Source organism: Hyla sarda, chromosome 2 (genome assembly GCF_029499605.1).
Source record: "Hyla sarda isolate aHylSar1 chromosome 2, aHylSar1.hap1, whole genome shotgun sequence".
In the NCBI taxonomy this organism is placed as follows: Eukaryota; Metazoa; Chordata; class Amphibia; order Anura; family Hylidae; genus Hyla; species Hyla sarda.
Window position 1 is genome coordinate 325705251 of NC_079190.1, and position 130799 is coordinate 325836049.

The 130799-nt window shown below is 42.1% G+C and overlaps 2 protein-coding genes across 6 annotated transcripts; one reads left to right on the forward strand and one right to left on the reverse strand.

Moving 5' to 3' along the window:
- Window positions 1–30519: 30519 nt before the first annotated feature.
- On the reverse strand, window positions 30520–48538 carry LAMTOR5 (late endosomal/lysosomal adaptor, MAPK and MTOR activator 5). Of its 2 annotated transcripts, none has more exons than XM_056557929.1 (4): window positions 48372–48538; window positions 36725–36786; window positions 34713–34830; window positions 30520–30735 (listed from the first exon to the last, which is right to left on the reverse strand). In XM_056557929.1, exons 1-4 carry the CDS (start codon window positions 48521–48523, stop codon window positions 30675–30677), a joined length of 393 nt encoding a protein of 130 aa, XP_056413904.1. In that variant the 5' UTR covers window positions 48524–48538; the 3' UTR covers window positions 30520–30674. The 2 variants fall into 2 exon arrangements, with proteins under 2 accessions (XP_056413904.1, XP_056413905.1); XM_056557930.1 differs by lacking the exon at window positions 48372–48538 and adding an exon at window positions 41029–41163.
- On the forward strand, window positions 41202–95406 carry PROK1 (prokineticin 1). Of its 4 annotated transcripts, XM_056557934.1 has the most exons (5): window positions 41202–41284; window positions 84366–84522; window positions 86965–87090; window positions 88625–88697; window positions 95118–95246. In XM_056557934.1, the coding sequence occupies exons 2-5, from the start codon at window positions 84451–84453 to the stop codon at window positions 95132–95134; spliced, it is 288 nt and encodes a 95-aa protein (XP_056413909.1). In that variant the 5' UTR covers window positions 41202–41284; window positions 84366–84450; the 3' UTR covers window positions 95135–95246. The 4 variants fall into 4 exon arrangements, with proteins under 4 accessions (XP_056413909.1, XP_056413906.1, XP_056413908.1 ...); XM_056557931.1 differs by lacking the exon at window positions 88625–88697 and having other exon boundaries at window positions 95118–95406; XM_056557933.1 differs by lacking the exon at window positions 95118–95246 and having other exon boundaries at window positions 88625–88742.
- The last annotated feature ends 35393 nt before the right edge of the window (window positions 95407–130799 follow it).

Sequence of the window (130799 nt, forward strand, 5' to 3'; positions counted from 1 at the left end):
CAGATTCACACTTGGTGTATATTGGATAGTCAGATAGGGGGAGATTTATCAAAACCTGTGCAGAGAAAAACTTGCCCAGTTGCCCATAGCAACCAATCAGCTTGCCTCTTTTATTTTCATGAAGGCCTGTGAAAAATGAAAGAAGCGATCTGATTGGTTTCTATGGGCAACTGGACAACTTTTCCTCTGCACAGGTTTTGATAAATCTCCCCCATAGTGCTTAAAAGTTTGTCCTAGACGCGTTTCAGGGTTCTATTGCTAGATAACGCACGACCCTTTCTTCAGTAGGGATTAAAAGCAAACATATGTTTGCTTTTAATCCCTACTGAAGAAAGGGTCATGCGTTATCTAGCAATAGAACCCTGAAACGCATCTAGGACAAACTTTTAAGCACTATCTGACTATCCAATATACACCAAGTGTGAATCTGGCACCAGTACCTGTGATCCACTGAAACCGGCAATTACTTCAGCTTGAGTCCGTTACGGATCTTTATTGTGCCTGCTACAACCAGAGCCTGAACCTGCTGCTGGGTGAGATTCACCTGTCCACCCGCCCAGGACTCCATTCATTCACCACGAGGGACGCCATACCATCCAGCGCTACCCGCTTTGCAACAACAGCGCGGAGGCCACGGGAGACACTTTGCCAAGCGCACCCTTGCAAGTATCCACCTTGTCAGCAGAGACAGCTTCTGTGTCTGTGTGACAGGACTGCTGCGATTGGTTAGCACTCACATATTGAGAACTATGAGGAAAGGAATGACGAGCTGACCACAGGCTGTAGAAGAAGTGTAGGTGGAGATGGTGGATTATGCAGCGCTTCCTGTCTAGAGAGAAATCACTGAAAAAGGTTTTTTCTGTTCCAGATGGGTTATGTGAGTATATTACAAAGTTATATCACTTTTTATAACTGTATAGAATTTTTCACCATTGGACTACTCCTTTAAGCTGAAGTCAAACATGCAATATGCAATGCAGTTTTATGAGATAGAGACATAACTGCCTTGAAAACTGCATGTGTGATTTGCATTCTAAGGCCACATTCACACAAATGTATTTTGGTTAGTGGATCCAAATACTGAAGAGATGCAAATCTTGTCATTGCACCTTTTCTCTTTATATTCCACTCCTGGACTTGGCTTAAAAATACTGATATAACATAATGCCATGTGAAGGTGGCCTAAGGCTGGATTTACATGACATTCCAGCAGTACTTAAAGCAGTAAATGTTTGCAGCCATAAAAGGTATGCCAATGTAAACTGTGGTGGTCCCATTCATTTAAAAGTAGCTCACTAGTTTGGTCTTTTTTTTTTTTTTGCAGGACTTAAAGGAGAACTTTGGCAAAAATGTTTATTTCTCCTATATGCCCGGATTGCTGTTAAGAAAAAAAAAATTTGAATTACCTGATCTTTTCCCAGCTCTTGGTGCCAGACACATCACACTGCACTCAGCTAATAGCCGGTAGCATCTGTGTCCCGCCTCGGCCAGTGATAGGCTGAGCTGCAGTGTGATGTATCGGGCCAGGGCACCAGATAGAAGGCCAGGCACGTTACATCACACTACCAGTCACCTGTTTGAGGCTGGACATCACTGCAGCTGGCGATTAGTTAAACAAAGCATGACTTGTCAGGCACCAAAAACCAAAAGAAGAGCAGGGTTGAAGGATGGGAGACCGATTCCAGAGGCTTTGGGAGAGCTCCTGAAGGTAAGTCAAAGTTTCTTATTTTTTTTCCAGCAGGCCTGGCATATAGGGAAAGTTAAAGGGGTATTCAAGGCCAAAACTTTTTTTATATATATCAACTGGCTCCGGAAAGTTAAACAGATTTGTAAATTACTTCTATTAAAAAATCTTAATCCTTCCTATAGTTATTAGCTTCTGAGTTGAGTTGTTATTTTCTGTCTAACTGCTCTCTGATGACTCATGTCCCGGGAGCTGTGCAGTTTCTATGGGGATATTCTCCCATCATGCACAGCTCCCGGGACGTGACATCATCATTGAGCAGTTAGACAGAAAACTTCAGAAGCTAATAACTATTGGAACGATTAAGATTTTTTAATAGAAGTAATTTACAAATCTGTTTAACTTTCCGGAGCCAGTTGATATATATATATATATATATATATATATATATATATATAAGGTTTTGCCTGGAATACCCCTTTAAAGTATTCCCTGGAGTTCTCCTTAACATTCATAGGTGACCACTCTTTTCTACTTGCAAAAAAGGATATGTGATAGGGTACGCTGCGGTATACAGTGGCAAAACTGTTTTGTCAGTATTCTGACGTACACCAATGGTGTACTACCTACACATTGACACTGTTAAGGAATGTATACATACTGGAGGCATATATATCAAGAGTGGAGCAGTTGCCCATAGCAACCAACCGAATTTCATTTTTCATTTTTAAGAGGCTTTTTTTAACCTGTTGGGGATGGAGGGCGCAGGGGTATGCCCTCGCGTCCCAGTACTTAAGGACGGAGGGCGTACTTGTACACCCTGAGTCCCGTTACCAGCAGCCAGGACCCAAGGTTAATGCCGGGTACCGCCGATCGGGCCGATGCCCAGCATTAACCCTTTAAATGCCACAATAAAAGTTGATTGCGGCAACTAAAAACGAAGGTAAAATGTCCTGGCAGCTCAGCGGAGCTAATCGTGACTATTGCGACAAAATCACGATGTCTCGATCAGCTGAGTGGACAGCGGGAGGGTACCCACCTGCCTCCTCACTGTCTGATCATTGTTTTGCTGCTCCATGCCTGCTCAGCAGGTTGGAGTAGCAGAGCACCGATAACACTGATCAATGGCATAGCATTGATCATTGTGGGGGCTTAAAAAAATAATAATAAAGTGTTAAAAAAAAAGTTTAGAAAAGTTAATTAACCCCTTCCTAATAAGTTTGAATCCCCCCCCCCACTTTCCGATTAAAAAAAAAAAGAATACAAATAATCATATGAGGTACCGCACGGTCGATGACGTACACGTAAAAAATACCAAAGTCCAAAATTATGCATTTTTCGTCACTTCATATACCATAAAAAATGTATAAAAAGCAATCAAAAAGTTCTATCAAAACAAAAATGGTACCAATAAAAACCATAGACCACGGCCCAAAAAATTAGCCCTCATATAACTCTGTATGCTTAAAAATAAATAAGTTATAGGGGGCAGAAGATGACAATTTTAAACATACTAATTTTGGTGCATGTAGTTATTATTTTTTAAAGTAGTCAAATAAAATCTACATGAATTGGTTATTCTTGTAACCGTATGGACCTACAGAATAAAGATAAGGTGTCATTTTTACTGAAAAGTGCACTGCCTAGAAACCAAAGCCCCCAAAAGTTACAAAATGGCATTTTTTTTTATTTCACCCCACAAATAAGTTTTTTTTCTTTTTTGTTTTGCCACAGATTGTTATAATATGTGATGTCATTACAAAGTACAATTGGTTACACAAAAACAAGCCCTTTATATGGGTCTGTAAGTCCAAAATTTTAGGCGTTATGATTTTTAGAAAGGGGGGGAGCAAAAAAATGAGTGCAAAAATTAAAATTGGCCTCGTCCTTAAGGGGTTAAGAATAAAAACTGGAATCTGTTTGGCTATGGGCAGTTTCTACTCGTCACTCTTCCTCTGCATAAGGTTTGATAAATCTCCCCCTCTGTGCTTTAGTAATACTGAACTGTTCTTACCAGAGATACCACTATACCAGTGGTCTCCAAACTGTGCACCTCCAGATGTTTTAACCCCTTAAGGACTCAGCATTTTCCGTTTTTGCATTTTCATTTTTTCCTCTTTACCTTTAAAAAATCATAACTCTTTCAATTTTGCACCTAAAAAGCCATATGATGGCTTATTTTTTGCGTCACCAATTCTACTTTGTAATTACATCAGTCATTTAACCCAAAAATCTACGGCGAAACGGATAAAAAATATAATTGTGAGACAAAATTGAAAAAAAAAAACGCCATTTTGTAACGTTTGGGGGCTTCAGTTTCTACACAGTACATTTTTCGGTAAAAATGACACCTTATCTTTATTCTGTAGGTCCATACGGTTAAAATGATACCCTACTTATATAGGTTTGATTTTGTCGTACTTCTGGAAAAAATCATAACTACATGCAGGAAAATGTATACGTTTAAAATTGTCATCTTCTGACCCCTATAACTTTTTAATTTTTCTGCGTATGGGGCGGTATGAGGGCTCATTTTTTGTGCCGTAATCTGAAGTTTTTAGCGGTACCATTTTTACATTGATAGGACTTATTGATCTTTTTATTCATTTTTTCTTGATATAAAAAGTGACCAAAAATGCACTATTTTGGATTTTGGAATTTTTTTGCGTGCACGCCATTGACCGTGCGGTTTAATTAACGATATATTTTTATAATTCGGACATTTCCGCACGCGGCGATACCACATATGTTTATTTATTTACACAGGTTTTTTTTTTTTAATGGGAAAAGGGGGATGATTCAAACTTTTAATAGGGAAGGGGTTAAATTATCTTCACTTTTTTTATGCAGTGTTATAGCTCCCATAGGGACCTATAACACTGCACACAATTATCTATTACATTGATCACTGGTTTCTCATAAGAAACCAGTGATCGCTGATTCTGCCGCTTGACTGCTCATGACTGGATCTCAGGCACTGAGCAGTCATTCGGCGATCGGACAGCGAGGAGGCAGGTAGGGACCCTCCAGCTGTCCTGTAAGCTGTTTGGGATGCCGCGATTTTGCCGCGGCTATCCCGAACAGCTCCCTGAGCTAACCGCCATGCTTTCACTTTCACTTTAGACGCGGTGTTCAACTTTGAACGCCGCGTCTAAAGGGTTAATAGCGCGCGGCAGCGCGATCAATGGCGAGCGCTATTAGCCACGGGTCCCGGCCGTTGTTAGAGGCCGGGCCCGACCCGCTATGACGTGCCGTGGCCCCGCGTTATAGATCGGGAGCGGACTCATGACGTACCGGTATGAGTCCTTAAGGGGTTAAAACTATACCTCCCAGCATGCCCGGACAGACAACATATGTCCAGGCATGGTTAGAGGTGTAGTTTTGCAACATCTGGAGGCCCTTAGTTTGGTGACTACTGCTCCTATTCTTTTCAGGTCAGAAGTAGGATTGCATGGTGATGGTACTAGATTAAAATATGAAAGCAGATGAGACTATCATTGCTTTTAGAGCATTTTTTTTGTCTATGTTCAGGCGCACGCAGCATATTTTGAGACTTTTATGCGCCTTTGATATAGACAGTTTTACTCTTTTTTTTCCTACCCGTAGAACTTTTTCTTTTTGACCATGCAGTGGTCACGTATTTATCATTTGCGACTTTTGTCAAAAGTTGCTATTTTGTGTACAAAGGAACATTTTTTGGCGCAAAGCTACACCACCTACCAGTAGGAGTGAGAATAATTTCTACCTTCCACAATTCAACCTTTAACCCCTTCCCGCAGATTCCCGTCTATAAACGGCGAATTGCGCAGGTCCTTCGCGCATTCTGCCATCTATAGACGGCATTCAGTTAACCCGGCGATGAGCGGCATCGCACGGGTTAACTGGCAGAAGTCCCGCTGTTACCAGCGGGGGACAACTCTGCCCTCCCCTAGATGTTGGGCAGAGCATGCGGCACATAACGAGGCATCAGGCAAGTGGAGGAGGCAGCGGCGGCATCAGAGGCAGCAATGAAGATCGTCACTAATCTTCGCTGCTGCTTCTAGGAGTTTTAAAACTACAACTCCCAGCATGCCTGTCTGGACATGCTGGGAGTTGTAGTTTTGCAACATCTAGAGGGCCACAGTTTGGAGACCAATGTTCAGTGGTCTCCAATCTGTGCTCTTCCAGTTGTTGCAAAACTAGAACTCTCAGCATGCCCAGACAGTCCAGGCATGCTGGGAGTTGTAGTTCTTTAACATCTGGCCCTGCAGATGTTGCCGAACTAGAACTCCCAGCATGCCTAGGCAGTCTGGGCATGCTTGGAGTAGAAGTTTTGCAACATCTGGAGGGCCATAGTTTGGAGACCACTACACAGTGGTCCTCAATCTGTTCTCCAGTTGTTGCAAATCTACAACTCCCAGCATGCCCTTCGGCTGTCTGGGCATGCTGGGAGTTGTAGTTTTGCAACAACTGGAGGCACACTGTCTGGGAAACATTATCTGTTTTCTAACTCAGTGTTTCCCAACCTGTGTGCCTCCAGCTGTTGCAAAACTATAGCTCCCAGCATGCACTGACAGACCCTGCATGCTGGGAGTTTTAGTTTTTCAACAGCTGGAGGCGCACAGGTTGGGATACACTGAGTTATGTAACAAACTGTGTTTTGCAACCAGTGTGCCTCCAGCTGTTGCATAACTACAACCCCCAGCATGCACTGACAGCCAAAGGGCATGCTGAAAGTTATAGTAGTGTGCCTCCAGCTTTTGCATAACTGCAAGTCCCAGCATGCCCTTCTGTCACAGCATGCTGAGATTTGTAGTTTTGCAGCTGGAGGTTTCAAGTAGTTGCCAGTGCATGACCGGTATTTGTCGGTGCTTTCGCATACCAATACTCAACCCGTGGTGTACCCCTATGGGTACGTGTACCACAGGTTGAGAACCCAGGCCTCTGGTTGTTGGTCTGACTCTCTTTTAGAAAAGGTGTACGTTAGACAACTTTTCACGCTAAAAGAGAGCTGCGCCTTATTCATCATTACGCTGCGCATTATTGATGAATAAGGCGCACGCTAATCAAAGTATAGACAAAAAAAGTGGAAATTTCTTGATAAATCTCCCCCTATGAGTTTGTAGTGTTTAACCCCCTTAAGGACAAAGGGGGTAAATGTACGCCCTCTTCCCGCTCCGGCTGTATGAAGTGCACTGTATGAAGAAGCTGAGCGCGCTTCATAACTGGTGGTGTTATTAGCAGCCAGGACCCACAGGTAATACACCTATCAGGCCGATGTCCAGGATTACAACAAAAGCAAAAAATGCTCCATAGTGTATTGCTGGAATCACAAGTAAACTCTTCAATTGAATAGGTGCCTGCTCTTTGCTAGTGGTGGTGCAGACCAAGCACAACTTTGGAACTAATTGTGTATCTTCATGTCTCTCTGCAGCCTTCCTATTCAGTGGTAATACGATATAGCAGACATTTCCTCTGGATGGATGATGGGATTACAACAGGCGCCAAGAGAGCTTCCACTTTTGGCATCCCACTTTTGTAATCCCATCATCCATCTGGAGGAATCGTCTGCTATATCGATTCCCAGCATTAACCCTTTAGATGCCGCAATCAGAGTTGACCGCCATGTCTAAAATGGAAAAAATGTATTGCTGTTTAGCTCATTGAGCATGGCAAAATCACGGTGTGCCAATAAGCTGAGAGGATGGGGACAAAAAAAAATGTGACTAAAGTGTAAAAAAAAATATGAATAAGCACCCTCCATAAGGAAAGCTTAAAGGAATGTTATGCAGAAATAGAAAAACAGAGCTAATTTCTTTCAAAAAACGATCCCCATCTGTCTCCAGGTTGGGTGTGGTTCTGCAGCTCAGTTCCATTGAAGTGAATAGAGCCAAGTTGTAATACCAAACACTAACAAATGGCCCAAGGATGGTGCAGGGGTTAATTCATAACCATATAACCAAACCCCTCACCTGGGAGTAACTCCAGGTGGGGGTGCAATATCCGTGTGAAGCACCCACTCCTAAAACTCAACTTTTATTTATTGTATTTATAAATTAGACTTATGAGAACCTATTGGTTAAAAACCCAGCATAGAGTAAGCCACGCTATTATTTGTATGTACTCTCAACAGAGAGCGTATTATTGCCCTGTGCCTGCAGAACTAGAGGGTCAGTTGAGTGGCTATATTGCTGACTTTAAAAACACTGTAACCTGGCCTCCCCTACATGTTTCGTGACATCAGTCATGTCATCAGGGGTGTCTGAGGCATATGCGTCATGCGCGGCAGGTCCGGGCTGCTATCAGCAGCCAGGGACCCGCAGTTAATGATGTACATCAGCGATCGCGCGGATGTCCGCCATTAACCCCTCAGATGCCGTGATCAATACAGCATAAAAAATAAATAAACTCCACAAGTGTGGCGCTATCCCAGAACGGAAGAAGTAACTGGTATCTTAAATACAGCAGTACTTTATTTAAAACATACTTCAATGGTTACATCCATAAGCAAAACGCGTTTCAGGTATGAGCCTACCCTTTTTCAATTGCATCTGCAATAAGGATAGAAAACTGTATGCATTGACTTAACATTGTAAACTGTATGTCAAACGCATCATCCGGTTTAGTCCGTTTTGCATCTCATACGGTTTTGTCCAGCTTTTTACCCGGACCCAAAACCGTAGTCTACCACGTTTCTTGGTCTGAGTGAAAAACTGTATTAAACCGTATACATATTTTTTTAACACGGGAGTCAATGGGAACCGTACAGAACTGTATGTGCGTATGGTTCCATCATGTTTTCACCATACGGTTTTTGACTTTGCAGAGTTTTTTTCGTGGAATTTCAATCAAATAAGTGAAACTTTATTCAAAATGGAGTGAAAAGTTAAAAACGTATACTTTTTTTTTTTATTAAAAAATGGATGCAACCGGACATTATTTTTCAAACCGTATACGGCTCTCAACTGTATATGGGTTAAAATTTGTACACACTTTTTGATACAGTTTAGTCAGGTTTTGAGGAATACGTTTTTCATCAAAAACCTGATACAGGAACTTAGGCTGCATTCACACCTCGTTTTCACTGTACAGGTGCCGGATCCGGCTGGGGGAGGGGCAAACCGGTCTCTCCCGTACCCCAGCCGGACCAGTGCTGAAATCCATTTACTTTAATGAGCCGACCGGAGTCAAGCGGGGACTCCGGTCGGCTCATTTTTGACCCATATCCAGTTTTGTGACCGAACCTAATACTGTAGTATACTACGGTTTTAGGTCCGGTCAGGAAACCGCATACGGGTCAGAAATGAGCCGACCGGAGTCACCATTTGACACCGGTCGGCTCATTAAAGTAAATGGTCCGGCTGGGGTACGGGAGAGCCCGGTTTGCCCCTCCCCCAGCCGGATCCGGCACCCGTAACGTAAAAACGAGGTGTGAATGCAGCCTTACTGTCTCCTTACAGCATGCATCTTCTTCTTCAGTATCTGTGCTGCTGCTTGAAGATATAAGTTCTGCTATTTCGTTACCACTTCTCTTCAAGTCTTCTATTCTACATTTTCTGGCTTAGTTTCTCCTTTGTAGGTAATTTTGCATCCACACCTACCATCAATCCTCTACGTTCTTTTGCACGCTGAGCTAACTAGAAGTTATGATCCCCTGGAATTGTTATAATTTCAAGTTCTCTAAGATGAGAAATGTCAAAAAGGTCATCTAGTGTTAGAGATTGTTACCCCTTTTTTTTCTTCAGCAAACGCCATTCTTCAAATGTTTGATCTAGGTTGGTTATGCAGTTTCTTGGACCCAGCATTGGGATCCTTGCCATTTAACCCCTTAAGAACCAGGGTTTTTTCAGTTTTTGCACTTTAATTTTTTCCTCCTTACCTTTAAAAAATCATAACTCTTTCATTTTAGCACCTAAAAATCCATATGATGGCTCATATTTTGCTCCACCAGTTCTACTTTGTAATGACATCAGTAATTTAACCCAAAAAATTAGTTGTGCAACGAAATTGAAGAAAAAACATATTAGAGATGAGCGAAGTTACAGTAATTCGATTCGTCACGAACTTCTCGGCTCGGCAGTTGCTGACTGCATAAATTAGTTCAGCTTTCAGGGGCTACGGTGGGCTGGAAAAGGTGGATACAGTCCTAGAAGAGAGTCTCCAAGGACTGTATCCCCCTTTTCCAGCCCACCGGAGCACCTGAAAGCTGAACTAATTTATGCAGGCTAAAGTCAGCAACTGCCGAGCTGAGAAGTTCGTGACAAATCGAATCACTGTAAGTTTGCTCATCTCCAGTCCATACAATTAAAATGATACCCTACTTATATAGGTTTGACTTTCTCGTACTACTGGAAAAAATCAAAACTACATGCAGGAAAATTTATACGTTTAAAATTGTCATCTTCTGATCCCTATAACTGTTTAATTTTTCTACGTATGGGGCGGTATGAGGGCTAATTTTTTGTGCCATGATCTGAATTTTTTATCGGTACCATTTTTGTATTGATTGGACTTTTTTTTATTGCTTTTTATTCATTTTTTCATGATATAAAAAGGGACCAAAAATATGCTATTTTGGACTTTGGAATTTTTTTGCGCATAGCTATTGACTGTGCAGTTTATTTAATGATACAGTGACCCCCCGACTTATGATGGCCCCGACATATGATCATTTCAACATATGATGGCCTCTCAGAGCCCATCGTATGTTGAAGGCAGCCTCGACATATGATGCTGCTGTGTGTCGGGTCCATCGTACAAACAGCTATCTGACAGCGCTGACAACTTCAGCAACTGACAGATAGTTGTTTAATGTGCCCCGTGTGCCCCGTTCTGCCTCCTGTAACTCACATGCTGTCCTGTTAACTCATACAGGCTTCCAGTGTGAGCTCCGTGTAAGCCCCCCCCAGTGCAGCCATAGCCAATAGCCTGCAGCATCTTGCTGCAGGCGTCCAATGAGCTGCTGGCTGCCCTCCCCTTCCTTTCCTATAGAGCTGTAGTCGGCAGGATGGTAATGGAGGACATTCTGTCCCCCCTGAAGGTATTTAAAGAACTGTACAGTACTGTATGCGATGTCACACATCACATACAATACATATACACACTATACACCCCATACATCAATGTTTCCCTATCAGTGTGCCTCCAGCCATTGCAAAACTATAACTCCCAGCATGCCCAGACAGTCAATGGCTGTGCATGCATGCTGGGAGTTGTAGTTGTGCAACAGCTGGAGGCACCCTGGTTTGTTAAACGCTCCCCATACAATGGTCATCCCAGAACCAATTAGCAGTTTCCCCTAGAGATATGTATTCAACATACAATGGTTCCGAGGCCCCAGAACCAATTACCATTTTTACATAGACATATGTACTCGACATATGATGGTTTCAACATATGATGGTTCTCCTGGAACCAATTAATATCATATGTTGAGGGACCACTGTATATATTTTTATAATTCGGACATTTCTGCACGCAGCGATACCACATATGTTTATTTTTATTTACAGTTTTTTTTTTTTTTAAAGGAAAAGGGGGGTGATTCTTACTTTAATTAGGGAAGGGGTTAAATGATCTTTAACTTTTTTTTTCCTTTTTTTTTTGCAATGTTATAGCCCCCCCATAGGGAGTCTGGGTAGTCTAGATTAATGCTTGTACTACTACCCCCATCATGGAACAGAGTCTGTTCCATGTTGGGGGTAGTAGTACAGGGGCTGAGGGATTGATCGCACTGGGTCTCACATCTGAGACCCCATGCGATCAAAAGTTATTAACCAGGGGAGTGGGCGGCATGGTCCGCAACCCTGCGATGTAGATCGTGTGTGTGTGTTTGGTGAAAAAATTAAACATTACAGATCTTAGGATAGGGTGACACAAACTAACTAGAAAATTGGAAGACCCAAAATCCACTCGCTGCTCCGTCATGTCTGAGGCCTGTGCGTGAGTCATGTAGCGCACAAGGGCCACATATGGGATATTTCTAAATATGTTAGAATTAGGGGAATAAATATTGAGTTATATTTTCCTCAGACCCTGCTGTGTTGCAGAAAAAAATGTAGCTAAATGGCATATTTGCAAAAAAAAATTTATTTTTTAATTCCAAGATGCAAATACCTTTTAAAAATGTTTCTAATGCATATTTTCTTTTACAGGAAATGTTGCTGTAGTGCTGCAGCCTACAGGTGAAAGGTAACAAAAAATGAGAAACCGTGAACACAGGTAAGGAAATATTCTAATTTATCATTCAAGCAAATTATATCATTTTAAAATGATTGCTCAGGCTCTGTTCAGATATTGAGCCCTTAGCTTCTAAAACCAGTTGGAGGCTGCCGTGTATGGAGCGGTTTCAAGTAAAGAGCGGTTTCGTACATCCTTATATATTAGTCATGTTTTCCAAACACCTTAAACGTACACCCTGCGCCTGTTCTATTATGCGCATCATAGCATGATGGCTAATGCCAGACATTATTGATCAGTGATCTGATTAACTGTTTGTACACCCTGATCAAAGTTGATCGCAGCATCTAAGATGTAAAAAAAAAACGAATCCCGGCAGCTCAGTTGGGCTGATCAGGACACCAGAGGTGAAATATCGCAGGGTCCCGATCAGCTGAGCAGAAATAAAGATTGCGTCATTTTTTCTGAAAAGTGTGCAATGCGTTAAAACGGAAGCTCCCAAAAGTTCTATTTTTTTTTTTTTTTTCAATTTTGCTCCACAAATTACTTTTTGTTTTCACCTTAGACTTTGTGGTGAAATGAGTGATGTCATTACAAAGTACAATTGGTTGTGCAAAAAATAAGCCCTCTAGGTGGAAAATTGAAAGCGTTATGGACATTAGATATTAGACATTCTTAACAATGTTTTTACTTGCAGTACGTCATTTATCCTTTTCACCATGCAGTGGTTATGAATTTGTTAATTACAACTTTAGTAAAAATATGCTAATTTTTGCGCAAAGAGCAAAAGTGAGGCGCAAATCTAAAAGGAGATCCTGAGAAAAACATCTATACTAAGGATATGTTCAAAATACTGATAACACATCAAATTTATCATTGTCATTGTGACTTTTCTTAAAGATTTAAGTGTGCATGTCAAAACCACAGTAAAAAAATAAAAAAAGGGTGGAGAAAAACAACTACAATAGACATCCTGTCGTAAATATCAGCCAATAAGTTTACAGCTCAGAAAACAGGCCAAAAACATCCATCTTTTGAACATGATATGAAAGAGTCTGGTAATTCCCATTCAGTAAAATTTTACAGCAGTAATTTTATGGCCATAAAAGTTAGTGCAAGGTCCTCTGTTTTAGCTGTAGTTTTTAAAACTTTTTTCATCTTTCATCATAAAAAAAAAGCTAAAAATACAGCTGAAAAAATAGACCAAAGGCAAAGACACATTGGCCCAGATTTATCAAACTGTGTTAGAGAAAAAATAGAGGGATTTCAGCACAACAACCAATCACAGCTCAGCTTTATCTTTACCAGAGCTCATTATCTGAGCTGATTGGTTGCTGTGGGAAAAATATAAATCTGGACCATTATGCCTAATCCTCATTCTTGTGAATTAGGCTGAACTACATTAACAGACACAGTCCAATAACAAGAACAGTGTTTCTACATTCCCAGACAACCCCTTTATTACTTACTAAGCTAAAATGTCTAATAAAAAATGACCCCTAGCCAAACCTGGATAGGTTGTGTAAAATGTATAAATAAGTTACAATATATTATTTTATTAAAGAGCTAGGTACCTTGGAGCTTGAAAACAACCATTCTAGATACCCAAAACCTTGGACTTTTAATGGACTGAATGAACTGTTTGGATTTATAAACTAAATGCTAGAGAGAAAAGGCACAGTGGCAGATTAATAATGTCATATTTCAATAGTCCATACGTTACTGCACGCAACCGTACCCATTATACACTGCTCAAAAAAATAAAGGGAACACTTAAACAACACAATGTAACTCCAAGTCAATCACACTTCTGTGAAATCACACTGTCCACTCAGGAAGCAACACTGATTGACAATCAATTTCACATGCTGTTGTGCAAATGGAACAGACAACAGGTGGAAATGAAAGGCAATTAGCAAGACACCCCCAATAAAGGAGTGGTTCTGCAGGTGGTGACCCCAGACCACTTCTCAGCTCCTATGCTTCCTGTCTGATGTTTTGGTCACTTTTGAATGCTGGCAGTGCTTTCACTCTAGTGGTAGCATGAGACGGAGTCTACAACCCACAGACGTGGCTCAGGTAGTGCAGCTCATCCAGAATGGCATATCAATTTTAGCTGTGGCAAGAAGGTTTGCTGTGTGGTCAGCATAGTGTCCAGAGCATGGAGGCACTACCAGGAGACAGGCCAGTACATCAGGAGACGTGGAGGAGACTGTAGGAGGGCAACAACCCAGCAGCAGGACCGCTGCCTCTGCCTTTGTGCAAGGAGGAGCACTGCCAGAGCCCTGCAAAATGACATCCAGCAGGCCACAAATGTGCATGTGTCCACTCAAACGGTCAGAAACAGACTCCATGAGGGTGGTATGAGGGCCCGATGACCACAAGTGGGGGTTGTGATTACAGCCCAACACCGTGCAGGACGTTTTGCATTTGCCAGAGAACACCGAGATTGGCAAATTCGCCACTGGCGCCCTGTGCTCTTCACAGATGAAAGCGGGTTCACACTGAGCACATGTGACAGTCTGGAGACGCCGTAGAGAACATTCTGCTGCCTGCAACATCCTCCAGCATGACCGGTTTGGCGGTGGGTCAGTAATGGTGTGGGGTGACATTTCTTTGGGGGGCTGCACAGATCTAGATCTAGAATGTGTTCTCTTAGTGTTCCCTTTATTGTTTTGAGCGATGTATTTATTTTTTGTAGTGTAGATTTTTTTTTTCTTTTAAAAATGGGAATTGAATTTTTAATATTAGTATTTTGTACATATTTTTGTAAAACTTTTAATTAGATTTTTAGCTCCCTAGGGGATTAACACATGCAAATGCTTGTGCCGTACAATGCCGTACTAATGTATATATTCTAAAATGAATACATTGCAGTGTGCTGTTCTCCTGTCATACTCTGTCTATAATTTATGGCAGTGTGTAAAAGTAGAACAAACATAGCAGCCCCCATGGTTCCTCCTTCCCCCTCAGACTGGTCCCTCTGTCAGACAATCTCCCATGGTGCCCTGTGTTCTACAGACTGGCCTACCTACCTCTCTCTGACAACTCGCCCTATCGTTCCCCCTACTTTTATCACTTACGCCACATGCATATATTTCATGGATGTTCTCTTTCTTCTCCTCTATGGTACTCTACGAGTCTTTTAACATGTGACTGTGACATCACCACAGGTCCTACAAGGCCTTTTACAGTTTTATTAAAGAGTACCTGTCACCAAACTAAACATTTAATATATTGTTCCATACGTAATTATAAGACACTTTGCTTTTTACTTGCTTTTAAAATTCTCAACCTTTATAGGTTTTTAATGTGGTTGAAAAATGGCCACTAGGTGGCTCTGTTCTGTTCCCTGCTGGTTTCCTCCAGGCCTGGCAGGAGACCAAACTCTGGAAGTGTGTGCGGGGTATGGTGAGGCACAGCTCTCGCAGGCTTCAGTGACATTGCACCTGCTGGAAAACGCCCCCTTTCTCCTGCCGGGAGCTCACACACAAGGGGAAAGGTATGATACAGAGCTTTTTAAGATCTGAAAAAGATTTTAAGGGCAGAAGGGGTGTTAGGAGTAGTTAGGGAATATAATCTCAGTATATTTAGAAAATATGGTTTGATGACAGGTACTCTTTAAATGGTATCCCAGCTGCAGTTTTGCCAGGTTTAGGTAAAAAAAACAAAAAACACAAGTTTGCACAAATTGCAGGAAATCCGCAAAAAGGTATCCTAGCAAGGCAGAAAGCATGTGTCTGGTTTTGGCCACGGGTCACTTAGGAGACCGAAACCTTGTGGGCAAGGAAAACAACAATGACACTCTTGTTTTTATGTCCTGACCTCCTACTCCATGTCCTAAAGGTTAATTCAACTCAACAGTGAATATATATATATATATATATATATATATATATATATGTATATGGTGTAGTCAGTTAAAGGCTGAGCAGGCTAACACTGTCAATGAATCTGTCTCTGAAGTAGGAAGAAGCAGGACTAGCGAGGAACCGGTTGATGTCACACTGGAAACTACACATGACTGAGGTAGGTGAGCATCACAGGACTTGGGCTAGGTTTTGTAAAACTGCCACTGCAGTTTTTGTGCTAAAGTCAGAAGTGAATTCAGCAGGAAGGAGAAGTATAAGGCTATGTTCACACAGGCGAAAAATGTGCAGAATGCTCACACCAAAAATAAGTTCGGACATTCCGCACATTTGACTGACCAGCGGCCGCTAGGAAATCTCCTAGGCATTTCCTTGTTGACTACGCAGAAAGGAGAGACTTGACTCTTCTTTCTGCAGACACTGGAATCTGAATTTCTGCGCCAGAATTATTTGGCGTGGAAATTCTGCCATGTGAACAGTGCAGCAGACTCTGAATGCTGTGGAATTCCGCACGGACACTCGGCTGTGTGAGCATACTCAAAGTCCTTCCTTTATATTTCCAATTCCTTTAGAATACACTTCTGGTGCAAATACTGCAGTGGCAGTTTTACAAAAAAAAACACCAGAAAAAAAACATGTGTGGAAACCTAGCCTAATTCTTGATTGGGTAAACCATTTACTGTCTATATGTTTGTAATTTCATAACATACATTTTCATGTATAAATATACATGACTCATTGTGGTTGGCAGCTATGTTTGGTTGGGCCAAACCTCAGGTAAGAAAATACTAATCGTCCAAAAACAAGTATTAAAGGGGTACTCTGGTAGAAACAAATTATTATTATTTTTTTTTAAATCGACTGGTGCCAGAAAGTTAAATAGATTTGTAAATTACTTCTGCTTAAAAACCTTAATCCTTCCAGTTTTTATTAGCTGCTGTATGTTCAAGAGGAAGTTTTTTTCTTTTTGAATTTATTTTTTGTCTGACCACAGTGCTCTCTGCTGACACCTCTGTCCATGTCAAGAACTGTCCTTCCTGACCCCTTCCTGAACATGTTCTGTGCTAAGGCCAATCTGAACCCCTTAACGACCACGGACGTATATATATTTACGTCCTGTGGCCGGCTCCCGATCTGTGAAGCGCGATCTGTGAAGCGTATCTGCTGATAGCAACCAGGACCCGTGGCTAATACCAAACATCGCCGATTGGGCTGATGTCCGGTCTTAACCCCCCCAAAAAAAGCCATCATATGGATTTTTAGGTGCAAAATTGAAAGGGTTATGATTTTTAAAATGTAAGGATGAAAAAACAAAAGTGCAAAAACTGAAAAACTTTGGTCCTTAAGGGGTTAAAACAGGTAGTTAAGTAAACTCCTGAACACTCCATTGGCACTGCCATCCAGAATTGAACTTAGCCTTATGCCGGGTTCGAGTAGAATTCCGCTCAGAAATTCCAGTGCAGCAGCCTCCAAGGCCGGGTTCACACAACTGAATTTTCCGATCGTAGTTCCGCTCAGGTATTTTGGTTGGAATTCCGTTGACAGAAAATTCTGATCAAATAATTTCATCAGAACATTGAACCTGCTCACTGTTCTGGCGGAACCCGTGATATTGCTGTCTATTGGGACAGCAATGTCTGTGCGGCCCTAGCACCGACTTATTTAGTCAGTGCTGTCCTCACTCGGAATCTCCAGCAGTATTTTAACCAGCCGGAAATTTCAAAGTGTAAAATTACCATTATTGTTTACAATGTGATTCTGCAGCGGAAATTCAAATATGTTGATGTGGGGGAGGAGCATGTGAGCAGACGGACGCAAGCACGCCGCTCACCTTCCACCTAACCATGCTGGGAGAGGGATTGCCGGCAGCTGGGATGCAGCGCTAAAACACTGATGAGACCAGAGGGGGAAAGAGCCCTGGGCAGAGGACAGATTTGCGGGCGGAGGATAGAGACGGCGGCACGAGAGAGATAAAGAAGAGAGATGAGCCACTGTTAAGTAAACCCAGAGAGAAAGAGAGCTGCCGGCAGAGAACAAAGGCTGAGCCATCTAAGTGAGTAGAAGCCAGGATGGGTCACTGCAGATCAGCGACTATGGAGGAGTGAAACGGATAGAGCCGGCAACGTGGATGACAATGAGGATAAGGTCAGACTGGGGCTACTAAATAGAATAGCAGAGCTGCTGAGACGCAGAGGGATATTAGAAGTGCAGTGCCTCTTAAATGGTCTGGAGTTAGGGTATAAGAGGATGGAAAAGAGGAGGGAGGTAGAAGAACTGGTACGGGAACAATGGGACCTAAAGAGAAAGGAGAAGGGACGGTTGGTGGTGTAATGGACAAATTTTTGTCCCCAACGGTTAAAAAGAAAGAGGAACAGCGAGAGAATAGACCAGAGTCAGAGGAGGAGGTAGAACATGAGGGAATGAGAAGGGAACCCCTGGAAATTTTGGGTAAAATACTGGAAGGTGTTCAGAAGTCTAACAAATCCCTTATTGAAGTACAGGAATACCTAGGAGGGCTTAGGGTAGACATTGCCTTAATAAGGTAAGACATTAAAAAAATGAGAGAAAGAGTGGGAGAAGTGGATCAGAGAGTAGGAGTAGTGGAGGAGGTAGCAAAGAAATCGGAAGAGATCACTAAATTAAAAAAGTTTGCCAGCAGATGACAGATAAGGTTAGAGACCTGGAGGATAGGAGTAGGCAGGTGAATATTAGAGTCCTGGGTATGCCAGAAAAGGTTGAAGGAGAAGACTGTAAGAAATTTATGACACAGTGGCTGAAAGAAAACTTTGGAGAGGAAGGGATGCTGGAGATAATGATGATAGAAAGAGCACATAGGAGCTGGAGACAACGATGATAGAAAGAGCACATAGGGTCCCCTTCCAACTCCCTCCACCAGGATCTAGGCCCCGATCCATTTTGGTAAAACTTGTATCTTCAGCTGATAGAGACTATATTATAAGAAAGGCAAGGAAAAAGCCAGAGACAGTTATAAATGGCAGTAAGGTGGCAGTATTCCCGGGTGATGGCACTGGTGTTTTTTTTTTTTTTTTGTTTTTTTTTAAGATGGTGAATATTCTTGTATGGAACATTAGAGGACTGGCAGAAAGAGTGAAGCATGCAGCAGTGTTTAAAGTGATATCGAAGTATCTATCAGGGGTTGTTTGCCTTATAGAAACGCATCTGAAAAGAGAAAAAACAAATATGTTACAGCATAAATGGACAGCTATGTCATCACTCAATGTACTCCAATTATTCAAGGGGGGTAAGTGTGATGATACATAAGGGGGCACAAGTGGAAGTTTTAGAAAAAAAAAATCATAGAGGAGGAAGATGATGGCCTTCATTCATATTCCACCCCCTTTCAACCTGTCGGTCCTATTGATCCTTTGCAGATTTATTGATGAGATGGAAAATGTCCCAGTATTAATTATGGGCAATTACAGTGCAGTAATGCAAGAGAACATAGATAGATGGCGAAATAGAGAGATCAAGGGAAAAGTAGTTAACACAGGACTAAAAAAAATTCCTGGACGAAATGGGATGGAAGGATTTATGGAGGACCCAAAAGCCAGATAAGAAAGTATATTCGTGTTATAACAAATCGAAACAAACATTGTCCAGAATAGATATGACAATAGGATCAGATGACCTGTTAAGAATAGTAAAAGAAGTTAGATATGAGCCAAGAAGTGTCTCAGATCACTCACCAATGCTAATAAGGATGAATAGTAATATGGAAAGGCAAAGAGGGTTATGTGTAAGTCCATACTGGTTAGAGGTATGGGGGTATGAACCAGATATAGTGGGTAAAATCCAAGAATTCTTTGAATTAAATAAAGATTGAAGATGAAGGAGATGGAAAAATATGAAGAACTTATTAACAATCAAGCAAAACCAACAATCAAAACCACGAATAATCAAGTATATAGGGAGAGATACTTTGAGGGAGGTAGACCAGGAAATTTTTTTAGCAAAGATGATTGAGGAAAATTCATCAAAAACAGAAATAAAAGTTATAAAAGATGGGAAAGGAAATGTAATCAAGGGGAAATTGAAAAGGCCTTCCTGGAATACTATAGCGAATTATATAGTACACAAGGGGAAGTGGATATTCCCACAATAGAGAAACTACTAAAAATAAAAAAAGAGATGGTAGATGGGCTGGGAGCAGAAATTAGAGAAGAGGAGGTCAAGATAGTAAAGGAAGTCCTAAAGTCAAAGGCAGTAGGCCCACATGGGCTACCCTCCGAACTGTATAAAATCTTTGGTAGAGTGTTAATTCTGAGAATGGTGGGACTATTCACTGAAATATTCAGGTGGGGGCAATTGCCAGAATCCATGAATAAAGCAGTAATTGTGTTGATATTAAAGTCAGGTAAAGAAGTAACGAAACCAGGGTCATATAGACCAATTTCATTATTAAACACTGATATGAAGCTTTTTGGAGAAGCTGTTGGCCAAAGTTATTCCAGAGTTGGTGGATAAAGATCAGTGTGGATTCAGACAAGGACTCAGCACTTCTGATAATATAAGAAGGTTATTCGCAAACATCCAGGAGTTAGAGGAGGGCCATTCCATCCTGTCACTTGACGGAGTCAAGGCTTTTGACAGGGTGGAATGGCTCTATCTAGGGAAGGTGTTGGAAAGTTTTGGTCTAGGAGAAAGGTTTATAAAATGGATAAAGATTCTATATAAAAACCCAGTCATCATCCCCCCTTCATCACCACTACCTGTCATCATCCCCCCCTTCATCATCACCGCCTGTCATCATCCCCTTGTCATCATCCCACACCCCCCTTCATCATCCCCTTGTCATCATCCCCACCCCCCTTCATCATCCCCTTGTCATCATCCCACCCCCCCCCCCCCTTCATCATCCCCTTGTCATCATCCCACATGTCATCATCATGGTCTTCAACCTGCGGACCTCCAGAGGTTTCAAAACTACAACTCCCAGCAAGCCTGGGCAGCCATCGGCTGTCCGGGCTTGCTGGGAGTTGTAGTTTTGAAACCTCTGGAGGTCCGCAGGTTGAAGACCACTGCGGCCTTCAACATCATCCAGCCCCCTCTCACTCCCTTTAGTTCTGTACAGTACTCACCTCCGCTCGGCGCTGGTCCGGTGCTGCAGGACTGTCCGGTGAGGAGGTCGTCCGGTGGGATAGTGGTTCCGGGCTGCCATCTTCACCGGGGAGGCCTCTTCTACGCGCTTCGGGCCCAGAATAGAGGCGTTGCCTTGACGATGACGCAGAGGATTACGTTGGTAATGAACGTACCTCTGTGTCGTCGTCAAGGCAACTTGAGGCCCGAAGTGCGGAGAAGAGGCCTCCCCGGTGAAGATGGCAGCCCGGAACCACTATCCCACCGGACGACCTCCTCACCGGACAGTCCTGCAGCACCGGACCAGCGCCGAGCGGAGGTGAGTACAGAACTAAAGGGGGTAAGAGGGGTCTGGATGATGTCGAAGGCCGCAGTGGTCTTCAACCTGCGGACCTCCAGAGGTTTCAAAACTACAACTCCCAGCAAGCCCGGACAGCCGATGGAGGTCCGCAGGTTGAAGACCACTGAGGGCGGAGAGTTCACTCGAGTATAAGCCGAGGGGGGTGTTTTCAGCAAGGACTCCTCGACAAAGCCGCTTCTGGCGAAACGCATCGGAGTTGTGGAGGTGGACTGGGGTGAGTCCTGTGCCAGCTGATACTAAAGTCTCTTGTTTCCTTTACCTTTACTTCTTAGCATTTTTGCCAGCTGCTAGTTACTATCTTTGCTGCACCTTAGGTTGCTGCTAGTTACCCTATTTGTTATTACCTGTTTGCTGCTAATCACCATAACTGCTGCTAAGACCTTATATGGTCACCCAGATATTATATATTTATCAATTCACTACTGGGTTCTTTAATTACGACTTTATTTGTTATGTTCTCACACATTTGCACTTTATATACCCCTTTTGTATTTCACCAGTGTGTTGTGATTCATCACCGTTTTTTAATAGATTTTTTCACCAACAGTCATTTTTTTTACTGTATAATTTTTTTAATTCACTCTTGGTCTTTTGGCCTTTGTGTGGAGTTAGTTGTCCTATGCATTTTTGCACATTTATTACTTTTTTTGCACATATCTCCTGGGTATAGCTTCATTATATTATTTTTTCTTTGGTGTATGCAATCCTATTATTATTACAATTGCAGCTTACCAGCAGTTCTGTCATACTGTTTATATTTCATCTTATTGCTACACAGGCTCCCTCACCCCAGTATCCACCTTATAAATTATATTTTACATTGGTATTTTTAAACTTTACATGTGTGTGTGTGTGTATATATATATATATATATATATATATATATATATATATATAATATATATATATATTTTTTTATTTTTATGAATTGATTCTGTGTTTTATACAAATATGCATTTTTTAACCCCTTAAGGACCCAGCCCAAATATACCTTAAGGACCCGGCCATTTTTTGAACATCTGACCACTGTCACTTTAAGCATTAATAACTCTGGGATGCTTTTACCTTTCATTCTGATTCCGAGATTGTTTTTTCGTGACATATTCTACTTTATGTTAGTGATAAAATTTTGTCGATACTTGCATCATTTCTTGGTGAAAAATTCCAAAATTTGATGAAAAAATTGAAAATTTTGCATTTTTTTTACTTTGAAGCTCACTGCTTGTAAGGAAAATGGATATTCCAAATAAATTATACATTGATTCACATATACAATATGTCTACTTTATGTTTGCATCATAAAATTGACATGTTTTTACTTTTGGAAGACATCAGAGGGCTTCAAAGTTCAGCAGCAATTTTCCAATTTTTCACAAAATTTTCAAAATCAGAATTTTTCAGGGACCAGTTCAGTTTTGAAGTGGATTTGAAGGGCCTTCATATTAGAAATACCCCACAAATGACCACATTATAAAAACTGCACCCCTCAAAGTATTCAAAATGACATTCAGTAAGTGTGTTAACCCTTTAGGTGTTTCACAGGAATAGCAGCAAAGTGAAGGAGAAAATTCAAAATCTTCATTTTTTACACTCGCATGTTCTTGTAGACCCAGTTTTTGAATTTTTACAAGGGGTAATAGATGAAAAATCCCCCCAAAATTTGTAACCCAATTTCTCTCGAGTAAGGAAATACCTCATATGTGTATGTCAAGTGTTCGGCGGGTGCACTAGAGGGCTCAGAAGGGAAGGAGCGACAATAGGATTTTGGAGAGGGAATTTTGCTGAAATGGTTTTTGGGGGGCATGTCACATTTAGGAAGCCCCTATGGTGCCAGAACAGCAGAAAACCCCAACATGGCATACCATTTTGGAAACTAGACCCCTCAAGGCACGTAACAAGGGGTCCAGTGAGCCTTAACACCCCACAGGTGTTTGACGACTTTTCGTTAAAGTCGGATGTGTAAATGAAAAAAAAAATTTTTTCACTAAAGTGCAGTTTTCCCCTCAAATTTACCATTTTTACAAAGGGTAATGGGAGAAAATGCCCCCCCAAATTTATAACCCCATCTCTTCTGAGTATGGAAATACTCCATGTTAGGATGTAAAATGCTTTGCGGGCAAACTACAATGCTCAGAAGAGAAAGAGTCACATTTGGCTTTTTGAAAGCAACTTTTGCTGAAATGGTTTTTTGGGGGCATGTCGCATTTAGGAAGCCCCTGTGGTGCCAGAACAGCAAAAATACCCACATGGCATACTATTTTGGAAACTACACCCCTCAAGGAACGTAACAAGGGGTCCGCTGAGCCTTAACACCCCACAGGTGTTTGACGACTTTTCGTTAAATTTGGATGTGTAAATGAAAAATTTTTTTTTTTTTACTAAAATGCAGTTTTTCCCCAAAATTTTACATTTTTACAAGGGGTAATAGGAGAAAATGACCCCCAAAATGTGTAACCCCATTTCTTCTGAGTATGGAAATACCCCATGTTAGGACGTAAAATGCTCTGCTGGCGAACTACAATGCTCAGAAGAGGAGGAGCGCCATTGAGCTTTTGGAAAGAGAATTAGTTTGGAATGGTAGTCAGGGGCCATGTGCGTTTACAAAGCCCCCCGTGGTGCCAGAACAGTGGAACCCCCCACATGTGACCCCATTTTGGAAACTACACCCCTCACAGAATTTAATAAGGGGTGCAGTGAGTATTTACACCCCACAGAACTTTGGAACAGTGGGCTGTGCAAATGAAAAAGTTTATTTTTCATTTTTACGGACCACTGTTCCAAAAATCTGTCAGGCATCTGTGGGGCGTAAATTCTCAATGTACCCCTTATTACATTACGTGAGGGTGTAGTTTCCAAAATGGGGTCACATGTGTCGGGGGTCCATTGTTCTGGCACTATGGGGGCTTTGTAAACACATGTGGCCTTCAATGCCGGACAAATTTTCTCTAGAAAATCCTAATGGCGCTCCTTCTCTTCTGAGCATTGTAGTTCGCCCGCAGAGCACTTTAAATTCACATATGGGGTATGTTCTTACTCAGAAGAGATGGGTTTACAAATTTGGGGGGGCTTTTTTCCTATTTCCCGATGTGAAAATGAAAAATTTAGGGTAACACCAGCATTTTAGTGAAAAAATATAATTTTTTTCATTTTCCCATCCAACTTTAATGAAAATTCGTCAAACACCTGTGGGGTGTTCAGGCTCACTATACCCCTTGTCACGTTCGGTGAGGGGTGTAGTTTCCAAAATGGGGTCACATGTGGGTATTATTTTTTTTTGCGTTTGTCAGAACCGCTGTAAAATCAGCCACCCCTGTGCAAATCACCAATTTAGGCCTCAAATGTACATGGTGCACTCTCACTCCTGAGCCTTGTTGTGTGCCCGCAGAGCATTTTACGCCCACATCTGGGGTATTTCTGTACTCAGGAGAAATTGCGTTCCACATTTTGGGGGTCTTTTTTTCCTTTTACCGCTTGTGGAAATAAAAAGTATGGGGCAACACCAGCATGTTAGTGTAAATTTTTTTTATTTTTTTACACTAACATGCTGGTGTTGCCCCATACTTTTTATTTCCACAAGCGGTAAAAGGAAAAAAAGCCCCCCAAAATTTGTAGTGTAATTTCTCCCGAGTACGGAGATACCCCATATGTGGCCCTAAACTGTTTCCTTGAAATACGACAGGGCTCCGAAGTAAGAGAGCACCATGCGCATTTGAGGACTAAATTAGGGATTGCATAGGGGTATTCTACGCTAGTGATTCCCAAACAGGGTGCCTCCAGCTGTTGCTAAACTCCCAGCATGCCTGGACAGTCAGTGGCTGTCCAGAAATGCTGGGAGTTGTTGTTTTGCAACAGCTGGAGGCTCCGTTTTGGAAACCCTGCCGTACAAGACGTTTTAAATTGTTTATTGGGGGGGGGGGACAGTGTAAGGGGGTGTATATGTAGTGTTTTACTCTTTATTAGGTGGTAGTGTAGTGTAGTGTTTTTAGGGCACATTCACACTGGCGGGTTACGGTGAATTTCCCGCTAGGAGTTTGCACTGCGGCAAAAAATTTGACGCAGCCCAAACTTGAAGCAGGAAATTTACTGTAAACCCGCCTATGTGAATGTACCCTGTACGTTCACATGGGGGGGGGGGGGGGGCAAACCTCCAGCTGTTTCAAAACTACAACTCCCAGCATGTACTGACAGACCGTGCATGCTGGGAGTTGTAGTTTTGCAACACCTGGAGGCACACTGGTTGGAAAACCTTCAGTTAGGTTCTGTTACCTAACTCAATATTTTCCAACCAGTGTGCCTCCAGCTGTTGCAAAACTACAACTCCCAGCATGTACTAATCACCGAAGGGCATGCTGGGAGATGTAGTTATGCAATAGCTGGAGGTACCCAACTACAACTCCCAGCATGCCGAGACAGCTGTTTGCTTTCTGGGCATGCTGGGAATTGCAGTTTTGCAACATCTGGAGAGCTACAGTTTTTAGACCACTGCACAGTGATCTCCAAACTGTGGACCTCCAGATGTTGCAAAACTACAACTCCCAGCATGTCCAGACAACAAACAGCTATGAGGGCATGCTAGGAGTTGTAGTTTTGCAACATCTGGAGGGATATAGTTTAGAGACCACTGTATAGTGGTCTCAAACTGCAGCCCTCCAGCTGTTGCAAAACTACATATTCCAGCATGCCCAAACAGCTGTCTGGGCATGCTGGGAGTTGTAGTTTTGCAACATCTGGAGGGCTACAGTTAGAGACCACGGTCTCAGACTGTAGCCCTCCAGATCTACTTACCGGCAGCCGTCCTCTTCAGAAGCACGTGACGCCGCCCGCCGATCAACGTCGCCGCAGCCTCCGGACGGGTAAGTGGACGTCGGCGCCCGGTCCCCTTCGGTTCCCCGTTCTGCCCCGCCTATTGTGGGAGGGCAGGACGGGGAAAACGAAAGTTAACCCCCCCGCCCCCGGTCTGCTATTGGTCGTCGCCTCTGACGATCAATAGCAGACCAATAGCAGGGATAGGAGGGGTGGCAACCCTGCCACCTCACTCCTATGCCTACAGGGGGATCGTGGGTGTCTTGGACAACCGCGATCCCCCTTCTATTCCGGGTCACAATAGACCCGTATGACCCGGAATCGGCGCAAATCGCAAGTGTGAATTCACTTGCGATTTGCGCCGATCGCCGACGTGGGGGGGTCTGATGACCCCCCTGGGCATTTGCACGGGGTGCCTGCTGATAGATATCAGCAGTCACCCCGGCCCGGTCCCCGCCCGGCGGGGACCGAAATTCCCACGGGCGTATGGATACGCCCTGGGTCCTTAAGTCGTTAATCAACATCTCAATAAAATTATTTTTATATGTGATTATGCTTGTTATACATTATTTACATTAGGACAAATTCACAGTTCTGTGTGGTTTTCCACACTTGTAACTCAATTACAGTATGTGTAAAATCCTTCTTTCTGTACTTTCCGTTTTAGGCCCTGTCCAGATCTTTTTTCATGCATTATCTGTTTCTGTGCTTTCCAGGCTTGGAAGAGTTAAGCCTTTCACCCATGTGCTAGGCGGGTGTGGTTATATAACTCCAACTCAGTTTGTATTCTGGTTGCTGGTTACTTAGTGCAATACACTTTGTCTGCTTTTGCAATAATGCTTCTATGATGTCTGTGCATTATACTTCTATTGCATTTACCTTGTATTTATCTTGTGATATGATCTGAGTTGTTACCCATGATTAAATAGTCTTTTATTTTAGATTTTAGTCTGTTATTCATTAGTCTGTTTTAGGATTGGTATGTATGTTCTGCTATGTTGCTGTTCACACTGTAAGTTTTCTTGTATGCATTTTCTGTGTTTTTGTAACAAGACATCCCTGTGACCTTTTAATGGGACTCTGGGGAATTGAGTTTAAAGGAGAACTCCGTAATATAAAAATTGTTCCCCATACTGCCGGCAGTAAAAACAGGCCTTACCTCCTGCTGTATCCTGCTGCCGGGACCGCCGCCGCTGTATCCTGCCACTGGGACCTATCCTGCTGCTCCTGTCGCCACCACCACACACGAGGGGACCCCCGCCGGCGCCGATCTCTGCTCTGATTGCCATCCCCAGCAGGTCCGTGATCGGTCGTTCCGCCCGATTAATCACATGATCGTGAGGCGGCACCCATGCCACCTCACTCCTGCTGGGTTAGAGTCAATGGGGCTGTCTCGGACAGCCTTATTCACCCTTTTTTTCCGGGTCACCTGAAACCCGATTGACCCGGAACAGCAAATCCTGATTGACCCGGAATGGCAAATCGCCGATTTGCCTTTGGCTGTCTGGGCATGCTGGGAGTTGCAGTTTGGCCTTCCTAGTGGTTGCCACAGTAAAGATCGTTTTACTTTTACTTCCTCCCCCCCCCCCCCCCCCCCCCCCGTCGATTCCCTACCTGAGCCAGCAAAGATTCCGGGTCCCCAGGCATCTTCTCCTACAGGTACGGCCTCCATCTTCTTCCCAGATCCCCTCGACATCCAGGGGCGGGCAGAACCCCCTGTCCTGCGCTGCCATTCTGACTAATGGCAGGGGATAGGAGGAGATCGCAGCTCTGCGACCTCACTCCTATCCCTTAGGCTGATCGGGGCTGTTGCTGACAACTCCGATCAGCCCTATTTTCCGGGTGATCGGATCACCAGAGACCCGATCAGCCCGGAATTGGAGAAAATCGCATGTCTGAATTGACATGCGATTTTCTCCGATCGCCGACATGGGGGGGGTCTCAGGACCCCCCCTGGGCGATGTGCCGGGGTGCCTGCTGAATGATTTCAGCAGGCATCCGGCTCCGGTCCCCAACCGGCTAGCGGTGGGGACCAGATTTCCCACGGGTGTATGGATACGCCCTGTGTCCTTAAGGACTCCGAATACAGGGCGTATCCATACGCCCTGTGTCCTGAAGAGGTTAATCCTTTCAGTACTTATGAGCTTCTGAAGTTAAGGTTGTTCTTTTCTGTCTGAGGGCTCTTTGATGACACGTGTCTTGGGAATCACCCAGTTTAGAAGAAAATCCCCATAGCAAACCTCTTCTAAACTGGGCGGTTCCCGAGACATGTGTCATCAGAGAGTACTTAGACAGAAAAGAACAATCTTAACTTAAGAAGCTCATAAGTACTGAAAGGATTAACCTCTTCAGGACACAGGGCGTATGTATATGCCCTGCATTCGGAGTCCTTAAGGACACAGGGCGTATCCATACGCCCATGGGAAATCTGGTCCCCACCTCTAGCCGGTTGGGGACCGGAGCCGGATGCCTGCTGAAATCATTCAGAGAGCACTTAGACAGAATAGAACAATCTTACCTTAAGAAGCTCATAAGTACTGAAAGGATTAAGATTTAATATAAAGTAATTTACAAATCTGTTTAACTTTCTGGAGCCAGTTGATATATAAACAAAAGTATATATATATTAAAGTTTTTTCCTGGATAACACCTTTAAATTGAGTATATTTGATCCTTTATATAAAAAAAATTTACTCTGTTCATTTTAGTTCTCCTTTGAACTTACTTATTCTTCCTATTACACATACACATCTGAATGTACAGTCATATTTGTTAAAGGCTATGGACATTTTTGAAAAGCATTTATTATTCTTGCTTTATACTTACCATCTTAAACAATGTTTTCACAACATAGTAAGTGGAGGACATGTGTAAAGGAAATACTTCCACTTTTCTTACATTGTATTTAATAACTGCAATTAGAAGGCTGACTATGTGAAAACAACAGAAAAACTTCAGATGGAGGATTACATTGTCACAAACCACATTTTGATATCAATAAAGTTTTTTTTTTTTCTTAATGTGTTTGCTTCATTATTTTGTGCTTAACTTTATATGTTCACTTATAGCCACGTGTCATAATTTGAAATGAAACCTAAGCATTTTTATTTTGCTTTCAATAGTTGGACACTTAAGTAAGGGTTTTTACACATCTAAATTGTTACCCAAGCATTGCTGTTTATCAGATAGTTGCTCAGAGTTGCTGTGTATATGCAAAGGCATAGGAATTAAAAGATATAACACTGCAAAGTATAACACTGCAAAGAATAAAAGTGAAAATAAAAGTTAAGATCATTTAACCCTTTCCCTAATAAAAGAAAGAATCACCCCCTTTTCCCATTAAAAAATAAATAAAAATTATCGCCAGGTGCAGAAATGTCCGAACTATAAAAATATATTGTTAATTAAACTGCACGGTCAATGGCGTACGTGCAAACAAATTCCAAAGTCCAAAATAGTGTATTTTTGGTCACTTTTAATACCATGAAAAAATGTATAAAAAGCGATCAAAAACTCCAATCAAAACAAAAATGGTACCAATAAAAACTTCAGGTCACGGCACAAGAAATGAGCCCTCAAACCAGCCTGTACACGGAAAAATAAAGTTATAGGGGTCAGAATATGGAAATTTTAAACGTATAAGTTTTCCTGCATGTAGTTATGATTTTTTGCAGAAGTCCGACAACATCAAACCTATATAAGTAGGGTATCATTTTAATTGTATGGACCTACAGAAAAAATAGGTGTCATTTTTACCAAGAAAATGTACTGTGTGGAAACGGAAGCCCCCAAAATGTACAAAATGGCGTTTTTTCTTCAATTTTGTCGCACAATGAATTTTTTTTCCACTTTGCCGTGGATATTTGGGTAAAATGACTAAGGTCACTGCAAAGTAGAATTGGTGGCGCAAAAAAATAAGCCATAATATGGAATTTTAGGTGCAAAATTGAGAGTTATGATGAGGAAAAATGAAAATACAAAAAAAGAAAAAAAACTGAAAAACCCTGCATCCTTAAGGGGTTAAACCCAGGAAGGGGAACACGCTCTGAACTGGAAGTCAGATTGAGGGCATCATGCCCATAATGAAAGGGTGAAAAAAAATATATAGCGCTGCTGGTAAGCTAGTGTTACGTGCAAAAAATATATAATTCTTTTAAGTTTTTTTTTTGTTTACCACAAAATACAGCATGTAGTTACAGAATAGTTGATAAATAAAACCTCTAAAGGCCTGCTACTTAGACTCCCAGTGATTACTAAAACAGGTAGAGAGGAATTTAAATGGCGTGACGGTCAAGCGTGCATGTTGCCACAAAATGGAGCAGTCTGATCACCACTTCATTCAACCAAGGTGGACACTGATGTCTGCTCTCATAAGGAGAGGGGTGGACAAGTCATGGGTGTCTTATTGGAGTGTTCCCAATTAGTTTTGTTGTTCTTTTTATCAGATTATCATGACAAATCCACCAAGGGAAGCTATTTAGAGGCCTCAATAGATACGGTTTTAATAAAAATTTATTGCAGAGTAAATAAAAAAATAAAAAAAGTGCAAGTGTGAATCCAGACTTTATTGTGTTGATTTATGACTTCAGAAGAAACCAATAGTCATAGTTGAAGATAGTAATAAATAGTTTTCTTTAAAATCTACATTTTCAGAAATCGATGTATTTTGTATCATTTTCTTCTCTGCAGCAAAGATCAGCTCTTAGGATGTCATTTTATGAATTGCTACAGTCAAGTGGTCATGCTTCTGAATCATAATGGTTCTGTAATGAAAAAAGAAACAAGTGATCAGCTTTAAGTCTTTTTGGCAAAATCTGTGTGGTTATCATGCAGCAACTACTAAGTACTAAAAGCAAAAAGCATGATGCTATGGGGGGGGGGCATTATGGGTAGATTTAAAAACAGGCTTAGGCTGGGTTCACACTACGTTTTTCAACTACGGTTGACCACGATTTTGTCTCCGGTTTAAAAACCGTACTGCAACCGCATAAGTTTTTTTTAACATGGACGTCAATAGGAAACGCACATGTATACGGTTCCATACGGGAAAAACGTATACGTTTTTACTTTGCACATGCGCATTTGAATCCTAAAGTCCCCACCCAAGACCCCTCCCATAAAAAATGGACAAAATTTTCAAAAACGTATGGGTTTTTTTTCTACAAAAACGGACGGAACAGTATGCACTTTTAAAAACAGTATACTGTTTAAAAACCCATACGGTTTACTTTTTCCCATACTGTTCCATCCGTTTTTTCCCCATACTGTTTTTGATAGAAAACGTATGCGGGAACCTTAGTTGAAAAACGTAGTGTGAACCCAGCCTTAAACTAACAGAACATATATCAATTGACAATGATTGTCAATTGAAGTTTAGTGCAAATAGGAAAGTTATTTTTACTGCCTAGTCCACAAAGACAAAAAGTATGTTTATTTTTATAGCTAAAGAAGACAAACATGGTAGTAAATTTGTCAGAAATTCACAACTGAAATATGTAGAAATCGACTAGCTGGGTCATTCTAATCTTTTTTGCTAGACATTAATGACCATAAACAAACTTTTTCCCCCCATTAATGTAGCTGTATGATAAGCTGTTTTCATTGGATGATGTATTTTTAAAGGGCATTAATTTGGGGTACATTTTTCCAATCCGCCCCAGTCTCTGATGGCACGCTGTCTGCTCTAGGTTTCAAACACATTAAAGTTCCAAAGATTGACTCGTGTAAGGCTAAGTTTCTACTTGTTTTTTTTGTGGCCCAAAAAATCCAAGAAAGAAAAAAAAAAACGCCACAGCATTTTCCTTTGTTTGGTGTTTTTTTTTTCTTGCATTTTTTTGCACTACAATGAAATGCTTTTTTGGCCCCTTTGGCGTTTTTTTGGGGGGTTTTTTGGTACCCAAAATTTGTTGGGTACCAAAAAATTTCAAAAAATAAAAGATGCAGTAGTGATGGAAATTTTTTATTTAACAAAATGTATATTTTTTATAACGAATTTTTAATTACGGTATTTTTTTCATAAAGTGTGTGTTTCACTTTTTTAGGTAGTACTACTACTCCCAGCATGGAATAGACTGTTCCATGATGGGAGTAGTAATTCTCTAGACTAATAGGCATATCTCCCCGGGTGTCAATCCGGACACCCGATGCGATCATCCATAATATGGCTCGATACAGCGCTTGCATCTCTGCTCTGTACTCCGGCCAGTGATCATCACTTCATATTTTCCGCCCAGAGTGGTGATTGGCCGGATGGTTGCAGTCAATCACAGCTCTCAGTGGGAAATATGAATGAGTGATGTTCTATTCACATCACTGGCCGGCTGGAGTAAAGTGCAGAGATGCGAGCACTGTATAGAGTTGCTCTGCATCTCTGCAATAGATCACAACGGATGTCAGGAGTGATACCCAATGTGATCTTTCCTTAACTGCAGGTACTACTACTCCCAACATGGAGCACACTCTGCTCCATGCTGGGAGCTGCGGTACCTGCATTAATAGATCACAGCGAGTGTAACTTCTGACACCTGTTGCAATCTGTCTATTAATGCAGGTACTACAGCTCCCAAGCAGGGGCCTCCAGCTGCTCCACATGTGAAAATAGGAAGTAGCTAAAACTTGACTTTTAGTCCATGTAGTTAAAAACAGGGGATATCCATATCAATAAAACACAAAAAGGAAAGGCAATTGACGCGTTTCGAGACGATACTGGCACAAAAGTATAGGGGCATGTGCCCCTTATATAATGTAAGCCATTAATGAGCCCAACGGAACCAGGAAACCCGGAATCCGGAAAGTGAATGACGTGTGCCGGCCATGCTACGCCGGCAACAAAGCCACAAAACATGGACTGGACACTACCAAGAATAAGGTTAGTACAAAAACAAAGGCATTCAACATAATGCGTATGTGTGGACTGCACCCTATATGTAAAGAATGCATGTGCGAATCAAGTGGGTACATTTCAAAAGGAAATTAGTGCAAATATTGATAAAAAGCAATAAAGGGAAATGCTTATGTTACTAGTCAAGCACAATTATGGTATATCAAAATTGATATGTGGGCGAGGACAAGTAACCAAAACCAGATAGCTAAGGAAAATAAACTAGGATAATTTAACATAAAGTTATAACTCTCAGTATAAGAGAGATAATAATAATACATACAAAATGTTATACACAAAATAGTAATAATGCATGTAAATATGTGTGAGACATAAGTGAAGCATTAATAATGTGTGTTAACATAGTTAAAGAAACTGTACAAAATAGGTACAAAATAGGTACAAAAAACCGCACATAAAGTTAAAACCCACATGTCGTTTTTCTTGGCGTTTTTTCACTCCCATAGACTTCTATGGGAGAAAAACACTACAATTTCATGGACAAAAAACGCCAGTGAAAAAATGCCAAAAGGAATATTAAAAAAAAAAAAACAACACCAAAACTGAAAAACGCCAAGTAGAAAAATAGTTTTGCGATTTCTCATTGATTTACAGCTAACATCTGGCCGCAGCGTTTTTTGGCCGAAAAAACGCCATACGGCAGAATTGGTGTTTTTCCCCCCAAGAAACAAGTAGAAACTCAAGGGAATGTCATAAGATGTGGGACAGCATTTTATCTGGGTAAATAAACAGTGACTGTGGCAGACTGAAGTATTTCATTATACTACTGCCGACAATGAGGGATTGTTAACAGTGCTTACAACCACATGGTTTTTGGTGGTGGAAAAAAAAACTGCACTGCATTTCCATGTCAAAAACCAAGCAGTATCCCCTTTAAAGTTAGGGGAGCTTTGGCGCTGGCTTCCTTATCCTCGCCGTGGTTCTGAGAGCAGCAGTGCCGCTCACAAGTGCAGATAATGCTATTTACACATGCCCTATCAGTCAGAGTATTAGGCCAAGCCTCTGGCATTGCTTGGTAGGCAGTTATTTATGGTAGACCTGAAAGCTCCTGCAGTAAACCATAAGCCCTCTTCAGTCACATGACAGATAGCCCCACCCATCAAACACCTTAGATGCCGCATTCACTACTGATTACACCTTCTCAGGCATTATACTGTATAATCGAAAACCCACTTGGTCACTGATCAGTGCTCTCATGCCCAAGATTAGTAAGGGCCCAGGACTGAGCAGCACACAGCACTGCAGTCTTCTAAAGCCCCACTGGAAAAGGAACATAAAAAAGTCCCTTAAATGTGATCTGTAAAAATCATTTAAAACAACCACCCTAAATAGTTTTAATAAGATTTTACATTTAAACCCGTCCTTCTTTTACTGGCATGTCCTCCAAAAGTCTGTAAAGAAAAATGTAAAGGGAATCTGACAGCTCCATACAGATACAGAGCTGCAGATCCCAGCAGATAGGTGCTAGAGGGGTAACATTAAACATACCTTTAGTTTTTATTGTTTCTAAAATTATAAAAGTTCCCTTTTTGTTAGAAGCTGAAGAGTCAAACCGGTGGTGCTAGAGGCAACAGCATGCCTTCTCCACCCTGCATGACTAATGTACAGGGCTCAGCTGCCAGCAGAGAATGTCAGTCAAAGCAGTGCAGGCTGGGAAAGGGAGCGATCATGTGCTGGGCATTAGTAAACAAAGACCAGGGTGCCCACTGGAGCTTCTGCTTTGGATTGGGGAGGTAAGTAAGGGTTTTTTTATTTTATGAAATTTAGGCCTCTTAAATTTTATTTTTCTAAATGGTGGATAAAACCTGTTAGAAGGATTAAAAATAGCAATTGCTCTACCCGCTGTCTGATTCCAGACATACAACCGGCACATCGGTGGGGTCCATTGTAAGCTTAGCTGCCTGCTGAGGGAGTATAGAGATCACACCAGCATGCTCATCAGAAAGACTGCCACAGCCTGAAAGAGAAGAGGATTTCATTACACCTGTAGTCCTCTAGTTTATGCCTTACCTCATATTATCCGCCACATGGTTAAATGCGGTCCATGCAGAGTCCACGCACATCCAAGTAAGCTGTTCACATGATAGACAATCTAGCCCCCGATACTGAATAAAAACAATCATGTATATAGCTAGCATTCTGCCAGTACCGGAGAACGGCAATGAATTAGTAACCAGTTATAACTCAGTTCATACTACATATGAAAAAGAGTTTCATACTTCAATTCACACTATTCTAGTATACTTTATTTTTTTTATGTAATGCATTCAAATAAGGTGCCACACAGATGGGGCGTGTCATCAAACTACCTTCAAGGGGGGGTTCTCTAGAGGAGGCAAATTACCTTTAGAGGGGGTCCTACATACAGGGGACAAGCCCACACAAACCTAGCAATATCACCAATACCAGCTGACACACCTCACCACAGCGAAGCAGTCCCAGCAACCACATTACAGGGAGTTAATCCAGGAATAAAAAAATATAACTAATTTATATCAAAAACATCCCCACAACTGACCTCAGGATGATCGTCGTATTATATTTCAACTCTCCTCACTTTAGTGGAACTGAGCTATAAAACAACACCCAACCTGAGGGCAGGTGTTTTTTTTTTTTTTGTAAGTAGCTTTGTTTTTCTAATTCTGGATAACCCCTTTAATTAAATGTTTGATCACATATACCTGGCTCTTTGGCGGCTGTATGCTGCAGAGAAGGTTCTATACTTTTTGAGTTTCTTTTTTGTCTTGTCCACGGTGCTCTTTGCTGACACCTGCTGCCCGTATTGGGAACGGTCCAGAGCAGCATAGGTTTGCAATGGGGATTTTCTCCTGCTCTGGGCGGTTCCTGATGCGGGAAGCGGGTGTCAGCGGAGAGCACTGTGGACGGGACAGGAGGGAAGTTCGGAGGGTGTGGAATTTTCTCTGTGGCATACAGCTGCTGGGGAGTTCTGGAGGGGTAAAAAAAAAAAATACATTTTTTTTTTCTTTTTACCCCTCCAGAACTCCCCAGCAGCTGTATGCCACAGAGAAAATTCCACACCCTCCGAACTTCCCTCCTGTCCCGTATATATTATATAGTGACTCCCCGACCTACGATAATTTCAACATGCGATGGCCTCTCAGAGGCCATTGCATGTTGAAGGCAGCATCAACATACGATGCTTTTGTATGTCGGGGCCATCGCATAAACGGCTATACAGCAGCGCAGACTGCTTCAGCTGCCACCGGATAGCCGTTTACGGTGCCGCGTGTGCTCCGGTGATGGTCTCCTACCTGTCATCGGGGCTCCGGAGCGTCCTCTTCGGGATCCTCTCCATCGCCGGCGCTCTCCATCGACATCATCATGTCGCCACGCACGCCGTCCCGTCATGCAATAGGAGCGGCGTGCGTAGTGATGTGATGACGGCGACGTGAGAGCGACGATCCCAGGCAACAAAGACGTTCCGGAGCGGTGGGGACACGGCGACAGAGATGGAGCGCAACATCCAGGGCAGCGGTGACGGTCCGGAGCGGCGGGGACAGGTGAGTACAACTTCCTATTCTTTACATTGCACGGATACCTCAACATACGATGGTTTCAACAAACGATGGTCCATTTGGAACGGATTACCATCGTATGTTGAGGGAACAATGTATATACCTGGCTCATTTTTAAGCTAATAATTTTGTATCATCTGCAAATGATCACAAAAATATCCAAATAGCCCTTGACAGAAAAGAAAAAAGTTCCTCCCCCAGTTTAGACCTATGTATTTTCGCAGAAGTGCCAAGTAGCCCTCCCTCAGAGGGAGAAGAGCTTGTTCTCTGGTGACAAACTGACAACTGAATGAATGTAGTATAGAAAAGACTTACACCCCAAGTTAAGTCCCTGTGAATCTGTGCACAAGATGCCAACGATAGATGGAATTTTCATCCTGAATTTAAAGACACAATGATATAGTTACAGGGAGAAGAGAGGCCTGTACCTCTGCATCATTACATGAAATGAAAAAGCATCTTCCATATTTAATGAAATCGCTTAGTAGTAAAGTTATTGGCGCACTCACACTTAAAGGGGGTTATCCAGCTAGAAAATGCAATCTGACACTCCACGCATTGTCTATGGGAGCTCCGGAGATATGAGAGTACAGAAATTGGCTATTTCTCTGTTTCCATAGACCAGTGGTCTCCAACCTGCGGACCTCCAGATGTTGCAAGACTACAACTCCCAGCATGCCCGGACAGCCAACGGCTGTCCGGGCATGCTGGGAGTTGTAGTTTTGCAAAATCTGGAGGTCCGCAGGTTGAAGACCACTGCCATAGACAATGACCCAGTTCTGGAGATTGCAGCGTTCAGATAGTGGATAAGATACTTTAAGTTGGAATATCCCTTTAACTCCTTTTGATAATTTTTTGGTTATATCTGGAAAGCGGGTAATTAATATGGATCCTAAGACCTCTACAATACTGACTCTCACCCAGCTTTTAAGGGGTTATCCAGGAATAGAGCTAATTTCTTTCAAAGACAGTACCTCAGGTTGTGTGGCATTACAACTTTGCTCCATTCACTTCAATGGAACTGAACTGAAATACCACACGCTACCTGAGGACAAGTGTGGTGCTGTTTTTTAAAGAAATGAGTTTGTTTTGCGATTGCTGGATATCATCCTCCAGCCTTCAAAGCTGCATTTGACAGGTATGCTATTGAGGAATTTAAAGGGGTTATTCAGGAAAAAACTTTTTTTCATATATCAACTGGCTCCAGAAAGTTAAACAGATTTGTAAATTACTTCCATAAAAAAATCTTAATCCTTTCAGTACTTAGAAGCAAATCCCCATAGCAAACCTCTTCTAAACTGGGCGGTTCCCGAGACAGGTGTCATCAGAGAGTACTTAGACAGAAAAGAACAACCTTAACTTCAGCAGCTCATAAGTACTGAAAAGGAGTAAGATTTTTTAAAAGAAGTAATTTCCAAATCTGTTTAACTTTCTGGAGCCAGTTGATATATATATATAAAAAAAAAGTTTTTTTTCTGGATAACCCCTTTAAGTGGTGCAGAGGTAGCTCAGCCCTTTAAAGGGGTACTCTGCCCCTAGACATCTTATCCCCTATCCAAAGGATAGGGGATAAGATGTCAGTTCGTCGGGGTCCTGCTGCTGGGGACCCCGGGAATCGCCACTGCGGCACCGCGTTCTCATTACAGCACAGAGCGAGATCGCTCTGCACATCATGATGGGCAATACAGGGGCCGGAGCATCGTTACGTCACGGCTCCGCCCCTCGTGACGTCACGGCCCACCCCGTCAATACAAGTCTATGGGAGGGGGCGGAGCCATGACGTCACGCTGCTCCGGCCCCTGTATCGCCCGTCATTACGCACAGAGCGAACTCGCTCTGCGCAGTAATGATAGCGGGGTGCTGCAGCAGGGATCCCCAGGGTCCCCAGCAGCAGGACCCCGGCGATCTGACATCTTATCCCCTAACTTTTGGATAGGGGATAAGATGCCAGGGGCAGAGTACCTCTTTAAGACTACACCAGTCTCATAAATGGCACATAGTAAGCATGGGACCCTTTTACAGATTTTGCACTGGGGTCCAGAATCTATAGGTGACGCCTCTGACTAGCAGCCAATTTTGGCCTTGTTTACATAGTTATTTGCATTACTTTCCAGATCAGTATGCTGTGCAACTAAAATGAGGTTTTAATCTAAAATAATACATCACACTGATAAAGCCATACTGTGGATTTCTCATCATGGAAAAAGAAAGAACAGACTTTTCTTAGCATTTCCGGATGAAAATCTACATTGCAAATTCTATGTGGATTTGGAGGGAATTTTCAGCACGGATTGTGAACATGCCCATATAGAGGTTTGATAGACTTGACAAGAAAGGACTAAACTTGGTCTCAAATTCACCATTTTTCTTCATTTTAGGGGTAAAGAGCAACAGTCATTGCAGCAGTTCCACTTACACTAAATAGTAATTCAGGATGCTCACAATGTTTTAAACAGGTTATCCAGAATAAGATGAACATTAGCTGCGTCTTCCAAAAACAGTGCCACGCCCGTCCTCAATTTGTGTGGTATTACAGCTCAGTACCATTCACTTTGATGCACTAACTGATTGTTTTTATGGAAAAAGCAGCTAATCCTGGATTACCCCTTTAAAAGGGGTACTCCAGGAATTTGAAGTTAAGGTTGTTATTTTCTGTCTAAGTGCTCTCTGATGACACGTGTCTCGGGAACCACCCAGATTAGAAGAGGTTTGCTATGGGGATTTGCTTCTAAACTGGGCGGTTCCCGAGACAGGTGTCATCAGAGAGGATTTAGACAGAAAAGAACAACCTTAACTTCAGAAGCTCATAAGTACTGAAAAGATTAAGATTTTTTAAATAAAAGTAATTTACAAGTCTGTTTAACTTTCTGGAGCCAGTTGATATATAAAAAAAGTTTTTTCCTGGAATACCCCTTTAAAGTATGGAGCGCTAGCGCCTCTCCCCCTTTCTTTTCTTTGCTGGATTGCAGTACGTGGCTTGAAACCTCCTCTCCAACACCTAACACTATGCACTCTCATCCTATCAGTTGTGTCTGGTACCACACGGCTTGACAAATCCTGGGTGCCAGGCCTCAATGGTGCCCAGGCTTACGTTATCCATTTCCAAAAAGGAGTGTCCATCCATTAAAAACTGATTTCCTGCCCTGCAATTCAAAAACCGTCTGCTGCCGTATCCTCGCCATACCCCATTCTTTTCAATAAGCCAGACTGCTAGTGACTCCAGTCGGCTCATTTTAGGACCCTATCAGTTTTTGTTGCCGGACTGAAAACATTGGTCTGTTGCAGTATCAGTCCGGCAACAAAAAAATTGATACGGTACAAAAATGAGCCGACTGGCTGACTTTGTCTGGCTCATTGAAATGAATGGGGTATGTCACAGTAGGGCTGGGCGGTATGACCAAATGTGTGTATCACAGTATTTTTTTAAAATTTTGGAGGTTCCACGGTATATAACGGTATTTCCTAGCCCCCCCCCCCCCCCATATTAATTATCAGCCCGCATCCTTATCGGGGTAAAATACTCACATATCACCCGCAAGCGCTGCCCTCATTGTCCTGTTTGTTGTGGCCGCCGGCGCTGACACTCTATACTGTGCGGTATCCCTATGCCCGGGCTGCAAAAGGTAAACAAAATAAACTTTAACGCACCTATGTCGGCCTTACGCTGGGGACGGGAACGACGGACAGCTGTCAGCCTATCACCGGCCGCAGCGATGTTCCGCCTCGGCCGGTGATAGGCTGAGCCCAATGTCATGTAAGAAGCCGGCTTCTTACATGATAGTGGTCTCAGCCTATCACCGGCAGAGGCGGAACATCGCTGCGGCCGGTGATAGCTGTCTGACGTTCCCGTCCCCAGGAAACAAGTGAGGCCGGTACCGGACTAACGGGAGGTAAGTTAAAGTTTATTTTGTTTATTTTTTGCAGCCCGGGCATAGGGATACTGCACAGTATAGAGCAGTGGTCTCCAACCTGCGGACCTCCAGATATTGCAAAACTACAACATCTGGAGGTCCGCAGGTTGGAGACCACTGGTATAGCGTGTCAGCGCCGGCGGCCGCAACACACAGGACGAGGAGGGCAGCGCATGCGGGTGACATGTGAGTAGTAGCCTGATGGGGACAGCGCTGGGCTGGGCTAATAATACAGGTCACATAGGATTGGTTCCCTGATGTGGGGACAGCGCGCTGCGGCTGATAATGCATTCATTGCTGAGGGGGAGGGGCCAAACCGGTATTGCGGTATGGGTTAAAATTCATATCGTGCAGCACAAAAATGTCGGTATTCAGTATGAACCGGTATATACCGCCCAGCCCTATGTAACAGGTCCAGAGGGGATACAGCAGCAGACGGTTTTTATATTCGGCTGCCATATGCCCAAATCATGGTGTGAATGCACCCTAACATATACATTTCTTAGGGAAAATGAATACATTAACTGATGCTTCCCATTGGCTTCCATTATATAAAAGGATCACAATACTTTTTTTTAGTGTACACAATAGTCTAGTTGACGTTCTTTGCATACAGAAAAATGAAACGTACAAGAACGGAAACTGTGACACAAACACAGTGTGAACCCAGCCTAATGCTCCACCGTGCTGCCTGTATCCCACACTTACGTCTCCTCCAGGTGCTGCTCCAAAGCGGCCTCCATGATCACAGGGAAGATGCTAGTTCCTGTTAAGCTAAAGGACCTTTGTTGATGCTGTGATCATGTGATTTGTCACATGCACGGGAAGTCAGACGACGTCTTCCTCGTGAGCTAAAGGACCTTTGGTGATGTCATGACCATGTGATCAGTCACATGTATGGGCTAACGCCTCTAGGCTGGGCAGTTGAATGTAATGTTATTTGTATGCAGCAGAGCTGTGTGAGGTGATGTAGGTTTATCTGCTCTCATGTGCATGTGGTAGAGCAGTGCTTGTTACATCAAGGGCATGTTCACACATTGCTATAGATTCTATACACTTTGGGAGAGATATCAAAACCAATTGGATTGCTTCTTTTATTTGTATTAAAAGTCTCTGAAAAATAAAAGGAGGAGTCTGGTTGCTATGGGCAACTCCACCACTCTTCTACACAGGTTATGATAAATCTTCCCCTACATGTGGACATAATGGATTGAACATAACCACCTTCCTTAGGCTGGGTTCACACTACGATTTTAACTACGGTTCCCGTATACGGCTGGGAGGAGGGGTGGACGGGGCTTAATTTGGCTGCTTTTTCGGCCGTATGCGGTTTCCCGACCGCAGGCAAAAACGTGGTCGACCACGTTTTTGCCTGCGGTTGGGAAACCGAATATGGCCGAAAAAGCAGCCGACCTATGCGCTCTATGCTGTCTTTCAATTTGCCTGCTCGTAACGGCAATACGCCACGACGAGCAGACACACTGCAGCGATGTGCGCGGTGTACTCGCACAACATGGCCGCTGTCCCTGCTCTGAGCTAGGCAGAGAGCTCCTGTGATGTGTGAGTATACTGCGACTCGCACATCGCAGTGTGTCTGCAGGGCTCTGGCAGTGCTCCTCCTACTCCTTGCACAATGGCAGCGGTAGCGGTCCTGCTGCTGGGTTGTTGCCCTCCTACAGCCTCCTCCACGTCTCCTGATGTACTGGCCTGTCTCCCAGTAGCTCCTCCATGCTCTGGACACTACGCTGACAGACACAGCAAACCTTCTGGCCACAGCTCGCATTGATGGGCCATCCTGAATGAGCTGCACTACCTGAGCCACTTGTGTAGGTTGTAGACTCTGTCTAATGCTACCACTAGAATGAAAGTACCGCCAGCATTAAAAGTGACCAAAACATCAAGCATAGGAACTGAGAAGTGGTCTATGGTCACCACCTGCAGAACCACTCCTTTATTGGGGGTGTCTTGCTAATTGCCTATAATTTCCACCTGTTGTCTGTTCCATTTGCACAACAGCATGTGAAATTGATTGTCAATCAGTGTTGCTTCCTGAGTGGACAGTAGGATTTCACAGAAGTGTGATTGACTTGGAGTTACATTGTGTTATTTAACCCCTTAACGACCACGGACGTAAATGTACGTCCTGGTTTGTCGGGACTTCCCGCACCAGGACGTACATTTACGTCCTGTGTATGACCGCGAGCATCGGAAGGGTGCTCGCGTCATACACGGCAGGTTCCTGCTGCTAGCAGCAGCCGGGGACCCGCCCGTAATGGCCGACATCCGCGATCGCGCGGATGTCCGCCATTAACCCCTCCGATGCCGTGATCAATACAGATCACGGCATCTCCGCCATTGCGGCACTTTGATTGGATGATCGGATCGCCCGCATCGCTGCCGCGGGGATCCGATCATCCAGCATGACAGCTGGAGGTCCCCTTACCTAGCTCCGGCAGTCTCCCAGGATCTTCTGCTCTGGTCTGAGATCGAGCAGACCAGAGCAGAAGATCACTGATAATACTGAGCAGTGCTGTGTCCTATACACAGCACTGCTCAGTATTAGCAATCAAACGATTGCTATAGATAGTCCCCTATGGGGACATAAAAAGTGTTAAAAAAAAAGTTGAAAAATGTAAAAATAAAAAGTAAAAAAAAAATGAAACTTGTCCGTTTTTCCCATTTTACCCCCAAAAAGCGTAAATTTTTTTTTTATAAACGTATTTGGTATCGAAGCGTGCGTAAATGTCCGAACTATCAAAATATAATGGTAATGATCCCGTACGGTGAATGGCGTAAACGTAAAAAATTTAAAAAGTCCAAAAATGCAGTTTTTTTGTCACATTTTATTCCCAAAAAATGTATAAAAAATGATCTAAAAGTTTTATATATGCAAATGGGGTATCTAAAAAAAGTACAGATGATGGCGCAAAAAATGAGCCCCCACACCACCCTATATACGGAAAAATAAAAAAGTTATAGGTGGTCAAAAAAGGGCGATTTTAGATTACTGATTTTGTACAAAAAGTTTTAGATTTTTTTTCAGCGGTACAAAAATATAAAAGTATCTAGCCATGGGTATCATTTTAATCGTATTGTCCCACAGAATAAAGAACATATGTAATTTTTACTGTAAATTGTACAGTGTGGAAACAAAACCGTCCAAAATGTGCAAAAATTTGGTTTTCATTAAAATTTCCTCCCTAAAAAATTTTTTGGGGGGGTTCATCATACATTTTATGGTAAAATGAGAGGTTTCATTACAAAGTACAATTGGTCATGCAAAAAACAAGCCCTCATATGGGTCTGTAGATGGAAATATAAAGGAGTTATGGATTTTAGAAGGCGAGGAGGAAAAAATGAAAACGCAAAAATAAAATTGGCCTGGTCCTTGAGGTGAAAATGGGTTTGGTTATTAAGGGGTTAAGTGTTCCCTTTATTTTTTGAGCAGTGTATATGTGTGTGTGTATTAACATACGTGATTTATTTTTATTTTTTTATACATTTTCTTTATCTTTTTCTAAAATTTGTATAGTTGAAAGCAAGATGGAGGAGATTTTGAGTTCACCCCATTAATGCTTTACGTAACGATTGTGGCCATATTGGGCATCTGTACGAAGAACTAAGATGACATGCAGGGGCGACCTGACAACACTCAGGGCCCCCGGACCAAAAAAAGTAAGGGCCCCTTGGGTTGCTCTGCTGCTGGTCACACTTCTGTCCCTATTCCACCCCAATCCCTCCACCAGCCCTACACACAAAATAAACTACATTTTATATATAAGAAACACTTTAACGTAGGTAAAATACATCTCCATGACCAATTATACCAGTATACAAGGAGTAAATTATATACCTTCTTCAAGCTTTTATTGCAGCGACATAATGCTCACATATACGGGGGGGGGGGGGGGGTACAGAAAGGAAGAGCAGGGGGTACAGAGGTGACAAGCTCCGTTTCACACACTCAAGTGCTTCGTCCAGCCACACTAGTTGCCGGCTTTTCTCCTCTCTCTCCACATGAATATTGTATCTACTGAATACTGCAAGTAGCCTGAGCACCACCTACACCTTAAGAACCAACTATACACCCTATCCTATGTACCTCCTGCAGTTCAGAAATCGCAGTGCCGAACGGGCTTTTCTTTTTTGCTTCGTATTTAAGTAAATTATATACCACCACACAATAACTGGATAATACCGCCATACTGTACTGCATAAAACCACTATACACAGACCAGTACACTATACAGGATCTGTATACAATATAAGTGATTATATACAGGACCATATGGCGGTAGATATCAGCTGTACACAGGATGTGTATACCATATAAGTGATTATATACAGGACCATATGGCGGTAGATATCAGCTGTACACAGGATGGGGGAGATCAGATCGCTTCTTTCATTTTGCAGAGGCCTTGTTAGAAATGAAAGAAGTGATCTGATTGGTTGCTATGGGCATCTGGGCAACTTTTCCTCTTTCCAACTTTTCATTTTTTGGCTCAGTGGGCAATCTTCAAAATAGCAAGCATGTTGAGACATTGGCGTTTTTTTCTGTAAAATCATAGTGTTGTTATCCCATAGAAATCAATGGGTGTAAAAAAAACTCCATCAAAAACACCATGTGGGTTTACACATTTGGCGTTTCTTCTGGAGTTTTTTCCTCTTTTTTGTACTTCGCAAAACAGGATGTACATAGGCGCCTGTATCCAATTTCTTAGGGTACCATAAAGATGCAGGAGTGATGCCAGCGGGATGCAGGGATAAGTAGAAAACGACCTGGGACCTGAAAATGCTGCGGCCGATATAAAAACTAGACGAAGGGTTCATTTAATATTTTTTGTTCTAATTTTCGTTCAAAATATTACATTTTTTGTTTTGTTTACATTTTTTTGCTCTATTTTATTTATTTTATTAAGACTAAATACATGTTGCACTAGATGTGCTTGACTGAATTACTGCGGAGATCAAAAGAGAGCCGTGGACGGTGTCATCAGTGTAATGTATAATACAGTAGGCACGAAAAAGGCTGACAGTTTCCCTAAATGAACGGGAATCCTTCATCTTGCAGGGATTTCCCAGTAGAATTAGTTTTTTTTTTTTTTTTTTCAAATCAACTAGTACCAGAATGTTGAACAGATTTGTAAATTACTTCTATTGAAAAATCATAATCCTTCCAGTACTTATCAGGTGCTACAGAGGAAGTTCTTTTCTTTTTTAATTTCTTTTCAGTCTGACCACAGTGCTCTCTGCTGTCACCTTTGTCCATGTCAGGAACTGTCCAGTCTAAAGATAGGGGAGAAGGCGCCTCATGTGCGGGATCAGCAAATCTTGTTAGTGGGGGGAGAGGAACTGTCCAGAGCAGGAGAGGTTTTCTATGGGGATTTGCTCCTGCTCTGGACAGTTTATGACATGGTCAGAGGTGTCAGCAGAGAGCACTGTGGTCAGACAGAAAAGAAATTCAAAAAGAAAAGAACTTCATGTGGAGCATACCGCAGCTGATAAGTACTGGAAGAATTTCGATTTTTAAATAGAAGTAATTTACAAATCTGTTTAACTTTCTGGCACCAGATGATTTCAAAAAAAAAAAATAGTTTTCCACCGGAGTACCCCTTTAAATCCAAACTTCAGCGTGATCGCTAATGTCCAACATTACCCTTCAGATTACACAATCCAAGCCAAGTGCACCATCTAAAAATGTAAATATTGTTGATTGGATAGTGGAGCTGGTCAGGACTTCCACTGTTCAATTGTGGGGTCCCGATCAGGTGACATGACAGTCGGGGACCCTCATCTGCCTACAGCACATACCATCTGCATGTTGCTCTTTTGCTCCATGATGCTTTGGTATTCTGAAGAAGCAGAGTGCCAATAACACTTGAAGTGAACTATAGTGTTGCTCGCGAATATTCGCTATTCGAATATTATTCGCGAATTCGCGAATTTCGCGAATATAGCGCTATATATTCGTAATTACGAATATTCTTTTTTTTTTTTTTTCTTTTTTTCTTCACAGTACACATCACAGTGATCATCCCTCTCTGCTTCCAGCTTGTGTGGTGTAAAGAAGGCTGTAATACTACTGTGTGAGACTGGTGTGCGAAAATTCGCATATGCGAATTTTCGCATATGCGAATGTTCGCATATGCTAATTTTGTATATGCTAATATTCACATATGTTAATTTTCGTATACGTGAATATTCGCATATGCGAAAATAAAACGAGAATACAACGAATATGCGAATATTCGCGAATATATGACGAATATTCGTCCATATATTCGCGAATATTCGCGAATTCGAATATGGCCTATGCCGCTCAACACTAGTGAACTAGTGAAAAAGTTAATTTAAAAACATTTATATATGTTAATAAGCCACTCCCCTAATAAAAGTTGAAATCACCCCCCCTTCCGATTAAAATAAAAATAAAATACGATTCAGAAACACTGTTTAGTGCGAATCGGACGTTGCTCTGTTTGTGTACCTGCTTGTTCACCCGCAAATAAAAGCCACTGCTGTCCGACCAAGCCCCCCGGCTCTGGGCCACTCCACCGTGCAGACAAAGCATCACAGTAGCAATGATCGCCACAGAGCACCACACCAGTGTGAACACCTACCATGTGCTCCTTGCCAGAGGGCTTGGAGAATGCTAGGAGAAAACCCATATGCAGTCTCCTGCTAATTAAAAACGCCTGGGCCGAATGGGCTGGCAGGGAGCACATGGTAGGTTTCACACTGGTGTGGTGTTCTATGCTTTGTCTGTGGGGTGGTGTGGCCCGGAGCCAGGGGCTTGGTCGGGCAGCAGTAGGTGTGCCTGGCCATTGGGTCATTCCCCGGTGGACTTGGTGTCTCGGAGGCAGCGGTCGCTGCCTGGCACTACGTCAGTGTTGGGTTAGGGACCCACTCTGACTAGGTGGCCTTGTCGTGGCGAGTGGGCTTGCACTTTTTGATTAAAATGTACATTAACAACCTGTTAGTTTTTGAAATTATGTTGAGAAGCAAGTAGATCAAAATACAAATAGTGGATGCGCGGCTGTGTTTCTCTATTTTTGTTGCACATTTAAAGCCTGAACTGTATCTGGTGAGTCGCCGCATCTTTTCTCTACTACATAAACACAATTATTTGGAGTCTCTGTTGGACTGTGTTTGCTGAGCACTGCCAGTAGCATGCATTGATAAAAGCGATTTTATGACAAGACAGGAGGGCTTCGCATTATAGTGCATTTCTTTCTTTACTGCAGAGCATATAGCAGCAATAATAAAACGTTTTTTCAATGGTTAACCAGAAAACTTTGATATATACAGGTATACAGGTGTTACAATCATAGGTGAGCGCAACCTAACATGCTGTGTCTAGTAGCAACCAATGAGCATGCAGCCTAGGATATATAAACTCCAGATTGATAACACTATCTCTCTTTCTTTGCTGCTATACCTCAGATAAGTATCCATTATATTCCTTACTTATTCAATGTATAGTTTAAGATTGTAGTCTACTCATTTACTATTTTATTCCGTCCTCATTCTCTGCGGTTTTACACTAGTGACCATTGTCATCTTCGTTACATATTCTAATTTTATTTTTTCTACTATATATTTTGTGTTCTGACTATCCCAGTACCTGTAAGACTTCCTCCTCAGCGCCGGCTATTTCTATGTTACAAGCGCAGCTATTTTTCCTCCATACGTGCGCCCCTCTCGCAGACACGGCGTAGTTTCGCGAGATTTGGTCTGAAGTGGTGATCACTTCAAACCACTCCCGCTCTCTCCCCTCAGACGCGACTTCTCCTCACAGACGCTAGCAGCTGATACTGGTCACAGTCTCCCTATTCCTGTCAGCGCTCTTACTGTATATTTTTATCATTTTACTGTCCTTTTCAGGACAGTTTATATAAATAGTCAGTACCACTCCTTATTATTATTTAGTCTGTGGCATATTTCTATATATAGAACCCATTTTTAATAATATATACATATATCAAATTTACAATATAATTATATATTACATATATATATTTTTCTTCTATCACTGACTGAGTTATTACCTCATTATTAATATGGAACCATCCAATCCTGAAGCAATGCCTAATGACCAACTCCAACTATTAGTGGACCACTCTGTGTCCAGGTCCGTCCATTCTGCTGTTAATAATGCTATGGCAGCTATGCAGGAGTCTCTGGTAAAATCGGTTGCCATGGCAATCTCTCAGACGTCCGCTCATAAGACACATCAGGTACAACAGGCTAAAAAGTGCTCTTCAAAAAGGAGACATATGTCTCATGATAATCCCTTTACTAATAAGCAAAGGAAAATAGTGCCTAATGAGAGAGCTTTACAAGCTAATAATGATTTACCTTCCACCAGCAAACATGATTATGATGTGGAACAATCCCATCCCATACCCTCTACCCGGGAGGAGAATACTAACACACGGGTCATTCATGTCTCAGAGACTATTAACCCCTCAGATCATTTTGAAATTATTGAGGGTGACAATAATGATGTATATGACGATGAAAATGATATGGCAGACAATTACTCCGAATTATCGGATGTTGAAGACCCCTCATACGTACCTGAAAACAATGAGGGTGAGGATATTTATTATGATAGTTCTAATAATTTGTCTGAGTCCACCATTCTTGATGGTCAGGGACTTCCCTTTTTTGACCCCTCACAAATTGTACACCCCAGATCTGGAGAATGGACACCTACTCCAGAAATAGAAAACTTTCTATCTTATTGGATAAGAAAAAGTTTAGACAGTAAAGACAGAAATAAACTCAGGGCAGAGTGTCCAAGACCCACATTGCCCTTAAATGCTGCCCAAACGCCTGAATTAGACCCAATTCTAGTACGATATATCCAGAAATCGGGTAAAAACCCCAAAAAAGGTATGGACCGAAACTTTAAAATCTGTCAGGATAAATTTTTAGATTTATTAGGTCCCCTGACAAAGATTATGGAAATTACTGAAATCGCTTATAACTCTGGCACTATGGTGGATGCTAACACCCTTAGGGGTTGGATACAGAGGGCCTTATGCCTCTTTGGTAACATTAATGAAGCCTTTTGTACTGAAAGAAGGCGATCAATCCTACTTAAGCTAGACCCTCAACTGACTCACTTGGCTGCTACACAGCCTCCCTCCCCTACAGGAGGTTTTCTCTTCGGAGACCAATTTATTAAAGAAATATCAAAATATGTAGGCCTGTTCTCATCATTAGACAAGGCTCAGTCATCCCTCAAAAAAGTTTTTCCCTCTAAAATTTTTGGAAGGGCCGGGAGAAGCAGGGGCCGTTTTCCCGGCCGGTACCCCCAATATAGAGCACAATATCGAGGCCCCTCTTATCAGACAGACAGAGCTTCCTTCCATATCCCTCCCCCTCAACCCCAGCCACAACCCTTCTTCCCTTACCGGGCACGTCCATGGAGACCGAGAGGACAACGGGGATACACACGTTCCAGACCCCAAGGTAAGATGTCTTCCCAATTATTCTTCCCATCCTCCAGTGGGCGGAAGACTCCTTCTTTTTTCCCACCTTTGGGCTGGGATCTCTTCCGACCAGTGGATTCTAAATACTGTAAGGGGTTATCAGATAGAACTCATGTCCAATCCTGTACAAACGAAGATTCCTCATCCTATTCATTTTACAAAAGAGGATCAAATTCTGATACATTCAGAAATAAAAGACCTTTATTCCAAACAAGCCATTATCCAGGTCCCACTAAATTCCCCAGGCTTTGTCAGCAACCTGTTTTTAGTAAAGAAGAAAGATTCAGGTTATCGCCCAGTAATAAATTTAAAAATACTAAACAATTTTGTATGTTATCGTCATTTCAAAATGGAAGGCATCCATCTTCTCAGGGATATTCTTGTACAAAACGACTGGTTGATAAAAATCGACCTAAAGGACGCGTATCTTACGGTCCCAATACATCCATCGTGCCAACCTTTACTCCAATTTATTTGGAACAGCACGAAATGGCAATTCACTTGCCTTCCCTTCGGACTATCTTCAGCTCCTTGGTGCTTTACCAAGTTAATGAAGCCTGTGGTAGCTCTGTTACGAGCTCGAGGGATTCGCCTCATAATATATCTAGACGACATCCTCATTATGGCCAATTCCATCACTCAAGCTTATTCCCATATGGAATGGACTTTATCACTACTGACCGAGTTAGGTTTCCTGATCAATGTCGACAAGTCAAACCTTATTCCTTCTCAGGAACTAGAATTTCTAGGTTTTCTGATCAATACCCGATCAGCTTTATTGAGTCTTCCTACGAAGAAATTGAAGACTATCCGCAAAGAGATTCGGTCACTTATCAACAAGGATCTCATCTCTCTCCGTTCCATAGCACGTATCGTGGGACTCCTTTCCGCATCCATTCAGGCCATATTTCCAGCCCCTTTACATTATCGGGCTCTCCAACGTCTGAAGATCCAACATCTAAGAGAAGGTCTTGGATATTCGGACGAGGTTCCTCTCTCTTCAGAAGCCAGAGAGGAACTTTTATGGTGGCTTCAACACATTCAAGAATGGAACGGGAAAGCAATTTTCAATTCCCTTCCAGACTTAATTTTGGAATCGGACGCGAGTCTCCTTGGTTGGGGAGCTCGCTGTGGATCTCTTTCCACAGGAGGCAAGTGGTCATCTTTAGAGACGCAATACCACATCAACTGTTTAGAACTCCTCGCGGGTTTCTTTGCTCTGAAGAGCTTCGCGAAGGACAAATTTCAAAAATGTATTCTCCTACGCATGGACAATATTTCGGCGGTACAATATATCAATCGCCTAGGAGGAACACAATCCTCTATATTGTCCAATATAGCCAAGGATCTATGACACTTCTGCCTGGACAGGGACATTACTCTCAAGGCCGAATATCTCCCAGGTCTCTCCAACACCATAGCAGACTGGAATTCGCGTTACCTAAAAGATTCCAGCGATTGGATGTTGGATCCCTCTGTATTCCAACAAATTCAACAACTATGGGGTCCGTTTTATCTGGACCTATTTGCATCCAGACTCAACCGCCAACTTCCACGATTCTTCAGTTGGCGTCCGGATCCCGAATCAGCAGGGACGGATGCCTTCATTCAAATTTGGCCACGGGAAATATTATATGCTTTCCCCCCGTTCAATCTTATTCCCAGATTTCTAGTTCAGGTTTCAATGCAGAAAGCAACTGTAGTTCTGATCACTCCATGGTGGCCCTCTCAACCATGGTTCCCACAGATTTTGGGAATGCTGATCGATTTCCCAAGAATACTTCCCACCTTCCAGAATCTTCTACTAGACCCACTAGGGAACTCCCATCCTCTAGTATTATCCCATCAACTTCCTTTGGTGGCTTGGTTAATTTCGGGACAAATCCCACAGAGACAGAATTTTCTCAAACAACTAGAGAGATTCTTTCTGATGCCTGGGCCCCAGGTACCAGGATCGCTTACAGATCAGCCTGGAAACTTTGGACTGATTGGTGCATTCAACAGGAATTGGATCCCTTATCTGCACCTATCCCACGCATTCTAAATTATCTTTCGGATGCTTTTGATGCTGGTAAAGCATACCGTACTATAAATATTTATCGTTCGGCTATTTCCTTTTATCATATCCCCGTCAATTCCATTCCCATTGGTAAACATCCTTTGGTTTGCAAATTACTTAAAGGAATTCGTTTTAGACGACCTCCAACTCCTAAGTATCACTCTACTTGGGATGTTAATCTTCTTCTTGACCTTTTTCAGAGTTGGGAGGATAATGATTCATTATCCTTAAAACTCCTGTCTTTTAAACTTACCACTTTACTTTGTCTCATATCAATTAAAAGAATTTCGGATGTCAAAGCTTTGGACATCTCCCATAGACAATTCTCCCCTCAAGGGGTATTATTTTCGGTTCATAGACGAACCAAAACCAATATTCATCAGGTATTTTATCCAGCCTTTCCTCTTAATGACAAACTCTGTGTTGTCCGCTGTTTACTTACCTATGAAGACAAAACAAAATCGATCCGCCATCCTTCTCATTCTCAGCTTCTTATATCTTACTGTAAGCCACACTTACCGGTTTCTTCTACAACTTTAGCCAGATGGATTAGAACAGTCATGACCATGGCTAATATTGATGTATCAAAGTTCGGAGCACATTCCACCAGAAGCGCTGTCTCCACCAAACTCATACAATCTGGGGGATCATTATCTGATCTCTTAAAAGCAGCCAACTGGTCATCTGACTCCACTTTTAAATCCTTCTATTTCAGACCTGAACACCATGTTTCTATGTCTCTTTTATAGCTTACTTTACTCTTGTAATTGCTTGTTGCATATATGCGTATGTGTAGGTATGGTACGTGTATATGTGCGTATATGTGTGTATATGTATGTATATATATATATGTATATAGGATATTATGGTATATATATCTTAAGCTTTGAACATGCACTATAATGCGAAGCCCTCCTGTCTTGTCATAAAATTGGAGATTTTCCTAGTCTTGGTGACGGAAAATATAGATTTTATGAAAGACAGGAGGCGAGCATTATCCCTCCCTTATCCCACCCATTAACAATTTTATTTTATTTCAGCCTACTAATCGTCAGGATACATGGACCTCCCTGGGTTACTTCTGTTCCGTTTGGATCATCTTATCGTTCCTGGTTCAAGTTTTTCTTCAGATTCACAGATGAATGGACTTTCTTCTTTTACCTGAAGCTTCTTTACAGAAGAATTTCAACTTTCAAGTTATTCTAATTTTATGAACTTTAGCATATATATTTTTTCATATAAGTATTCTTTATATTTCGGTTCATCAAAGAAAGAGGGATAGTGTTATCAGTCTGGAGTTTATATATCCTAGGCTGCATGCTCATTGGTTGCTACTAGACACAGCATGTTAGGTTGCGCTCACCTATGATTGTAACACCTGTATACCTGTATATATCAAAGTTTTCTGGTTAACCATTGAAAAAACGTTTTATTATTGCTGCTATATGCTCTGCAGTAAAGAAAGAAATGCACTATAATGCTCGCCTCCTGTCTTTCATAAAATCTATATTTTCCGTCACCAAGACTAGGAAAATCTCCAATTGTGAGAGACCTTTCAGGGAGAGGGGAGGCTTGTATCTCCAATCAAGTGCAGTAGTGCCAGATGGCTCACTTTTGTGTATATTTATAAAAAATCGAAATATGCATAAAATATTTTGTATCGCCGTGAGTGGAAATGTGGTAATGTTGGGAAATCTAATGTTAAAGGGGTTATCCACCATAAGGTGATTTTAGCACTTATCTGCCAAACAGTAATGGACATGCTTAGGAAGGATCCGCGCTTGTCTTTGGGTTAAATAGCTATGTTATGAGATTACCATAACACTGTGGCTATCTTTTTGTATCCTGGGTATTTCCTGTTGGAGTATTCGCTTTTACTACAAATCCCATAATTCCACTTTTCTCCCTCCCACACATCAGCCACCCCACCTCACCCACTGAACCACTAACAAGCAGAATTCCATGCAATAGATTAGTGCTTTCCAACCAGGGTGCCTCCAGCTGTTGCAAATTCCCTGTGGTCGCTCCTCCCATTGAAGCAGAACAGGCTCCTTGTCATCACCTGACTAGTGAGGTAGTGTCTCGGCCGCACTGCATCCTGAGAAAACCTGAGACAGGAGTCATTTCATATGCTGTCAAAAACGAATATCCAGAGCAAAGATCACATAAGGATTGCAAGACCAGCTGTCAGAGACAGGTACAGACTCTATATTATTAACTACACTAACTTTACAGCCCCTGTAGCATAGTCAAATAAAAAAAAATCCTGGAATACCCCTTTAATGAAACCACATATTTAAATGTCGCACACTTTAAAACTTTATTTACCAGATAAAAAACATGATCAAACATTTCCATCTAAATCTGAAATAGAATCAATAAAAATTACACATGTCTGCACAAAAAATCATGTATACGGAAAAAAAAATTGGGTTGCTACTTAATTTATCCAGATTTTCTTACAAAAACATATCATTTTAAGACTATGCTCTCACAGTATAAAATAAATTGCAAAATATGAAAAATATTTTCATAAAATAGGAATAAAATACATCTGTATTTTTAATCTAATAATGTGCACAATGAAAGTATATGGAAAACTGGCTGTCAAGGCACACACAAAACAAATTTATGTAGGTCAATTTTAGTTTTACTACTTGACTTATATAACCTCAAAAACTGTAAATGTTGAGTATGCCTAAACAGGACAGGCACTCCTCTGTGCTCACTCCTGTCCTGTCTACCACAGCACAGTGGACTCAGGGAGGAAGTGAATGCATGGTGAGCGAGGGTCACCTATTCCTGAGCACTGATACCAAATATGTTTGTTTATTTTTCTTTGAAAAGGAGCATATTACCAATAATTTGGAAGTCTCACCGTATATCCAACTTTTTTGTCGATATATCAATGATCTTTTTTTTCCTTTGGAAAGGACCGAAAGAATCAATTGAGACATTCCTAGAAAAACTGAATAATAACCTATGGGGCATCAAGTTCACTCTGGAGATCAGCGAGCAGCAAGTAAATTTCCTCGACCTCAGCATCTCCCACAATAAAGATAATTTTATTACATCTACACACTTTAAGCAGGTGGATGTGAATAGTTATCTTGACTATCACAGCATCCACTATAAACAGTGGCTGAAGAATGTCCCCTATGGGCAATACAAAAGAGTGCGAAAAAAATAAATAATTGCATGGATGATGGAACCTTCAAAGAACAGGCCAAAATTCTATCTAACCGGTTTAAAGAAAAAAACTATCATCAAGGATGCATACAAAAAAGTGAAAGATAAAAGCCAGAAGGAGTGTTTAAAACCGGACAAAACAAAAAGTGTGGACATAGATGCCAATGAGAGACAAAAACTAAATTTTATCACCACGTACTGCAACCCAGTTAACATCCTTGCCCCGAGTATTATTAAACAGCACAAAATTCCCAATACCAAGCCACAATTACCACCTGGATCATTTAAATGCCAACCAGACTGGAGAGAAATTCAATGTAAAGTACAGGCTCACATGCCAGTCCTCCTTTGTGATCTATTTGTTAGATTGCACCTGTGGATTACAATTTGTGGGACGGACCATCCAGCCACTGCGGAACCACCTGAATAAGCACAGGCAAAACATAAGGAACAATTTTATGCTTCACAGCATATCCAGGCACTGTGCCATTTTACATCCAGGGGGTGAAAATCTCATCTCAGTCATGCCAATCAACCACTTACCCAGCGATCTGGCTAATCGGTTTGAAATACTAAAAAAAGAAGGAAGTCTTCTGGATGTACAAACTGTCTACTATATCCCCGAAAGGACCTGGGTGGAGGGCCTCTCTCTATATTACATTATATAGCTCCCCCCACCCTCCACCCCTTTGGGTAATATTTTATTTATTTTGTTTGCCATATGGATTATACTATGGATTGGCTTTTATGTACTGTTTTAATCTAATCGAATTGATTTTACATGTTTAATTATTGTATGTGACCTTTTAACCCGGTTGAAGTTCTCTCCCCAAGCTTTTTATAATCTGACAGGATGCCTGATGAAGAGCCCAGTACAGCCTTCATTTTACATTGAGAACAGCTGCCTTGCCTCTTTCCTGGGAGGAGAAGCGCTGTATGGAAAGTCCTACTTTTTGGAATTGATCCATGTACTCTATTACACTGCATCCAGCTGACCTTGAGGCATCTGGAAAGGACACCGTGGCTGCTGACGTGTATACTTGGGGCTTGGGCATAAGGAAGGGTGGGCCCGTTGTGATCGGCCAGACGAAGAGCACCTGTGGGGACATTCCCCCTTGGCTACTTACCTGGGTCCTAATGGCAAGTGTAAACTATGATCACTCTGAAATGCACAAGAGTTTCAGAATAAATCCTATTGCGCCTTAAAGGACAGCTGCAGCGTTCCACAGGATAGGGGATAAGTGTTTGATCATGGGGGGTCTGACCGCTGGTACCCCCCCGTGGTCTTCTGAACGAGACCCCCACATTAGTGCTCATTGAGTGCGCTAATGCGCGTAGCGTCGATCTAGAGAGGTCAACAGCATGCCCCCTCCCCATACAGTTCTATTGGAGAGGAGGGGAGACACGAACGCTATCTCCCCACCTCTCCCATAGAGATACATGGAGATACATGGAGGAGGCGTGTCGGCCGCAATGTCATGCTGCGGCTGGCATGCCTCCTGCACGGGAGAGCTGTGGCCCCGTGCAGGAGATTGAGGGGGGCGTTCGGGCCCCCCGCAATCAAACACTTATCCCCTATCCTGTGGATGGCCTTTAATTTTGATCCCTGCATTGTTGTTATGCTGTCCTAGGTTTGGGAAGCATTGAACTGGTGACAAGTTCCCTAGGAACTTCAGATACTACATAACATAATAAATCAGACAACAAGTTTTGATTTGCAAATTAAATAACATTTATTTATTACACATTAAATCAACCACCCATCCACCCTCTTGCCCAAACCCCAACTGGCCCACACATCCTCTTACCCAAGCCCCAACTATGCAAACCACCCACCTACCTAACTCAAAAAACTATATACAAAATAAGCCACCCAGACTGAACAGGTGTATATGGATTGGGAGGGATCAAAAAAACTTGTGGAAGGGGATAGTGGGCTTGGCCCACTGCTGGAGTACTGCTGAGGATGGTGGTACGGATATCCACCAGCAGTGGTCAGGAAATATTGTGTGGGATGGTTCGGTCTTGGTGGCAGTATTGTTTGGTGGTGGTGGAAGATGTTGCAAAAAAAAAAAAAAGAAATCTTGAGGTTTGATGCCAAAGATCCACTTGTGTCCATTTTTTTGAGTCCTTGTTATGATTTCAAGCACAGTGTGAACATTTTGTAAAATTTGTATGAAAAAGAGATATGACAGCTGCGCAGGAATTGCTGCTGCTCATTTTACTTTTTTTAAACTTACAATTGCAGCAGGGCTCAGGACAACTTTCATTTTACTATAAAAGAAATAAACAGACGGCACTTACCTTATTCTGCTGTGACACGTTATTCCAAAAAGATGAGTTCATGCTGGTGTGTTCACAAAATGTAAGTAACACTTGTTTCGCGCTAAATGCGCTTCCTCTTGTCTAACACATTATTCCGCCATCTCCTAGCCCTTGAAATACACTGCCCATTCATGACGCACATGCATCAGCTGATCTGTGTATCTCAGCATCTCCTGGCAACCTCGGACAGCAGGCCGGAGGGGGGGGAGGAGAAGAAAAAAAACTCCTCCCACCCCAGCCAGAACACTTCCCATGCATGTCATGTCGTTATGTTAAGGTCTTGTGCACCTAGTACCTGTGAAAATAGAATTTTAGAAGTTAAATGGGCACTGTCAGATATAGAATTTTTGTTGATACTTGCATCATTTCTTGGTGAAAAATTCCAAAATTTGATGAAAAAATTTAAAATTTCGCATTTTTTTTAATTTGAAACTCTCTGCTTATAAAGAAAATAGACGTAACAAATAAATTATATATTGATTCACATACACAATATGTCTACTTTATAGTTGCATCATGAAGTTGACATGTTTTTACTTTTGGAAGACATCAGAGGGCTTTAAAGTTCAGCAGCAATTTTCCAATTTTTCACAAAATTTTCAAAATCTGAATTTTTCAGGGACCAGTTCAGTTTTGAAGTGGATTTGAAGAGCCTTCATATTAGAAATACCCCATAAATGACTCCATTATAAAAACTGCACCCCTCAAAGTATACAAAATTATGTTCAGAAAGTGTGTTAACCCTTTAGGTGTTTCATAGGAATAGCAGCAAAGTGAAGGAGATAATTCAAAATCTTCGTTTCACACTTGCATGTTCTTGTAGACCCAGTTTTTGAAATTTTACAAGGGGTAAAAGGAGAAAATTACCCCCAAAATTTGTAACCCTTTTTCTCTTGAGTAAGGAAATACCTCATATGTATATGTAAAGTGTTTGGCAGGTGCAGTAGAGGGCTCAGAAGGGAAGGAGCAACAATGGGATTTTGGAGAGTGAGTTTTTCTGAAATGGTTTTTGGGGGGCATGTCGCATTTAGGAAGCCCCTATGGTGCCAGAACAGCAAAAAAACACAACATGGCATACTATTTTGGAAGCTACACCCCTCAAGGAACGTAACAAGGGGTACAGTGAGCTCACTTTTCGTTAAAGTTGGATGTGTAACTGAATTTTTTTTTCACTAAAATGCTGGTTTTCCCCCAAATTTTTCTTTTTCACAAGGGGTATTAGGAGAAAATTACCCCCAAAATTTGTTACCCCATCTCTTCTGAGTATGGAAATGCCCCATGTGTGGATGTCAAGTATACTGCGGGCGCACTACAATGCTCAGAAAAGTCACATTTGGCTACAGCAGTGTTTCCCAAACAGGGTGTCTCCAGCTTTTGCAACACTCCCAGCATGCCTGGACAGTCAGGGGCTGTCCGGCAATACTGGGAGTTGTTGTTTTTCAACAGCTGGAGGCTCCGTTTTTGAGACAGTGCCGCACAAGACATTTTTTTTATTTTTTATTTGGGGGTGGGGGACTGTGTAAGGGTATATGTAGTGTTTTACTTTTTATTTTGTGTAGTGTAGTGTAGTGTTTTTAGGCTACATTCACATGGGTAGGGGTTTATAGTGAGTTTCCCGCTGGGAGTTTGAGCTGTGGTGGAAAATTTGCCGCATCTCAAACTTGTAGCAGAAAACTATCTGTAAACCCCCGCCCATGTGAATGTACCCTGTACATTCACATGGGGGGAAACCTCCAGCTGTTGCAAAACTACAACTCCCAGCATGCACTGACAGACCATACATGCTGGGAGTTGTAGTTATGCAACAGCTGGAGGCACATTGGTTGCACAACACTGAGAGTTTGTTACTTAACTCAGTGTTTCACAACCAGTGTGCCTCCAGCTGTTGAAAAACTAGAACTCTCAGCATGTACAGTCTCTCAGTGCATGCTGGGAGTTGTACTTTTGCAACTGCTGGAGGCACACTGGTTGTGAAACACTGAGTTAGGACACAATCTCTGTTTCACAACCAATGTATCTCCAACTATTGCAAAACTCACTCAAGATGCATTGACAGTCGAAGGGCATGCTGAGAGTTGTAGTTTTGCAACAGCTGGAGGCACACTGCTACAACTCCCAGCATGCCCTTTGGTAGTCTGTGCATGCTGGGAGTTGTAGTTATGCAACAGCTGGATGCACATAGAAAAAAATTGAAAAAATGTGCCTCCAGCTGTTGCCTAACTACAACCTCCAGCATGCACAGACTACCAAAGGACATGCTGGGAGTTGTAGTTGGAATTCCAGCTGTTGCAAAACTACAACTCCCAGCATGCCCTTTTGCTGTACATGCTGAGAGTTGTTGTAAAGCAACATCAGGAGGTGAACAAGGCTCACCTCCTGCTGTATCCTGCCACCAACCTCCGCAGCTGCTGCCACCACTCCTGATGGGACTCCTGATGGGACTGCCGCTGCCGCCGCTACTGAGGGGAGCCCTGCCAGGCCAGGGAGAGATAGGAGACCCCCGCTGGCCCTTATTGCCGCCCCGATCACCGCCCAGCAGGGCAGAGATTGGTCTCTCGTTCGACTGATCAATCACGTGTTTCTGAGATGGCACCCATGCCACGTCACTCCTGCTGGGTAAGGGTGAATGGGGCTGTCTTGGGCAGCCCCATTCACCCTTTTTTTTCCGGGTCACGGGGTCACCAGAGACCCGATTGACCTGGAATCGCTGATTGCCGACATGGGGGGGGGGGTCTCAGGCCCCCACCAGGGGTTTGCATGGGGTGCCTGCTGAATTATTTCAGCAGGCATCCCGGTCTGGTCCCGCCTGGCGTGTGGCAGGGAACGAAATTCCCACGGGCGTACAGGTACACCCTGGGTCCTTAAGTACCAAGGAGCCAGGGTGTACCCATACGCCCTGGGTCCTTAACCCCTTAAGGACCCGGACTTTTTCCGTTTTTTCATTTTCAATTTTTCCTCCTTAACTTTAAAAAATCATAACTCTTAAAAATTTTCACCTAAAATTATATAATGGCTTAATTTTTGCGTCACTAATTCTACTTTGTAATGACACTAGTCATTTTACCCAAAAATCTACAGTGAAACGGGAAAAAAAATCAATGTGCGACAAAATTGATGAAAAAACACTATTTTGTAAGTTTTGGGGGCTTCGGTTTTTACGCAGTACATTTTTTGTCAAAAATGATACCTTATCTTTATTCTGTAGGTCCATACGGTTAAAATGATACCCTACTTGTATAGGTTTGAATTTGTATCAATTCCGAAAAAAATCATGAATACATGCAGGAAAATTTATACGTTTAAAATGGTAATCTTTTGACCCCTATAACTTTTTTATTTTTTTGTGTTCAGGGCGCTTTGAGGACTCATTTTTTGCGCCGTCATCTGAAGTTTTTAGCGGTACCATTTTTGTTCTGATCAGACTTTTTGATCACTTTTTATTCACTTTTTTGTGGTATAAAAAGTGATCAAAAATGCGCTATTTTGGACTTTGGAATTTTTTTGCGCGTACGCCATTGAACGAGCGGTTTAAAAAGTGGTATATTTTTATAATTCGGACATTTACACACACGGCGATACCACATATGTTTATTTTTATTATTATTTACATAATGTTTTTTTTATTTTTGGAAATGCCGGGTGATTCAAACTTTTATTAGGGGAAGGGATAATTGAAAGGGTTAATGATTTTTTTACACTTTTCTTATGCAATATTATAGCTCCTATAGGGGGCTATAACATTGCATTAACTGATTTTTTACACTGATTGATCCATCTCCATAGGAATGGATCAATCAGGGTTTTCGGCGATTGAATGCTCAAGCCTGGATCTCAGGCTTGAAGCATTCATTCGGCGATCGGACAGCACAGGAGAAGGTAAGAAGACCTCCTCCTGTGCTACAGCTGTTCGGGATGATGCGATTATACCGCGGCGATCCCGAACAGATCCCTGAGCTAACCGGCACATTTTACTTTAGTTTTTAGCCGCAATCAGTGCTGCGCGTTATATCGCAGGACCGGGACTCATGACGTACGCATACGTCATAGGTCCTTAAGGGGTTAAAAAGTAAGTGTCCCTGCATATGTGTGTGTGTGTGGAAATATATATATGTATGTGTGTATATCAGTGAATATATGAAGTGTGTGTAAGTGATACAGAGGGTCTACAATCATATGCCTCCAGCTGTTGCAAAACTACAAATCAAAAGGATGTGTGGGCATCCTGGGAGCTGTAGTTTTGCAAAAGCCGTAGGCACAGAGTGTGTATGTGTGTGTGTGTGTTTGTGTGTATAGCATAAAACCAGAAAGGAAAGGGTTACCGCTCCCAGAGCAGGGAGGGGGGAAGTTGTCATCATAGTGAGGACCTGCCCCCCTGCTGTAAAGAACTTTCACTTTGCAATCACTCCAAGTAAATAAAGTGAATTGTAAGAGAAATATTGGTCATAGACACATACAGATTACATGTACATGATCAGGATGAGATACTGAGCAACATATAACAGTTTTTTTTTGTAATCTGACAGGTACACTTTAAAGTTACGAGTTAAAAATGAGAAACTAAAATGTTGCATTGACATAAGTATTAGAGAGGGGGGTTACTGAAGAAATTTAGGACTGTTTTGCTCTACAAATGTCACAAATTTAGTTGCATGTGCTCTATGGCGCAAAAAGTGTGCGACTTTTGATGTCTCTGAATGAAATTATAATTTTTTTTACTTTGCAGTAATTACTAATTACAGTGGGGATCAAAAGTGTGGGCACCCCAGGTAAAAATTTGTATTAATGTGCATAAAGAAGCCAAGGAAAGATGGAAAAATCTCCAAAAGGCATCAAATTACAGATTAGACATTCTTATATCAACAAAAGTTAGATTTTACTTCCATCATTTACACTTTCAAAATAACAGAAAACCAAAAAATGGCGTCTGCAAAAGTTTGGGCACCCTGCAAAGTTTATAGCATGCACTGCCCCCTTTGCAAAGCTGATATCTGCCAGTGTCATGGATTGTTCTCAATCATCATCTGGGAAGACCAGGGGATGTCAATATCAAAGGTTTTAAATGCCCAGACTCATCTGACCTTGCCCCAACAATCAGCACCATGGGTTCTTCTAAGCAGTTGTCTAGAAATCTGAAACTGAAATAGTTGACGCTTACAAAGTTGGAGAAGGCTATAAGAAGATAGCAAAAAGTTTTCAGATGTCAATATCCTCTGTTCGGAATGTAATTAAGAAATGGCAGTCATCAGGAACAGTGGAAATTAAAGCAAGATCTGGAAGACCAAGAAAAATATCAGACAGAACAGCTCGCAGGATTGTGAGAAAAAAAATTCAAAACCCACGTTTGACTGCACAATCCCTCCAGAAAGATCTGGCAGACACTGGAGTTGTGGTACACTATTCCACTACAAAGAGATACTTGTACAAATATGGTCTTCATGGAAGAGTCATCAGAAGAAAACATCTTTTACATCCTCACCACAAAAATCAGCTTTTGAACTTTGCAAATGAACATATAGACAAGCCTGATGCATTTTGGAAACAGTTCTGTGGACCGATGAGGTTAAAATTGAACTTTTTGGCCAGAATGAGCAAAGGTACATTTGGAGAAGAATGGGAACAGAATTTAATGAAAAGAACCTCTGTCCAACTGTTAAGCATGGGGGTGGATCAATCATGCTTTGGGGTTGTATTGCAGCCAGTGGCACAGGGAACATCTCACGAGTAGAAGGAATAATGGATTCAATAAAATTTCAGCAAATTTTGGATGCTAACTTGATGCCATCTGTGAAAAAACGGAAGTTAAAGAGAGGATGGCTTCTACAAATGGATAATGATCCTAAACACACCTTGAAATCCATGGGGGATTACATCAAGAGGCATAAACTGAAGGTTTTGCCATGGCCTTCACAATCTCCTGACCTCAACATAATTGAAAATCTATGGATAGACCTTAAAAGAGCAGTGCGTGACAGACAGCCCAGAAGAACTGGAAGACTTTTGTAAGGAAGAATGGGCAAAGATACCTCAAACAAGAATTGAAAGACTCTTTGCTGGCTACAAAAAGCGTTTACAAGCTGTGATACTTGCCAAAGGGGGCAGTACAAGATATTAACTCTGCAGGGTGCCCAAACTTTTGAAGATGCCATTTTTTTTTGTTTTCTGTTATTTTGAAAGTGTAAATGATAGAGGTTAAATCTAATTTTTGTTGACATATTGTAAGAATGTCTAATCTGTAATCTGATACCTTTTGGAGATTTTTCCATCTTTCCTTGGCTTCTTTATGCACATTAATAAAATTTTTACCTGGGGTGCCCAAACTTTTGATCCCTACTGTAATGACGTGTGATAAGTCTACACTATCACAAGTCAAACATGTTTACCAAAAAGGCATACAAAAGCATTTCCTTCCTAACATCATATGTCCTTATTAAATTAGTAACCTATTGCCATTCTCTTTCAATTATATTAGATTCCGGGAAGCATGTTGTAACACACACAGTGCCCAGATATATATTTACACATAATTTTGTTAATGCAGCTGGTGTTGCTTAATGTAGATGAAATAAGTAATGCCAGTTGGTGTAACATATGGTGCTGACTTGCTCACATGTTGTGGAATGTGACAAAGCCTCTGCAGCACTTAAAGGGGTACTCCAGTGGAATATTATTTTTTTTTAACAACTGGTGCCAGAAAGTTAAACATATTTGTAAATGACTTCTATTTAAAAATCTTAATCCTTCCAGTACTTATCAGCTGCTGTATGCTCCAGAGAAAGTTGTATTTCTTTCTGGAATTCTTTTCAGTGTAAACACAGTGCTCTCTGCTGACACCTCTGTCTGTGTCAGGAACTGCCAGAGCAGGAGAAAATCCCCATAGCAAACTTTTTCCTGCTCTGGAAAGTTCCTGATACGGACAGAGGTGTCAGCAGAGAGCACTGTGGTCAGACAGAAAAGAACTCCGGAAAGAAATAAGACATCCTGTGTAGTATACAGCAGCTGATAAGTACTGAAAGGATTAAAATGTTTAAATAGATGTAATTTACAAATCTGTTTAACTTTGTGGCACCAGTTGATTTAATAAAATTTGTTTTCCATCGGAGTACCCCTTTAAAGGGATATCCTGTGCTATCACTTTGCCAGTTTGTAATATCTGAAAGCACTGAAACTTCTCTAACCAGCTTCATTGGAAGGCCAATCAGACTATCCTCTTACATTAGCTCCTCACATTTTCTAATGTGGTGTGCTGAAGTGATTTTTTACCTGTGGTGTACGTGTGCCAAATTTAAAGGGGTACTCCGCCCCTAGACATCTTATACCCTATCCAAAGCATAGGGGATAAGATGTCTGATTGTGGGAGTCCCAACACTGGGGAGCTCCACGATCTTTGCTGCAGCATCCCAGACATCCGGTGCACAAAATGAACTTCGTAGACTTGCATTGAGGGGGCATGGCCATGACGTTACGAGCCTCCGGTGCTTCAACCGACGCTCCAAAGGAACGCTGGGTGCCATATGGAGATCGCAGAGGTCCTCAGCGGTGGGACCCCCACGATCAGACATCTTATCCCCTATCCAAAGGATAAGATGTCTGGGAGCGGAGTACACCTTTAAGTCCATGCGACTTTTGATACATTTATTTCACATACACCACCTCAAAATCTGTAAAAACAGTGTAGTCAACAGTGTACCAACTCTTTATTTTTAGTTTTTGGGAGTTTGACAGTTATCATTTTGACAGGGCGCAACGGGCAACAGTGGGTCCGATGGAGCCCATTATAGTCAATGGGGTGCGTCGGGCTCCGCTGTTTTACAGTGGGAGTAGCGGGAGAAAAAGACGGTGCAAACTGTATTTTTTCTACCGCTATTTTCCCCGATGGCCGTCACACTACCGTGTAGCAGTGGTAACAAAGTAGCCTAAGTACTATGTTTCTATGAAATGGATATCTATCTATCTAACAGATAGACAGATTCATACTAAGTTTATTTATTTGTCAGTTTGATAGACTGACCTATACTAAGCCAAAATCCAGAGATGAACCTACAGAGGAAAAACAACAAAATGAAAAGATTTGTACATACTGAACCAAATACTTACTTTAAAGTTCACACTGACTGTGTAAAATCCCGATGTATTTTGCTATATGCGTGCATTTTAGCATTTTTGGCTTTTTTTTTTTCTTTTTTCTCGCATATTGTGTATAAAACCTGCCAATTTTTGATAAAATACATTGGGAAATTTAATGCAGTGTGAACTTTGCCTTAGGCTATAAATCCCCCCTATATAAAAACAATTCATTCGAGGATATTGAGATTTTCCTGGACACTAAGATTTGAATCCACTTTGTCTATTGCACTTAGACTAAAGAACACTTATGATGTATTGGTCATGAATAAAAACAACATAATGAGATTTTTTGGCTTTATGGAGAAGCATTTTTATGGATTATACAGCGGTGACTAATAATTTCACGGTAGATCCAACCAACATCAGCACCATAATGTTCTCATATTAAAGTAAATGCAATTGCTTGTGACGTCCAGCATTTTTATATACTGTGGTGTACTGGAAAATGAAACTAATCCATACAGATATCAGCAATAATTTGCCTCTAGCTTTATGCACCATAATAAACTGGTTTGTTGTTTCATAAAACTAAGATGTGGAAACAATACATTATTGGCAGATCTATTATATTTGCTATGCATACAGGGCGTTACTCATTGTGTATAGATAATAATACAGCGGAGCGGTTTACACAAAGAAGCTGCCTAGAATCAAGCACAATGTCACATTTACTAATACTGTCTAATATGCATAGTATAAACTTAGGATGGGTTCATACATAGTATTTTGGTCAGGCTTTGGCTAGAATTCCACTGAGGTTTTTCATGCAAAAACGCAGATAAAAAATGCCCTTTTCTCTGAAAAAAAAACCCCTGCCAGATGTTAGCTGCAAGTCAATAGTGAACTGCAAAATGCTAGATCCACTGGCATTTTTTAAAATCCTTTGGGCGTTTTTCTGCTCTCTTGGGCTCAGGGGTTGGTTTTCAAAAATGTCCTTAACCCCTTAAATGACAACTGCAGCGGTATGACAAGAAAAATGCCATGTGGGTTTTATCTTTGGTGTTTTTGCAGGCGGTGTTTATTCTTTTTTTGGACTTTATCGATCCCAAAAAAGTGATGAAGATACCTTTTTATGTTACATTTCGTAGGGTACCATTAAAAAAAAATGTAAAAAAAAGATACAGTAGTGATGGAAAAAATTGTATTTAATGAAATGTATATTTTTAAGAACAAAATTTGTAAACATGGATCAATTTATGTGTGTGGGCAGAGAACTAAAAATCTAGCCGGCAATATAAAATATTTAGAAAGGGGCCATTTAATTATAAAAATAATATAATGTATTTAATAAAATGTGTGTTTTTTTACTTTATTTTAAAATATTTTTAGGTAGTACTTCTACTCCCAGCATGGAACAGACTGTTCCATGATGAGAGTAGTAGTACCTGTACTAATAGACAGATAGCAGAGGGTGTCACTTCTGACACCTGCTGCAATCCTCTCGTATACGCTATAGAAGCGGGCAGCACGCTGCACTTTTCTGGTCCCCTGCTGTATATAGTGTATACAGAAGACGAAGAAGTCCCCTTACATCCCTGCAATCCCGGCTGGGTCCGTGTAGCTCTGCCCCTAGTGATGACGTCATTAGGGGCGGAGCTACAGAGGGGAGCCAGGCTGGTAATGGTGTGAGGTTCTGTTTGCATTGTACATTTTGTATAATGTGAACAGACCCTTCTGCCAGTGTCCTCCTAGACAGGGAGACTCCAGCTGTTGCTAAACTACAACTCTCAGCATGACCAAAGTTAAAACCCACATGGTGTTTTTCTTGTCGTTTTTTCACTCCCATAGACTTCTATGGGAGGAAAACGCCAAGATTTTCCCGAAAAACCCCCAAAGTCTCAACAAGAGGTCATTTTTGAAAAACTGAAAAGGAGCCCAAAATAGCAGATAAACGCCAAAAGGATTTAAAAAAAACGCCAAACTGAAAAACGCCAAATGGATATGGCAGTTCCCCCTTGACTTGCAGCTGTAACCAATAGAAAGATTGCATTTTTTAGGCTAAACATGCACTGCTACAGCCAATAAAGTCAGCCATAGATACAAAATAAAGCAAAAATGACTATAAATTGCTTCATCTCAAGAGTCATAAACAAAATAAAGTAATAAGATGGCATACAAAAAAAAACATGCACCTGTTTCATGTGTGATTCCTAGTGCAGCAATTCCAGCTGCTATCTAGTTACCAGGTAGCTGAGTTTCTACAAGTTTACAGGGAAAAGGGAAATTTACAAAATTAAAGGGGTACTGCAGTAGAAAAAATATTTTCAAATCCACCGGTGTCAGAAAGTTAAACAGAATTGTAAAATACTTCTATTAAAAAATCTTAATCCTTCCAGTAATTACCACTGTTGTATGCTACAGAGAGAGTTGTGTAGTTCTTTCCAGTCTGACCACGGTGCTCTCCACTGACACTTCTGTTCATGTCAGGAACTGTCCAGAGCAGGATAGGTTCACTATGGGGATTTGCTTCTAATCTGGTCAGATCAAACTGAAAATAACTATATAACTTTCTCTTTAGCATACAGCAGCTGATAAGTACTGGAAGGATTAAGATTTTTATATAGAGGTAATTTACAAATTTATATAACTTTCTGGCACCAGTTGATTTGAAAACATTTGTTTTCCACTGCAGTACCCCTTTAAAGAGGTGCTCCGCTCCTAGACATCTTATCCCCTATCCAGAGTATAGGGGATAAGATGTCTGATTGTGGGGGTCCCGCTGCTGGGAATCCCCGTGATCTCTCCTGCAACATCCTGTGTCATATGCTGCACAAAGCAAACTTTGCTCCATGCCTGATTACGGGTGATACAGGGGCCGAAGTATTGTGACGTCATGGCCCCTCCCACTCATTACAAGTCTATGGGAATGGCCGTGATGGCCGTCACACCCCCTCCCATAGACTTGCATTGAGGGAGCAGGGTGTGACCTCACGAGGGGACAGGGCCATGACATCACAGTACTCCGGCCCCTGTATCTCCCGTCATCAGGCATGGAGCAAAGTTCGCTCCGTGCAGCAGATGACAGGGGGGGCTGCAGGAGAGATCGCAGGGGTTCCCAGCCGCGGGACCCCACAATCAGACATCTTATGCCCTATCCTCTGGATAGGGGATAACATGTCTAAATGTATAGTTATTTTCAGTCTCATCTGACCAGATTAGAAGCAAATCCCCATAGTGAACCTACCCTGCTCTGGACAGTTCCTGACATGAACAGAGGTGTCAGTGGAGAGCACCATGGTCAGACTGGAAAGAACTACACAACTCTCTCTGTAGCATACAGCAGTGGTAATTACTGGAAGGATTAAGATTTTTTAATAGAAGTAATTTACAAATCTGTTTATCTTTCTGACACCAGTGGATTTGAAAATATTTTTTCTACTGCAGTACCCCTTTAATTTAGTAAATTTCCCTTTTCCCTGTAAACTTGTAGCAACTCAGTTTCCTGGTAACTCTAATGGAAAGCAACAGGAGAATACAGCAGCACACTGCTAGCACAAAGATATAAATGAAACATGAGTATATAGATGAAACATGAGTATATAGATAGAACATGAAAAGCTATACAGCTGTAATGCAATAAATGAAGATATGAAACTATGAAAATATGAGGTACTTAGCTTGTAAATTTGGCGCCAAATAGCGTGGACCGTCCCACCTCATTCTGGGACGGACCCTACACTGTGTATATGCCTCTGTGTGAACAATACAGCAGGCATGCAGGGGCTGAAACATCCAAGGCACCTTATATACACCTAATAGAGGTGGGTGGGGTGCAGGAGCCAACATGGAGGTAGCCACTCCCCCCGTATGTGAAATACAACCAAAGGATAAATTGGCCAGCACTATTGATCCAAACTAGGCCAGGTTTTTACAATAGTTTGGATCAATAGTGCTGGCCAATTTATCCTTTGGTTCTAATGGAAAGCAGCTAGAATTGCTGCACTAGGACACCACACATGAAACAGGTACATGTTTTTTTTTTGTATACAACTTATTACCTTAATGTGTTTATGACTCTGGAGATGAAGCAGTTTATAGTCATGTTAGCAATGTTTTCCACCGGAGTACCCCTTTAAAGTTCGATGAAGAGTGGTGAATCACACTTCTGTATGTGGCAGTCTGATGGATAAGTCTGTTTGGTAAATGAGAAAATAATGTTAATTTTCTGACCATGTTATGCCAACTGTACAGTTTGGTGAAAAAGAGATAATGCTATGGGGTTGTTTTTCCGGGTTGGGCCTAGCTACCTTAGTTTTAGTGAATGGAAATCAAGCTTCAAGCTTACCAAGAGATTTTGGACTATTGTAGGCTTTTAGCTTTGTGGGAACAGTTTGGGGAAGGCCCTTTTCCATTTCAGAATGACTGTGCCCCAGTGTGAAAAGCAAGGTCCAGAAAGACATGGGGAGTTCGGCTTGGTATGGAAAAGCTTGATTGGCCCACACAGTCATGCCCATGCTGGGTGGTCAGTTTGACAAGGCAATCGTTCAGCGCTCAGCAAGTTCCATCCACAAGCCCTTTCCTAATTATAGGATTCATGCATGGAACTCACTGGGTGTCATACAGTTGCCTTGGCAATGCAACCACTCAGCCAGGAGCTGAGTCTCTCCACACCGATCTGTGCAGAATGGGTGGGAGAGCAACTCTGGAGGTATACTTTTAAATACCCCCATTAAAAACCTTTGGGATGAACTAGAATGGATAGTAAGAGCCAAGCCCTCTGGACCTATATCAGTGCCTGACTGCACATTTATGGGCAAACGTTCCCACAGACACCTTTATAATTTTATAGAAAGTCTTCCCAGAAGAATGGAGGCTGATACAATTGAAAAGGGGACAACTTCCTATTCTTGCCTATGTACTTGGAATAGGATGCCCTGTATAGGTATTCCAATACTTTTGTCCGTATATTGTATGTGATGCTATATACTCAGATATGTCTGTATTAGCGTTGTCAGCACATTTGATGCTGTCATGAAGCTGTCAATAATTATAGTATATTATAATGGCAGAGGTGGTATTCGTAGTAAACTGGTCCACTACTATAGACTGTACTATACAACCTTCTACTTATCATGATGTCATGATTTAATGCAGTAAATTGGTGAAGTAATACTGCAGTTAGATTAAATGTATTGACATAAGAGAATAAATCAAAGCTTAGCTGATATAGTTATATTTACGTTCCAGCGTTTAACTGTTCGCCTTGGCTGACGGATAATCTTTACTGGTCTTCAATTAATGATAGTTGCTGTGTCAGGTTATTGATTTGCTGCATTTAGGGTTATAATTCTTTACTTATGTGTTCAGATTACATTCAAAAGTATAGCATTCCTTCTACAACTTAGCCACTAAGCTATTGGGATGTATCTTGGAAGATTTCTTTAAACTGGTATATAGGTCCAAATAGCATCTTTTAAAGGGGTACTCCCCTGGAAAACTTTTGTTTTTTTAATTAGCTGGTGCCAGAAAGTTAAACAGATTTGTAAATTACTTCTATTTAAAGATCTTAATCCTTTAAGTCCTTCAGCCACTGTATACTCCACAGCAAGTTATTTTACTCTTGAATTTCCTTTCTGTCTGACCACAGTGCTCTCTGCTGACATCTCTGTCCATGTCAGGAACTGTCCAGAGTAGGAGAGGTTTGTTATGGGGATTTGCTCCTACTCTGCACAGTTCCTGAAATGGACAGAGGTGTCAGCTCAGAGCACTGTGGTCAGACAGAAAGGAAATAAATAAATAAATAAAAAAAAAGGCACCCTTGTGGGGGTATGTGTATTTTTCTCACCCATATGGGTTACAGGAAGCTGGCTTTTGGGGAACTCACTGAGTCAAATTTGTGATCCACTTGTTTGGGGAGAATCAGGTCTTTTTATTCTTTCCAGACATGAAGGAACGTTATGGCATCCCTGGAAATGCCTTTTATAGGTATCTTCAGCTTAGGCATGCGGTTTAGGTGCAGTTTGGCTCCCTGACGTTTACTCCTACGTTTTCTGAAGTTGAACTTCTTCTGGGCACCACTGATCTTTCTAAACCCCTTACTCAGTCTTATGCTCTTCCCCAGTCGTTGGGGCCTAGTCCTTTCTAAGGATAATTTCGTAAGTGGGTGGATGGACCTGTCTGAATCTCAGTGGAAGGAGGTCGAAGGTACTTATTATTCTACCGTGGTTAGTAGAAGAGATATGTGGATCCAATCTAGATTTGTACTTAGGCTGTATAATACCCCTGCCATATTGAAGTGTATAGGGGTCTCCCCATCTGATCTTTGCTTTCGTGCTCTTCGGAGATAGGTACCTTTTTGCATGCTATGAACAACAGAGAGGCATCAACTGGGCACTGCAAGCGGGAGAAATGAATGTAACAAGCCAAAGAAATGTCTCTGTAGCAGTGGGGGGGGGGTATGATATATAAAGCAAGGTACTGTGTGGTGCTCACGTACAGCGAGATAATGCAAACTTCAACAGAAAAAGAGCAGAAAAAGCGGAGCACACACCTGGAAATCTTGCTTGTGATGATTTATTTCAAAGGAACAACAGCAGGTTCCAACATCCCGACACCCCTAGACCAAGCAGAGCTGGAGCGGCAGGAGCTCTTCACCTGGACGACTGCACAGTTTCACGCTCACGGGCCTCAGGCCCCTGGACCTTTTTGCATGCTGTTTGGGATTGTCCTCTTATCGCCTCATTCTGGAGGGAAGTGATGGGGTTTTAAGTTGACAACTTGGAATTCCCTTTTCTACTCACACCTGTGGTGTGCCTGTTTGGAGTTATTAATGGGGTTGTTTCTGGTTCGCTTAGACGTCTACTGATCCGCTTCCTTCTCTTCTGTGCTCTGAAGGTGGTGGTGATGACCTTGAAGGATACCTCCCCTCCTTCTCTGTCCCGTTGCCTTGGTCTAGTTAATAAATGTGTCCCGCTATACCAGGCATTGTATGTGAGTCGCAAGTGCCCTAAGAAATTTGATATGGTGTGGACCCCCTGGCTTTTACATGTTTGAGCTGACCCTCCGGTCAGATTGTCCCAATAGGTCTGCTATGATACGGTGATGTTTTATGTGGGGGGGGGGGAGGCAGGTTGGGGGGGGTTGGGGTTGCCGGGATGTGTGAGTGTGTGGTGTGATTGTTCCTGTTTGTCTGTGTTGGGTCCTCCTCCAGCGGGGTCTCAGTTGTAGTTTTTATCTATTGTTGGTAAATATTTGATCCTACTTTGTACCCCTGTATATATTATGTTGTTGATCCCTAAGGCCTCTGGAGGTTGTTGTATCTCTGTTTTACCTTGTTGATGTTGTATGTTACTTAACATTGCAAAAATTTTGAAAAAAGAACACGTTTTTCACTGGAACATACAGTAGCTGATAAGTACTGGATGCGTTAAGATTTTTAAATAGAAGTAATTTCCAAATATGTTTAACTTTCTGGCACTAGTTTATTAAAAAAAAAATTCCATTGGAGTACCCCTTTTAAGCTGGCAGTATTGGTATATAGTGTTTGACATGGTCAGGACTCAGGGTTTTTCCATTTTTGCACTTTTGTTTTTTCTTTCTCACCTTCTAAAAATCAGTTTTCCACCAACAGACCTATATGAGGGCTTGTTTTATGCGCTACCAATTTTACTTTGTAATGAAATCAGTCATTTCACCACAAAATCTACGGCAAAACAAAAAAAAACCATTATTTGTGGGTCAAAATTGAAGCCGTAATATTTAGCGGCTTCTGTTTCCACACAGTGCACTTTTCGTTATAAATGACTTATCTTTATTCTGTAGGTACATATGATTAAAATGAGACCCAACTTATATAGGTTTGATTTTGTTTTACGTCTGTTAAAAACATGTAAAACTGTCCTCTTCTGACCCCTATAACTTTTTAGTTTTTCCATATACGGGGATGTGTGAGGGCTAATTTTTGCGCCGTTATCTGTAGTTTTTATCGGTACCATATTTGTTTTGATGGGACTTTTTGATCACCTTTTATAGATTTTTTTAAGGTATGCAAAATGACATTTTTTTTTATTTTTTTTTACGTGTACGCTATTTACTATGTGGTTTAATTAACATTATATTTTTATAGTTCACGCAGCGATACCACATATGTTTATATATTTTTTTTACATATTTATTTATTTTTTGGGAAAAGGGGGGTGATTCAAACTTTTATTAGGAAAGGGATTAATTTACATTTATTACCTTTTTTTTTCTTACTTTTTTTACTCCATTTTTTTAGTCCCCATAGGGGACTGTTACATGCAATCCTTGGATTGCATACACTGATCATTGCTATGCCATAGCATAGCATTGATCAGTGTTATTGGTGCTCAATTGCTCCAGGCTGCTGAGGCTTCCTGGAGCATCAGAGCACCGATCAGACAGCGAGGAAGCAGGTAAGGGCCCTCCCGCTATCCTCTCAGCCGATCATGACACCACGGGTTTACCGTGGTGGTCCTGATCAGCTTAGCTGAGCTGCCAGGAATGTTTTTTATTTTTGATGCGACATCTAATGGGTTAATGCCGGGCATCACTGTGATCGGTCCAGCATTAGACACAGGTCCCGGCGGCTATCAAGAAAAGCGTTCTTTTAGACGTAAAACTGTTGGTGTTTGTGCTTCTCTTTATCTAAGACCTGATATGAGGCAATAAATTCCTGAGTGCCGCCTGCTATTTCTCTTATTACTTATAAAAATGTTTATAAAACGTTCCTTGAAAACAAAAATGGTACCGATAAAAACTACAGATCATTGTAACACTCACGTTTCTGAAGACAGGAACCCCGGTGGATGTGGATCCGCTGGACCTGTGTGGCAGATGACTCAGACCGTACTAGGGAGCGGAGTCTAAGGTGCCACTGGTTTTCACCTGGACTTGCTGCGGCAGGCGACACCCAGGTCGCTAGCCCTGGCACGGCTCGACCACACAGGTGGCTGAGGAGATGCGAGGCACAGGAGGGATAAATCAGCTCGTAGCCTGGATAGCAGAAGGTCAGGGCACTTGGCATAGTAGCGTAGTCTACACATAGCAGGAGGTCAGTAGGCAGGCGGCAGAGGAGCAAGGTCGAGTCACAAAGCAAGATATCAGATACACGGCAAGGCAATAACAGGAATGCTTTCTCTCAGGCTCAAGGCAGCAAAGATCCGGTAGGAAACTGAAACTTATAAATGAGCCACAGGTGGATTACACTAATGAGCGTACTGGCCCTTTAAATCTTAAATCTCCGGCGCGCGCCCTAGGGGAGCAGAGAAGCAGAGGTGGAGGCAGGAAAAACACCCGAAGAGTGACGGACTGGGGCTACAGCAGATAAGAGGACCATGGGCTCACGGACAGCGTGTGCAGCCGGAGTGCATAATGTAACAATCATGGTGCAAATAATGAATACATCCATATATACGGAAAAATAAAAAAGTTATAGGGTTCAGAAGAGGCCAATTTTAAAGGGGTACTCCTGTGGAAAGCTTTTTTTTTATTTTTATTTTTTTAAATCAACTGGTGCCAGAAAATTAACCTCTTAAGGACCAAGGACGTACCGTTAAGTCCTTGGTCCTGCTCCAGTGATATAACGCGGGGTTACACGGTAACCCCGCATCATATCACGGCGGGCCTGGCGTCATAGTGAAGCCGGGACCCGCCGCTAATAGCGCGCAGCGCCGATTGCGGCGCCGCACGCTATTAACCCTTTAGCTGCATGCTCAGAGCTGAGCCGCGCGGCTAAAAGCGAAAGTGAAACCATGCCATTTAACTCAGTGGGCTGTTCGGGATAGCCGTGGCGAAATTGCGGCATCCCGAACAGCTTACAGGACAGCTGGAGGATCCCTACCTGCCTCCTCACTGTCCGATCGCCGAATGACTGCTCAGTTCCTGAGATCCAAGCATGAGCAGTCAAGCAGCAGAATCATCGATCACTGGTTTCTTATGAGAAACCAGTGATCAATGATAAAGATCAGTGTGTGCAGTGTTATAGGTCCCTATGGGAGCTATAACACTGCAAAAAAAAGTGAAAAAAAAAAGTGAATGAATATCATTTAACCCCTCCCCTATTAAAAGTTTAAATCACCCCCCTTTTCCCATAAAAAAAAACCACAGTGTAAATAAAAATAAAAATAAACATATATGGTATCACCGCGTGCGGAAATGTCTGAATTATAAAAATATATCATTCATCAAACCGCTCGGTCAATGGCGTGCGCGGAAAAAAATTCCAAAGTCCAAAATAGTGCATTTTTGGTCACTTTTTATATCATTTAAAAATGATCAATAAGTCCTATCAATACAAATGGTACCGTTAAAAACTTCAGATCACGGCGCAAAAAATGAGCCCTCATACTGCCCCATACACGGAAAAATAAAAAAGTTATAGGGGTCAGAAGATGACAATTTTAAACGTATTAATTTTCCTGCATGTAGTTATGATTTTTTCCAGAAGTACGACAAAATCAAACCTATATAAGTAGGGTATCATTTTAATCGTATGGACCTACAGAATAAAGATAAGGTGTCATTTTCACCGAAAAATTTACTACGTAGAAAACAGAAGCCCCCAAAAGTTACAAAACGGCGTTTTTTTTTTTCCATTTTGTCGCACAATGATTTTTTTTTCTGTTTCACCTTAGATTTTTGGACAAAATGACTGACCGTCATTACAAAGTCAAATTGGTGGCGCAAAAAATAAGCAATCATATGGATTTTTAGGTGCAAAATTGAAAGAGTTATGATTTTTTAAAGGCAAGGAGCAAAAAACGAAAATGCAAAAACGGAAAACCCCCGGTCCTTAAGGGGTTAAACAGATTTGTAAATTACTTCTATTAAAAAATCTTGATTCTTCCAGTACTTTTTAGGGTCTGTATACTACAGAGGAAATGCTTTTCTTTTTGGATTTCTCTTTTGTCACGACCACAGTGCTCTCTGCTGACCTCTGCTGTCCATTTTAGGAACTGTCCAGAGCAGCATATGTTTTCTGGATTTTTCTCCTGCTCTGGACAATTCCTAAAATGGACAGCAGAGGTCAGCAGAGAGCACTGTGGTCATGACAGAAGAGAAATCCAAAAAGAAAAGCATTTCCTCTGTAATATAGCCCCTAAAAAGTACTGGAAGGATTAAGATTTTTTAATAGATGTAATTTACAAATCTGTTTAACTTTCTGGCACCAGTTAATTAAAAAAGGGAGTACCCTTTTAAACATATTAATTTTGGTGCCTGTAGTTATAATTTTTTCTTAAGTAGTAAAATAACATAAAACCTATATAAATTAGGTATCCTCGTGAATGTATGGACCTACAGAATAAAGATACGCGGTCATTTGTACTGAAAAGTGCACTGCGTAGAATCGGAAGCCCCCAAAATTTACAAAATGGCGTTTTGGTTTAAATTTTGCCCCACAAATATTTTTTTTCTGGTTTTGTCATAGATTTTGTGGTGAAATGATTAATGGTATTACAAAGTAAAATTTGTGTGCTAAAAAAAAAGAAGATGATGAGGAAAAAACAAAAGTGCAAAAAGGAAAAATGGCCCAAGAAGGAAGGGGTTAAGCACATTCATTTTTGTAGTAAAATTAAATAAACTCTATATACATTGAGTATTGTTGTAATCATATAGACCTACAGAATAAAGATAAGGCGTAATTTTTACCAAAAAGTACACTGTATTGAAATGGAAGCTTCCAAAAGCTACACAATGGAAATTGGCCTGTTCCTTAAAGGGTTTAAAGATAGAATAAATGAAATGTATGTCCCCAATGAATACTTATCCCCTGTCTGTAGTGTTGTGGATGAGTCACTGATCGATGGGAGTTCGGATAGATATGTTGCCACTCTTTCATCTCTCTTGGCAATGCAATGATAGCCAAGAACAGTGCTTGGCTTTCTTATTTAATTGACATCTGTACAATGTCCATGGCCCAGCACTTCATCTAGCAAATCAACCTATGTACTTCTTATAGGTCAAGATGTATTCTGGGGTTCCCCTCCTGGTGCCTCCTGCTGGAATAGGGGTGCTGCTATTGCCCTGTTTTGTTGTCAATATACTTGATACAAAATATGTTGTCTCTGTCTAATGCCCTTCTCTTGTTTGCCCTTGCGGGATCTTACTGTACCGTTCTACTGGAAGTAAAGTAATTGAACAGAGTATGCTGGTGTGGTAGCCCTTGGGGGGTGTATGGTAGGGATGGTATGAGGTTGGTATATGAGAGGTTAATATTAACCCCTTAACGACGCAGGACGTATATTTACGTCCTGCGCCGGCTCCCGCGATATGAAGCGGGATCGCGCCGCGATCCCGCATCATATCGCGTCGGTCCCGGCGCTAATCAACGGCCGGGACCCGCGGCTAATACCACACATCGCCGATCGCGGCGATGTGCGGTATTAACCCTTTAGAAGCGGCGGTCAAAGCTGACCGCCGCTTCTAAAGTGAAAGTGAAAGTGACCCGGCTGCTCAGTCGGGCTGTTCGGGACCGCCGCAGTGAAATCGCGGCGTCCCGAACAGCTGATCGGACACCGGGAGGGCTCTTACCTGCCTCCCCGGTGTCCGATCGACGAATGACTGCTCCGTGCCTGAGATCCAGGCAGGAGCAGTCAAGCGCCGATAATGCTGATCACAGGCGTGTTAATGCACGCCAGTGATCAGCATTAGAGATCAGTGTGTGCAGTGTTATAGGTCCCTATGGGACCTATAACACTGCAAAAAAAATGTTAAAAAAAAGTGTTAATAAAGGTCATTTAACCCCTTCCCTAATAAAAGTTTGAATCACCCCCCTTTTCCCATAAAAAAAATAAAACAGTGTAAAAAAAATAAAAAATAAACATATGTGGTATTGCCGCGTGCGTAAATGTCCGAACTATAAAAATATATCATTAATTAAGCCGTACGGTCAATGGCGTACGCGCAAAAAAATTCCAAAGTCCAAAAAAGCGTATTTTGGTCACTTTTTATATCATTAAAAAATGAATAAAAAGTGATCAAAAATTCCGATCAAAACAAAAATCATACCGATAAAAACTTCAGATCACGGCGCAAAAAATGAGTCCTCATACCACCCCATACGTGGAAAAATAAAAAAGTTATAGGGGTCAGAAGATGACATTTTTAAACGTATAAATTTTCCTGCATGTAGTTATGATTTTTTCCAGAAGTGCGACAAAATCAAACCTATATAAGTAGGGTATCATTTTAACCGTATGGACCTACAGAATAATGATAAGGTGTAATTTTTACCGAAATATGCACTGTGTAGAAACGAAAGCCCCCAAAAGTTACAAAATGGCGTTTTTTTTTCGATTTTGTCGCACAATGATTTTTTTTTCCGTTTCGCCGTGCATTTTTGGGTAAAATGACTAATGTCACTGCAAAGTAGAATTGGCGACGCAAAAAATAAGCCATAATATGGATTTTTAGGTGGAAAATTGAAAGGGTTATGATTTTTAAAAGGTAAGGAGGAAAAAACGAAAGTGCAAAAACGGAAAAACCCTGAGTCCTTAAGGGGTTAACCCAGTCACTCGTGATGCCAGGGTGAGGGCTGGTATGCTGAATCTATGTTCCGGCCTATCGCCGCCCTTCCCAGAAGCGATAGGTGCAATGAAATGACTGAAGGTCCACAAGCAGATTTAACTTGAACTTGAATAACTTTACTGCAGTGCTTGCAATATCCAATGCGTAGTAACAGTCTCATATAACAGTTCTTAGGTTGCTTAGCGACTGGCAGAAGTTGCGGACCTTGCATTAAACTTATAGTCTCTGAATTTAGGGGGTGATGTGCAGATCCATCCGGATTTAGGGGAAATATTGGGTCCGGTGATACTGCAGAGTGCTTAGGGGATGACACATTCAGCCGTTGCCGCAAGGCTCAGGCCTAACTCACTGCGATTACTGCTATACAGGTATTGCTTGCTCAGGAACAAGAGAGAGATAAGATGGCCACCGCTCCCTTATATGGGCAGGGGGCGTGGCGATTTTGATTGGTCTGAACGTCTGCCACTCACTTTTCATGGTATCATGGGATTGCTTACATCACAGGATCTATATACATTGCAAAAACCCAAAATGAGACTAGAGATACCAAAGTGAGGCCTGGAACGCATCCAGAATGAGGCATGGAACGCATCACATGACCCGAAGGCCCTGCGACACCATGGAAACAAGTAATTAACCATTTATATGCAGAAATAATACTATATACATTATTCTATGGATAAATTAGAAATCTATACACTATAATAGAGGCGACTAACAGATATTACTAAGTCCTAGGGACTCTGGCTACGGGGACCCATAGATAAATAAGTACCGTATGAAATGCGGTACTGGGACACCACACTGGCATAACAATTATCCAGCTAGATTAAATCCCTTTTTCTTGTAATAGAAGGGGAATCATCTGATTTTCTAATAATATGCGTTTCAGAAAAGTCTTTTCATTTTATTTACTCTTACTTTTTGAGTTTTTTTTAAGACCCAGAAAGTCATCTTTAACTATTCCAAATTCAATGGAGTAATTTCAATAGCATTATTTTTTTTTATATAGCACCAACACGTTCCACAGCGCTAACTGATTATTGAACCAGTTAGTATGTTGTGTGTAAAGAAACCGCATTAACCTGAGGAAACCAACACTAAAATAGGGCAAACACACAAACTCCATGTAGATGGTATCTTTTGTCCTGCTTGTACCTCAACATTACTAACATACATTCCCTGCAGAATTTGGGGGCATTTAGTGTATGAATAGGTTATCTACAGACATTGGTTCTTTATGGAGATACATCCATCCAGATGTCCTAACACTCCTGAAATAAAAAATGTTGAACTCCAAACCTCCACTGTTAAGAATAAAGTATAAATAAATAAATAAATATATATATATATATATATATATATATATATATATATAGTATAAAGTCTATATATATACAGTGGTCCCTCAACATACGATGGTAATCTGTCCAAACAGACCATCGTTTGTTGAAACCATTGCATGTTGAGGGATCCGTGCAATGTAAAGTATAGGACAGTGGTCTACAACCTGCGGACCTCCAGATGTTGCAAAACTACAACACCCAGCATGCCCGGACAGCCGTTGGCTGTCCGGGCATGCTGGGTGTTGTAGTTTTGCAACATCTGGAGGTCCACAGGTTGTAGACCAGTGTTAGAGGAAGTTGTACTCACCTGTCCCCGCCACTCCGGACCGTCACCCCTCGTCACCGCTGCCCTGGATGTCGCCGTCCATCATTGTCGCCGCCTCCCCGAGGTGTCCCCAACGCTCCGGCAAGGCCTCTGCTTCCCCGGCATCCGCGCTCTCCATCGCAGCCATCACATCGCTACGCACGCCGCTTTCATTGGATGACGGGACGGCGTGCACAGCGACGTGATTATGTCGATGGAGAGCGCCGACGATGCAGAGGATCCCGAAGAGGATGCGCCGGAGCCCTGAGGACAGGTAAGTGATCGTCAGCGGACCACACGGGGCACCGTAAACGGCTATCCAGTGGCAGCTGAAGCAGTCTGCGCTGTCGGATAGCCGTTTATGCGATGGCCTGACATACAAAAGCATCGTATGTTGATGCTGCCTTCAACATGCGATGGCCTCTGAGAGGCCATCGCATGTTGAAATTATTGTATGTCGGGGCCATCGTAGGTCGGGGGATCACTGTGTATATATATACATATATATATGCCCAATGATTTTATATCACTTACATACAAGAAATGATGTTAATGTTATATCAATGATACATATAACAGAAAGGTTCTTTATGTGTGTTTTCTTTAACATTTTGGTATCTTTATAAATCTGTATGTCATCATTCGGATGCTATATCAACATCATATCACAGCTGATTTATCTAAGCAATAACTAGTGGAGCTGAGGGTTTTATTTTTGCCACATTCCATTTCTTTATTACGTTATTGAATCAATGTGAAGGTTTATAGTTCACATTTATCATAATCAGGGCGTAATGTGGTATAAATATACAAGCCAGCCAAGTTTAGTTCCAAACTGTCATATAAATCCTGCTTACTTTTCCGGTACATTTTAATACTAATATGCAGAAATAAGTACAAGGCTGTTTTGTATGTTTATATATGTGAGAAAATGTTTCACTCTCTTTCACAATTACAAAGCCTGGTACACTATGTATTCATACTGTTTCTAAAATAGGGAAAATCTTACACCTATTTATTTTTGTAATTGCCTCAGCCAAGGGCAATAAAAACAATAAGACTGTAATAAAATAAACCCTACACACAATTTGTATTTCTTAGGGTGCATTCACACCACGTTTTTGCAATACAGTTCCCGTATCAGGTTTTTTATTAAAAACGGATTCACTCAAAACCTGACTAAATTGTATCAAAATGTGTGTACAAATTTCAACCCGTATACAGTTAAAAACCGTATACGGTTTGAAAAGTGATGTCCGGTTGCATCTATTTTGTGAGAGAAAAACTTATACGTTTTTAACTTTTCACTCCATTTTGAATAAAGTTTCACTTGTTTGATTGAAATTCCAAGAAAAAATACTGTGCAAAGCCAAAAACCGTATGGTGAAAACTGGATGGAACCGTACGTACATATGGTTCTGTAGGGTTCCCATTGACTCCCATGTAAAAAAAAAAACGTATACGGTTTAATACAGTTTTTTACCCGGACCAAAAAACGTGGTAGACTGTGATTTTGGGAACAGGAAAAAAAACTGACAAAACTGTACAGGATGCAAAACGGACACAACCTGATGCATCTTTTTGGCATACGGTTTTCAATGGAGAGTCCATGCATACGGTTTTCAATACAATTCCATACGGTTTTCACATTGAAAATGTATACAGGAACTGTATTGCAAAAATGTGGTGTGAATGCAGCCTTACTTAGCTTTCATGAAGAAAACAAAGGCATCTAACTTTAAAATAATTGGTGGCAACTTATTGTTGTTTAGATCTGTCATGATACCGTTAACATCCGTTATTAGCTGTTAAAACATCCATTCATGTCTGTTAATGTCAGTTTTTTTATAACCATTCTTGTTTTTTTTTCTGAGCATGCTAGTAGCAAAAATGAATTAAATGATGGATATACATAATGAGTATATAGGAGAAACTTGAAAAATTAGAATATTGTGCAAAGTTCATTTATTTCAGTAATGCACCTTAAAAGGTGAAACTAATATATGAGAGAGACTCATTACATACAAAGCAAGATAGTTCAAGCTGTGATTTGTCATAATTGTGATGATTATGGTTAAAGCTCATGAAAATCCTCAAGTGGCCCCCCAATTACTATGATTTGGGGAGCCATGTCATCTGCTGGTGCTGTCCACTGTGCCTCATTAAGTCCAGGGTCAACGCATCAGTCTACCAGGAGATTTTGGAGCACTTCATGCTTCCTTTCCTTTTAAGTTGCATTAATGAAATACAATAAATTTTTGCACGAGTTTCACCCGTAATGGAGTTACTTGTGTCACCATAAACTACAATGTTAAATTACTACATTCGTTATTACATCCGTTATTTATGACGGAAAAACAAATCCTGCATGCCAGTCTTTTCTCTGCTCAAAAATAAAGCAAATTCAATGCAAAGGAGAATAACAATGTACAGCAGAGATAAAAATAAGCCCATTGACATGAATGGGATCCGTTACCTTATTTTACCATCTCTGTTGCTCATTTCTATATCAGAGATGAGCAAAGGAGGTTAAAAATGCTAATGTGAATCTAGCCCGGTTAGGCTGGGTTCACATATGTCCGGCATCCGGCATAGGTGAACTCAGCCTAGATCTGGACGCAACTGATGCCACAACTGATGAGAAGTTGTATGGCATCCGGCGTCCATTGTTTCTGGACAGTGGACAGGGGAACACAGCAAGCTGCGTTCCCCTGTCTGGTGCCCTCCGTTCTGTCCAACCATCCAACGTCAAAATTGAGACGCCAGATGATTGTGAACTGTCCCATTCAAATGAATGGGATCAGTTTAAGCATCAGTTTCCCTCTGGAGCACGCCGGAGGGAAACAATGATGGACGCCTGATATATGTGAACCCAGCCTTACTCGTCTCTCTTGTAGCCCACAATATAGCATATCCAAAAAAAGTGAAAAGAAAGAAGCACTGGTGCAGAGAACTCACAGATATGGGGGAATTGTGCTCACCTGAAAATGTTGCAATAGTCACAACAAATATTTAATGCAGATCCTACAGGCGTTTTTGCTCTCTGGTCATTTCTTTGTCTCAGTAGACATTCAGAAACTCTGGCGAGCTGAGTACATCAGGCCATTGAAGGATAGGAAATAGCAGGCTTACTGCTGGTACCTTTGGTTGAGTGTTCTTGGAGGCAGCCAAGATATGAGGTTAAATTTCACAGACACAGACCAAGTTATGGTTCCAGTACCTTATGTAGGATTTCATAAAACAATCCAGTGAGCAACGTGTTTTGAAGGTAGGTGAAGGCGGCCTTGTTCCTTTGGCTCATGATAGCTTTGAATATGTATATGTTTAGTCCTGAGACAAATAATAAAAACATGTTTCAACTATTTATTTTCTTTGAAAGCCTTTTCCTAAGGTAGATAGAGCAATCATTCTTTTACTGGCAGATCTTTTGGAATACTATTGGGATAGAAAACCACTGTGATAGAGCAAAATAACTGAACAAAAAAATGAATGTTTACTACAAACACATAAACAATCAATATCTTTATAGCTCTCAAAACACACTTCAATGATACATCCTCAGTGATAGAGCTTACAACCTCTGGCTCTTCTTTGCCACTCAGTGGCCGGACCTGTCAGAAGGCTCCTTTTTATTTAATGTTCATTATAGATTCAGCGAAGCATCAGATCAAGTGGGAAAACTGAAGAACTGTCTCACTTATATACAGCGGCTGAAGGAACCTGCTGCCACACTGCAAACAAGCTGGGAAAAGTGATCTGAGGGAGAATTTTCCTCTACCCCAAACCCAAGAAATGAAAATGATAATGCAAGCTTTTTTCCTTCTGGTTATTGTTACATTTTCAAAGTGTGCGGTCATAACCGGGGTAAGTCCTGCAATATTTGATTCTTATTGGTTAATGATAGTCATTTTAATCAATGACATTGGAAAACAAATTGTACACTCTATAGGGGATCAATATTTAAAAAAGATCCCGTCCTCAAGATGAACGGAAATGGAATTTTGTCTATAAACATTATCCTTATATAGAATTCAGCATGTTCACACACTTTACATTCCAATTCTTGAATACAAAGCCAGGAATGGATTGGAAAAAAAAGAGTTTCAGTCTTTCCTTTACATGTGTCCTCCATATATGATCTGTTCCTGGCTTTGTTTTCAATAATTGCAATAAAAAACCTGAACGTGTGAACACAGCCTCAGACTAACATTTTAATCTCAAATTGACAATCTGATTATTTCAAACTAAAATCCAATTTTATTTTAGTTGTAGAAGACATTTTAAGTAAGAATTAAGGTGTTAGGATAATGTAGGAATAATCTATTCAAAATCATATTATGACTATGCATCACATATTATGGGAGTATAACGTCCAGCAATTGCCAGTCACAATGCAATTCTATGGCAATGGAGGTATAGATGTAAATCACATATAAAACATAGCATGTAAATCAATAGAACGTAAAGTTACAGGTAAAATACAAAAATTAGACACTTTTATTTATACATCGAATGAGTATGTTTGGTATATGTAAGTTGCTGTCTCTATGACCCCGGATACTAATTCAATGGTAAGGGATTGATTCTACAGCCAGGATTATAAAATACGTGCACATTTTTGTGCTCTGACACACTGTTAGGAAAGGGACTGTGGATATTACCCTCTTAGTGACATTTTGCATCTAAAGAAGCTAAATTAAATTTGTACAGTAGTATAATTGAATTCTTTCTAAGCCATAGTCCTATATTTAGTGATCACTACACACTAAATGTCATCTCACTTAGTGTGTTTGGGTGTGTGCGTGTGAAACAGTTTTATGGTGTGTTCACACTTTGTTGTAATTATTGAATACAAAGACAGGAACAAATCAAAAGTGGAGGACATGAATAAAGAAAAGACTGAGACTTCCATTTGTGGCTTTGTATGCAACAACTGCAAAAATTAAGAATTAAAAAAAAAATTGCATTTAAGAATAGTCCTGCAATATTACTGGCCACTGAGCCTTACAACAGACTAACACTACCTGCTCTATAGAGATCACATCTCAGCAGCAGGGAAGAATACTGTAAAAAGTAACTCTCATTCAGATCCTTTGGATAGGGGATAAGATGTCTAGGGGCAGAGTACCCCTTTAACACTACAGAATGCCTGCTGAATCTCCGCTCGTGGAATTCAGAGAGCGGAGATTCAGCCTGGCAGCCGCCGTTGGTGGTAGGACACCTCGGCACTGCGGCATCATTGACGTCTATGCAGTGCTTGCAGAATTCCGCACAAAGAATGAACACGTGCAAAAAATTTCAGCAGCAGAATTTTCCGCAGCAAAAATTGCTCAGTGTGAAATTACCCATTCACACTGATGTAAAAGTTCACTGCGCGTAATTCCGCTAGCGGAATTCAACCCGCGGAATTATTCGGAATTCGTTGTGTGAATGGACCCTAACACCCCTCCGGCCCTTTAAAAAGCTCTGTATCTTACTGTTCTTCTTGCTCACAGCAGGAGAAAGTTGACGTTTCCCAGCAGGCATGACATCACTGAAGCCTCCTGGGGGACCACTTCCGCCCTCACATGGTTGCAGTGCTGTGATGAATAGAAGACCTCAAGCTCTGTGCATCTTTTCAGTCTGTGCAGCTTTCAGTGAGGCTCATTGCATCTTCCAGTGAGGCTCTGTGCATCTTTCAGTCTGTGCAGCTTTCAGTGACGCTCTCTCCAGCTGTCAATCAAGCTTAGTGCAGAGAAGCACTTCCTGAGTTTGGTCTTCTGCCAGGCCGGGAGGAGACCAAACTCACTATATTAAAGGAAATCTGCAGTAAAATAAACTTATACCCTATCCACAGGACCCCCATGATCTCCTGCATGGGGCAGCCAACACGCCTCGTCTATGGAATTCTATGGGAGAGGCGGGGATACAGCGTATGTGCATCCCCGCCTCTCCCATAGAGCTGTATGGAGAGGCATGTCCATAGAGCTCAGTGAGCTCTACGACACGTGCATTATCCGGCACACGGTGCGGCAATGCAGGTGCCACGTTTGGGAGATCGCTGCAGGTCCGGAGGGATCCTGTGGATAGGGGAATACATTTATTTCACTGCAGTTGTCCTTTAATTGTGGCAGGGAGCAAAACATAGCCACCTAGTAGCCGTTTTTTCTATTACATTTTAAACATATTTATGTTAATCATTTTAAAAACAAGTGAATGGGAAAGTGTCTGCTAATTACACAATGAACATTATATTAAACGTTTTATTTGGTGACAGGTACTCTTTAACAGATTAGTTTATAAAATAAGTCTTTTGTATTGTCTTAGGCCTGTGAAAGAGATCTACAATGTGGAGTTGGATCTTGCTGTGCAATCAGTCTGTGGTTACGTGGACTAAGAATGTGCACACCAATGGGACAGGAAGGAGAGGAATGTCATCCTTTCAGCCACAAGGTAAATTCTGTCTTCCAGAAATTAGGGCAAAGAGTGAGCACAGATCCATCACATACACAATTGTAAGGGGTGACCTTAAATGGATTATCTGGGACTATTGTCAATAATATAAACTTACGATATGTCACCAATATTTGGTCATGGAGGTATGCCATAAAGGTACATATTAAGAGCTCTATTTGTGACCCTTTGCATTTGACTATCCTAGAGTACATGGTGGTGATTTCTGGTGTCTATGGTGTCTAAAGTTGCCAGTGTAGTTATAATATTCCCTGGGTCCTTAACCCCTTCCCGCTATAGGACGTTTGCATACTTCCAATCATCCGACATGTTTGCGCAATTGGACGTATGCATACGTCATAGCGAGCTCCGGCACTGACGCGGGCAGCGCAGGAGATCGGCAACGGGACCCGACTGTCAATCACAGCCGGAGTCATGCCGCAGGTGCCGGAGCCGCGATCGCGCCGGTCCCAGCAGCATTAACCCCATAGATGCCATGATCAATCCTGATCACGGCATCTATGGTGTTGACAGGGGGAGCGCTCTCCCCCTGCTCTCCAATGGCGGCACCGCGATACAATCGCGGGTCGCTGTTGGTTGCTATGGCAGCAGGAGGTCAGATCATGACCTCCTGTCTGCCTGCTACGGAAGCCTGTGAGATCCAGCCAGAGGCTGGATCGCACAGGCTGTAGTGTGTGCAGCTCATCAGGTTATACTGTGCTGCAGTACAAATGTTTTGCAGCATAGTATAACCTGTAAAAAGTGTAAAATATAAAATAAAAGGTTCTTCAATAAAAGTATGAAGTGTAAAAAAAATAAAAAATAAATGCCCCTTTCCCAATAAAAGCCCTGTATCATCACCAAAAAAGATAAAAAACACAAATCATATACATAATAGGTATTGCCACGTCCGTAATGACATGTACTATAAAACTATAATGTAAATTATCCCACACGGTGAACACCGTAAAAAAAACATTAAAAAAGCGCAAAATTCGCCAATTTTGGTACAAATAGAGGAATAAAAAAGATCAAAAGGTAGCACGTAGCACAAAAATGATACCAATAAAAATTACAGCTCATCCCGCAAACAACAAGCCCTTACTCGAACGAAAAATAAAAAAGTTACGGCTGTTGGAAAATGAATGGCAGAAAAAGAATTTTGCTCAGAAAAGGTAAAAAATGGGTTGGTGGTTAAGGGGTTGATATCTATTTTTCCCATTTATAGAGTCATGAAGTAGAATGACTACTTCAGGCATTCAGTGCTTATCTATTCCCTGACAAATTGATTATATGATGCATGCATCGGAGGAGAAATGACAACTGACACACATCCAGGTTTACCAAAACTCTTCTGTTTATTAAAGCGTTTACAAGGGTTTATAAGGCTTCAAGATTAACATAAATTACCACCCATATTATCGATCATTATTCAATGATGTGTATGTGTACGCGGTTTGTCATGCACTAGGTTTATAGTCTTGTTTTTCTCTTAAGCGTGGAGTGATCATAATTTGTTCCTCTTTCCTTCCAGATGGTCAGCCTGACATTTATCAATCAGGCATTATTAGGCAAGCATTATCAGGCGTTGTTCCACACGTATCTTGGTACAGCCATCACTATCTTTTTACAAAAGTAATATTAGTAATCAAACAAAGTTCAATCTTGATACTTAGGCCACACTGGAAGGAAGGTTATATGCCATCTGTTACATATGAGCTAGTATTTGCAAAAGCCAAGCAAAATGTGAAATAGACATATTACTGAATTAAAGTGAAATAGACATTGTATTGTATTATATATGATTTTGTTTAAATATATTTTCATTTTACTACAATTCCCCCTTTGATAACATATTTATTTCAACATTCTTGCCCTAACAAAGTCCTATCTCATCTGTCCTATGTACTTCTCCAACTTTTTTTTTTCTTGCTGTATGTTAGACAAGTCATGGATTTTCCATGACCCCCCTTGCCATTTGTACATAGGTTTTCAGATGTTGTCCCTTACATATTTCATGTTTTAGTATTTGGGTATTTCTGCAGGGGTGCATGGGGTTCATCAGGGTATTCTTCATAGTCGATGTTTGTCATCAAGGGAGTAGCATTGTCCATGGATTTTTCCACACATAGTGAGAGGCGTGGCTCCAGGTGCTTCCCCCCCCCCCCCCCACCTTGACTGAGGTGGACGTAGTCAGCAGAACCCGAAATGGACCATCAAATCTGGGCCCAAGAGTATTCTTTCTCATTAATATTTTCACTAATACCCAATCACCATGTAATAGCCTGTGAGTCCCAGCAACTGCTTCAGGATCTGGAAGAGAAGAAAACATGTATCTTAGTCAACTCCTTTGATAATGCGGTCACATAATTAGTAAGTGCATCAGATTGTACTTGTAGCTGCTGAGGATGGTAACACCCTAATCTGGGGGCAGTGCCGAACAAAATCTTAAAGGGAGATAGAGAATGAGAGGGTGTATCTGACACTATAGAGGGCAATGGGTAGACTATCGGGCCATGGTAAACCAGTCTCTTGGGACATTTTCAACATTCGGGTTTTAAGGGTGCCGTTCATTTTCTCCACCTTACCACTGCTCTGAGGATGGTAGGGGGTGTGAAAGGATAAAATGACTCCTAGGGCAGACCAGATTTCCTTTTTCACCGTAGCTGTGAAAGCAGGTCCTTTGTCACTTTCTATGACTTCAGGTACTCCATATCGGCATACTATCTCATTGCGGAGCTTCTTGGCTATTGTCTTGGCTGTCATATTGCCGTTTGGATAGGCTTCTGGCCATCCTGAAAACATATCCACTACCACAAGGGCATATTCAAATCTTCCACTCTTTGGCATCTGTATGTGGTCAATTTGTGTCCTTTGAAATGGGTACTGTGCTCTGGCCAAGTGTTTCCAGGGTGTCTTCTCTATGCGGCCTGGGTTGCACTTAGCACAAATGGCACAGGACTTGCAGTAATTGTCTGTTAGTGGTGTAATTCCTGGTGCTGTGTAGTACTTTTGAATTAGAGCATTCATGAGAGTTTTTGACAAGTGGGCTGCTCCATGTGCCCACTGTACCACCGCTGGGTACATACTTTTTGGTAAGCAGGGTTTCCTATTGTTTTCAAATAGGCCATTTCTATTTAGCACAGCTCCTTTTTGTTTCCATATGTTCTTTTCTTTAGGGCTTGCTGCGTCTTGTATCTCCTTCAACTGGGATTTTTCCACTGGGAGGGTCTGTAAGGCCAACGTCGGTGTGTCCTCCACTCTGCTCTTCACTTCCTGTGAATTTATGGCTGCTTGTTTGGCCACAGAGTCTGCTAAGTTGTTGCCTTTTGCTTCTTTAGAGTTCAGTCATCCATGGTCCTTCACTTTCAGAAGCGCCACTTCAGTTGGGAGGAGTAAGGCATCCATCAGATCCTTAAAGGGGTTATCCAGGAAAAAAACTTTTTTATATATATCAACTGGCTCCAGAAAGTTAAATAGATTTGTAAATTCATTCTATTAAAAAATCTTAATCCTTTCAGTACTTATGAGCTTCTGAAGTTAAGGTTGTTCTTTTCTGTCTAATTAATCTCTGATGACACGTGTCTCGGGAAATGCCCAGTTTAGAAGCAAAGTCCCATAGCAAACCTCTTCTAAACTGGGTGGCTCCCGAGACACGTGTCATCAGAGATTACTTAGACAGAAAAGAACAACCTAAACTTCAGAAGCTCATAAGTACTGAAAGAATTAAGATTTTTTAATAGAAGTAATTTACAAATCTGTTTAACTTTCTGGAGCCAGTTGATATATAAAAAAAAGTTTTTTCCTGGATAACCCCTTTAATGGCCATACCATGTTTTACCGGTGTTCCTGCTGCCGTCAGGAAGCCCCTAGTTTTCCAAAGCAAGCCAAAATCATGGGTGGCGCCAAACGTGTAGGCAGAGTCAGTGTAGATATTTGCTGTCCGGCCTTCTGCCAATTAGCATGCCATGATGAGCGCTTGAAGTTAAGCTTCTTGTGCCAACATTGTAGGAGGGAGAGCCTCCGCTTTTAGAACCGTGTCCTCTGTAGTGACAACATATCCTGTGTGGTACTTTCCATGTTCATCTGCAAATCTTGAGCCATCCACAAAGATTATGAGGTCTGGGTTTGGCAGTGGAGTTTCACTTACAGATGGCAAGTGCGTTGTTTCCATCTTCATCAGCTCAAAACAGTCATGTGAGTGATTACCTTGAGCCTCTTCACCTTGATCCTCTTCATCACCATCATTTGTTCCTCTTTCCTTTCCAGCCTGACATTTATCGATCGGGGAGTATTAGGCAAACATTATCAGGCGTTGTTCCGCACGTATCTTGGTACAGCCATCACTATCTTTCTACAACATTAATATTAGTAATCAAAGTTCAATCTTGATACTTAGGCTACAGGTTATATGCCATCAGTTACATATGAGCTAGTGTTTGCAAAAGCCAAGCAAAATGTGAAATAGACATATTACTGAATTAAAGTGAAATAGACATTGTATTGAATTATTATATATGATTATGTATAAATATATTTTCATTCTACTACAGTCATATGAGGGCTTATGTTTGTGAGAAAAATTTGATTTTGTAACAACACCCTTAATTTTATAATAAAATATTCTTTAAAACAGAAATATACTACAATTACTGAGCAATTAAATTGACATTTTATCCTTATTTGTCAGGTAGGTATAATTACAATACCCAATTTGTATAGTTTTTGTGTTCTGTTTTACTACTTTGCCACTTTTTGTCCCCCAATAACTTTTCTGTCTACGAGGCTGCATGGGGCCTCATTTTTGCACAATTGTTTTTTTATCAATACCTTTTTGCCCATATATTGTCACATGCAGGGAGTAAAATGTCAACAAAATAAACATACAATACAGATGGAGGTCGGGACACTTTATGAAATCACACACACTAACAGAAAAAATAACTAAACATACAATCACAATGGGCCTCATTTACTAAGAGTGTCGGGTTTTTACTAGCGGGAAATGTTGTTTGAGACTTGCAGGATTCCTCACTATTTATTATGGGGACAAGTCGGGAACATTTTCTGACCAGCATTATCTAGGTGGAAATTTCCAGTCATTTATCCACAGGATTTTCTGTGAATTCAATAGTAAATAGGTTGAGTTGTGAAACCACGCCCCCTTTGGGTTGACTAAACCCACTTTGTGACAGACAACGCCCCTTTTTTGGCTTTTCACAGTGCAGTGTCGGGTTTGTCAGATTTTCCTGGCGCAGGCACTCTGCGCCAAAATAACCAGACAAAAACTTGTCGGTTTCAGCTTAGTAAATAAGGCCCAATATGTCACAGTCCACAAGCCGAGTCAGTAACAAGAGATAACAGAAAAGCCAAATTGCAGAAACAGGAGAGAAGTTGGAAAGCAGAGCCAATAGGTCAATTATACAAGAAATAAAAGATACAGTACAATCGCTAGCTAGGAGTATGAGCTCTTTTGACACGGCAAGGGATGACATGTCAATAAGAAAATGCCCATTTAAAACGAAAGAAAAAGTATCCTAGTTTGAAAACTCCTTTATACTGCAGACAAAACACCTTAAAAAACATATTGCGTTATTTAGGTAAAAAAATACTGCATCAAGATGTGGCAGTTTTTAAAAAATGCAGCATGCTCTTGATGTGGTGTTTTTTCACACAATTTGCACCGATTTATTTCCTATAGACCTTAAAAGATTGTCTTCCTGCTTACAAAATGGATGTGTAAATATAAATTGCAGTTTGTTATGTGTTTTTAGGGTACCTTCACATGGGAGCGCATCCGCAACATATTTGACACAGCAGGTGCTCTGCCGGCACACACAGAGTTACGGCAAGAGTGAGCTCCCTGCTACTGCTGTCGTAGCTCTGTGTATCAGCTTGTGACTGCCGGTGGGAAATCCGCAGTCACGGGCGGACACACAGAGCTATGGCAGTGACAGCAAGCTTTTGCTGTAACTCTGTGTGTGCCGGCAGAGCATCTGCAGTGTTGTTAAATACACTGCGGATGCGCTCCTATGTGAACGTAAACTTTTAATAATTTTTTATTTATTTACATTTTTCAAAAGAAATCTTTGTCAAAGAATTATGCAACAAAAATGCAACAGAAAAATACAACCTGAAATGTGCGTCATACAATACACTAAAATGCTTCAAGAACTGCATAAAAACATTATAAAAAGTATGTGTATAAAATATCAAACTGCTCTTACACTTGACATGCTTTTGTTAGTATGGATTTTCTTACCTCGGCTTCTAAATAAGAAGCTCTGTCCTGAGCGGCAGAAATATGGATGTGGCTGCTGTAAAGGTGCCAGTACACCTTTAAAGTGGACAAACTTTCCATTGTCGGCAGGTTTGGCCGACTATCTAAGGTGTATGGCAGCCTTCCGATTCTCCACTGACAGATGATGTTGATAGAAAGTTTCTAAATTCATGCAAGTCTCTAATGTACTCTTGTTACAAATGTTGCATGGTTTCTGAGTAAATTAAGCAACTCACCCCTGCTGAAAGTACTAAAATTTGTCAGTGTCACGTCTCCGCTCTGTGGTCGCCCTCTGCCATTAGGTGACGTAATATCAGTGAGCTACTGTAGATGATCGCTGCAAGCTTGGCTTTTATCACCGTCCTCAGCAGATGTCACGGCCCTGCTCCAAGGTTCCAGAATAGTTCTGCAGGCTGCAACTCCTCTTTAGCCCATTTCTCATTCCTGTATTGGGCAGCTCAGCGTGCACAGCCCAAGATTACAAGTCCCAGCTCTGGCTCAATAAGAGCAGGGCTGTAGCATCATTGGCTTTACTTCAATCGTGCTCTCAGCACTCGTCACGGCCCTACTCCTAGGATCATTAGTTAGATCACCGAGAATTGGTCCCTAATGTGATGCTGCACCTCTGCTCTCACTGAGCTAAAAGCTGGGACTCGTAGTTTTAAAGAGGCGCTGCAGCCTGCATAACATTACCGGGTTTCGGGAGCAAGGCTGTGATATACTGAGGATGCTAAAGAAAGCGATGCCCGCGGCCATCATGTACAGTAGCCCACTGATGTCATGTCACCTATTGGCTGAGGGCGGCCACAAAGTTGGGATGTGGAACTTGGAAACTGCAGTACTTCCAGCAGGGGTGAATTGCAAAATTTGGATGAATTTATTTACAACAGAAAAGCTTTTGCCTGGAATACTCCTTTTAGGCTGCATTCACACCATGTTTTTGCAATACAGTTCTTGTATACATTTTCAATGTGAAAACCGTACGGAACCGTATTGGAAAACGTATGCATTGACTCTCCATTGAAAACCAGATGCCAAACGATGCATCAGGTTGTGTTCATTTTGCATCCTGTATGGTTTTGTCAGTTTTTTTTCCCGTACCCAAAACCGTAGTCTACCATGGTTTTTGGTCCGGGTGAAAAACTGTATTAAACCGTATAATTTTTTTTTTTTAACATGGGAGTCAATGGGAACCGTACAGAACTGTATGTGCGTACGGTTCCATACGGTTTTCACCATACGGTTTTTGACTTTGCACAGATTTTTTTTCTTGGAATTTCAATCAAACAAGTGAAACTTTATTCAAAATGGAGTGAAAAGTTAAAAACGTATACGTTTTTTCTTAAAAATCGAATGCAACCGGACATCATTTTTCAAACTGTATACGGTTTTTAACCTTATACAGGTTGAAATTTGTACACACGTTTTGATACAGTTTAGTCAGGTTTTGAGGAATCCGTTTTCATCAAAAACCTGATACGGGAACTGTATTGCAAAAACGTGGTGTGAATGCACCCTAAGTCTCTGATCAGAGCCTCAGTTTGCAGATTCTGTAATTCTGTAAGGAAGAGTTATGCAATAGGAAGTGAGTCTTAAAATAACATATACAAAGTAAGCAGTATAATAAGTAACATGTACTAAGTACTGTACTTCATTTTTGCAGATGACCAGACTGTTCTATACAGACACTTTATTTCACGTTTGGGCTTAGTAATATTTTAAAAATCTTGTTTCTTTCTTGTTACAGGTTCCTTTTTATGGTAAACGCCTACATCACACCTGTCCCTGCGTCCCTAGCCTTGTTTGCTCAAAGTTTCTCAATGGAAAGTATCGGTGTTCAATTGATTTCAAGAACATGGACTTTCAATAAGATTTCTCCCAGGGTTATTAAATAATATGGTTAATTTATTTCATTTCAGTTCATTTCCTTTAAATGCTGTTGTGCACAAATGTTAAACGTAAATATTACATTGCAATATTGGCATTTATGCACTTGCAAGTTATATTTTGCAGCTATAATAAAATTTTGAATTTGGTATCCCTACCTGTTGTAGTTCGTGCAGCGATCAATACTGTTATTTCTAAAATATGATGTTTCTTTATTGTAAATTTTCATCTCCAAAGAAGTGCACTAACAATTTTTTGCCTATATAGATCAGCATAGACTATTATTAAAGAACAACAAAGATTTTGTTATTTTTTTATATGATGAGAATTTCCAAACACAGTCTCACATGCATCCATGCAGCCTATATTTCCTATTAAACCTATGGCTTTTAAGGCTATGTTCACACATCAGAATTTCTAGGGGCAGAATTCCACTTGGAATTCTGTACAGAGATTCCGCTGCACAGAGTCCCATTGAATTTAATGGGATTCTGCTGCGCTATGCACATGGCGGAATTTCCGTGCCAGAAAAAATGAACCTGTTCATTCTTTCTGCAGACTCTGCATGGAATGCATAGCCATCTATGAGACGGCGCATTCCTGTGCGGTAGGACATTGGGAGATTAGGAGATTTTCTGTGCAGACATTCCAGCCTAAGAGTCCTAACTAAAGGCAGTGAGTGATAGGGCATGCTAAATTGTACAGTGTTTTAAAGGGGTTATCCAGGAAAAAAACTTTTTTTTTATAGATCAACTGGCTCTAGAATGTTTTTGTCCTTTCTGTACTTATGAGCTTCTTAAGTTAAGGTTGTTCTTTTCTGTCTAAGTGCTCCCTGATGACACGTGTCTTGGGAAACGCCCAGTTTAGAAGAGGTTTGCGATGGGGATTTGCTTCTAAACTGGGCGGTTCCCGAGACACGTGTCATCAGAGAGCACTTAGACAGAAAAGAACAACCTTAAAGGGGTATTCCAGGCCAAAACTTTTTTAATATATATCAACTGGCTCCGGAAAGTTAAACAGATTTGTAAATTACTTCTTTAAAAAAATCTTAATCCTTCCAATAGTTATTAGCTTCTGAAGTTGAGTTGCTGTTTTCTGTCTAACTGCTCTCTGATGACTCACGTCCCGGGAGCTGTGCAGTTCCTAAGGGGATATTCTCCCATCATGCACAGCTCCCGGGACGTGACATCATCATTGAGCAGTTAGACAGAAAACTTCAGAAGCTAATAACTATTGGAAGGATTAAGATTTTTTAATAGAAGTAATTTACAAATCTGTTTAACTTTCCGGAACCAGTTGATATATATATAAAAAAAGTTTTTGCCTGGAATACCCCTTTAACCCCTTAAGGACCCGGGCTTTTTCCGTTTTTTCATTTTCAATTTTTCCTCCTTAACTTTAAAAAATCATAACTCTTAAAAATTTTCACCAAAAATTATATATAATGGCTTATTTTTTGCGTCACTAATTCTACTTTGTAATGACATTAGTCATTTTACCCAAAAATCTACGGTGAAACGGGAAAAAAAATCAATGTGCGACAAAATTGATGAAAAAACACTATTTTGTAAGTTTTGGGGGCTTCTATTTTTACACAGTACATTTTTTGTCAAAAATGATACCTTATCTTTATTCTGTAGGTCCATACGGTTAAAATGATACCCTACTTGTATAGGTTTGAATTTGTATCACTTCCAAAAAAAATCATGAATACATGCAGGAAAATGTATACGTTTAAAATGGTAATCTTTTGACCCCTATAACTTTTTTATTTTTTTTGTGTTCAGGGCGCTTTGAGGACTTATTTTTTGCGCCGTCATCTGAAGTTTTTAGCTGTACCATTTTTGTTCTGATCAGACTTTTTGATCACTTTTTATTCACTTTTTTGTGGTATAAAAAGTGATCAAAAATGCGCTATTTTGGACTTTGGAATTTTTTTGCGCGTACGCCATTGAACGAGCGGTTTAAAAAGCGGTATATTTTTATAAATCGGACATTTCCGCACGCGGCGATACCACATATGTTTATTTTTATTATTATTTACATAATGTTTTTTTTATTTTTGGAAATGCCGGGTGATTTAAACTTTTATTAGGGGAAGGGATAATTGAAAGGGTTAATGATTTTTTTACACTTTTCTTATGCAATATTATAGCTCCCATAAGGGGCTATAACATTGCATGTACTGATCTTTTACACTGATTGATCCATCTCCATAGGAATGGCTCAATCAGTGTTTTCGGCGATTGATTGCTCAAGCCTGGATCTCAGGCTTGAAGCATTCATTCGGCGATCGGACAGCACAGGAGAAGGTAAGAAGACCTCCTCCTGTGCTACAGCTGTTTGGGATGCCGCGATTATACCGCGGCGATCCCGAACAGCTCCCTGAGCTAGCTGAAAGGATTAAGATTTTTTAATAGAAGTTATTTACAAATCTGTTTAACTTTCTGGAGACAGTTGATATATATATATAAAAAAAAGTTTTTTTCCTGGATAAACCCTTTAACCCCTTGAGGACCGGGACATTTTTCATTTTTGCGCTTTCGTTTTTTCCTCCTCCCCTTCTAAAAATCATAACACTTTCAATTTTCCCCCTTCGGACCCATATAAGGGCTTGTTTTACCACCACCAATTTTACTTTGTAATGAAATCAATCATTTCACCACAAAATCTATGGTGAAACAAAAAAAAAATATTATTTGTGGGCCAAAATTGAAAAAAACAAACACCATTTTGTAACTTTTGGGAGCTTTCAATTCCATGCATTACATTTTTGGTAAAAATGACACCTTATATTTATTCTGTAGGTCCATATGATTAAAATGATACCCAACTTATATAGGTTTGATTTGTTTTACTTCTTTTAAAAAACGATAACTTTTTGTACGAAAATCAGCATGTTTAAAATTGTCATCTTCTGACCACCATAACTTTTTTTTTATTTTTCCGTATACTGGGATGTGTGAGGGCTCATTTCTGCACCATGATCTGTACTTTTTATTGGCACCATTTTTTTGTTTTCATGGGACTTTTTGATCACTTTTTATACAAAGTGACCAAAAATATGCAATTCTGGACTTTGTTTTTTTTTTTTTACGTATACACCATTGACCATGCGGTTAACGTAAAATGACATCGTTAAATCACTTTTATTAACTTTTTTTTTTTTTTACACAATTTTATAGTTATCTGTGCTCGACTGCTTCAGCCTGACATGCCTGACTGGAGCATCGAGGCACAGATCGGACGGCGAGGAGGAAGGTAAGAGCCTTTCTGCCATCCTCTCAGCTGATCGGGACACCGCAGTTTCACCAATCAGCACTGCTGAGCAGCCGGGACGTGGTTTTTAACATTTTAAATGTTGCAATCAACTTTGATTGTAGTGTCTAAGGGGTTAATGCTGGGCATCACAGTGATTGGTGATGTCCGGCATTAGCCACGGGTCCCGGCGGCTATCTGCTATGGCCCATGCTCAGCTCCTGAGTGACCGTACGCCCTTTGCCCCCAAGAGGTTAATCATCCTCTTCCACTTGTCCAGGAGACCAATAAACTCATCACTGCTTGTTTAAATGGTTATAAAAATTGTTTTATTTTGTGTAACAAATGAATTTTTGGTGGTTTGCCAGGTAAGCAATGTATATACTCTCTATATACTTCTGCAGCATTTAAATTTTTCCTTAACTGATGTCAGAATACCTTGAACTGCCTTTTTCGGCTGTCTGTAAGTGCTGTGTGTCTAGAGTCCAATGTAATGAGAAGAAGCTTCACAAAATTTTCCCCTGGCTTTTGCTTACTGCTCCTTGTTAGGAGGTAGGGGAGAATGGTGAGAAGCTGCCCCATGTAGAAATACAGATAAAAAGAAGACAGCACGACACTGCAGTCTCTTGGAACTGACACAATGTGGTATGACTGGATGTATATGTATCCGTGGTGGTCCTCTGGTAATACGGCAGTGAATGTGTGTGTGTGTGTGTGTGTGGTGGTGTGTGTGTGTGGGGGGGGGGTTAATGATATGTTCATGTGTGGACTTTGCTGTGGTTTTTGTTGCAGATTCTACCATTCAATTGGCAAATTTTCCATTCAGCCAACAAAATGTGCCAATCGGTTGTCAGGGCAGCTGGGGCCTCCTAAAAGCCCTTAGGCTTTACTCCTGATACACCCTGCCATAATTAGGGCACAATAGGAGATCAGCAACTTGATAGCACACTGCACTGTGTCAAGTCCAAATAGGACACTAAAAAGTGATGTATAAAATGTTTTTAAAAAGCATAAAAAATGTCCTATAGTAAAAATTTTAATCAGAAGCAAACAAAAAGAAATATACAACAAATAAACAACAAACTAAAGATATAGGATTGGATTAGTTTTTAATTCCCCGTCACAAATATTTTTTAAGTTTCGCTTTACATTTCATTGTAAAATTAAGAGTGCTACTTAAAAGTACAATCAGTCGCACACAAAAAAACAACACTTCCCTTTTATGTTGCTGAAAAAATAATTTGGAAATATGCAAAAAAAATCATGAAAAGATTAAAATGTTATTTTCATAAAAAACAAAAAAAACACTTTTGACATGTCAAACAGATTTGTCAAGCGTTTTAATCTAAAGCTAGAGCTAGAACGAGCAGAAAGAAGCCCTCAGCAGATCACTGTGTCTCTCTGCCATCCCCTCGCAGTGATAAACAGCTTCTCCATGTTTGTTCTAGAGCTCACTGGGGGCTCTAGACATGTCAGAGTCTTTTTTAAATGACAGGTACACTTTAAGGTAGTACCAAGTGACTCTTGCTATGCAATGGACTGCAGGACCACATATGGTGCTAAAACCCATTAAAACACACAAGTGTGCAATCCTATTTTGGCACCTTTTGAAGCATAACAGCTTAGCCTGTAGTCACACTTTCCAATGAAAAATTGGATTAAAAAAAAAAAAAAAAAAGTGTTCCATTTTTTTGTTTTATAATGGATTTTTAAGTTTGTCAAGTTTTTGTTCCGTCAATATAAGATCAGTGGGGGTCTGATACACCCCTATGGATGAGTTGTTTAACCCCTTAAGGACCCAGCCCATTTATACCTTAAGGACCCGGCCATTTTTTGAACATCTGACCACTGTCACTTTAAACATTAATAACTCTGGGATGCTATTACTTTTCATTCTGATTCCGAGATTGTTTTTTCGTGACATATTCTACATTATGTTTGTGGTGAAATTTTGTCGATACTTGCATCATTTCTTGGTGAAAAATTCAAAAATTTGATGAAAAAATTGAAAATTTTGAATTTTTTTTTACTTTGAAACTCTCTGCTTGTAAGGAAAAGAGACATTCCAATTAAATTATATATTGATTTACATATACAATATGTCTACTAAACTTTTCATTTTCCTGGACCACTGTTCCAAAACTTTGTCAGACACCTGTGGGGCATAAATGCTCACTGTGCCCCTTATTACATTACATGAGGGGTGTAGTTTCCAAAATGGGGTCACATGTGGAGGGGTCCATTGTTCTGGCACTATGGGGGCTTTGTAAACACGTGGGCTTCAATTCCGGACAAATTTTCTCTTCAAAATCCCAATGGTGCTCCTTCTCTTCTGAGCATTGTAGTTCGCCCGCAGAGCACTTTACTTCCACATATGGGGTATTTTCTTACTCAGAAGAAATGGGGTTACAAATTTTGGGGGGCTTTTTTTTCCTATTTTCCCTTGTGAAAATGAAAAATTTTGGGTAACACCAGCATTTTAGTGAAATTTTTTTTTTTAAATTTTCCCATCCAACTTTAATGAAAATTCGTCAAACAACTGTGGGAGGTTAAGGCGCACTATACCCCTTGTTACATTCCATGAGGGGTGTAGTTTCCAAAATGGGGTCACATGTGGGTATTTATTTTTTTGCGTTTATGTCAGAACCGCTGTAAAATCAGCCACCCCTGTGCAAATCACCAATTTAGGCATCAAATGTACATGGTGCACTCTCACTTCTGAGCCTTGTTGTGTGCCCGCAGAGCATTTTACGCCCACATATGGAGTATTTCCATACTCAGGAGAAATTGCGTTATAAATTTTGGGGGTCTTTTTTTCCTTTTACTGCTTGCGAAAATAAAAAGTATGGGGCAACACCAGCATGTTAGTATAAAATGTTTTACTTTTTTACACTAACAGGCTGGTGTAGCCCATAACTTTCCCTTTTCATAAGGGGTAAAAGGATAAAAAGCCCCCCAAAATTTGTAGTGCAATTTCTCCCGAGTACGGAAATACCCCATATGTGGCCCTAAACTGTTTCCTTGAAATACGACAGGGCTCCGAAGAGAGAGAGCGCCATGCATATTTGAGGACTAAATTAGGGATTGCATGGGGGTGGACATAGGGGTATTCTACATGCCTGGAGAGTCAGTGGCTGTCTATAAATGCTGGGAGTTGTTGTTTTGCAACAGCTGGAGGCTCCGTTTTTATAAACACTGCCGTACAATAAGTTTTTCATTTTTATTGGGGGGGGGGGGGACAGTGTAAGGGGTGTATATGTAGTGTTTTACCCTTTATTATCTGTTAGTGTAGTGTAGTGTTTTTAGGGTACATTCGCACTGGCGTGTTACGGTGAGTTTCCCGCTAGGAAAAATTTGCCGCAGCCCAAACTTGAAGCAAGAAACTTACTGTAAACCTGCCCGTGTGAATGTACCCTTCCAGCTGTTTCAAAACTACAACTCCCAGCATGTACTGACAGACCGTGCATGCTGGGAGTTGTACTTTTGCAACAGCCGGAGGCACACTGGTTGGAAAACCTTCAGTTAGGTTCTATTACCTAACTCAGTATTTTCCAACCAGTGTGTCTCCATCTGTTGCAAAACTACAACTCCCACCATGTACTGATCGTCAAAGGGCATGCTGGGAGATGTAGTTATGCAACAGCTGGAGGTACGCAACTACAACTCCCAGCATGCCGTGACAGCGGTTTGCTGTTTGGGCATGCTGGGATTTGCAGTTTTGCAACATCTGGAGGGCTACAGTTTAGAGACCACTGCACAGTGATCTCCAAACTGTGGCCCTCCAGATGTTGCAAAACTACAAATCCCAGCATGCCCAGACAGCAAAGTGCTGTGTGGGCATGCTAGGAGTTGTAGTTTTGCAAGATCTAGTGGGTCACAATTTAGAGATCACTGCACAGTGATCTCCAAACTGTGACCCTCCAGCTGTTGCAAAACTACAAATCCCAGCATGCCCACACAGCAAACAGCTGTCTGGGCATGCTGGGAGTTGTAGTTTAGCAACATCTGGAGGGTTACAGTATAGAGACCACTGTATAGTGGTCTCAGACTATCTCTCCAGATGTTGCTAGGCAACTCACCGGCTTCCGTACGATCCAGCGAGCCAGCATCACGTAATCGCCGCCTGCCGATTACCGTCGCCCGCTGCCTCCGGATGGGTAAGTGGCTCTTCTGCCGTCGGTCCTCTTCGGTTTCCCCGTCCTGCCCCGTCTATAGTGGGTGGGCAGAACGGGGAAACCGAAAGTTAGCCCCCCCCCCCCCCCCCCCCCGCACCCGATCTACTATTGGTCATCACTTCTGGCGACCAATAGCAGGGATAGGAGGGGTGGCACGATAGGATCGTGGGTGTCTTAGTCAACCGTGATCCCCCTTATATTCCGGGTCACCATAGACCCGGAATGACCCGGAATCGGCGCAAATCACAGGTGTGAATTCACCTGCGATTTGCGCCGATCGCCGACATGGGGAGTTCTGGGCATTTGCGCGGGGTGCCTGCTGATCGAGATCAGCAGTCACCCCGGTCCCCACCTGGCGCGCGGCGGGGACCGAAATTTCCACGGGTGTATGGATATGGGTCTTTAAGTGCCAGGAAGCCAGGGCGTATCCATACGCCCTAGGTCCTTAAGGGGTTAAAGGGATCACAAGTGCCTTTCCAATGCTTACTGCTGCTTAGCCTTTGCATTGCCGAACAGGGCAATGCTGCAATACTTTGCACCGCAAGTACTAAAAGTACAGCAATGAAAAGGACAAGCAGCAGTAAAGACTGAAGAAGCTCTTATGAGTCCCACAATCATTTTAAACAGCTTCCTGGCTCCCTGCAGTCTTCAGTGTCAGGGAACTCCATCTGCAGGCTGATGTGAGCCGAATCTCAGCAGACACTCTTCTTCCCAGTGCTGCAGACATGATAGCACAGTTTCACCAATCACTGTACGAAGATTCTAAGATCCTCTGCTCTAGTAGAAGAGACACCAGCCAGCAAATCGAGCACCCTGTTTTTATTTTAATAGCATGCCTCTGCCCATAGGTGAAATTTAATTTCCACTGGACAACCTCTTTAAGTCCAAGATGGTTGCAGCAGCATCCAGTGATTGGATGAGGAGACCCACACAATGATCCCCAAAGGATGAGCCAGAGATTTCAATATAGAACATTCACACAAAAAAATGGGGCCATAGTCCAGGGTACAAAAAATCCCTATATAGTGGCTCCCCTAAAACATCACTTTTATTATGTATACTCAAACTAAAATGTTAGTGATTTATAGGATATTAAAGGAAATCTGTAACCAGTTTGACCTGCACTAGCCTGTCGGTACCTACGGTGCAGGTGACACCGATGACAACGGTACTTACCTTGTCCCGTTCCGTGGCGGGGATCTCCGGTAATCTCCTCCGTTAGCTCCAGCTCCCGGCACCCGGCTTTGGGCATGGGGGGAGCTTAGTGATCTCACTGCTGCTCCTCTCAGTCATCTACAGCACTTTGCAACTTCCTCTTCTCAGCTCTTAGAGAACTGAGAGGAGCAGAGAGCTCCAGTGTCCATGATTGGCTAAGGTCGCACACGCCTCCCTCATCTATATTCACTGATTCTCTGACCACATGCTGTATGTGTGTTCTTTTCTGGAAGAAAGCTCATAATTTTGTCGGAGAAGTTAATAATTATATGGGGTTTGTATACTAATTTGAAACCACGCCTCTTTGGTGGGGTTTCTGATGGTTTTGTCGGGACATTCAGTGATTTCAATGTTGCACCAAGGTTACAAAAATGTTGTACGATGTGTTTGCCAAAAAACCCTCTTAAATACAGGTTGGATTCAGTTTATTAAATGAGGCTCACTGACGTCTATGTTCTAAAAACAGTACAAGTACGGATCTGTTGGAACATGCTGCATTCTGAAAATAAAAAGCATCAATAGGTGATAGTAAATGCATTATCAACATTATTTTTTATTTTTTATGAACAGATACAGGAAATAATACGAGCTGGAGCTAACAGGGTCAACATTGCTGTGTTACTCAAGTCTAGCTGATGACAAAATGCAGTGAAAACCAGTAACCCGAAAACATGAAACCCAGCCTTGCATATACATAACAGAGTGCACACATATCATTTCTGTTGAGGGCATCCGTTTCACACATGGCTTAAGGAATGTTGTTAGTCTTGTTCTGGGAGGGATGTACTGGCTGTGGAAGATATGACAGGACTGTTAGTTTGGGGTTTTGCTTGGTGTAAACAATATGGAAATCGGAAGCACGTCCACAGGAGCGAGCACACATGAACAGGATGTGCCTGGAGACTATTGATCTGAAATACTGGCATGATACGATGTTTCTTTATCCTGCTATGTGAATACCTGGGCAAACGGTAGTGACAAAATGGTGGTCAGAAAGGAGAACACAATTTGGCCTTCTCTCACAGTAGGGGCGCCTATAGATGGTTATATTATGCCTCAATAAAGGAGCCATATTGCTTTTTTAAGAATGGAATTGTATCACATTAGAGTAAAGCAGTGAACCCTCTCCTGAAGACAATGGGGAAGATTTATAAAAACCTGTGTAAGGGAAGAGTGATGCAGTTGCCCATAGCGATCAATCAGATTGATTCTTTATTTTTCAGAGGCTTTTTAAAAATAAAATCTTCCTCTACACAGGTCTTCCTCTACACAGGAAGGTAATCTGGCTTATCTGCTGTACTTTATTTCAACTTTTTATTAAAAAAAAATCAATATTGCAGGTAACAGACTTGCAGGGCCATGGAAAACAAGTAACGACACCATTTCTTGTTGTCAACTGCAATTCATCTGGCCTCATCTAAGTCATGCCCCGGGGCATGTTAAATACCTACATAGTTGCTATGGATGAACCAAAAATTACCTCATGCACCAAAACCGTATCATTGTGAATTAAAAACAGCTAGCAAACAAACTCAAGTGGTTTCTTCATTTAGATTGGACCTGTAACGTTGGTTCTTATTATCCATTTTGCTTTCTTTTGCGCAGCGAGAGCTTGTGTCTATTGCCCCCTTTTGGGGCTAGCAACCTTTGAAACTCAGCAAACTCTAGCGGATACACATCAGCTTCATGGCTCTGAGTAAGGGTGCATTCACACCTCGTTTTTGTTATACAGTTCCCGTATACGGTTTCAAGTTAAAAACCGTACGGAACCGTATAGAAAACCGTATGCATTGACTTAACATTGCAAACCGTATGTCAAACGCATCATCCGGTTTAGTCCATTTTGCGTCTTATACGGTTTTGTCCGTTTTTTTTACCAGTACCCAAAACCGTAGTCTACGGGTGGAAAACCGTATTTAACCGTATATGGGAACCGTACAGAACTGCATGTGCATACGGTTCCATCCGGTTTTCACCATAGGGTTTTTGACTTTCCACAGTTTTTTTTCTTGGAATTTCAATCAAACAAGTGAAACTTTATTCAAAATGGAGTGAAAAGTTAAAAACGTATAAGTTTTTTTCTTAAAAAACGATGCAACCGGACATAATTTTTCAAACCGTATACGGTTTTTAACTGTATACATGTTGAAATTTGGACACACGTTTTGATACAGTTTAGTCAGGTTTTGAGGAATCTGTTTTTCAATGCAAAAACGTGGTGTGCATGCACCCTAAGGCTGCGTTCACACGGCCGCCTAGACTCGTTCCATTCTTCTCCTGTCAAAATTAAAAGCGGACATTTTGGACAATAACAGATGCAAACGGATGTATGCCGTTTGGATCCATTTGGATCCGTTTTTGTTCAGTTAATAAACCAAAAAAAAATTCTTTCTGAGCATGCTCAAAAGTAAAAACGGATCAAAAAACAGATTGAAAAAAACGGATGCAAACGGATGACATTAAATGCTCATCCGTTTTTCATAGACTTCAATGTAAAATTTACTGTATCCTTTTTTTCTTCCGTTTTTTGGACGGAAGATAAAATACTGCATGTGCCGTTTTTTCTGCCATCAAAAAAAAATGGAAATGAGTGCAAACGGGTGCAAATGAATGGGATTTTTTTTAAACTATTTTGAATCCGTTTACAGCCTGCAAAAAAGGAAACAAAGCGGGGATAAAAAAAAACGGGGACAGACGGCCGTGTGAATGCACCCTTAGAAAGCACAGGGAACCTTTTTTAGCTCATACAGAGGCAGGCAAAATGCTCTCCGAAATGCATGTAAAGTTGTCTCTTCTTCTTCCCTATACAGTGGTTCCTCAAGTTACAATATTAACCCCTTGGGAGTTTTTCGTTTTTGCACTATTTTAAAAATCTTAACCCTTTCAATTTTGCACCTACAGACCTAAATAATGGCTTATTTTTTGCCCCACCAATTCTACTTTACAGTGACATCAGTCATTATACCCAAAAATCTATGGCAAAACCCCCAAAAAAATCATTGTGCATTGAAATTGAAGAAAAAAACGCCATTTTGTAAATTTTGGGGGCTTCCGTTTCTACGCAGTCCATTTTTCGGTAAAAGTGACACCTTCTCTTTATTCTGTAGGTCCATGCGATTAAAATGATGCCCTACTTATACAGGTTTGGTTTTGTCGTACTTCTGAAAAAAATATAACTTTTTTATTTTTCTGCATACGGGATGGTATGAGGGCTCATTTTTTGCGCTGTGATCTGAAGTTTTTATTTGTACAATTTTTGTTTTGATTGGACTTTTTGATCGCTTTTTATTCATTTTTTTATGATATAAAAAGTAACCAAAAATACGCTTTTTTGGACTTTGGAATTATTTTGCGCGTACGCCATTGACCGTGCTGTTTAATTAATTATATATTTTTATAGTTCGGATAGTTTCGCACACGGCCATACCACATATGTTTATATTTATTTTTATTTCCATGTTTTTTTTAAAAATGCGATCAACTTTGAACTTTGCGTCTAGAGGGTTAATAGTGCACGTCACCACAATCGGTGACGTGCGCTATTAGCCCCGGGTCCTGGCTACCGTTAGACGTCGGGACCGACCCAATATCAACGCGTGACCCCGCGTTATATCGCGGGACCAGGAAGTACAGGTAGGCCCTGGTTCCTGGATGACCATTGTATGTTGAGACCATAACTCTTTGGAAAGCTGGTAATTGGTTCTAAAGCCCCACAATGTCAAATAACTAATACAGATAAAGCAAACCCTTACATTTGAAAGTAATAAAGAGCTACTGGGAGCTGTAAATCACTGTCTGTAACTTCTTCAGGGTCCTGTACAGTACACGCAATGTCCTAAAAATGGAAAATGGAGCTGCCCTCACCTGGAGCAGCTATCCTTGGCACAGGTAAAGAGTAATACAGAACATGTAGTACCTCCCTGTACTGTAGGGGGTGCTACCAGACAGCCAGTCAGTGCATGCATTTTAGGAATACAGGGGTTTTACTAGTGAATACCCATTCTGATTGGTCGGTTCTTCATGCCATTGACACATTTCGCAGATCTGGACTGTCTGTAGCATTGTATGTTGAGTCTGGTTTCAAGTGACAATGGTCCAGAAAAGACCATTGTATGTTGAAAATATTGAGGCCATTGTAAGCTGAGGGATCACTGTATAGTAACCTGCAGGGACATAAAATGCAGTATGTTATGAATGTAATCCTGCGAGTAATCCCCTGATTCACATTATGTGTCAGGAAGGAACAGCTATTACATGCGTGGTTGCCATTTGCAACTGTGTTATTCAGCCAAGTACTACACTGTACCTGTTTGTTTCTCCTTATGTCCACTTTTAGTTTGTCATCTATAGTCCTATTTTTTCTTTTTTTTGTAGATGACCACCAATGTATGCGCTGCAATCTCGTGGAAGTCTGGGTCAATTTCTAAAGATACCAGAATTTATGTATAGGGGAGTTCATTGTCTGTGTTTAATGTGGTATTATTAAATGAAAAATATTAACAGTTTCTCTCTCTTTTGTCTCATATAACCATGTACTGACCATCTTTGAGAAGACCATCCCCCTATAAGACCACTTTTCAATGCAATGTGGGGTCATCTTAAAAGAGGTTTCACTGTATATATTATCCTTTATTCATTAAGATGACATTGTTGCCTTTATCTTCAGAATGAATTGCCATGGACGGCCGTCACGCCGCCTTCCATAGACTTGCATTGAGGGGGTGGGGTGTGAGTCATGACGTCACCATATTCCGGCCCTGTGGTCGTCACGCTACACACTCTGAGCTTCCAGCACTGCAGAAAGTTCACAAAGGATGGTGCCAGCGGTGGGACCCCCGCGGCCAGACATCTTATCCTCTATCCTTTGGATAGGGGATAAGATGTATTAGGGCCGGAGTACCCCTTTAAAGGGGTGACTGGTGTTTGGTGATTTACCTTTACTGTTAAAAATGTGTCTGCCATGACCCAGATGTTCTCGTGCAATTGCAAAGCACTTTATAGTCTTCTTCTCAACACCAGGAAACGCCCACTAGGCCAATCATTGGCTGCAGTGGTGACCCGCCTTAATTAATGATTGGCCGGGTTGGCACTTATATGTGTTGAACACAGAATTCCTGGGCAGGGGAACCAGGCACAGTCAGAATGGAGGCGGAGATAAATCATTGCAGGTGAATACACATTGGGGGAGATTCATCAAGACCTGTGCTAAAGAAAAGTTAATTAGTTGCCCATAGTGTAATGTCCCAGTACAGAACATGGTTCTGTACTACCCTTAGGCCCTGTCAGGTTGAGTCCCTCAGTGACCTGGGAGCTCTCCTGCAGTGTCTCCCCTGCTGTTACTGTACTGTTATCTATTTTATTTTATGGATAGTAAGTGTCCTAATGTATAGTCAGTATAAAGGACCTGTGAGATGTAGTCGAAAGGACCTGTGAGATGTCACATGTTATGTCTATGTTGGCACGTGTTACCCAGAGGGCACCAGCTTAACCTATGATCCGCAGCTTGACCAATGGGCTTTGGCTCAGCCCCCCTCTATATAAGGGGGCAGCCATTACAATTCACTCTCTTTTCTCTTATGCTCCCTGTTGAGGAACAGCAAACACCAGAGATCTCAGTGCTAGTGACCAGCACGTGGAAGGCCTCAAATCTACAGTCATTCCAGTAAGTCAAAAGTCTATGTCTGCTGTCACTACCCATAGTCAAGTACAGTCTAAAGTCAAACCTCAAGATAATGATCTAAAGTCTATTACAAGTCTAATTGGTCCCAGCAAGCTGCGAGGTCTTTCTGTGTTCCTGGCCACCTCTCTGGGATTCTGACCAGCTGTGAAGATAATAATATCTATCTAAACTCAGTAAAGCCTCTGTTAAACCATAACTGGTTATGGACTCTCCTTTCACTACCTAACCATTGGAATAGCGGAGATACCATTCGCGTGGTTCCGGTACCCAAAAACCACTCTGGTGTCAGGAACAATAGGGGTTAACAACACCTTGCCCCGGGGGTTAATACCATCTGAAAAAAATAACAGAAGCAATCTGATTGGTTGCTATGGCCAGCTAGTCAAGTTTTCATCTGAACAAGTTTTGATGAATCTCCCATATTTTTCCAGCCTAGCCTGGCCATCCTATTGGAATTTGTCTTGAAATCAAGACTTTAGATGTACTTTGAAGTTGATGCAATTCCACTTGTTGCAACTACCTACCAAGTTCTGGACAAACAATTAAAACTAATAAAATAAATAGGGAAAACTACGAGAAACTAGCTAACACTTTCAACATGTATATATAGCCTTTTTTCTCCCTGATGGTAGGAGGAACAATGGATCTACACAAACATATATCAGGCTTTAACCACTTAGGGACCAAGGGCGTACAGGTACGCCTTCGCTCCCTGGTACTTAATGACCAAAGGCGTACCTGTACGCCCGTGGGAATTTCGGTCCACGCCGTACAGGGACCGGATCGAGATGACTGCTGATATCTATCAGCAAGCACCCTGTGCAAATGCCCAGGGTATGAATTCACACCGGCGATTTGCAGCGATTCTGGGTCATGACCGGGTGACTATGACCGGGTGACCCGGAAAATAAGGGGGATCGGGGTTGTCCAAGACACCCACGATCCCCCTGAATGGATAGGAGTGAGGTGGCAGGGGTGCCACCCCTCCTATCCCTGCTATTGGTCAATCAGAAGCGATCGACCAATAGCAGATCGGGGGCGGGGGGTTAACGTTCGGTTCCCCCACTCTGCCCACCCACTGTTGTCTGGGCAGAACAGGGGAACCAATGGGGACCGGCGCCGAAGGTCCACTTATCCATAGGCGGCGGCAGCGGGCGGCGATCAGCAGCGGGCGGCGATCCGTGGCAGCAGAGGAAGGAGATGCGGCTCCCTGGATCCTACTGAAGCCGGTGAGTTCCCTAGCCACATCTGGAGAGCTACAGTTTGAAGACCACTACAACTACAAATCCCAGCATGTACTGATCGCCGAAGGGCATGCTGGGAGATGTAGTTATGCAACAGCTGGAGACACACTGGTTGGAAAATACTGAGTTAGGTAACAGAACCTAACTGAAGGTTTTCCAACCAATGTGCCTCCAGCTGTTGCAAAAGTACAACTCCTAGCATGCACGGTCTGTCAGTACATGCTGGGAGTTGTAGTTTTGAAACAGCTGGAGGTTTGCCCCCCATGTGAATATACAGAGTACATTCACACGGGCGGGTTTACAGTGAGTTTTCTGCTTCAAGTTTGAGCTATTGCAAATTTTTCATCACAGCGCAAACTCCTAGCGGGAAACTCACCGTAACCCCCCGCCAGTATGAATGTATCCTAAAAACACTACACTACACATAATAAAGGGTAAAACACTACATATACACCCCTGACACTGTCCCCCCCCCCCCCAATAAAAATGAAAAACATATCGAACGGCAGTGTTTCCAAAACGGAGCCTCCAGCTGTTGCAAAACAACAACTCACATCATTTCCGGACAGCCACTGACAGTCCAGGCATGCTGGGAGTTTAACAACAGCTGGAGGCACCCTGTTTGGGAATCACTGGCGTAGAATACCCCTATGTCCACCCCTATCCCTAATTTAGTCCTTAAATGCGCATGTCGCTCTCTCACTTCGGAGCCCTGTCGTATTTCAAGGAAACAGTTTAGGGCCACATATGGGGTATTTCCGTCCTCGGGAGAAATTGCCTAAGAAATTGTGGGGGGCTTTTTCTCTTTTAACCCTTATGAAAAGGTAAAGTTGGGGTCTACACCAGCATGTTATTGTCATAAATTACATTTTTTACACTAACATGCTGGTGTTGCCCCATACTTTTCATTTTCACAAGAGGTAAAAGTAAAAAAAAACACCCAAAATTTGTAACGCAATATCTCCTGAGTACGGAAATATCCCATATGTAGACGTAAACTGCTCTGGGTAACACCAGCATTAAAGTGAATACATTTTTTTTTTTTTTTGGGAGAGAAGGAAAAGTTGGAGTCTACACCAGCCTGTTAGTGTAAAAAAAAATTAAAACATTTACACTAACATGCTGGTGTTGCCCCATACTTTTTATTTTCACAAGCAGTAAAAGGAAAAAAAGACCCCCAAAATTTGTAAAGCAATTTCTCCTGAGTACGGAAATAGGCCATATGTGGGCGTAAAGTGATCTGCGGACACACAACAAGGCTCGGAGTGAAAGCGCACTATGTAAATTTGAGGCCTAAATTGGTGATTTGCACAGGGGTGGCTGATTTTACAGCGGTTCTGACATAAACGCAAAAAAATAAATACCCACATGTGACCCTATTTTGGAAACGACACCCCTCACGGAATGTAACAAGGGGTATGGTGAGCCTTAGCACCCCACAGGTGTTTGACGAATTGTCGTTAAAGTTGGATGTGTAAACGCACATGGCCCCTGACTTCCATTCCAAACAAATTCTCTCTCCAAAGCTCAATGGCGCTCCTCCTCTTCTGAGCATTGTAGTGCGCTAGCAGAGCACTTTACATCCACATATGGGGTATTTCCATACTCAGAAGAAATGGGGTTACAAATTTTGGGGGTAATTTTCTCCTATTACCCCTTGTAAAAATGTAAAATTTGGAGGAAAACCAGCATTTTAGTGAAAACATTTTTTATTTTTTATTTACACATCTGATTTTAACAAAAAGTCGTCAAACACCTGTGGGGTGTTAAGGCTCACTGGACCCCTTATTACATTCCTTAAGGGGTGTAGTTTCCAAAATGGTTTTCTGGAGGGTTTTCTGCTGTTCTGGCACCATAGGGGCTTCCTAAATGTGACATGCCCCCCAAGAACCATTTCAGCAAAATTCACTCTCCAAAATCCCATTGTTGCTCCTTCCCTTCTGAGCCCTCTAGTGCGCCCGCCGAACACTTGACATACACATATGAGGTATTTCCTTAGTTGAGAGAAATTATTTCTAATAAGAAGGCCCTTCAAATCCACTTCAAATCTGAAATTGTCCCCGAAAAATTTAGATTTTGAAAATGTTGTGAAAAATTTGAAAATTGCTGCTGAACATTGAAGCCCTCTGATGTCTTCCAAAAGTAAAAACACGTCAACTTTATGATGCAAATATAAAGTAGACATATTGTATATGTGAATCAATATATAATTTATTTGGAATGTCTATTTTCCTTATAAGCAGAGAGCTTCAAAGTTAGAAAAATGCAAAATTTTCAATTTTTTCATAAAATTTTGGATTTTTTCACCAAGAAACGATGCAAGTATAGACAAAATTTTACCACTAACATAAATTAGAATATGTCACGAAAAAACATTCTCGGAATCAGAATGAAAAGTAAAAGCATCGCAGAGTTATTAATGCTTAAAGGGGTACTCCGTTGAAAACCTTTTTTCTTTTAAATCAACTGGTGGCAGAAAGTTAAACAGATTTGTAAATTACTTCTATTAAAAAATCTTCATCCTTCCTGTACTTATTAGCTGCTGAATACTACAGAGGAAATTCTTTTCTTTTTGGAATGCTCTCTGATGACATCACGAGGACAGTGCTCTCTGCTGACGTTATTATAATAATAATAACGCTTTATTTATTGTTGTCCTTAGTGGGATTTGAACCCAAGTCCCCAGCACTACAAGGCAGCAGTGCTAACCACTGTGCCACCATGCTGCCCTTAGCATCTGCTATGCATGGTTGCTAAAATGGACAGAGATGTCAGCAGAGAGCACTGTGCTCGTGATGTCATCAGTGTTCCAAAAAGAAAGGAATTTCCTCTGTAGCATTCAGCAGCTAATAAGTACTGGAAGGATTAAGATTTTTTAATAGAAGTAATTTACAAATATGTTTAACTTTCTGCCACCAGTTGATTTAAAAGAAAAAAGGTTTTCACTGGAGTACCCCTTTAACCCCTTAAGGACCCAGCCATTTTACACCTTAGGACCCGGCCATTTTTTGAACATCTGACCACTGTCACTTTAAACATTAATAACTCTGGAATGCTTTTAGTTATCATTCTGATTCCGAGACTGTTTTTTCGTGACATATTGTACTTTAACATAGTGGTAAAATTTTGTGGTAACTTGCATCCTTTCTTGGTGAAAAATCCCAAAATTTGATGAAAAATTAGAAAATTTAGCATTTTTCTAACTTTGAAGCTCTCTGCTTGTAAGGAAAATGGATATTCCAAATAATTATATTTTTTAATTCACATAAACAATATGTCTACTTTATGTTTGCATCATAAAATTGACATGTTTTTACTTTTGGAAGACACCAGAGGGCTTCAAAGTTCAGCAGCAATTTTCCAATTTTTCGCAAACTTTCCAAAATCCCAATTTTTCAGGGACCAGTTCAGGTTTGCAGTGGATTTGAAGGGTCTTCATCTTAGAAATACCCCACAAATGACCCCATTATAAAAACTGCACCACCCAAAGTATTCAAAATTACATTCAGTCAGCATTTTAACCCTTTAGGTGTTTCACAGGAATAGCAGCAAAGTGAAGGAGAAAATTTCCAATCTTCATTTTTTACATTCACATGTTCTTGTAGACCAATTTTTTGAATTTTTACAAGGGGTAAAAGGAGAAAATGGATTGTTATTTTTGTAGCCCAATTTCTCTCGAGTAAGCACATACCTCATATGTCTATGTAAAGTGTTCGGCGGGCGCAGTAGAGGGCTCAGAAGCAAAGGAGCGACAAGGGGATTTTGAGTGTACGTTTTTCTGAAATGGTTTTTGGGGGGCATGTTGCATTTAGGAAGCCCCTATGGTGCCAGAACAGCAAAAAAAAAACACATGGCACACCATTTTGGAAACTAGACCCCTTGAGGAACATAACAAGGCATAAAGTGAGCCTTAATACCCCACAGGTGTTTCACGACTTTTGCATATGTAAAAAAATATATAATTTTTTTCACTAAAATGTGTGTTTCCCCCCAAATTTCACATTTTTGCAAGGGTTAATAGCAGAAAATACCCCCGAAAATTTGTAACCCCATCTCTTCTGAGTATGGAGGTACCCCATAAGTTGACCTGAAGTGCACTACGGGCGAACTACAATGCTCAGAAGAGAAGGAGTCATATTTGGCTTTTTGAGAGCAAATTTTGCTCGGGGGCATGTCGCATTTAGGAAGCCCATATGGTGCCAGGACAGCAAAATAACCCCCACATGGCATACCATTTTGGAAACTAGACCCCTTGAGGAACGTAACAAGGGGTACAGTGAGCCTGTACAACCCACTGGTGTCTGTCAGATCTTTGAAACAGTGGGCTGTACAAAATGTTTTATTTGCACAGCCCAATGTTCCAAAGATCTGTCAGACACCAGTGGGGTGTAAATTCTCACTGCACCCCTCATTACATTCCGTGAGGGGTGTAGTTTCCGAAATGGGGTCACATGTGGGTTTTTTTTTTTTTTGCGTTTGTCAAAACCGCTGTAACAATCAGCCACCCCTGTGCAAATCCCCTCAAATGTACATGGTGCACTCTCCCTTCTGGGCCTTGTTGTGCGCCCCCCAGAGCACTTTGCGCCCACATATGGGGTATCTCCGTACTTGGGAGAAATTGTGTTACAAATTTTGGGGGTATTTTTTCCCTTTTACCTCTTGTCAAAATGAAAAGTATAAGGCAACACCAGCATGTTAGTGTAAAAAATTTATTTTTTTACACTAACATGCTGGTGTAGACCCCAACTTCACCTTTTCATAAGGGGTGAAAGGAGAAAAAGCCCCCCAAAATTTGTTAGACAATTTCTCCTGAGTACGGCGATATCCCATATGTGACCCTAAACTGTTGCCTTGAAATACGACAGGGCTCCGAAGTGAGAGCGCCATGCGCATTTGAGGCCTGAATTAGGGACTTTCATAGGGGTGGACATAGGGGTATTCTACGCCAGTGATTCCCAAACAGGGTGCCTCCAGCTGTTGCAAAACTCCCAGCATGCTTGGACAGTCAACGGCTGTCCGGCAATACTGGGAGTTGTTGTTTTGCAACAGCTGGAGGCTCCATTTTGGAAACAGTGGCGTACCAGACGTTTTTCATTTTTATTGGGGAGGGGAGGGGGCTGTGTAGGGGTATGTGTATATGTAGTGTTTTTTTACTTTTTATTTTATTTTGTGTTAGTGTAGTGTAGTGTTTTTAGGGTACAGTCACACGGGCGGGGGATTACAGCGAGTTTCCGCTGCCGCGCAAAATTTGCTGCATCGCAAACTTGCAGCCTGATAATCACTGTAAGCCCCCTGCCCATGTGAATGTATCCTGTACATTCACAGGGGGGGACCTCCAGCTGTTGCAAAACTACAACTCCCAGCATGCACAGTCTATCAGTGCATGCTGGTAGTTATAGTTTTGCAACAGCTGGAGGCACACGGGTTGGGAAACACTGAGTTAGGAAACAGACAATGTTTCCCAACCAGTGTGCCTCCAGTTGTTGCAAAACCACAACTCCCAGCATTCTCAGGCATGCTGGGAGTAGTAGTTCGGCAACATCTTTAGAGCCAGATGTTGCCGAACTACAACTCCCAGCATGCTTGTAGTTGTAGTTTTGCAACATCTGGAGGACTACAGTTTGCAGACCACTAATACAGTGGTTCCCAATCTGTGCCCTTCCAGATGTTGCAAAACTACAACTCCCAGTATGCCAAAACTGTCAAGGCATGCTTGGAGTTGTAGTTCTGCAACATCTGAAGGGCCAGATGTTATACAGAACTACAACTCCCAGCATGCCTGGACAGTAAGGGCATGCTGAGGATGTGTAGTTTTGCAACATCTGGAAGGGCACAGTGGTCTCCAAACTGTGGACCTCCAGATGTTGCAAAACTGCAACTCCCAGCATGCCCAGACGCCAAGGGCTGTCTGGGCATGCTGGGAGTTGTAGTATACAGGGTCCCATTACAGCAATGCATGTCGCTTTACGGCGACGTGCATTGCTGTAAAGGGCCCGACCGCGGCTGAAGATCCACTCACCTGTCGCCGCCGCCGTCTTCATCGCAGGGATTCGGGTCTTCAGGGACGAGGTAAGTACCGAGGCCGGTCCCCAGCACTCCCCCGTCCCCCGCCGCATCCTCCGGTCTTCCTCCCGTCCTCTCCGGACTTTCAGGGGCCGGGCAGGGCGGGAGGAAGTAACCCCCCCCCCCCCCTGCGATTGGTCGGTTAACTAACCGACGGATCGCAGGGGATCGGAGGAGGTGGCAGGCTTGCCACCTCGCTCCTATGCTTCAGCATGGTCCTGGCTGTCTGTGATAGCCGGGATCATGCAAAATTACCGGGCGGTCGGGTCCCAGAGACCCGATCAGCCCGGTATCGCTGCAGATCGCAAGGGTGATTTCCCTTGCGATTTGCGGCGATCGCCGATATGGGGGGCCTACATGGCCCCCCTCGGCGTTTGCCCTGGATGCCTGCTGAAGCATTTCAGCAGGCATCCGCTTCCGATCTCTGCCCGGCGCGCGGCAGGGACCGGAAACCGCCAGGGCGTAAGTTTACGCCCTGGGTCCTTAAGTACCAGGGCGCCGGGGCGTAAAATTACGCCCTGGGTCCTGAACAGGTTAAAGTGACAGTGGTCAGATATGCAAACGCTCTGGTCCTTAAGGTGAAAATGGGCTTGGTCCTTAGGCTAAGTTTCCACTTGATTTTTTTTTTGAATACTGCCACTGCAGTTTCTGAGCCAAAGTCAGAAGTGGATCCATAAAGGAGGAAAAGTGTAAGTCCTTCCTTTATATGTCCTATTCCTTTTCAATACACTTCTGGCTTTGGCTCAAAAACTGCAGTGGCAGCATTCCAAAAACTGCCAGAAAAAAAAACAAGTGGAAACTTAGCCTTAACCATGTAAACAAATCTTTATTATTACCGTATATACTCGAGTATAAGCCGACCCGAGTATAAGCCGAGACCCCTAATTTCAACCCAAAATCCCAGGAAAAGTTATTGACTCGAGTATAAGCCTAGGGTGGGAAATACCTCATCCCCCCCTGTCATCATCCAGACCCGTCATTAACATCCTCATCATCCCCTTGTCATCATCCCACACATCCCCCCTTCATCATCCCCTTGTCATCATCCCACACATCCCCCCTTCATCATCCCCTTATCATCCCACACATCCCCCCTTCATCATCCCCTTGTCATCATCCCACACATCCCCCCTTCATCATCCCCTTGTCATCATCCCACACATCCCCCCTTCATCATCCCCTTATCATCCCACACATCCCCCCTTCATCATCCCCTTATCATCCCACACATCCCCCCTTCATCATCCCCTTGTCATCATCCCACACATCCCCCCTTCATCATCCCCTTGTCATCATCCCACACATCCCCCCTTCATCATCCCCTTGTCATCATCCCACACATCCCCTTATCCCACACATCCCCCCTTCATCATCCCCTTGTCATCATCCCACACATCCCCCCTTCATCATCCCCTTGTCATCATCCCACACATCCCCTTATCATCCCACACATCCCCCCTTCATCATCCCCTTGTAATCATCCCACACCCCCCCCCCTTCATCATCCCCACCCCCCTTCATCATCCCCACACCCCCCCCCCCTTCATCATCCTCTTCTCATCATTCGCCCTCAGTGGTCTTCAACCTGCGGACCTCCAGAGGTTTCAAAACTACAACTCCCAGCAAGCCCGGGCAGCCATCGGCTGTCCGGGCTTGCTGGGAGTTGTAGTTTTGAAACCTCCGGAGGTCCGCAGGTTGAAGACCACTGCGGCCTTCAACATGCGGACCTCCAGAGGTTTCAAAACTACAACTCCCAGCAAGCCCGGGCAGCCATCGGCTGTCCGGGCTTGCTGGGAGTTGTAGTTTTGAAACCTCCGGAGGTCCGCAGGTTGAAGACCACTGCGGCCTTCAACATCATCCAGCCCCCTCTCACCCCCTTTAGTTCTGAGTACTCACCTCCGCTCGGCGCTGGTCCGGTCCTGCAGGGCTGTCCGGTAAGGAGGTGGTCCAGTGAGGAGGTGGTCCGGGCTGCTATCTTCACCGGGGGCGCCTCTTCTCTGCGCTTCCGGCCCGGAATAGAGCCGTTGCCTTAACAACGACGTATCTGCGTCGTTGTCAAGGCAACGTGACTATTCTGAGGCCGGGCCCGAAGCGCTTAGAAGAGGCCTCCCCGGTGAAGATAGCAGCCCGGACCACCTCCTCACCGGACCACCTCCTTACCGGACAGCCCTGCAGGACCGGACCAGCGCCGAGCGGAGGTGAGTACTCAGAACTAAAGGGGGTGAGAGGGGGCTGGATGATGTTGAAGGCCGCAGTGGTCTTCAACCTGCGGACCTCCGGAGGTTTCAAAACTACAACTCCCAGCAAGCCCGGACAGCCGATGGCTGCCCGGGCTTGCTGGGAGTTGTAGTTTTGAAACCTCTGGAGGTCCGCAGGTTGAAGACCACTGCGGGTGGGGGAGTTCACTCGAGTATAAGCCGAGGGGGGTGTTTTCAGCACGAAAAATCGTGCTGAAAAACTCGGCCTATACTCGAGTATATACGGTATATTAATTTTAGATTCTCAGTCCTTGGGTCAGGTTTTTAGAACTGCTCATCAGAAAAGGCCATTTTTTTGTCCATAACAAAGGAGAAGTGTAAGTCCTTCCTTTACATTTTCCATTCGTTTTGAATAAACTTCTTGCTTTGGCTCAAAAACTGCAATTGGAAACACCCATACTCTCTTTTTATACAAAGTAGCACTCCTCAAGAAAGGAAATTGCTTGCTCTCTAGGGCCATTTTTAAAAGTTGCATTGCTGTAACTCAATACTTTTAGCCTAAAAGAGTGGTTCACATGTAGTGTATTTGCTGTGCAATAAAGAAAATCTCATCCACAGGCTTTGGAAGAAAATATGCACCAAATTTGTGCAGAAATTGACCTGTATTGCAGATTTGAAATCTGCAGCATGGATCCACTAATTTTCCTCATTGACCTTAATGGAGAAGTTTAACCCCTTAAGGACCAAGCCCATTTTCCCCTTAAAGGTGTACTCTGCCCCTAGACATCTTATCCCCTATCCAAGGATAGGGGATAAGATGTCTGATCGCAGGGGTCCTGCTGCTCCCGCTGCTGGGGACCCCCGCGATCTATCCTGCAGCCCCCCGAGTCATCAGCTCTCCGAAGCTAGGTTTGCTCAGTGGCTGATGACTCACGATACAGGGGCCGGCGGTTCGTGACATCATGGCTCCGCCCATCATAATGTCACACCCCGCCCCCTTACTGCAAGTCTATGGGAGGGGGCGTGACTGTTACCACGCGCCCTCCCATAAACTTGCATTAAGGGGCGGGGTGTGACATCATGAGGGGGTGGGGCCATGATGCCACGAACTGCCGGCCCCTGTCATCAGCCATGGAGCAAACACAGCCCCCCCAAGAGCTCATGACTCGGGGGGCTGCAGGAGAGATTGCGGGGGTCCCCAGCAGTGGGACCCCTGCGATCAGACATCTTATCCCCTATCCTTGGATAGGGGATAAGATGTCTCGGAGCAGAGTACCCCTTTAAGGACCCAGACCATTTTCACCTTAAGGACCAGAGCATTTTTTGCACATCTGACCACTGTCACTTTAAGCATTAATAACTCTGGGATGCTTTTACTTTTGATTCTGATTCCGAGATTGTTTTTTTCGTGACATATTCAACTTTATGTTAGTGGTACCTTTTTGTCGATACTTGCATCATTTCTTGGTGGAAAATTCCAAAATTTGATGAAAAATTCCAAAATTTGATGAAAAATTCCAAAATTTTGCATTCTTTTAACTTTGAAACTCTCTGCTTATAAGGAAAATGAATATTCCAAATAAATTATATATTGATTCACATATACAATATGTCTTCTTTATGTTTGCATCATGAAGTTGAAAAGTTTTTACTTATGGAAGACATCAGAGGGCTTCAAAGTTCAGCAGCAATTTTCCAATTTTTCACAAAATTTTCTAAATTTGAATTTTTCAGGGACCAGTTCAGTTTTGAAGTGGAATTGAAGGGCCTTCATATTAGAAATTCCCCATAAATTACCCCATTATAAAAACTGAACCTGTCAAATTATTCAAAATGAAATTCAGAGAGTGTTTAACCCTTTAGGTGTTTCACAGGAATAGCAGCAAAGTGAAGAAGAAAATTCAAAATCTTCCTTTTATACACTCGCATGTTCTTGAAGACCCAGTTTTTGAATTTTTTACAAGGGGTAAAAGGAGAGAAATCACCATAAAACTTATAACCCAATTTCTCTCAAGTTAGGAAATTCCTAATAGGTGGATGTTAAGTGCTCTGTGGGTGCACTAAAGGGCTCAGAAGGGAAGGAGAAACAATGGGATCTTGGAGAGTGCGTTTTTCTGAAATAGTTTTTGGGGGGGCATGTCACATTTAGGAAGCCCCTATGGTGCCAGAACAGCAATGTCAGGGACCGACCAAGGGGACAGGGAAAGTGAGCCCTAAACTGACCCTAAAACATCTCTCCCTGCCTACTTGCCCACTAACCCTAAACGGTGAGTCGACAACTGGGAGCTGGTCCCTTCCTGCGCTAAAGTGCAGTGGAGTAAAAATAATAAACATAAACATTGGTCACAGGCCAGAAACAGAAACCTACTAAACAATACAAATACTAACAGGGCAGCATATAAACTCACAAACAGAACAGAATATAGTGAATTAACAAACAGTTCACTAAACCAGATATCAGATAAACGGCAGACATGATAAAAAGAACAAGAATAGGCATGATAGGAGTATACAGCAGAATCCAGGAAATGAAGGGGATAGCGGAAGAACTGAGAGCCAAAACATTAAACTCAACAGGTAAGTTACTAAGAGCTATCACAATCAGGTACAAGTACAAAGGATCAGATCAACCAAACAGGATATAAATATAAGACACTGTTCACACTGGGACACAGAACCAGGATACCATACAGGAATATAAAATACAGAGCACAGGTAAAAAGCAAGACTCAGACATAGTGTGAACACCGACAAAGCTGAACAGACATAATACTAAAACCGACTAATATAACACATACTAAAATCTACAATAAACAAGACTATTTAACCATGGCTAAAACTCAGATAATATCACAAAATAAATACAAGGTGCAAGCTCAAGCAGACTTGGAAGTGTATTGCACACACAGACATTCTAGACTGAGGTATTCAATAACCAGCCCAGACTGCAGAGAAGTCTGGCTTAAAATAGACACACCCTAGTTCATATTTGCTCAGAGCATTAACTACTCCCTATCCAGGTGGAATAGCCAAATGCTCTGAACAAAACTAGTGTGTGAATACACACCTAATCGGAAAAATGCAAAAACAAATAAACAGACATTACAAGCAAAAAAAAAAAAAAAACATGGCATACTATTTTGGAAACTACACCTCTCAAGGCACAAAACAAGGGGTATAGTGAGCCTTTACACCCCACAGGTGTTTGACAAATTTCTGCTAAAATTGGATGTGAAAATGCTGGTATTACCCCAAATTTTTCATGTTCACAAGGAGAAAAAGCCTCCCAAAATTTGTAACACCATTTCTTCTAAGTAAGGAAATACCCCATATGTGGATGTAAAATGCCCTGTGGGTGAACTACAATGCTCAGAAGAGAAGGTGCGCTATTGACCTTTTGGAGAGAGAATTTGGTTGGAATGGAAGTTGGGAGCCATAAGCGGCTACAAAGCCGCCATGGTGCCAGAACAGTGGAACCAACCCCACAGGTGTTTGACAGATCTTTGGAACAGTGGGCTGTGCAAATGAAAAATTTAATTTTTCATTTTCACGGACCACTGTTCCAAAAATCTGTCAGACACCAGTGGGGTGTAAATGCTCACTGCCCCCCTTATTTAATTCGTTGAGAGGTGTAGTTTCCAAAATGGGGTCACATGTGGGGGGGGGGGGGTCCACTTTTCTGTCACCATGGGGGCTTTGTAAACACACATGGCCTTCTATTTCGGACACATTCTCTCTCCAAAAGCTCAATAGTGCTCTTTCTTTTCTGAGCATTGTAGTTCACCCGCAGAGCACTTTACATCCACATATAGGGTATTTTCATACTCATAAGAAATAGGGCTACAAATTTTGGGGGCCTTTTTTTCCTATTTCCCCCTGAAAATGAAAAATGTAGGGTAACACCAGCATTTTAGTGAAACATTCTTTTCTTTCATTTTCACATCCAATTTTAACGAAAAGTCGTCAAACACTTTGCCTTGAAATACGACAGGGATCTAAAGCGAGAGAGAGCCATGCGCATTTGAGGCCTAAATTGGGTATTTGTATCCGCCACTAAAATACCATACGGCAGTGTCTCCCAAACAGGCTGTTGCAAAACTCCCAGCATGCCTTGACAGTCAGTGGCTGTTCGGCAATACTGGGAGTTATTGATTTTCAACAGTTGGAGGCTGTACGAGACGTTTTTCTTTATTGGGGGGGGGGGGAAACTGTGTAGGGGTATGTGTATACGTAGTGTTTTACTTTTTATTTTGTGTAGGTGTAGTGTAGTGTAGTGTTTTTAGAGTACATTCAGACAGGCAAGGGTTTACAGCGAGTTTCCCACTGGGAGTTTGAGTTGCTGCGGAAAATTTGCCACAGCTCAAAATTGCAGCGGAAAACTCCCTATAAACCCCCGCCTGTGTGAATGTACCCTGTATATTCACATGAAGGGGGGTGGGGCACCCTCCAGCTGTTGCAAAAGTACATCTCTCAGCATGCCCTTTGGCTGTCCGTACATGTTGGGAGTTGCAGTTATGCGACAGCTGGAGGCACACTGGTTGCAAAACACAGTTTGTTACTTAACTCAGTGTTTTACGCAACTAGTGTGCCTACAGCTGTTGCAGAACTACAACTCCCAGCATGTATGGTCTGTCAGTGCATGCTGGGAGTTGTAGTTTGCAACAGCTAGAGGCACACTGGTTGCGAAACACTGAGTAAGATAACAAACTCTGTGTCTCCTAACCAGTGTGCCTTCAGCTGTTGCAAAACTACAACTCTCAGCATGCATTGACAGCCGAAGGGCATGCTAGGAGCTGTTGTTATACAAAAGCTGGAGGCACACTACTACATCGCCCAGCATGCCCTTTGGCTGTTTTTGCATGCTGGTTGTTGCAGTTATGCAACAACTGGAGGCTCACTTTTTCATAGAAAAAAACTGCCTCCAGCTGTTGCATAACTACAAGATTCAGCATGCACAAACAGCCAAAGGGAATGCTGGGAGTTGTAGTTTTGCCACCAGCTGTTGCAAAACTACAACTCCCAGCATGCTCTTTGGCTGTGCATGCTGGGAGTTGTTGCTTAGCAACAACAGGAGGCAAACAACTCACCTCCTGCTGTATCCTGCTGCCGCCACTGTGGACGCTGCTGCCGCCGCCGGGTTCTCCGCCTCCAGGGACCCTCCATATTGATGCCAGGGACCCCCGCCTGCCCCGATGGACAGGTAAGGAACCTGCAACTTGCCCGATCACCTCCCAGCAGGCTCGGTGATTGATCCGTCGTCCGGACCGATCAATCACGCAATCGTGAGGTGGCACCCGTGCCACCCCACTCCTACTGGTAAAGGGTGATAGGTGGCGTCTTGGACGCCACCTATCACCCTTTTTTCTGGGTCGCTGGAGACCAGATTGATCCGGAATCGCCGTTATTTGCCGGTCTGAATTGACCCAACATGGGGGGGGGGTCTCAGGATCCCCCCAGTGGTTTGCACGGGGTACCTGCTGAACGACTTCAGCAGGCATCCCGGTCTGGTCCCCGCCCGGCTAGCAGTGGGGCCCGGAATTTCCTGGTCCTTAAGTTCCAGGGCGTCAGGACGTACTTGTATGCCCTGGGTCCCTATCCCTAAGTGGTTAAAGGGGTTATTCAGAAATTGAAAAACAGAGCTAACTTCTTCCAAAAAATAGCATTACAACTGTTCACAGGCTTTGTGAGGTATTACAACTTGGCTTTGTTCCCATCAATGGAACTGAGCTGTAATACCAGTTCTTTTTCTAATCCTAGATAACCACTCTAAGGCTTGGCCCACACTGCCCTAGTACTTCCGTTAGACGTATGCATTGGCATAATGCCAAACATGAGATGCCGTTTATACAGTAACAGAGAGCATCGGGTGCCAGTTGAACAGTCGGAGAGGTCAGCCAATTTAAAGTGACGAGTGTCCCCACGTGCCCGTGTGAATGTATGCTAAAAAAACTACTCTACACAAAATAAAAAGTTAAACACTACATATACGCACACCCTTCCTTTGCACGAGTAGGCGTGAGGAGCGGCGGCAGAGGCAGAGGAGGCAGGATACAGCAGGAGGTGAGGCCTGTTCGTCTCCTGCTGTTGCTAAGCAACAACTCCACTCATGCACAGCCAAAGGGCATGCTGGGGGTTATAGTTATGCAACAGCTGGAGGCACATTTGTTATCTATGAAAAAGTGTGCCTCCAGCTGTTGCAGAACTACAACTCTAAGCATGCATGGACCGCAAAAGGGCATGCTGGGAGTTGTAGTAGTGTGCCCCCATCTGTTGCATAACTACAACTGCCAGCATGCCCTTTGGCTGTCTATGCATGCTGAGAGTTGTAGTTTTGCAACAGCAGAAGGTACACTGGTTGCAAAACACTGAGAGTTTGTTACCTAACTCAGTGTTTCGTAACCAGTGTCCTTCCAGCTGTTGCAAACTACAACTCCCAGCATGCACTGACAGACCGTACAAAACACCAGTGTGCTTCCAGCTGTTGCATAACTACAACTCCCAGCATGCACGGACAGCCAAATGGCATTCTGGGAGTTGGGAAGTTGTACTTTTGCAACAGCTGGAGATTTGCCCCCCCCCCCCCATGTGAATGTACAGGGTACATACAGGGTACATTCACACGGGTGGGAGTTTAAAGTGAGTTTCCCACTGCAAGTTTGAGATGCAGCAAATTTTTCCACTGCAGCTCAAAGTCGCCCGTGTAAATGTATGCTTAAAAAAACTACTCTACACAAAATAAAAAGTAAAACACTACATATACACACACCCTTACATAGTCACCCCCCCCCCCCCCCCCCCAATAAAAATGAAAAACGTCTCCTATGGCACTGTTTCCAGCTGTTGTTGTTTGCACCCTGTTTGGGAAACACTGTCATGGGGTATTTTTGGTATCGGAGGCAAGTGTAATACTTGCATCCGGGTCCATCCTTATGCAAATCCTTAATTTAGTCCACAAATGCGCCTGGCGCTCTCTCACTTCGGAGCCCTGTCATATTTCAAGGAAACAGTTTAGGGCCACATATGGGGTATTTCCGTACTGGGGAGAAATTGCCTAAAAAATTTGGGGGGCTTTTTCTCCTTTTACCCCTTATGAAAAGGTAAAGTTGGGGTCTATGCCAGCATGTTATTGTAATAAATAAAACATTTTACACTGACATGCTGGTGTTGCCCCACACTTTTCATTTTCACAAGAGGTAAAAGGAAAAAAAAACACCCCAAATTTGTAACGCCATATCTCCTGAGTACGGAAAGATCCCATATGTGGGCGTAAAATGCTCTGGGTAACACCAGCATTAAAGTGAATACATTTTTTTTTTCATTTTCACATCCAACTTTGAAAAAAATTCATCAAACACCTGTGGGGTGTTCAGGCTCACCATACCCCTTGTTACATTCCGTGAGGGGTGTAGTTTCCTAAATGGGGTCACATGTGGGTATTTATTTTTTGCGTTTATGTCAGAACCGCTGTAAAATCAGCCACCCCTGTGCAAATCACCAATTTAGGCCTCAAATGTACATTGTGCACTTTTACTCCTGAGCCTTATTGTGCGCCTGCAGAGCATTTTACGCCCACATATGGGGTATTTCCGTACTCAGGAGAAATTGCGTTACAAATTTTGGGGGTCTTTTTTTGCTTTTACCTCTTGTGAAAATAAAAAGTATGGGGCAACACCAGCATGTTAGTGTAAAAATTTTATTTTTTTACACTAAGAGGCTGGTGTAGCCCCCCAACTTTTCCCTTTCATTAGGGGTAAAAGGAGAAAAATCCCCGCAAAATTTGTAGTGCAATTTCTCCCGAGAACGGAAATACCCCAAATGTGGCCCAAAACTGTTTCCTTGAAATACGACAGGGCTCCGAAGTGAGAGAGCGCCATGCGCATTTGAGGACTAAATTAGGGATTGCATAGGGGTGGACATAGGGGTATTCTATGCCAGTGTTTCCCAAACAGGGTGCCTCCAGCTGTTGCTAAACTCCCAACATGCCTGGACAGTCAGTGGCTGTCCCGAAATGCTGGGAGTTTTTGTTTTGCAACAGCTGGAGGCTCCGGGGGGGGGGGGGGGGGACAGTGTAAGGGGTGTATATGTAGTGTTTTTACCCTTTATTATGTGCTAGTGTAGTGTAGTGTAGTCTTTTTAGGGTACATTCACACTAGCAGGTTACGTGAGTTTCCTGCTAGGAGTTTGCAATGCGGCGAAAAATTTGCCGCAGACCAAACTTGAAACAGAAAACTCACTGTAAACTTGCCCGTGTGAATGTACCCTGTACATTCACATGGGGGGTTCAAACTTCCAGCTTTTTCAAAACTACAACTCCCAGCATGTACTGACAAACCATGCATGCTGGGAGTTGTACTTTTGCCACAGCTGGAGGCACACTGGGTGGAAAACCTTCAGTTAGGTCCTATTACCTAATTCAGTATTTTCCAACAAGTGTACCTCCAGCTGTTGCAAAACTACAACTCCCAGCATGTACTGATCGCCAAAGGGCATGCTGGGAGATGCAGTTATGCAACAGCTGGAGGTACACAACTACAACTCCCAGCATGCTGAGACAGCTGTTTGGGCATGCTGGGATTTGCAGTTTTGCAACATCTGGAGGGCTACAGTTTAGAGACCACTGCACAGTGATCTCCAAACTGTGGCCCTCCAGATGTTCCAAACCTACAAATCCCAGCATGCCCAGACAGCAAACTGCTGTGTGGGCATGCTGGGAGTTGTAGTTTTGCAAGATCTAGAGGGCAAAAGTTTAGAGACCACTGCACAGTGATCTCCAAACTGTAGCCCTCCATCTGTTGCAAAACTACAAATCCCAGCATGCCCACACAGCAAACAGCTGTCTGGGCATGCTGGGAGTTGTAGTTTTGCAACATCTAGAGGGCTACAGTTTAGAGACTACTGTATAGTGGTCTCAAACTGTAGCCCTCCAGATGTTGCTAGGTAACTCACCGGCTTCCATAGGATCCAGTGAGCCAGCCGCATGACATCGCCGCCCGCCAATCACCATCGCCTGCAGCCTCCGGATGGGTAAGTGGATCTTCTGCCACCCGTCCTCTGTCGGTTTCCCCGTTCTGCCCGGCCTATTGTGGGTGGGCAGAACGGGGAAACCGAAAGTTAACCCCCCCCCCTCCTTGACGACCAATAGCAGGGATAGGAGGGGTGGCACTCCTGCCACCTCACTCCTATCCCTTCAGGGGGATCATGGGTGTCTGGGACAACCGCGATCTTCCTTATATTCTGGGTCACCATAGACCCGTAATGACCCAGAATCACCGCAAATCGCCGGTATGAATTCACCGGCGATTTGCGTTGATCACTGACATGGGGGGGTTTGATGACCCCCCTGGGCATTTGCGCGGGGTGCCTGCTGATAGATATCAGCAGTCACCCCGGTCCGAGCCCTGCCTGGCGTGCGACGGGGACTGAAATTCCCACGGGCGTACAGGTACGTCCTGGGTCCTTAAGTACCAGGAAGCCAGGGCGTATCCATACGCCCTAGGTCCTTAAGGGGTTAAAGTAGAATATGTCACGAAAAAACAATCTCGGAATCAGAATGATTAGGAAAAGCATCCTAGAGTTATTAATGCTTAACCCCTTAAGGACCAAGGACGTACCGGTACGTCCTTGGTCCTGCTCTTCCGATATAACGCGGGGTTACACAGTAACCCCGCGTCATATCATGGCGGGTCCGGCGTCATAGTGAAGCCGGGACCCGCCTCTAATAGCGCGCAGCGCCGATCGCGGCGCCGCGCGCTATTAACCCTTTAGCCGCGCGCTCAAAGCTGAGCCGCGCGGCTAAAAGTGAAAGTGAAAGTTCCCGGCTAGCTCAGTCGAGCTGTTCGGGATAGCCGCGGCTAATCGCGGCATCCCGAACAGCTGACAGGACAGCGGGAGGGCCCCTTCCTGCCTCCTCGCTGTCCGATCGCCGAATGACTGCTCAGTGCCTGAGATCCAGGCATGAGCAGTCATCCGGCAGAATCGTTGATCACTGGTTTCTTATGAGAAACCAGTGATCAACATAGAAGATCAGTGTGTGCAGTGTTATAGGTCCCTATGGGACCTATAACACTGCAAAAAAAAAGTTAAAAAAAAAAGTGAATAAAGATCATTTAACTCCTCCCCTATTAAAAGTTTGAATCACCCCCCTTTTCCAATAAAAAAAAAACACAGTGTAAATAAAAATAAAAATAAACATATGTGGTATCACTGCGTGCGGAAATGTCCGAATTATAAAAATATATCATTAATTAAACCGCTCGGTCAATGGCGTGCGCGCAAAAAAATTCCAAAGTCCAAAATAGTGCATTTTTGGTCACTTTTTATATCATTTAAAAATGAATAAAAAGTGATCAATAAGTCCTATCAATGCAAAAATGGTACCGTTAAAAACTTCAGATCACGGCGCAAAAAATGAGCCCTCATACCGCCCCATACACGGAAAAATAAAAAAGTTATAGGGGTCAGAAGATGACAATTTTAAACGTATTAATTTTCCTGCATGTAGTTATGATTTTTTCCAGAAGTCCGACAAAATCAAACCTATATAAGTAGGGTATCATTTTAATCGTATGGACCTACATAATACATATCAGGTGTCATTTTTACCGAAAAATGTACTACGTAGAAACGGAAGCCCCCAAAAGTTACAAAACAGCGTTTTTTTTTTCAATTTTGTCGCACAATGATTTTTTTTCCCGCTTCACCATAGATTTTTGGGCAAAATGACTGACGTCATTACAAAGTAGAATTGGTGGCGCAAAAAATAAGCCATCATATGGATTTTTAGGTGTAAATTTGAAAGAGTTATGATTTTTTAAAGGCAAGGAGCAAAAAACGAAAATGCAAAAACGGAAAAACCTCCGGTCCTTAAGGGGTTAAAGGGTACCTCTCATCAAAAAAAACTTTTGATATATTATAGATTAATGTATGCAGAATAACTTTACAATTGCATGTTATTAAAAAAATATGCTTCTTTCTATTTCATTTTCCACTTTGAAGAAATGACCACTAGGGGTCTCCCTACCAGTCCTGGCAGCAAGCATTTCAGACTCATGCTGGAGTCCTAAACACTACGAGCTGCCAGTCTGCTTTGTTCACAAAGGAGAACACTCGGAGCTGCCAGCCTGCTTTGTTCACAGCCTGTTTGGCTGTGAACAAAGCAGGCTGGCAGCTCTGAGTGTTTAGGACTCCAGCATGAGTCAGAAATGCTTGCTGACAGGACTGATCGGGAAAAATACAATAGAAAGAAGCATATTTTTCATTAACATGCTATTGGAAAGTTATTCAACATTCATTCATCTAAAATATATCAAAAGTTTATTTGATGAGAGGTTCCCTTTAAAGTGACAGTGGTCAGATGTGCAAAAAGTGCTCTGGTCCTTAAGGTCATAATGGGATGTGTCCTTGAGGGGTTAATTGACCTAAAACTACAGCTCATCCCCTATAAAACAAGTTCTCATACCTCTACAGTGATATAAAAATAAAGTTATGGCTCAAGGAATGCAGTGACACAAAAATATACATGCAAACATTGTGCAAAAATACTGATAAAACTGTATAAAAAACCAAGACATATTTGGTATGGAGCCACAGAATAAAGATACAGGGGGGAAGTTGTCACTATGTCACACATTTTAGCGCAACATTCTTAACTATTGCGCAAAATGTCCAAGATGTGCAAAAATAGTAGTATAATGGAAAAACTATATAAAT

Excerpts from the sequence above, each read along its gene's own strand:
- LAMTOR5 (XM_056557929.1), bottom strand. The coding sequence starts at position 48,523 with ATGGCAACCGATTTTACCAGAGACTCCTGCATAGCTGCCATAGCATTA. Across the intron at positions 36,787-48,371 it reads GGTTCCATATTAATAATGAG|GATGAAAATTCCATCTATCG; the intron begins GTAATAACTCAG and ends CTTTAAATTCAG. Across the intron at positions 30,736-34,712 it reads TGTCTGGAATCAGACAGCGG|AACCATTATGATTCAGAAGC; the intron begins GTAGAGCAATTG and ends TTTTCATTACAG.
- PROK1 (XM_056557931.1), top strand. The coding sequence starts at position 84,451 with ATGAAAATGATAATGCAAGCTTTTTTCCTTCTGGTTATTGTTACATTT. Across the intron at positions 84,523-86,964 it reads AGTGTGCGGTCATAACCGGG|GCCTGTGAAAGAGATCTACA; the intron begins GTAAGTCCTGCA and ends GTATTGTCTTAG. Across the intron at positions 87,091-95,117 it reads GTCATCCTTTCAGCCACAAG|GTTCCTTTTTATGGTAAACG; the intron begins GTAAATTCTGTC and ends TTCTTGTTACAG.